This window comes from Phallusia mammillata, chromosome 3, assembly GCF_965637545.1.
Source record: "Phallusia mammillata chromosome 3, kaPhaMamm4.hap1.1, whole genome shotgun sequence".
Classification (NCBI taxonomy): domain Eukaryota; kingdom Metazoa; phylum Chordata; class Ascidiacea; order Phlebobranchia; family Ascidiidae; genus Phallusia; species Phallusia mammillata.
The window spans coordinates 11,973,698-12,114,935 of NC_137254.1; the positions used below are offsets into that span (position 1 = coordinate 11,973,698).

The following is a 141,238-nucleotide window of genomic DNA, read 5'->3' on the forward strand; positions in this document are numbered from 1 at the left end:
AATGACCGACTTGGCGAAATCTTTTTTTACAAATATAACATTGGTGAGGTTTCTCGTCAGTGTGAATCCTCATGTGCATTTTTACTCCTACTCTTTGGCCAAATCTTATGTTGCAAACATTGCATCGACGACGTTTTTCACCAGTATGAGTCAACATGTGTTTTTTCAAATCTCCAATTTCAACAAACTGTTTTTCACAAACCTCACATCGATGTGGTTTCTCTCCGCAGTGAGTTAGAATGTGTCTTTTTAAATGTCCAAGTTGACGAAACCCTTTTTCACACACATCACATCGATGTGGTTTCTCTCCAGTGTGAATCAACATATGTGTATTTAAATTTCCAACAGCACGAAACCTTTTTTCACAAACATTACATAGAAGCGGTTTCTCTCCAGTGTGAGTCAGTGTGTGTCTTTTCAAATCTCCACCTTGACTAAAACTCTTTTCACAAACAGTGCATTGATGTGTTTTTTTACCAGTGTAATTCATCATGTGACATTTGAGGTTAAATTAGCTCTGAAGCATTTCTCATGTAAGCCACATTTAAAAGGTTATTTCTCTGACTCATCGCAATAAATTTGTAAGTTTGCAGGTGAACAAAAATCTTCTTTATCTTACCACTTATCAAACAAATTTCTCAGTTGATTTGGAAAGTCTGCTTCTAAGGAAAAACATTGGATAACAATTGATCAAAGCAAAATCACAAAAAATATTTTGCTACTTGGAAAATAATTCTAACCTTTACTTTTTTGCAAATTAAATTCCTCTATGAAACAATGTTTGGAAATTTTAATTGAACTAGCGTCAAGCACGTTTTTAAAGCTTCAAGCACGTTTTTAAGAGCTTCAAGCACGTTTTAATCTAGGAAACTGATTCTGAGCGAAAGCTATATCTGACTTTTCGACTTTCTTATAGAGTTTGCACTTGAGTAAGATGGTTGCTCTCCAGTTTTAAAAGAAGCTGCATCTGTCTTATAAAAGGCGTCACCTGGTAATGTATTTCATAAACACAATTGGTCTCGCCTTGTCGGTTGATATTATGCATGTGTACGAACGTTCAGCTGTGTATACATTTATAGCCTGTGCGAAATTTGTAAACCAAATCATCTAATAGAACCAGGAGCGCGACATGTCGTTGATTCGTTTGCTTAACGCGCTGTATTTAACTGCTTCCTAAACCTCACGCTCGTAATGCCACAACCAAACACAAGTACAATATCGCCGACTTAACAACTTTTGATGCTTGCAGTTGAAGTACCGGAGGCCATCAAGCACTCCTTACTAACTTTTCCTCTGATCATGGCTTTATGTTTTCAGACATTTTGTAAACATCACAAAGCTAGTGTTGGTTGCAACATCAGTGGGTGTGTGAGTCATGGCAAAAAAGTCTTTATGCCTCTGTAGCTTAGCCAGCAAACTTCAGCCATTCTACTTTTAGATAATACTTTGTATTGCCCTTGTGGTGCGTCTAACACTATGTGCAACTATCAATCACACCACTGTATCTCCGAACTCAATAACTCTTTTTCATCATATATTTGTTGAAACTCTGCAATTAGCATCTACCTTTGCTTTACCATGAACAAATATTATTAATTATAAGTCTCCCAGTGACAAAAGGCTTTATGTGTTAATTGCTTTTGCTATCGCCCTCCATCTCTGGCGCAACTAACACTGGAGGTTCATATGTGACTGCAAATCGCAATAGGCTCAGGTTTGCTGTAAACACACATACAACTTTACTTGCGTTGTCAAACACTGTTATGTGTGTTTAACAAAAATCAATGCCGCGTGGATTAGTTCTTCAGACACACTGTGTGTCAAGCGGCTTTTGTAAAATTTTGTGAAGTATCCCGAAGCTTGTTCGCACTACACAAATTAATACACCATACGCAAACAATGTTCTATGAAGTTCAAAATACGTCATTATACCGAAGTAATTAGTACATTTGTTCCAGAATGTCATGGAACGCGCCTTGCCTTCAATAATTGGCAGCAGGTCAATGCACACGTGTTTACTTCGTATTACCGCAGGACTATTTAGACAGCCTGTTTGTCAAAACATGAACTAATCACACAAATGGCGCGACTTACTTTTTTCCCTACCCCCAAGACGAATGCTGTCGTTTCATACCAGGCTGCATAAAATGACGTTTGGCACACTAATCAATGGCCATAAATGAAGAAGTGCCATGCCTATGTGCCTGATTTGGTTTGGTGAACACTTCCTAGTTTACTTACACATCAAAAGTCTGACACTCGACTAGCTGTAGGACTGCCTTTTTCTTTCGGTTACAGATCAGCGCACTCCTTTACTGTTGCAGTGTGGACGAGTTTGACAGTCACTCACAAGGTTGTCAGTGTTCCGCATTATAGACGTAGTGGTAGATCCTAACATTACCATGCCACGTAGATTAGTTTGAGTCTACATCAGTGCTTGTCAACCTTTTTTTGATTCGTACACCCTTCTGGCGTATATTTTAAAATCGTACACCCCTATCCTTGCAGTACAGTGAATCCGGAATAAGGAAAAGCACAATATAAAGGAAATATGTGTATTATACCCAAGGTTGTATGACGGAAATGAAATGACATAATAAACAACTTGTACTAACGCAACGTTGCATCATCAATTTAATGCGAACGTTGCTGTTGAACTTCGTCCGCCAGTTGTACAAAGCGAGGCAGTAACCTCGTTTCCAGTGCCCCTCTCATAAGCGTGTCAACATCCTTTATTGAATTTCTTTTCTTTGATTTAATTTCAACAAGAGCAGAAAATCCCTGCTCGCATAGGTATGTCGTGGGCATGTGGACAAGGATGGAAATCGCTTTTTGACTGAGATTTCGATATTCAGGAATGTTGAGCAGCGATACCCAAAAATCAGTATAGCTTTCACTTTGTTTAAACCCCGCCTTTTGCACCAAATCTAAACGCAGTGCAATAAGTTCACTGGTTAGTTCACAGTAGCCCAAGTCGAACTCTTCGTTTAGAAACGGCTGGACGATCCATAAAAGAGAATTAAGATTTAAATATTCCTCATCTGGAAAGTAAACTTCAAAATTTTGCTGTAACACATCGAGATGCTTATGTACCGTCGATTTTATATTGGATTCAATATTAGGGTTTTCGATTTCCCAGTTACTAGTCTTGATAAAATCGTGCAAGGATTCAAAATCTGAAAAATCGCATTTTACAACATTACTCTGCCACAACTTCAATTTAAATTTAAAAGCTTGCACCTTGCTGGCAACTTCAAAAATAGCACTCCCTTTTCCTTGCATCGACAAATTCAGCTGATTTGTGCTTTCAAATATGGCAGTTAAATAACACAATTTTGCAAGCCAGAAAGTATCTTCAAACTTAGTGGCCATTACGTGTCCTTCTTGAGCAAGAAAGACATACAATTCTTTTCGCAATTGAAACACTCGCTTCAAAACCTTTCCTCTGGATAACCAGCGCACCTCTGCATGATATAACAATCTCAATCCTTCTGCTTTCATGTCTTTGCATAGTTCTGAAAACATTCTGTGTTTCTTTGAATGAGATCGGACAAAATTTACAACTTTTATGACATCACTAAGAACAATATCCAGATCACCCCTTTGATTTTTTTCTTGGTTTAATTTCTTTACTACAAGCGCCTCTCGATGTATCCTGCAATGATTAGAAACACAATCAGGAGACACTTTCTTTATTTTCTGAACAACTCCATTCGTAGAACCTTGCATGGCTGCTGCTCCATCGGTAGTAACTGACTTACACTTTGTCCAATCCAAATCATGTTCCTTAATAAATTGATTTAACTTATCAAAGATTGCTTGAGCTGTTGCTGAAACTCCAACTTTACAACAGCACAAATAGTGCTCTACAATGGTTTTGGCTTCCGAATCTGCAAATCTACAATACACAATCAACTGCGCTTCATCTGTAATATCTGTCGTTTCGTCGAGTTGTATCCCATAAGCAGGAGTCTTTCTTAGCTTGATAACAAGTTGTTTTAGCAAATCTTCAGAAATATCATCGCATCTACGTTTAGCTGTATTGTCTGATAAAGGAATTTCCCTCACTTTGGCAATAGCCTTTTTTCCTCCATGCAAAATGTCTGCAGCAATTTCAAGACAGGGAAGAACTACAGATTCCAACTCGGTGTATGGACGCTTTCTTTTCATTACAACATGAGCCATTTTTAGGGAAGCAAGCACTAAATCTTTATTTCCTTCTCTAACCTCGCTTTCAAAAGACGAAACTTGCAGCTGTTGACTACGCAGAGAGGCCTCAAAGAATGCCTTTGATTTATTTTGATGATTAGGATGCTGTGTTTTTAAATGCGTTCTAAGATGCACTGGGGCTAAGTTACTATTACCAAATATGGCAGGACAAAACATGCAGCATGCCGAAGGATAGGGGTTTAACAATTCTTCTGTTGTGCGAAAAAACCCATACATGGTGTAATCATCATTCCATTTACGTTTCTTAGCGCGCAAAGTCGTTCTCTTTTGTATAATTTTCTTTGCAACAGAACACTGCTGGTCCTTACTGCAGTTGGTACTTACAGAAATGGCTTCTACGTTTCCTTCGGCATCTGTTTCTCCAACATTCTCAGGGTTGCATGACTCAATACAACTTTCACTTTCTACGGAGGACTTACTGAAGAAATTTCGTATATCCATCATTCCTTAATTTACACAGCAAACAACTAAGGTGAAAACAATAACTTGCAATTCAGATTCTACTGGAAAACAACCATTACCAACGATTATTAGGACAATTTAATTATGACGTAACAAGTTGAACATTGTAACAAGTTACTGAAGAACTGCGTTGTATGCCGTGCATTGAAAAATCCAGTTAACCTGGTCTGAAAAAAAAAATGTAAATTTATTGCGACACTTGATCATAGGTATGTTGTATTATTGTATCTTGTACACCCCAGTACACCCCATCGAAGTGGTACACCCTTTAAAAATTCTGGTACACCCTGGGGTGTACGATACACCCGGTTGAAAAGCACTGGTCTACATAACATGACCCATCTTGTTTTTGTCAAATTGTTAGCGTACTAACCAAGCAACGGGCGTGTTTTATTTTTCCCATAACACAAGACAAATATTATCGTGTTATGTTTTCAAACAAGACTTCTTAAAAATAGCTTAACTATGATTAATATTAACTCTGCCGAGAACATAAAAGTTACATCCATGCTGTAGGCCGTGTAAAATCGTTTTTATTAAACATAGCAATTTAAAACTCTACTGTCGGCATTATGCAATGGAAACCTGACCTTTTTTTCTTTCGGTTTCAGGTCGATGCACTCGTGTTTACTGCTGCGTAGTTATGTGGCTTACACCAGTTTTCCCATGTTGTTACTTGACCGCATTATTGGCAACGAACTTTAAAGGGCTCTATAGACATGCTGCGTTTTGCGTCAAGTGGCGCGTTTTTGCGTCAAACGACACGCGGTACACTTAACACACACGCCGACGGCGACGACGTCGGGGCGAAAATCTCCGTCCAGCGCGTCAAGCGGCAGAGTTAAAAATGTTTTAACTTTTCCGCGTGACGCGTTGATGTTTTGTGTCAACGAAATTGAACGAAGTGAACTTTGTGATAACTTGGACTAACGATACTGCCTTTATTTGTCACATTGTATTAATAAGTATGTCTTAAGGTTTTAGCAAAACAATTAGGATGAGTTTTAATGAATTCAAATGATCCGGGATGCACCATACTTATACAATTCCAAAGACAAATATTACAAGGACCAAATTAACAAAGACAACATGTGGACCAAGATTAGTCAGAGAACCGGACAACCAGGTAATGTGTAGCTGTTGTCAGTTGCCCCCATTGTTTTGAGGCAAATATTGCATATATTGTTAATGCTAATACTACACTATGGATATGCCTAAAATTATATTTTGCAGTTGAGTCAAGCACAAAGCGCTGGAAAAGCCTGCGTGATCGGTTTTCGAAAGAAAGGAAAAAAATTGAAAATGTGAAAAGAAGTGGTGCTTCTGGGACAACCATATCTGTTTGGGAACATTATGATTCCCTTACTTTTTTGCTTGATCATCTCCGTCACAAAATGTGAGTACATTTGGGTGGAATTTAGAAAACTTTAACCAACATATACAACATTTATCTTATTTAGAACTGCTAGAAACTTTACACCCACTACATCAGATACTTCTCTTGATTCACTACAAGAGGAAACACTACTGGATTTGACCAATACTAGTAGAAGGTCCTATGAACATCTTCTTTGTTATATTCCATTTCTAAATTTGTTTTCGTATTAATATATTTGATAACTTTGGAACCTGTTAAATCCGACACAGAAGTTAGTGAGGTTCCTTCTTGCCAGCAAACCAGTTCAGCACAGCCAAGCAAAAAAACGAAAACTGGCTAACCGATCAGAGCTTCAAGTAAGTTGAAACATTTTGGTTAAAAATTGTAAGGCAATAACTGTATGTTTCTTCAGGAAAACATATACAACATGTATAAAGAAAATAAACAAACAATTGAAGCTATTCAGTCAAAAGCCACAGGTCCAAATGATGAGTACGATAGTTTTGGAAAAATAGTTTCATGCAAACTAAGAAAGATGGGTACTGTCCTTGCTGATCAGGCCGTGAGCGCTATACTGCAGTACTTATGTGAGCAAAGTTCTGGTGATGGTAACCAAAAATAAACTTGCTCCATAATGTGTACATAAATTATATTCTTTCTCTTCTTCAACTTCTTAGTTCTTTCCAATTGTTAAGAATTTATTTTCAATGAAACCGATATGTGGTGTGACAAAAAGGAAAGAAGTGAAACAGAAACTTATAACATCAATAACCAACTTTTAAACTAGATGCGGTTTACCACTGCATTTTGCCAAGGCAATTTCCCAAAATCAGATAAAAAGTAATCTTTAAAACTTTCACGAATAATGTAAGCATCTTTAGCATACATGTTAGATCCAGTCCGCCCCATACTCGGTGTTTTGTGAAAGTTGTTTCTCCATTCTCCCATTGTAACATTGCCCATTCTGTCCACACGATCAACATAGGTTGGTGAACAATATAGCCTTTCCTGTGGTAACCTTTGTTTGTTTTTAGTTTGTAGGTAATTATGCAAGCAGCAAGCTGCCTTTGTAATTACAACAGCCTTATGGGGTTCAGCAATTATTGGCCTTCTGAAAATGCGCCAACGGGTAGCCAAAATACCAAATGTATTCTCTATCACCCTTCTTGCTCGAGACAGTCTGTAGTTAAAAATACCCTTTTCCTCTGGAAGTCTTCTGCCAGGGTAGGGCCTCATTAAATTTGTTTTTCGGGGAATGCTGCATCTCCAACAATGCAATATGGTACCATAACATTGGTTCTTGGAAGATATTCGTCTGGTGGTAAATTCAGGCCATTTTCAAGAAATCTTTTTCCCAATTCTGAATTTGAAAACACGCCTCCATCGCTGTGACGCCCAGAATCCCCAATGTCAACCATTGTGAAGCAATACTGTGCATCACAAACTGCCATAAGAACAATGCTGTGGGATCCCTTGTAGTTAAAAAAAACTCTGAACCAGAGTTTCCTGGTGCTTGGATAACAATATGCTTTCCATCAATTGCCCCAACCACTGATCTCTATAAACACTGGATTGCGCTACTGGCCGTCACGGTTGAAGCAAATTGAAGCGTAATGGCGGCTGAAAAGGAAGCCCCAAAAATGCATTGCGGGCAATGGGGAGAGAGTGGAAAAATGACGATAATTTTTGTTTTAGGCGTTTGTATAGCGATTTTTGCAGATATGATTTGTAGATTAATAGGACGCATGTATTCGGGTGTGTAATAACCTATAAATATGCGTAGATTGACTGTAATGTGCATTAGTGTAGGTGTACTGGATATACGTTATTAAGTTAGTGTTGAAATAAATCATTACTAAGTGGAAATAAATGTTTTATTATGCAATATAAGTGGTTTGCGTGCTTTTTTAAGTTTTTTAGACATGAATCTAACAAGATGGTTATTTCCTTCACACAAGATGATGTAATTCTTTGTGTGACATCACCTTGTGCTAACCCAAACTGCTGTTTTTGACTGTTATCAAACTTTAGGAAATTCTGACCAACATGTGGAATAACGTTTTAATTAAAATCACAAAAACTAAAATAATATTTCAACTATTTTAACACTATTTTTTGGGTCTTTATTGTCTTGCCATGGTAAAATTATGAAATTTTGCAATTCCATTTTACGGTTATGATAATTTTGTTTCCAAACATTTCAGACATAATATGGTTTATATTTCTCCAATAAGCAACCTTTATTGTCTCTGGTAAAATTCAACTGGAATGTTTCAGTCTCCTCCCAACCCCTTAAGCTTTATGACACTGCAAGATTACAGTACAGCCTTTTTCGACAACAAATACACTACAGAGGGATTGAAATGAGATTAAATATTTTGTGTGTGTATACTGTTCTACTTCCACTGTGTATGTTTTGTAATCATTTCTGACACTGCCTGTAACATGATATGCTGTACATTTTAAACTTAAACAAATTTGAGGTTGTTGTTTTTTTATTTTGTGAATGCACCATCTGTTATAATGATGATCATCTGACAAAAAAAATACAGGATATCTGTCTGAACTTGGCTGGTGTATTTGTTGCCTTCAGTCCTGTAGTGTTGGTGATAACTGGTGTGCAGGTGTGTTTTTGCAGAAAATTGCTTATTAAGTACAATAAAAACAATATTTCATGATTCTGACTGAAATAGTACATAAATAGGCAACTCATTTGGGTAGTTAAAGTTGTCCACCCTAACTGCTATGATGTCTTAAATGCATTTATATCCATGTATCTCTTTGAGATATTAGAATTTTGTTGAGAGTTTGTAGTTTGAGAATTCACAACATTAGCAAAAATTGTTCAACACATGTTGGTTACCAACTGAAAAGGCTAGATTAAATGAGCTAATTAGATTTATGGTTTGTAACATAGAAGCAAAATAATGTTGAACCTACTACAAAAAAACTTTTAAACAGCCATATTTTAGCTCCAAGACTTTGCTGACAATCAAAAACACCAGTTTGGATCAGGACAAGGTGATGCTAAATAAAGTATCACATCGTCTTGTGTGAAGAAAATAGCCATTCTTGTTGGATTTGTGTTTTAAATATTAATAAATGCATGTAAACTACTTCTTATATTGCACAATAAAACATTTATTACAACTTAATAATGATTTATTTCAACATTAACTGAATAATGTATTACCAGTACACATACACTAATACACAATAGAGTGAATCTACGCACCCGATTCGTCAACAAGTGCTCGATTAGAAGCGCTTGTGTTATGAAAAAATCCCCGTTTCTTATCGCGCGGTGTTACAATTTTAGAACATGTGTTATAACACAGCCCGATTGAGGACGGTTTTATCGACAATGGTCATGAAGCGTTAAATTTGTTTTTTATTGGTGAATATTTATTTTTCTGTACAAATAATCGCAGGCAAAAATGATTTTACGTGAAAATGGCAGGTAAATGTGAAATGTCAAGACAAAAGCAAACGCAGTTTGAGCAGTAAAATAGCAATACTAACTGCAGTTTAAGCAGTAAAATAGCAATACTAACTGCAGTTTAAGCAGTAAAATAACAATACTAACTGCAGTTTAAGCACTATAATTAAGAGGTAAGAGCGTTACTTGTCTAGCAATAACATTGCTTTTTTGCAAAGAATTGGAAATTCAATTCAATTCTTTTATTTGTCACGCATTAGACGAAAGTACACAATAATAATAGGAAAATTTGCAATTGCGTAACGGGATCATTGAAAGGCCAAACATTGGCCATCGAGTCAGTGATCCGTTATTATCAAACTAGGAACAAAGGAAAAGTTGCAGTATGAAATGTCGATGTTGAAGGAGCAGAACAACAAAACGCGAAAATTACAGTAGCAACAATGAACGTAGATAACACCGGAAACGAGAGAAATAAATTACTGAAAAACAAGAACAATGATTTGCCTGAATCGTTGTCAATAGTGATTGCAAGGCTCGAGGGCAAATTGAAAAGAACACGCATAATTGCTAGATTGGGGCAACACACGAGATTAATCAGTTGAAAACAACGCGAGGCATTTTTAAGTAAGCACGTGGGTAAGGGACGTAGGTCAACACAAATTTTACATTTCGTATCTGGCAGCAAGAAAGTTTCTGACGTTCTTTTTGAAGGCGTGCAAACCCACATGTTTAATACTATCCGGCAGAGTGTCCCACATTCTGGGTCCTGCATGAAATATGGTATCTTGTGCTCTTGTGGTGGAGACACGGTGGCGGAAATACTGGTCTCTTGATGCCAATCTGGTTTTGTGTTTATGAATGTCTTGTATGGGTGTTAGAAATTGGTGGAAAGTTTCAGGTAATGCCTTATTTTTGTAAAGAAATACAAGTTTAACTAGCTCTGTAAAATGAATGTTGGTTTATTTGTACAGGGGTGTGGGTGAAGTTCGATATGGGCTGTGAGTAATAATCTTAAGAACTCTGTTGTGGAGTGATTTTAGTGGTTGCAAATTGGTTTTATTAGCGAAACCCCAAGCTAGTATTCCATGCAGAAGGTATGGGTGCACCAGTGAGTAGTATATGGCTCGAAGGGTTGGAAATTGCATAGTATGTCTTAACTTTGCGAGTATGCCGGCACTACAACTTATTTTTTTCCGAAGTAACTGAATGTGAGCTTTAAAGTTTAGTTTATTATCAAATATCACACCTAGGTATTTTACTGTTTTTACCTCTTGTATGGAGTGTTGTGCACATGTTATTTGGAAGGTGGAATGAAGGTTCAGTCTGTTGTTTTTAAATATCATAAACTTCGTTTTTTTGTAGTTAAGAGACAGCTTGTTAGCCCACATCCATTGATCAATTTTGCCAAATTCAACATTAACATTTTTTTGCAGCACAGAAGAGTCCTTACGTGACATCCAGAGAAAGGTATCATCTGCGAAGAGTCTCGTATTAAATTTGGATGCTTTCGAAATTATTCTTTCGAATATTTTTGATATCGTTGGTAGTAGGGATATTGGTCTGTTATTTGATGTTTCTTGGGAACTCCCCCCTTTCAAAAGAGGAATTTCTTTTGCCAGTTTTAGGCAGTTTGGACAGACACTGGAGTTAACACATTGATTGAATATGTCACATAAGAGGGGTGATACATATGGCGCTGCAAGTTTCAACAATTTTGCCGGCATATCGTATGGACCTGGTGCCTTTTTTTCGTTTAGTGCTGAGATGATATTGTAAACCTCAGTGATGCCGTACAAATGAAAATGAATTGGGTGTAGGATGAGGAAGAAATGATGTTGGGGATTGCGGGGTGGAAGGAATTTTATTTGCCATATTACTACCAACTGTGGAGAAGTAAGTGTTAAAAGTTTCAGCTATTAATTTAATATGTTGTGAGTTTTGCACAATTTTTGTAATGTTGTGTTGTTCAGTTGTTTTGTGTGATGTGATGTTTCGTATTTCCTTCCAGATTTTCTTGGGATTATTTTTATTTGCTGTGAAAATGATTGTGTAATAGATTTGTTTTGATTTTCTTATAACATTTTTAAGTATTTTTGCATAAATTTTATAAGTTGTATTATTGCCAGTTGTGTTTGTGTGAAGGTTTTTTTTTGTACATCTTGTTTTTGGTGTTGATCGAATTTAGGATGGCTCTTGTGATCCATGGTTTGTGTTTGTGGTGCTTCTTTCTTGGTAGTGTCGTGTATGGTGCATGTTTGTTTATAATTGCCTGTAAATGTGATATCAGTTGTTTTAATTTTTCTTCAACAGGTGAAAATGTTGTAATATTCTCTTGAATTTGTAGTAAATCATCACAGGAGGTTTGAAAATTAAAGTTTTGGTAGGTTCTAAATTTTCTGAATGTGGTGACTGTTTTTTGGGAGGCGTGTTTGATGATTTACAAATATTGGAAGGTGATCGGATATGTCAAATTGTATTAGCCCAGGTATGTGTACCCCAGTGTCATTATTTGTGTGTATGTGGTCAATTGTAGATTTTGCAAGTGAAGGAACTATGTGTGAATGTGTATTAATTAGTGATTTTATATTAAGGCTTTCTAACATTTCTTTGTAAATGCTGCATTGTGCATTGTCAGCATTCAGGTTAATATTGAAATCGCCAAGTATGTAGAACAATGTTTTCTTTTTGGTTAAGGTGAACAGAGATTTTTCTAGGTTTTTTTGAAACTCTAAGATGTTGTAGCTTGGATGTCTATAAACTACCCCTATTATTGCACATTTTTTGTCGTGTAGCTGCAGTTTAACCCATAAGTTTTCACATTTTGGCATTGTAATAAGGTAAGTGTGAGTGATTGTGAATATGAGTGAATCTTTTATATATAGGCCAACCCCACCCGCATGCGTTTCAGAATCATGCTGTACAAACCTGTAACCAGATATGTTTATGTTTGAAACGGTTCGGTCATTAAGTTTGGTTTCAGATATGGCAATAACATCAGGCTTTGAATCGAAAGTGTCAATAAATTCTACTAAAACATCATAATTTTTTGACAAACTTCTTACGTTAAAGTGAATTAACACAATATCATCACCGGTGACATTAGATAATAGGGAATTGTAATCAGTCATATCAAAATATGTTGCCATGTGGTCAGTCATATCCATATTTACGGTTGAATTAGCATGTATCGCCATTTAATGATAAAAAAATGATGTATTGTTTTAAATACATACATTAGGTATTGGCAATCCTGGAGGCTCCTGTATCATTGAACGGGATGTTGTGAAGAGTCAAGTCGTTTGTACTCCGAATGGCTATGGGTTGGCTTTCATCATCTTTTTTTAGAAGTGTGGTGCCATTTTTGGTCCATATGTATTTGAAATTTGAGGATTTTTTGTATTGGAGACACCAGTTGAATAGTTGCCGGTTAATTTTAGTCAAGCTTTCATTGATAAACACTTTTGAATTGTTTTGTTGCCTTGATTGTCGAAGTTTTCCCCTGTTGCTGTAAATATGATCTCGAATTTTCCTGTTTGTAAATTTTGCAATGATGGTAGGCGGATCTTTTCGAGTTGCATTTTTAAATATTCCAACCCTGTGCGATATACTTATGTCAGCTTTAGTTACAGTGACACCAACTTGTTTTGACACTGCTATGATGATATCGTCGGTATTTTCTGTGTTGTTGTAGTTGATGCCTTTAAATTCCAAACATTCCCTTCTTCCGTACTGTTCCAATGCATTAATTTTATTTTTGCTGTCAATTAGTTGTTTTTTCATTTCTACAATGTCATTTCTTTGTGATGCATGTTCTATTTTTACCTTCTTTAGTTCTTCATCATTTTTTGTTACCTTTTGCAGAATGCAATCATATTTCTCTGACAGAAATTGTTGACTTTTTTTTATCACTTGAATTTCTTGCATCATAACATCCATCTTTTCGTTATTTTCTTTCGTTTGTTGTAATACAGCATCAATTTTGTTTATCCAAGTGGACTGTGTTTGTTGTACAGCCTTCTTTGGAGTTGTTCGAGACATTGCAAATTTTGTGTTAATTGAAGGTTAATTTACCACAGTTTTCCTAGAATCCAGTTTTCCTTATTCAAATAGAATTGTTTAACAAATTGCCACTGAATGTATATGCCATTGACCAAAAAGCAATGTTTGTTTTGAAACAATGCATCTGTGTTTAGGTTTATTTTATGCTTAAAAATGGAGGCTACTTTGTTAAAACTACTTCCAGAGTTGGAGGAAAATCCTGCCAAGTTCGAAGAATGTGTTTCACACTTGCACACCCTTGGTGTTCAGGATGCAAGTGATTTGCAACATCTAGAATTGGAGGATCTTCTAATAAAGTTTAATCTAGTACAAGCAAGAAAACTACTCAAAGCAGCCAATCTGCAACCAGGTAATTTGTTGTTCATTTGTACCGATACCAGTATTAAGAATTATATGGTCACAGCACATGTTATTTTGTTACTTTTTTAGTTTCATCAAATTCTGGATTTTCAACGGAACCACTTGAGTCCGAACTTAACACCAGCTTTAGTAGTAGTGAAGGATCGATGCAGTGGATTTACACCTTTAAAATTCCTTGGGCTCGATGCTCTCCTGTACTTATACAATGTCTGGAAAATGGCCATGTGCCAAAGATAATGGAAAGAAAAGAATTGATTCACAAAACAATTGAAGAAGTATTAAAAGTATGTACATTGATTTCTTTGCTCTTTTAGGTAATATCTGCGGCACATGTGTTTTGTTTGTTTTTAGCTGACACAAAAGCCTGGAAGAAAAAATTTAGACCAAAATTGCCTACCGTATTGTGTCAAGATACCCAAAATCCTTTCTTGACATGGTGGATGGAGTTCCTATTGGAAATGGCCATACTTCCATTTCCAATCATTTATTTTATCGCTGGGAAAATGTGGTGAGAAAAAAACGAAAACTTGATCAACTAAATGAAACAACTTCCCAACATTCCACTGCAATTATTGATGATGATAATTCAACCACTACAACATTTCAAAATTGGTTAATAACTGAATTTACAAAACAAGACCAAAATATGAACAGAGTATTAGAGCTAATGAAAAGAACCTTTTCCCAACAAAGAGATGATATTAACACTAATGTTCCAGTAAGCGAGATTTTAAAGAAATGGCCATTTTTGACCAACTCACGATGTCTATTTCAACATTATGAGCAACTTCTGGCTTTAAACTATGATGCCAAGGAAATTCCAATGAGAATGTCAAATCGAAGCTTTCGAACATACAAGTGATGATTATTTTTAAACTTAAAATACTTGTATGTTATAGGTAACCTTACACATTTGTTACAGAGCTTTGAAGGCAATGGCAAAGCCATCAGTTGCTGCCACCATTCACAAAATTAAGTTGGAATGCAAAGTTCTCGAAAACAAAATGCCAACATGTGTTTCAATTTTGGAACTTATGGGCAGTTACTTTAATGAAAATCAATCACAAATTTTAAAGTGCATTCAAGTATGTAATAATTTGTACATTTTGTATCTTTATATATCTACTTGTTTTACAGGATGACTCACTGCTGCAGGATACAATTGAAAATGGTGACCCAAATCCTTTTATAATTGCTACAGGTATGATATGTTATAAATGGTAATGTGCGCTCAATAGTTTAGTCTGATGATGTGTTGCTCTTTACAATTCCAGGCAGTTCACCGGCATCAGCCAACAAGTTCTTACTAATTGTTGAAAGAAACCAGATTTATGAATGCTGTGACTATTTTACAGCTTTTGCTGGCCTCTTTTGCTCATTCTATGTGTTTAACATACAGTATCCCCGAAGTTCACAGGCATCTCTGGAATTTATCCAAAGGTTAGCAAGTTCTTGTTAATAAATATATATATGTGTGTGTAAAAAAATAATATATTTTGTGCAGGTACTTTGCTGAAATCAATGAATCCGGGACTAAGGGGAAACGAAGGTGTGTAGGTGGAACGCACCCAAAAGTACTGGCCCTTGGCAGGCTAATCCAATCTGCACAGAATAGTGCTGCTTGATTTTTACTGCATATCAGTCGGTCTTCGTTAAAATAAACATGTACTTGACAGTCATTGTGGTGCAGTATTTTACAGGTATTTTTACAGTGAAATTTACCAGGATATTTGGGGTAAAAACTGCTGCCAGTGGTTTAGCAACAGTGTACTAAAGACGTGATAATGGTCTCCCAAGCATTCCCATATGGCAAGGAACAGACCACAAAAATCTTGCCTGCGGTCGTTTCGATCCCACGATAGAAGTCTTTCCGGGACTCGCGCTCTATCCCGAAAAGACGACGTTGTGGTACTTTCAAGCAGATGGTCGCACTCACTGAAAATCTATTTCGATTAAATTTGAAAAGCGATTTCATTCAACACTCCTGCAAGTTTGTAACAGAAGCGTTTGCTGCGTTTCAACAATGTGCTATAACCAATTATATCGCGGATAGTATTAACCACGTGCTATTAGTAGTAACAGAACACCAACTATTTGTCCACTGACCTGATGATAATGATATTAAAGCAATTTCAGGACATTTACCGCTACGACTTTTTGCGCGCAGTTACCGACTTCGAAAAATACCAGTTAAAACCAGAGTTTTCTTTCTTGAGGGAACCACGCACTGAAGAACACTTAAAGAAACTTACAACTTTATAAAATATCACACATCAGAACCGCCAACACAAGAACAAAAAAAGTGGGAAACCGACATAGGGATTAGTACAGAAAAGCCCAACTGGAGGGAGGTGTACAGGAACACGTATAGTTGTACCTTAGAAACAAAATTAAGAGCATTTCAAATCAAATTAAACTTAAGAGCGGTAATAACAAATAAAAAACTATACAATTATGGCATAGTAACTTCGGAAAAGTGCGTTTTCTGCCAAAGTTTCCCTGAAACCATTTCTCATTTGTTTTACACTTGCAAAGTTGTCGCCCAGTATTGGGAAAATGTTACTTCTTGGATCTCTCGCAAACTATTACTGAATATTAAACCAAATATAGCGTTATGTTGATTTGGAACCTATTCGTACAGTTCTGTTACATCACTGTTAAATTGTATTTTTCTATGTGCCCGGTTTGTGATATACCAATGTAAATATGCACAAAACAAACCTACTGTGAACAGATTGATTAACGCATTAAAAATAACGAAACAAACCGAACTAATTATTGCAACTAAGAGAAAAAAACGTGCAGAGTGCTTAGTCAAGTGGTCTGGCCTCTGAGTGCCGTAAATACTTAGCGTTTGTTCTGTTGTACTTTAATGTATCTGTCTTTCTTCGTCTCTTAGTTATCGCAAATAAAAAAAAAAAAAAAACGTCCAAAACCCAACCCTCAAAGTGTTCTTGTACGGCTTTTTACCATGTTCTGGCGGTGCAAGAGTCAAGCCCGAATTAAGACCAGGGATGTTCAAAGTAGAGTATTTGGATTCTTGTCAGTTGTTGTCACATTAGTAAAAAATGTTTTATTAAAAAACATATGATTAAGAGGCAACCACTGTTAGAAACAACTGTGTCAAAGTAGCTACTTAGGTTACTACTGGCCTCGGAAAATTCAGAAACAGAAATAGCCTCGACAAGCCAGGGTAGCAAATCTCCTAAGACTTTTGAAATACTTTCGGATGCTAATTCGCCATTAGCTTTGGACATGCCATTACACCAGTTAATGATGACAGGAAACGATTGGAACTACTTGACAATGTTTGCTCTTCGTCTGACAGTTTTATATGGCTATTTTCCGAACGCAAAGAAGGTGAAAAAAAAAGAAAAAAATATTTTGAAAAGCAGCACATCAGCGGGTTTTACGAATGCTTTGCATTTTCTGCAAGTATTGTGTTATATTTGCTCCTTAGCAGATGCACGGAATCAAATTAAATCGATTAGTCAAAACTCATTTGCAAAAATATACACATTTAACTGGAAAAGATGGTTGTTTGACGTCTCATCTTGCGCAGTGAATGCATACGACATATCGGAAGACTGGGGTTGGCGTTCCGTGGCCACAGACACAGCGGCAAAATGGCACTTGACTCAGAAAACCTTTACTCTCAAGAAAACTTTCGAGCTCTCCTTTCAGCTTATGGTCCAATCTGGCGACACGGTTCTCGAACGCCATATAACCGAAGCTTGCGCAGTATATTTCCAACATTGCTCAAAATGAGCTGATTGAAGCCATCGATATCACAATGCGTAAAGTTGTAGTGAGGGCGGTATGTGAGTCCAACTTTTTTGCAATTTCCAGCGAAAAACCACTGTAAGCACCAAGAAGTCAAACCAACAAATATAATTGATGTTTTGAAAGCAGTAAGTGAACTGCAGACATTTCCCTGCATTTCGAAATTGCTGCAAATATTTGCGACTTTTCGCACCAAGTGAGCGTTCATTCAGTACATCGAAAATTACCTGCGTTGTGCTATGGGTGAACCTCGATTGAATGGCCTTGCTTCTTTATTTATTCCCCGCGATATTAAATTAAATACGACGACGTAATTGTGGAATTTTCGAAAAAAAATAGACGTATAGACTTTTCTATTATTCCATTTTTCATTCGTTTCCGTTAAAAAAACATAATAAGTGTTACATGTATACGATCGAATCGTGATAATAACGTTCGCTACTTAAAAGGGCTTCACAGGGGCTTAGGCTAGGGGTTCTAACCTGTGGTACGCGAGTAGCTTCCGTTTTTTCGTAAATTTTGCAGGAAAAACATACGTATTCTTTTACGGACACGAAACGTAAGTTTTTTTATGTCCACGTGACCGTATATCAAGCATGTTCTGATATGGATGAATGCGTTGTCCAATCAGAATCGTTTAAAATGCAAACTGCTTTTATCCGGAGGTCATGGAGGGAGTGTAGGTTGCGGCTGGCAGATGCAGATAGTGTTACTTTTTTGGGATTAATGTTAGACTTTATTTCGTACGGTGTTTACAGTTGCTGTATGCAGAGAATGCTGCAGATTTCTTTTTGACAAAACTGTAGATCTCTTTTGATTAAAGCTAATTTTTCAATAATGGACTTAAATTCAGTGTGTAGTGAAGAAATATGTGGGAAAGGTTTTGACTGCATAAAAGAAGTTATAAAACTTACTAAGCATCGTATTCGACAAGGTTTTAAAATTCAATGTCCTGTTGATAAATGTTTAAAAATGTACAATATCCTTCAAGGTGCATATTTATTTCTTCAGTAAAAATCAGGTCAATTGAGTACAAAGTGGGAATGTACATTGTTTTGTGTGAAGTGTGAGGAGATTTGCATTTTGGAAAACTACTCCTTAGGTTATAGTAATTGGTGAGTTTGCAATATACATTTTTATATGTATGTGTATGTTTTAAGTACAAACATTTTTATTCTAGGGACATGTCAGAAGCCATTGCCAAATATTTTAAGGTCATTGTTGAAAAAAACATGGTAATTTCTTGCAGTGACCTTTCTTGCATTGTCATGCTGTCTTGCCTATTCATATTCAATATTAAGTATCCAAAAAGTGCATTGGCAACTTTGGAGTTCATGCAAAGGTAAGTGTACACTATGTTTATGCTGTTTTGTTTGGTTACCAGCAATAATGTTCTGGATTTTTGCACCAACAAAACACAGTTCTTGAAGCGTGTTGTATTGCAATGCAGTAGAATTGACAAACTGGTCAGTAAAAAATCTGCCAGGTTTTAAAATCTACAAAATGTGCCGTAAAAAAAGCTGCCGGAAGTTTTCACAGTACATTTTTTAACAGTGCAATTGCTTTGATGAGCCGTATAACGGTGTGGGACAAAGGGCATTAATTATGTCAAATGATTGCTCTTCGTAGATATTATCCGTTGAATAATGCTAGCGTTGTAAGCTAAAAATAAATGTTTAATAACGGTTACGTATGAAGAGGTGGTTTATGCTTCATAGTAATTGGGGTTTCTCAAATTTGCCACTTTGGCTTATCCCGAGATAAAAACAACCTCAATCCCAGGATCGCGGGATTTTATTCGATTTTTGTTAAATTTATAATTTTGTTTTTAGTGGGCCGGCAAAGCATCAATGTATGTTCACGAGGCCGCCGTCGAGCTTTAGTTTGATTTTTTTGAAAATCTTTTTTAAAACTAAAATAGGATAATTTTTTTTTCTGAAATTGTCCGGGATCCCGGGAATGAAACTCTAGTAGTAATGCATAGGAATGTGAGCAGGTATTTTCCGTCACGATGATCATCATCAAGTCAAAAATTTGAAACCGACTAGGTGTGCCCGGAAATGACTTTCGATGCGCTGCAAGTTTACGCCTGCCGCGTAATTTGTAAAGCAGCAATTTTTCATGATAAAGAAGGTCATTGTTTACTTCTTACGACCTACTATTTGAATAAGGTTGAATTCAGAAATAGTTGGATTGTTTGTCATCGTGTCAAAGCCATACAAAAAATATCCTTTTTTCCCAATTGAAATGCGGTTCGACCAATAGGAGGATAGTAAACAAAGATCTCATGAAATTTCGTTGTGGTGCTTTAGTGGTAGTTAGTAGGCCAATATTATTCTTCTGAATAAAATATGATTCGATCAAATTAGTTGTTCTGCAAAAAGTGGTACGCGTGGCAGTACAGAGCGTCTTCTGTTATTTAGCGTTATCTCTTGCTGTCTGCAACCTTAACAAGCGCAGCATAGAAAGCCTGATCGAACTTACACTCCTGTGCTTGGAAAATGCCATTCTTAAGCATGGAGATAATTTTTACGCTCAGACAGCGTGCTTTATCAAAAAGACGGAACTGTTCATGAGGTTTATCGACGACATAATTTGTCTCTGTTTTGGCAATGACAATTTCAGAAAAAAACTATTAGTGGCATCAAGAGCGCTACCCATGGTCATGAAATAACCCCACAACAATATAACAACCGCCTAAACCAAGGGCCATGTTCAATTTCGTAACGTAAACCACGTCATCAGCTGACAACATAAATTTTCAAAACAAAAACAAGACTATGTCAAAAATATCGCAACTGGCCGACGATTTTTAAACTGATGGTCCCACCACCCTCCTTCCGTTTTTAAATCGACAATACACAGGGAAGCAAAACGACTACGAACCTTAACTTCCTCTTTTTCTGGCCTTCTAATGCACGTCTTTGGCTAAGAGCAGTTGAAACTATTTTTGATTACAACCTAGTGAACATGTTCGCTTTGCACATACCATTTCAGCACTTGGACTTGGTACAAATCAAAAAGGTAAGCCACATATCATGAAACCGCGATGTTGACTTTCTTAAAACAGAAATTTCTACGCGACCTCTTCTTGGGTATGATGTAAAGAAATACTTGTAGTTGATATATATACCATCTAATGGCGCTTAAAAAGCCCAAATTAATTTCTAACCTAATACACAGATTGACAGTCTTAGTTTTTATGACGTCATAATCTATATTGTGACGCTTGTGGTATCTGCTTTTTCGCATTGTTTGCACACAATAGGCATAAAAAAGTCTGGCGCATATGGCTACTAGGTTGGTAACACTCTTTTAAGGTCTACAAAATGTGTTTATATAGCAGTTTAAATACACGGGAATGATGTTTGAACAATAAATGTACGCACGTATACCCTTTATTGTGACTGACATAATAACCCATAATGTTTCGCGACGCCAAGATTATATTACGCGACGCACAGTTTGAGAAGCCCTGCCCTACAGGCTCTCGAAAGAAATATTTAGAAAACCACTACTATACGTCAAGCAAAAAAATTCAAGTTTTTGCTTTTCGAATCAGCGATGTGTTGCGTTGTATTGTAGGGGCTTTATTGGTCCTAATGACGTCGTACTTATTACTACAGAAGTATCTTTCGCTGTAGATGTTTATACTCTAAGTCCTTGCCTATCTGAGCTACTGCTTGTCTGAGCTTAGTCCGATTATGAAGACGGCGTTTAACGTTAAAGTTAGTTCATTGAGATGAGAGAATAAAGGATATTAAGTGTGAGAGTTACAACACATGTGAATATATAGTGGCAAAGGTGACGATGACGCAACTGTACAGTTGTGCTTAAGGTGTTAAACAGCGACAACTGGCATTTAAGGTCGAGTACTGAAAAGGTGACGATGACGAAATAAAACGTTCATGCAATCACAGTCACTCGTACGATATTATACGCGCTTATGTATTACTTCAATACACGATACTCCACACAGGCCACCCCGCCGAAAAGTGTTTTTCCGATTTATGTCGAATTTGACATATTTGCTTCTTTGAAATCTGCTTCTTGGTTCGTTCCAGTCGCGAGTGTCTTTTCGTTTTGATTGTTTGTTGTTCAATCTTGATGACCAGTTGTTGAACGTTGTTGATTTTGATTCGATCGTGATTCGGTGTTGTGGAGATGACATCAAATCTTTGATTTGTCCAAATGTCGTTCGATTGAGATAGGTCGACGTTCTTTTGATAAAGATGACGATAAACAGTAATGTGACGTGACGTAGAATTACGTTGAGCTGCGTGGCGAGTTTGACGATGTGGTAGCCGATGACATTGTTGTTGTTAGATATCCTGCATAGTCAATCTCCGATCGACTTTGCATGACATCTGTCAACATCGTCGTAGTTTTGATGGTGATCGTCACAGTGTTACACGGCCTCGATCGTAAACAACCTGGTAAGAATGTTTTGATCCAACGTGATGAAGAACAAAGATGTTGGCGATGGAGTCTCGTTAGTTTGTTGAACTTCTTTTAGCAGATGGTTCGTTTGTGTGATCATGGGGAAGACTGAGTTGGAGTGTCGAGTATTGATTCAAAGCAATTCATCATGCATCAACTTTCAACGTACATTTCACATGCGGCAAAATAACTTAATTTTATTTTAATCGTGTGTTAATAATAAAACATTGTTTTACAAACATGCAACAAGTTAGTATATGTCAACACTGCAAACATCACAAGTAAATAGTAGAAACTCGGTGACGAATTTGGTTACTCGTCGTTCCGTTGGAGATCACGGAGCTCGAAATTGTCTCCAACGTTTTCACCGACGTCCCCTATTACATTGTCATGTTTGTGTAACAGTTTGGTCTGAACTAAACCTAACACCCAAAATCCATAATGTTTCAGAGCTATGCCAGTTAACACTATTCCCCAAAAACATGCTAAGAACAGTGCTATTGTCACCAGAAAGTTTATAAATGGCGATGTTATAGAGCTAATAACATGCAAAAACACGTTCTTTGTTGCTGCGTCAATCTTGTCCGTGATGTATCCTACATCCGCTTCTTCTGATGGGTCAAGGTTAGATTGCATGTATTGTGACAGCTGTTCGTTGTGTAATCGAACTTCTGTCAGTGTCATTAGCATGCTGTTCATATCCTCGATTCCGCTGCTCGATTTCGGGAATTCATCCATGAAGGATTGATAGTCCGTTGTCCGATGGCTGAAGTGGATTGGCGATAGAGTTGGGACGATTTCGTGGACGTTCGAGTCCACGTGCGTCAATGTGTAGTTGTCGAATACAACGAATTCTTCATCAATTCGGAATGACAGTACTCGTCCCGGTTGATAAGTTTCAAGAAATTTGACGTTTTGATAAACAAAACCATCGCGGTATAGTTGACCGACTATTCTTGTTCCGGTTGAGTCGATGTATTCGATTAGTGGCCTTGTAGCGAAAAGGTCACCATGGCGAAGGCTATGAAGAATTGTTCCATTGATTTCTTCGCAGGTGATTTCGGTCATTAGGTCGGATGTTGTGATTGCTGCTCGATGTCCTCCAAGTACTTGGCTAATTATTTCGCCAGGATATTGACGGGACAGCAGTGAGTAGACCGTTGATAGTAGAGACTGAATTTGGCACTCTACATAGTGTATGTCGTCATGTTTGTGATGCTGCTCAAAGCATCGGTAGCTTCGTTCAGGATTAGACCTTGAACTTCGTCTTTCTGCGAACGTTGCATAATGTCCAGCCGATTCCTCTTTGTGTAAAAAATTTCCCCTTTGGACGGGTTGAACACGTCTACAGTACATTTGTCTTCTAAAGGGTGTTTGTAGTTCTTCTTACAGGGCATGGGTTTAGGAATGAAATATTCCCCTTTGGAAAGTTTGTGGTGGCATAGCTTGAACTTGTGTGTTGAGCTGTGCGTAGTTGTGATGGAAAGAAATAGGATTAAACTGAAATAAATCATGATGTTTAATCTCTAAATCTGAGTGGTCGTCTGACAACTCGACCGGTTCGGGTTTTGATGATTGGTGAAGGAGGTGTAGGTGCAGTGGTTGATGATTCTGGTGTTCGATCAACCTCGATATCGGGCGTCGCGGCTGTTTCGCTTCCTTCAGATCTGCCTTCAATAATATCTGGACAAATTAAAGGATCATTAGAATTAGTAGTTACATTTATTTCTGAGGGTAAATAACAGACTTTTTGTCTGTCAATAGAAACAGAATTCGTACGTCCCCACATGGCTAAAACGTAATACTTATCGTGCCGTTCAATAACTTTGAACGGCCCATCATAATGGCTATACAAAGGACCTTTGTTGGCAGCCACTTTGACGAATACGTGGGAACACTTCTTCAGTTCCGGATCTAAATGAGATCTGATAGGAGGGTTAATTCTAGGTGGTATAAATTTCATATTAAAAATGAATTTCGATAGCCGTTGTGCATACTCAACCTTTGATATTCCCGGAATAGGTTCTTCAAAGAACTCTCCTGGTAAACGCAAAGTATTTCCTAAAACCAGTTCAGCAGGACTGCAACTGATGTCAGATTTTACTGTTGCTCTTAAACTCAGTAGGATCAATCCTAAATTTGAATACCAGTCATTCGGATATTCTTGAGCTCGCAGGGCTGCCTTCAAAGTGCGATGTTGGCGTTCGATGTACCCATTGCTTGCGGGATGGTAAGCTGTAGTTTGTTGAAGTTTTGCTCCTAGCATGTTGCAAAGATCTGACCATAACGAAGAGGTGAACTGGGCGCCTCTGTCGGTGGAAATCCTGAGGGGACAACCAAATATAGATATCCAATTCAGAATAAATGCGTCGGCACAAGTACTGGCGGTGATATCCTTCAGAGGGATTGCTGTGAACCATCTAGTCCATCGACAAACAACAGTTAGAAGATAGGAATAACCGTTACATGCGGGCAATGGTCCAACAATATCTATTGACAAATCAGTGAATCTACCTTCAGGTTCTAAATACCTTCCAAGAGGAGCTCGATTGTGAATTGTCACCTTACTTTTCTGACAAGGAATACATGATTTGCACCAGTCCTGGACGTCATTCTTCATCCCATGCCAAACAAATCGTTCGCTGATCAGTTGTTTGGTTCCTTTGAATCCGGGATGAGCCAGGCTATGAAGGGCCAAGAAAACCTTTTCCTGTAGCACCGTACAAATTTACAGATTTTTTGTTACAAAACCCTTTTGCAAACCATGCGGGTATGATGCTTACGTCACTACCGCTGTCCACTAAAAAGTGCAAGTTGCTTTGTTCGTCTTTTACGGTAAAGGTTTTTCTTTTTCTTGTTGAACGGAAGTCCTGGTACTTTACCGATTGGGACCAGGACCGTTGGCGTTTTTTGACCACAAAATACAGTCCGGTCTGCACCTCCTGGCTTCCATTCCATAGAGAGCATGAAAGTAGCACAACTGATGCGGCGCAGGCTGGTCTCTCGGTGGAGGAAATCTGCTTTTAGATACTGGAACATATTTAGTTTTTCCAGCATAGTTACGATTCGGACGAGATTCAAATGATCTATATTCCGACCGTAAGGGTGTAGAAGTAGCCTGCGGACTTACTTGAGGTTGGTTTGCATTGTTCAGTAATGACATGGTTTGCATCGTCTTTATGGCATCCATGTCATTGGATAGCTTTGCGAAGCGCTTTTCAAAATCATCATTAACAATCGTCTGATTATTAATCTGGTGATGGGATGATTGCGGTTGCTCCGAAGTTCCTCGAGATGTGGAAACAGGAGTTTGCGACTGCACAAACAAATGTGGAGAATTTAGCATCATTACAGAATCGGCAGTTTCTGCAAGGCTGTCTAAATCCTGATGAATACTTGCCGATAGAACAAGTCTGACCTCCTTTGGCAGTCTATCTAAAAACAGTTTTTTTAATAAGGCCACAGCCGATGGACCTAAATCGCCATAACCAGCCAACAACAACTTCATTTCGTTAAGTAGTTCGCTGGGTCTTTTATTGCAAGGTTCGCCAGCACTTAACAATTGGTTTAGGCGCATCATTTCCCTCGTCTCATAAAACTTAAGCAAATCCTGCTTTAAGTGTGAATAGAGATGATCGGAAGTTCGGTTCAGAATAAGATGACCAATCTTCGCAATCTGATCCTCTCCCAATCTTGGTATGATTGCAGCGAATTTTTCCTGCTCGCTGTAAATCTGGTTAGCTTCGAATATGGTTTCAACGGTTGCAAACCATACAGCACACCGTTCGGCCCAGAACTTAGGGATGTTCAATTTTGCAAGCAGCATACCTCTGTTAGGTGGTGGCACGGCAGTTTCGCACCCGGTTTGTTGATTTGTAGATAAATCCGGGTAAACCACCTTGATATCGGACGGTTGACTGATGGGTGAACTAGACCCACTGTCACAATCGTCTTGACGATTGTTTGTTTGAAACGGCCCAGGATGACGAGAATCCTTGGGTAATTGTCCAGTACCACTGTAAGAGGGCAGCTCAGTGCTTCTTATGATGGGAGTAGAAGTCAGTTTAGTCTTTTTGGATTTACCAAAAGGCAGAAGATTATGCATGTAGGACATACTTAAGTATAAATAATTGAAAATAGTAAACAACAAAATAATACCTCACCGTAATTGAGTATGGTCCGTCAAAATCACGTCGGGTTCGCCAATTTATGTAGGGGCTTTATTGGTCCTAATGACGTCGTACTTATTACTACAGAAGTATCTTTCGCTGTAGATGTTTCTGAGCTACTGCTTGTCTGAGCTTAGTCCGATTATGAAGACGGCGTTTAACGTTAAAGTTAGTTCATTGAGATGAGAGAATAAAGGATATTAAGTGTGAGAGTTACAACACATGTGAATATATAGTGGCAAAGGTGACGATGACGCAACTGTACAGTTGTGCTTAAGGTGTTAAACAGCGACAACTGGCATTTAAGGTCGAGTACTGAAAAGGTGACGATGACGAAATAAAACGTTCATGCAATCACAGTCACTCGTACGATATTATACGCGCTTATGTATTACTTCAATACACGATACTCCACAGTATTGTTGACTGGGTTTAAACAATTAACTTAAAATATGTAAGTTGGTTTAACAATGACAATGTTCAACATTTGCTTTTCTGAAAATTTTAACTATAAGATAAATTCAAAACGCACTAAATCTGCAGAAGAAATAATTTCCAAAAATCTGAAACGTTTTTACAAACAGCTCACAAGCGTGTTTTTAAATGTCTATTCGTGCTAAAAAAATATTAAACAAGACCCAAGCCAATACAAGTGTGTGTCAACAGGTGTAAGTTTCCACCTTGGGGCTCTTGCGGGAAAGAGACGACCATATGGTTGTGTGAACTGGTCACCTATTTTCAGTGCCTTGCCTTCACACAATATGCTTAAACAATGGGTGTCGGAAGAAAGTACAAAGCAACATCCAGATCTAGAACTTGCAGTCAAGCACATGAAAAAAATATTATCTGCAACGAGATCTTATTGACAAAAATGTTGCAGTAAAAACTGTCATAAATGAATGGCCGTTTTATTGAAAGGCAGAATTTATTTTCCAACACTACTCTTTGCTGATGAACAAAGGTGATGCTCAAAAGCAAATGCTCGACAATGTGAAAAATTTGCTGCAGTTTAATGGGTGGTGTTTTTTGCAGAGCATTAAACATATGCACTAAACCTTCAGTGAAGCAAGTATACAAACAAATATATCTAGAAAAAACAAACAATGGAAAGCAGTCTTCCGAAATTTATCAACATAATCAACTTTTTGGCCGCATATTTCATGGAGGATGTTCAAGTCCTCTCCAAATGCTTTCTTGTAAGTTATATTTCCTTGCTCTGTAAGTGTCTGGGTTACAACAGCCAGTAGCATTAAAAATAGGTGAATGCCTAAATGTTTATGTAACAAAACTCTGTATACAAAACAATATTGCAACATGTGACATAAATGTTTCCAAACTATATCATTTGTAATTAAATAATATTTTTGGATCTTAAAAATCATTTTTTTGCACAGTGATCTCGTATGGATTGGGAACAGAATTTATAGTTCTGTATGAAGGATTGAAGTTGATTTCGACAGACAACTTTTTTGAGGCCCTTGTCTACTGCTTTTGCTGTTATTATGTATACAACATATAGTACCCTGTCCAGGTTGTGGCCACCCTGGAATTAATCAAAGGTATGTGGGTTAGATACAAAACTTCAAAATATCTGTAAACATTCTTGTAGCTTAAGTTAAGGTATTACACAAACTAAACTGTTTTGCATTTTCTTTCGGGTACTTGACAGGAATAAATTAACCTAGCAGCAAAAACTTGAAGAGTAAAAAGAATAGTACTCATCCAAAAGTTTTCCATCTTGTGCAGCTAATTAAGCATCTGCAATGATTGTGCCAAATACAATTTTCCAGAAATGACATGTTGATGTGCCAGTGTTTCATACCGGTACGGAACGAAATCAAATAACGTTATTCGTTCTGAGCAAATTATTTATTTAGTTATTTCGTTCGGAACCGATAAATTTATTTCGTTCCGGTCTGACTGAAATAGATTTAGAACGGTATTTAGGTCTTAACAAAAGAACATTTTTGTGTTCTTTACAGCTATTAGGCGAAAAGATAAAGAAAGTTGCAACACCCAACAATTATTTTCGGTAGTTGTTCCGTCACATAACAATTGTCAATGATGGTCAAACGGATGTAAATTGTGGAGCTTCAATTTTTATCATAGTTCAACGGCGCGAAATTTTCAGCAATTGTTTCATGATAAACGTCCAAAACGAAACACCGGAATAAAAAATAACGGTATTTCGTTGCGTTCCGGTATCTTGAATATTTTTTATTTCGTTCCGGTATAACGTTCCGTTGCGTTCCAGTATGAAACACTGGTCTTAACTATGTAGCTGGATCAAAAAAGACAGGGCGAAACGAACCATAGGAACTGCTGCCAGACCGATTTCAGTTAATTCGTTTTACCGACTGCGTTTGTAAAAAAATATACTGGAATTTTGTACGTAATTTCATTTTACGATACCCAAAGTAGATTGTTTACTGACCCGTTTGCCGTAAAAATCATTTACGGAACAAAACATTGGAACTGCTGCCGGACTTTTTGCAATACATTTTTTTTTAAAGTGTAAGTTTACAAATATTTCTTAAAAATAACTTCTACATTATTGGTAATTTATTTCCAATATCCCTTAATTCCACATTGACGTCAGACTTTAATAAAAAATGCCACACTTTCAACCACTTGCTATATTCGTGACGTAATAGTCACTCGATTGTCTGTTCTTGCAGTAGTAACAAATCATTTGTCATGTGAGTTTTAAAACTGATTTTAGAGCTAGTCGCCTGTGATCCTTGCATTGTAATTTAAAATATGTACTTGGAAAACAAGACAGATCGGTAATGGAGGGGTATCCGGAAAGAATGGATAAACTATTTTTTAGTCGAAAAAAGTGACAAATCTGCATGCTTTGTTTGTTGCAAACATGTAGCATCAAAAAAATCAAACCTGGAGAGATGATATATAAAACCACTTGTGCTTTGGGTAATTTTACGCGGAATTTGAAAATATAAAAATATTTGTTCCGTCCGAAAATGTTGTGCAATTCATGCGGCCTGCAGTAGTAAGTAGGTTCCTCCCTGCCTTAGTGTAAGCTTTTACTGTTTTGACATTTAGTAAATAAAAATTGCCATTTTTTGGAGACTATAGAACCCTAAAGTTTAACGAATACGAGTATTCGTGTTGTACTCCAATAGACCTTCGTCGAACCCCTGAGTCAGCGTTAAGAACCACTGCTGTAGTGTAAGTTATTTTGAAGCGAGAGAAATCTTCAGAACAAACTCTGTCAAATAAACGAAAGTTTTATTTTACTTGCAGGTATTTTTAAATGTTTACGCAAACCTTCAATAGTTCATTTTCAATTGCTATTGTAAATTGTGCTTCCTTACGGTTGAATCTCGTTAAATAATGTCTTAAAGAAGCATACAAAGTTAGTGGCTAAGTATGGTAAAACATACGGACGAGGCGCTAGTAAAAAAATGTTAAACATTTTTGGGTTGACATAACTCACGCATAAACAGTTGACACGGGTAAATCATAATTGCGACGATTGTAAGAGTTTTTTTTTTCATCAGAAGCAAAACAAAAATTAATTTGCCCCTGGATTTTTTTTGTTCTTTTTAATGTGGTTGCCCGAATAGTGTACTGCAGTGGTTCTCAAACTTTTTTTTTGTTGCGACGCATCTGGAAAGTTTTCTGGACTTGCGACGCACCAGCAAATAAAAGTTAATGAGAATAATTATTATTAAAGTTAAAGCGGTTGAAGCTTTATTGAGCAGCTGCGCCATGTCCGAGTCATGTTAGAACGTGAAAGAGGTAGAGCAACGCAAAATCGGCGTTTATAAAGAGGCAATGACGATCAAAAGAAAAAGACAAATAGCACGCTTCGATGCGCATAAGCGAATACGGTAGTGAGGTCGCTACAAAGTTGTGTTTACTAGTACAATAATAAAAAAAACGAAACGAAACTATTCTGCGACCCCCCTTGAAAAATTGAAACGACGCAGCAGGGCGTCGCGACGCACAGTTTGAGAACTATTGGTATATACAGATACAAACATGTTTAGAAATCTATGGCATGTGATTTTTTACGTATTTGTCTGCCTTGTCCCCAGCTGGCGATGCACCTGTCCACTCCTGGAAGTTGATTCTCCAGTAAGAGTTCTACAAGTATTAGCACTGACACGTCCGGTTTGTTGCCTTGATAGTGTAGTAACAACTGAAGTCAACTGATTTACTACTTCTTGCAAATCTAATTGCACGTATTCATTGTTGGATTCCATCAACAATCCAAATTATTGTGTACTTATAGCCGAATACATACGCACTCAAGTGCAATGAAACGATATGAACGACATGAGCAAAAGTATTAAACATCATATTTCGCGGGTATTACAACCACCTTACCGGATCCAGCTTCGGTCTCCCACAATGCACCGGGTAACTTGCAACGCTTACTTGTCGCAAGTTAGCTAATTTGCGGCAACTTAGCGTTGCAAGTTAGGTAAGTTACGTTGCAAGTTAACTAAGTTGCCGCAAGATCATTGAATGCTGGATTTTGTACAACACATTTCAGAAAAGAAACGGTAGAGCAGGACATTACTTATACCGGCAAATCTGCTGATGACTTGAAACGAGTTAGTCATATTTACAACAAAAAATACAACTGCCATCGATGTTGAGCTCTTCTGAGCATTTAAAGTACCCTTGCATTTAGGTTAGGCGTGTTTTTCCGTTCTTCAACCTGATTCGCAATAGCAATGTAAACCACGTTTGTACAAAAGTGAATGGATAAATGAAGCGATATGTTGACCCAGGGTATGGCGTTTTATGTAAATTGATTGCCCGCACATCACAATAATTTTTAACTGGACATTTGACGTGTACAGAGTACGGCTTGCTGGCCATTGCAGTAATAATTTATTTAAACTGACAACACACATTATTTACCTGGCTGGCTGGTACATACGTACGATGTTAAATAATTACGTACATATAGGCATACATTATGTTCACTACTTTACCACTCAAACCTGAAATCATTTGTGACAAAATAAATTCCCACGTACATGCGCGTCCATAACGTTAGTATTGCGGTGCAGATTTTGGTCTGTTCGAAATACAATAAAACAGCAGGTTATGGTAGGGCAGTCATCTCTAAACTCGCGTGAATAGACATTTAACTGACTTTCTTCACTTTACTTCGATTAATGTGGTAAAATTTATTCCAAGGGCACCCATAGACAGAGTATTAAAAAAATACACAACTGCTCCCAACTTTGTATGTACATCATGTACCATGGGACCGTTTTTACACAATTATACATCCAACTACATTACCTGTTTCATATGAGTCAACATATGTCTTTTTAGGCTTCCAAGCTGTCTAAATCTCTTTGCACAAACATTACATCTATGCAATTTCTCTTCCATGTGCGTTAGCATATGTATTTTCAAATTTCCTTTAAATCTAAATGTCTTTTCACAGACACGACATCGATGAGTTTTCTGTTGTGTGTGAGTCAACATGTGTCCTTTCAAAGTTCCAGCCAATCCAAACCTTTTCTTGCAAATATCGCATTGATAAATCTTCTCTTTGGAATGAGTTAACATGTGTAGCTTTACATGCCCACGGAGTGCGAATGCTTTGTTACAAACTTCACATCGATGCGGTTTTTCTTTTGTGTGAGTCAACATGTGTGTTTTCAAACTTCCAGCTTGACTAAATCTTTTCTCACAAACATCACATCGATGTGGCTTCTCTTTTGTGTGAGTCAACATGTGGGTTTTCAAAGTTCCCCCCTGACGAAACCGTTTTTCACAAACATGGCATCCGTGAGGTTTTTCTTCAGTGTGAGTCAAAATGTGTGATTTCAAAGTTGACCCATATCTAAATCTTTTATCACAAATATTACATCGATGTGGTTTTTCGTTTGTGTGAATCAACATGTGTGCTTTCAAATTACCATCAAGCATAAACATTTTCTTACAAACATCACACCGATGGTTTTTTTCTTTACTATGAGTCAACATGTGTCTTTTCAAAACTCCACTTTGCCGAAATTCTTTTTCGCATACGTCACACCGATGGATTTTTTTCTTAGTGTGAGACATGTGTGTGTTCAAAACTTCCTTTTGACTAGATCCTGTTTCACGAACATCACACCGTTGAGGTTGTTTCCAATTTCCAGTTTGGTGTAATTGCTCATTCATGTCCCAGCTAACACACATTCAAAGTAGTTGGTTCTCATAGGTAGGTGCCAGCGCACTACCCGGTGGTTGCTTTTGCAATATTCTAGATTACGCTGTAATAAATCAGGGCTGTTGAATTAACTTGCTTTGCCAAATAGTTTGCTGTTATAAGGTAATAAATCACAATCAAAAACGCATCACAACAGATTAGAAAGTTTGAATAAACAAATTACTCGACTACACCTAAATGTTATCACAAACTAATTTCACACAACCGGTTCAGAAACAACGAAAAAACTAATTAAATCTTGCCTAGCGAGCAATTCACCAACGATTTTTTTGTTTTCCTGCATCTGTCCACAGCTCTTTTTGTATTTTTGATTCCCACAAATAAATCGCTGTATGAACTAAAAAAACGTGAACTTTTAATAAACTGACAACAGAAATAAATTCTGCTTGAGAAAAAAAAGTCACCCGAACAGCAGAGCTAGGTAAGAACAGAACAATAGTCTGACAACGTTTTACTTACATACACATTATTGTGTTGCACCGCATGCTGCTGTTGCTGTTGACCAACTACCACTACATGCATTCAAATAAATAAAAACCGCTAGTAGCCGGTAGATGTAACATTACTAGCTAATTTCTGCGCGAAACATCCCGAAACGCGTCGTGAATGTTAAACTGGGCCATGCGTGGCAGCGAAAATTAAGTGTGCAGTGAACCGTAGCTGAAAGAAAAAGGCAGTCGTGCATTGCGAGTGCGCAGACAATCAGACATGGATTGCGCTAATCCGTTGAACGGTTGGGTGATTTTTGAAGCAAATTGAAGCGTAATGGCGGGTGAAAAGGAAGCCCCAAAAATGCATTGCGGGCAATAGGGAGAGAGTGGAAAAATGACGATAATTTTTATTTTAGGCATTTGTGTAGCGATTTTTGCAGATATGATTTGTAGATTAATAGGACGCATGTATTTCAGTGTGTAATAACCAATAAATATGTGTAGATTGGCTGTGATGTGTATTATTGTATGGGTACTGGTAATACATTATTCAGTTAATGTTGAAATAAATCATTATTAAGTGGTAATAAATGTTTTATTGTGCAATATAAGTAGTTTACATGCATTTATTAATATTTAAGACAGTGCTTCCCAACCGGTGGTCCGCGACGAACTTTCTGGTGGTCCGCGACGAACTTTCTGGTGGTCCGCGAAGCTTTTCAAACTATTAGCATACCACTATAGAAGTTAAAAAAGTTGCACAGTATGTGCGAACGTACTTTCAATTTTAACATTTTTCTCAATAATATAATATTACTCACTATGAAAGCCGGGTACGATTTCAACTTAAACAAACCTTTATTACACAAACAAACTGCAATGGGGCAGTTAAGGGGTCGAAAATTCCACATGGTGTCGCCACGCAACAGTTATAGTTGTCATAACGGCACAAACGCGCGCAAATTGAAAGGCCTAAATTTCGCATTACTCCGTCAACACAACTCTACTCCGTCATATTTTTACCACTAAACATTGTTATTTGCCAACTTAAATCAACTAAAAATGGATTATTCTAAATGGAAATCTGAGTTAAATAAAAGATGTCCCAAAACAACTGGCAAGAAGGAGGATTTAATTTTAAGATGCGTTGTATTTCTGTGTTTTTTTGCAATAGCTTCTTGTTTTTTCTCTGCATAACTACTTGTACACAGACTTCAGGCTCATGATAGGAATGACAACTTCACTTGTGCTGTGAGCTTGATGGAGAATGTAGGTAGCAGCTCTGAGTTACAGTGGCACAAAGTAGAGTTTACTCAAATAATCAGCTAGGATCAAACACCACACACAACTGAGGAACAAGTGAAAGTTTATTTTCATTTCAAGTCCACATGTGACAAAATTTCCAACAGTGATGTGAAGGCTATTGTGAAAGGACGCCTAGTCTGAAATGTTTATCTGAGTTTTATTTAAGTGGCATTGTACATGCTTCACTGAAAAAAATGTTTCATATAATGTCAAAATAAAACTTGAAAACAGTGGAGAAATTGTAAATTCAGAATGTGAGTGTGCAGCAGGAAGAGGACCTGTTGCTACATGCAAACATCTAGCAGCCACAGCTCTTATGGTTTCCAAATTTCACATCACAGAAGAGCTATCTGTTAAGAAAAGTTATACAGATCAGTTTTAAACGTTTCACCACCCTGCAACACAATTGAAAAGTAATCACTCACTTTATTTATTACATGTACTGTATAGTGGTGACTTGTAAACCTTGTTTTCTACAAATTAAAAAATTGAATGAAACACAACTGAACAAAGTAAGTGCAAGGAATGTTAACCAATGAAAGTTTCGCATAACAGCACCAAAATTTAGGGATATTATTTTGGCAACTGAAAGAACAAATATGCAAAACTATGTGACTCTAAGTTTGTACTGTCCACAGGAGCAATATGTCATGGCAAAATGTATGAAAAAAGGGCACTTACTTTGTTCAGCAAAACAAAAAATATCCACATGAGTGCAGCAGGTCTGTTTATTGACAACCAACAGCCATACTTTGCTGCAACACCAGATGTAAAGCAAGAGAAAACTGGTTTGGTTAAGATTAAATGTCCATCTAGGGAAACATTGCAATTATTACCGAAGGTGCTAACTTCCCATATCTGAATTTGTGAGTGACAGCCTTCAATTAAAAAAATCATAAATACTACTTTCAGATTCAGGGACAAATGGGCATTGCTAATAAGCAGTGCTGCTACTTTGTGGTGTATAAATTCGAAGATTTTTAAGTTTTCAGATTCAAGGACATTTGGGCATTGCTAATAAGCAGTACTGCTACTTTATGGTGTATACATTTAAAGATGTATTTGTGCAGAAAAATTGCGAATCGGTCATTGGTTTAAGTAATTATATACTAAATGTTTAGTTGATAACATAAGAATACATTATCATGTACTTTTTGGAAAACAACACACATTGTCCCGGACAGAACTGCCATACCCTAACTGACATAAACAAAAAAATGTATCACTTATCTCTAACAATACATTGCCTAACATTTGTCCCCATAAAACAAACAAAAATAAGTTTATTTGACAGATGCAGCATAATGAGGCATGTATTATTTTATATTAAGAGTCCTATGACTCTCTTAACATTGATCCTTTCTGATGCAGTATGCCTATCCTTTAGTTACTACTGAAATATTTTCAAGCTGGCTTTTTCCTTTTAGCAATGTTAGGGATGTTAACAAATATATCAAAGGATGTAAACAAATATTGCACTCTGATTCCTCTATCTGCCATAATGCTGTCTACGGGTTAAGAAAACTCTGAGACATTTTAGTATAGTACAGAATCTTCTATTACTAGCATATTACTTGTACATCCTCCATGAAAATTACTTAGAAAAGTCACTAGCCCTTTTGGTAAAATTCCCGACCAGAATCCTTATGGTATTTTTACATGTTGAAAATGTGGAATTTTGAGCTTTAACATTGCTTGTTTTTTTTAATTTTTGTGGCATCTAAAATAACTCTGGTAGCAGGAAACTGCTGTTTAAATTTGGCGATCATTGATTGATCAACAACTTCTCGTGCTGGCCATGTATTTCTTTCATCTGATAGAATAAATAAATTATCGGTTTCCACAACTTTTCAGTTTAAGGGTCACAACGCTTGATAGTCACCTTCCTTTTCCACCTTCCCAAGTGGAAATGTATGGCCACCTTTACTTTCCAGGCAAATTGGCACACAATAGTATTGTGACGTTGTATCAGCAATATGATTAATTTCTTAAATTTTTCTTTCAAACGTTCGATTTTATCAGACAACAGTAGCCCCGCAATACAAATCCGCCGCTAAATATAACTGTTGCGTGGCGACATCGTGTGGCCATTTAATATTTTAATTAACTGCCCCATTGTCGCGTCACAACAGTACTTGTATTAGTTGTAAAATCTTGATGCTAGAACTGTCTTTGTTAGCTTTATTTGGTCTTTGACTAGCTACAAAATTGATGAAGCAAGGAAAGTAAAGAAAGAAAAGAAAAAAATCTCAGAAAGTAGTAGTGATCTCATCATATGAAATCAACAAGCTCAAGCTCCACATTAACAGAACTATTGCTTGTGTGGTTATTATTTTTCTGTCTCAATTTTAGTTATTTTTCCAGTGTGGTTTTGTCGCAATGTTAAACGGTGGTCCGCCCCCAAAAATTTTTTTTGAAGTGGGCCGCGAGCTGGAAAAGGTTGGGAAGCACTGATTTAAGACAAAAATCCAACAAGAATGGCTATTTTCTTCACACAAGACGATGTGATACTTTATTTAGCATCACCTTGTGCTGATCCAAACTGCTGTTTTTGATTGTCAGCAAAGTCTTGGAGCTAAAATATGGCTGTTTAAAAGTTTTTTTTGTAGTAAGTTCAACATTATTTTGCTTCTATGTTACAAACCATCAATCTAATTAGCTCATTTAATCTACCCTTTTCAGTTTGCAACCAACATGCGTTGAACAATTTTTGCTAATGTTGTGAATTCTCAAACTACAAACTCTCAACAAAATTCTAATATGTCAGAGAGATACATGCATAAAAATGCTTTTAAGACATCATAGCAGTTAGGGTGGAGAGGTTTAACTACCCAAATGAGTTGCCTATTTATGTACTATTTCAGTCAGAATCATTAAATATTGTTTTTATTGTACTTAATAAGCAATTTTCTGCAAAAACACACCTGCACACCAGTTATCACCAACACTACAGGCAGGGTTGCCATACCGTCCTTATTTCTAAGATTTGTCCTTATTTTGAAGGGCTATGTCTTTGAAAAGTTCATTGTCCTTATTTCTAAGAAATGTCCTTATTTTTGACTGTGGTCCTTATTTTGTCTTATTTTCAACAATTACTTTAGTCAAATTCCCAGCTACAAGTGGAATTGAACCTAGATTCGGCCTGTTGTGAGATGCACTTAGTATTTTCTACGAACAACCAGTTGCTGGAACAGATTGTTTCTTCTCAAAATATTGCAAATATTATGTCATGGCTCGTATAAATGCAAAGATTTCTTCAAAAACGTTTGTTTCGTTTCACATAAAAAATGTTTTCTCGGTTGTCCTTATTTTTTTTTGGTTTTAAAACCCTGACTACAGGACTGAAGGCAACAAATACACCAGCCAAGTTCACACAGATATCCTGTATTTTTGTCAGATGATCATCATTATAACAGATGGTGCATTCACAAAATAAAAAAACAACAACCTCAAATTTGTTTAAGTTTAAAATGTGCAGCATATCATGTTACAGGCAGTGTCAGAAATGATTACAAAACATGCACAGTAGAAGTAGAACAGTATACACACACAAAATATTTAATCTAATTTCAGTCCCTCTGTAGTGTATTTGTTGTCGAAAAAGGCTGTATTGTAATCTTGCAGTGTCATAAAGCTTGAGGGGTTGGGAGGAGACTGAAACATTCCAGTTGAATTTTACCAGAGACAATAAAGGTTGTTATTGGATGAATATAAACCCTATTATGTCTGAAATGTTTGGAAACAAAATTATCATAAATGTAAAATGGAATTGCAAAATTTCATAATTTCACCATGACAAGACAATAAAGACCCAAACCAAATGCACTTTAATCAAGAAAAAAAATTCAAATAGTGATAAAATAGTTGAAATATTATTTTAGTTTTTGTGATTTTAATTAAAACGTTATTCCACATGTTGGTCAGAATTTCCTGAAGTTTGATATCTGTCAAAAACAGCAGTTTGGATTAGCACAAGGTAATGTCACACAAAGAATTACATCATCTTGTGTGAAGGAAGTAGCCATGTAATCTGCGCATATTTATAGGTTATTACACACCCAAATACATGTGTCCTATTAATCTACAAATCATATCTGCACAAATCGCTATACAAATGCCTAAAACAAAAATTATCGTCATTTTTCCACTCTCTCTCCCCATTGCCCGCAATGCATTTTTGGGGCTTCTTTTTCAGCCGCCATTACGCCTTAACCGTGACGCCAGTAGCGCAATCCAGTATTTATAGAGATCAAAGACGCGTTCGTTGCGCATCCGATTTCGCCACGGATATTGTTTTTCATACTTGACGGTCAGATAAAAATCTTACATGAAGTGTTCACTGTATCATCGCCATGTAACAGATTAAAATTTAAGTGTATGTCGCGTTTTTTGTTAAAACGTAGGTTTCTGGTGTGTTTGGTCGCAGTTTCAACAGCAGACTAATTTGTTAACTAGTCTGGGAAAGTAGCATAAAAATGGTGTACTTCTTTCACTAATCGCGTCTAAACTAGGGTTGCCATACGTCAGGATTTTCCCTGACATGTCAGGGAATTTGGTGTTTAAATCTGCGTCAGGGAGAAAAATAAAAATGTACTAAAAAAATATATAGATATACTATGAAATTAATGCACAAATGGAGAAATTTCTAGTAGTTAGCTACAACCGCGTCTATACCCTGAAACGTAAAGAGGTAAACTGGCGGCAGGCAGGTTAATGCTAACGCACAAGGTTACTGGTTCGTTTTGCAGTGTGTTTGCGCGCGTAACAATATCTGTTTGTTACTAGTTGTCTAACAATACCAGTTAAATACAGAGAAAAATCCGCGTCTCACGAAAACACAGCGTTTGATGCTACGTGGGAAGTTCCATTTGCCGTAACTATGTACCTAATATGCAAGGAACTAACTAACAACAAAAAGTCGAATGTCGTGAGATATAAAAACGTGTTTACAGTGACGTTTAATTTATAAAGGTCTGTATAAGGGCGGCTCCCAGTGTTTGTTTTTTTTCTGTGACAATTTTAAACTGGTCCAAATAGTTTTTAGAGTGGCAAAGGTTGGCGACCTATGGTTTATGTGCTTATTGTTTCAAGGATAGTGAGAGTAGTAATTCTTCGCACCAGGTTAATTTAAACAAAAACAAGCAAGTAGTTGGCGGCCGTTGGTGAAAAGGACCTGCTATGCGGCCGTCACAGAGAAAAAGTTGTGCACCCCTGGTTTAGAGAAAATGACGAAAAAGTTTGAGAACTACTGGGTTAACGCAACTGAGATACATTTTGTCAGGGATTGTGTATTATAAAATATGGCAACCCTAGTCTAAACGCCTTTAAAGAGAAGACAATTTGTTAAAATACATAATAACGTGACTGTACCCTGTGTTTTAGACTTATACTTGTTGAGCGCTTAGGTTTCACAGTGCATCAAATTTTTAAACAATCTCTCCTGCAGAGTTGTGTAAGATTGCGGAACAAGCGAAGCGTGCTTTGACTTGCAATAGCTAAATAACAAACAGTTGTTAAATAACATTTGTTGTAATTCCTACATGTGCTGTGCTAGCGGCTTGTTTCATTCACGTAAATCGTTTGGTACGGTTGTGTGCAGTTTCATACCGGAATGAAGTAAACAAATTTTGGTCAAATATTGTTCTTGTTTTGTTATTTTGTTCTGAAAAAATCCGGAGAGTTGCTTTGAGCAAACTTATGTACTTAGAAACATAAAACCAGTTTATACTCGTAGTCTCCGACTATTTTACTACTAAATGATACGCATTTTCGATCAACAGGCCTTGACCACTGCACACACTCTTATTTCGGAGTTTTCTGCCCTCCTTCGGAACGCCTTGGGCTACCTTTATTCGGGTCGGGACAGAGATTTCGAGTCGAAGCGGTTTCAGGAAATATGTACATGTTAGCCGTTCTATCGCCCCCATTTTTCTTACTTGGGGTTTAACCAAACTCGTTCACAAAGGCAGTTTTAGTTTCTAAACTGCAACATCTTTAATGGTTTATCGTTCTCATTTTGGTTTGTGTTTTCAATTCGATTGTCACTTTAAATTATTTATTTTTTTGTGGTGGCACTCATAAGCCACCATCTTATGTAATCCAAAAACAGTTGTCGAGCATCTCCTTCGTTTTAACTAGATCGATGATGGAAGTCAGAAATGGTGATCGCTATTTAAATTGGCTTAGCTGAACGGGTAATTTCTGTGGCATATTTTTGTTTCTTTGTGCGTGACTAGGTAATCAGGGAAATTAGGTTAGTATCTATTATATTTGCTAATATGTTTTGAAGTCTAGGTAGTTACTGCGTCCCGCCTTCATTGCGAAAAAAACAGCGAATTAAACGCTTTTAACCTTGATTGACTAAGTAAGCAACTTTGACCTCAACAAACATGGGACAAAAATAACACAAGGTAACTGGCATTTAAATTAAATCAAAATCCAAAACCGCATTGTTTAGCAACTTGATATATGTTCCGTTGTTTTTCCTAATCATTGCAAACTTAGTATACCCCGCTTGGATTAATGTATCATTGTAATTTTGTCATGCAGGTTGTTGTTGTTTTTCTATTTGTTGCAGATGATGCTTGTATTTAATCTCGTTAATAAAGTTTATGGCTTTGAATTGCAGTGTTGCTGGTCTGAAACGATGCTGAGTATAGTTTTTTTGCCTAATAAGGTTGGTATAGTAGTTGTAAAAACGCAACCAGTCTTTTCATTTATTCAGGCAGTGATCGGCAACCACCGGCCCGAGAGGGGTTTGCTACCGAGACGCAGAAAACTTTCTCAAAGTTCACATTGAATCCAAGTTGTAATAATCGTAACTATTTGCGGTTTTAAAGGCAGGTCCGTGACAAAACTAAAAACAAAAAATATTTAGTTTCAAACCGGTCCACAGTGCAAAAAATGTTGCCGACCCCTGCATCAAGGAATGTTAAAAAAAAGTTCAAATGGTAAAACAGTAAAACTTATACTACTGGATCATTCAATGCCATTTAGGCGGTATTTATCGTCTATCGATACTGTTTTAAAGTGGAAAAAAGCTAACAGTGTTTGGCAGTTTAGCCCTGCCGTTGATGGTTGTAATCCATTATTGGAACTGTTGTTGTTTATTAAGTAGAAGGTTTTATGCATAAGTCAATTACCACATTTATTGTCAAATGCTATGTCACGTCTTGCAAGTGCTGTTTTATTCTTGACTATATACGTTTTGTTTATAGTAGAAACAAACAAAGGCTGCAGAAAAACAATTCCATTACAACTGTTTAAACTTTCGCAAAAGGTCAAATTTATGTAAATTTGTGGACTGCAATGGTATAGGTACAGGTATAATTTTTGAGTGATAAACTAAGTACAGACGAATCCGGTTAATCGCATCATCAATTTGCCAAGGGGTTTTGATGCGATTAACCGGATTATGCGATAATCCGGTTGCTATGTAAACAGTACGGGCCGTTAACATAAGTGCTCATTTTCACTTCCCCAGCTAAAACTGAGTTGCAGTGACGCTCAACTATGGCAACGGAGCAGTATTTTTATTTCTTTTGTAGAGAATAGAACCACTACTCTCTCAGAACAACATAACCACTTACAGCGTTTAACATGACGTCATGCCTCGTGACTGTCGCGGGAATGGTGCAATCGCTCACGTGTGTTAAAGAAACACTGACAACGCACGCCGCCAGGTCGCTTGATTTGCGCCTTCCCCTGCAGTCAGGTTTGTTTTAGAAGATGTGGTACGTCACGTCGTAAGCCTTTAATCAGAAAAGAAGCGGCAAGGTAGACTGAAGTCAACAGGAAGGGAAAAAAGAGAGAAGGCAGAGGAAAGTCTTGTATTTAGTTTTTCTGCTTTGTAAACCTGCCTTTAAATATGTCCGGTTTGTGCAACGAACTACAAATTTATTGTGAAGAAAATAATAAACGAACATTAAAGAAAATTTCACAGTTTACTTCAAATATTTCGTTATGTAGTTTGACGTATATTTTTTTCCATTGAATTCAACAAAACCGTTTCTAAAGGAAAAAAAACGTTTGCATGTTAATTCCTTGACACTGTAGCCGTCTTCTTATTGTATCAAGGGCCTGTAGCACTTCCAAATTCTTCGGTGGAATAACTTCTGGTGCGTCTGACGAGCTACTTGGCATACTACTTTCATCATCTTCTTCAGGACTGCTTTTTAGAATTTCATTGCATATTTCTGTATCGCTTTGTACACCTGCAATGTCCAGTCCATCATCGATGCTAATAAACTCCTCATATGTTTCTGCGGTGAAAGCAGGTGGAATATGATTCGGTGAAAAACCAACAAACGGCTCATCATGCACATCCGGTGTTAGACCACGAAAAAAACAACTTCTAATGATATCTGCGGAAACGTCGTTCCAAGAAGCGCTCATAAAATTGATGGCATCAAGGATAGAAAAGGATCGAGCCACTTCTGTTGCTGTTTTAGTTTCGTCAGCTCCGAATAATAGTAAAAGTTTTCGTAGCATGCGTCGCCGGTAATAATGTTTGAATTTTTTTATGATGCCTTGATCCAGTGGTTGCACAGACGAAGTGGTGTTTGGGGGCAGGTATACGAACCATTCTAACCATTCTTGGAAAAGTGTTGAAGTCATCCAGGCGTTGCTATTGGATCGATAGCATACTGAAAGCTTTTTTATTCCCCTAAAACATCTTGTTTTTTTTGACTTTCCAATAACCAGCAATTCTAATTTGTCAGAACCATCCATGTTTGTGGTGAGTAAAATTGTCAGGCGCTCTTTTGACTTTTTGTGACCCGACAACTTTTCGTTTTTCATGCACATAGTTCCATCACGAAGTTGGCGGAAATAAAGTCCTGTTTCGTCACAAATTATAAATGTCTGAAGCGGAATACCGCTTGGATATTCGGCCACACTGATTGAATCCACTGTTCAGCTGCTTCTGAATCATGACTTTGTTTTTCCCCGTGTTGTCGCTTGAAAACAATTGAATTTCTCTCACGCAAGCGAGATACCCAGCTTTGTGACGGATCAAAATCATCACCCATCAGTTCTCCCAAGTTTTTTGCTTTTTCACGCAGCATAGGGCCACTGATTAGCATTCCTCCTTTTGGCTTGATTGAACCACTGCAAAAGAGCATCTTCTACATTTTCGTGCGTACTTTTTCTAGCTCTTTTTTGAGATGGATTTACATACTTGCGATTTGCTGACATTAGCTTTTCTTTTGTTTTCAAAATTCGAGTCACTTGTGACTGCGATATTCCGAATTCTTTTGCAACTTTGCATTGGGGCGTTTGTTTGTTTAGTTCCTCAATAACTTTAATCTTATCCTTCAGCGGCAAATCGTTACGCTTGCTTTGTCCTGACATTTCTTAACCTGTTCAGTGCAGCCGACTTACACTTCACTGTTAAAAAAGTTGGGTAATGACCGTGGGCAAAGAATGATTTTGACCATTGAAAAATATGTAACAATACAATTTACCCAACTTTATTGGGCATATTCCGTTATTACCCAAGTAAAATGTTGGGTAATGGAATTGGTAACCCTAATATTTACCAAAAAACAAATTTTGGGTAGAATTAGACTTACCCAATTACTTGGGTATTTTTATAATGTACCCAAATATATGTCTTACCCAAAGTAATAACTTAATTGGGTAAAATATGTCAAGCCCAAAACAAATTGGGTAACAAAGTCTAAGACTGTGAAAAAGCACAAATAGTGGAAAAACAATATATTTATTCTTTACTCATAGCATAAAATATTCAGTTTGCACAACCAATATGAAAAAAATTTATGCGTTATTTGTGACTTCCAGCAAAAACTTAGGTCTGTTTTCAATGTTGCATGTAAAATTAACATGCCTGTGGGAAGCGTGAATTATGTTTACATGTCTCTTTACTGACAACAGATTTTTTAAAACCGCCGTACAAAACTTACACTCATAGCTAGATTGCACTTTCGGCATATTATCGTCTCCAAAGTCAATGCAACTTGCCCAAGTTTACTTTTTCCCAACTATCTATTCGTAAGAATAAAACAAAACAATTATTGTATTGCATGATACCGTCGGTATACGACGCGATGACGTATTGCGAAGTTGAAGTCTGCGCGCCCGCTCATTGGTTGAATGTTCAAACTTCGGTGACGTAATTTATAACTCGCGGCGAAAAATAAAGTGGCGCGAAAAAAGCCTAGTCTTTTCAGCGTGCGACAAAGTGAGGTCACTGCTGCTTGTGGTAACATTTAGCACGTTTTTACTGTTGCTTAAATAGTGTTAAGGTGGCTGTACACAGACTGCGTATTCCGTCAACGTGCGTAAACGCATGCGAAAAACGGACCGAATTTACGTTCCGAAAGTGGCTGCGTTTTGTGGTATACACAGGATCCGAACTATGCGACGTTTCGCTTGAATGCGTGCATCGACTGGAAGCCAGCTTTGTGACTGCGCGCTTGTGAAGACTGAGTGATGTAAACAAAGAAAGAAATCAACTCCTTTTTCAAGAGAAGTTATTTCTCTGCTTTGAAACTGTGACGTTTCTTGTCTTGCAGAAACATATTATTTTACGTTGAGATGGATAACGATCAGTTCTTTACGGCTTTGTGCATTCAAACAGTTGTGTTGTGTGGTTTAATCTACCATGAGCAGCAAAAAAAGAGGAGGTAAGTAAGACATAATATATTTACAGTAAAGTGCAGCTAAACAAGTTCCATGTTTTAGATTGTGGGTACGTGAGATTTTTGCAAACCGCCATAGGGGACAATGGCATACTTTGGTTCCTGAATTGGAAAGGGATCCTGAATTTTACTTCAAGTATTTTCGAATGGACAAGGATTTTGAACAACTTCTACATATGGTTCAATCATTGATTGTGAAAAAGCATACCAATTGGCGCACTCCTGTGTCAGCAGGCCACAGATTGGCAATAACTTTGAGGTGTCCTTACTGTAAATATATATTGCTGGATGTATTAAGACAAATTTAGTTGATGTTGTTTCTGCAGGTATTTAGCAAGTGGAAATTCATTTTCTGACCTCGCTTTTCAGTTTCGCGTCAGTGAATCTTTGATAGGCCGTATCATTCCTGAAACTTGTGCTGCTATCTGGAATATATTGCAGCCACAAGTACTGGTGCCACCTTCGACCCACAATCATTGGAGGGATATTGCAAAAGAATTTGAACGCAAATGGCAATTTCCAATGTGCATTGGCAGCATTGATGGAAAGCATGTGGCTATTCAGAAGCCAGCTAAACAAGGAAGTGAATTTTATAACTACAAGCATTATCACAGCATTGTGCTTATGGGTGTTTGTGATGCCAATTACATTTTTACAATGGTAGACATTGGTGACTCTGGTCATCACAGTGATGGTGGGATTTTCGCAAATTCTTCCATATCTAAATTTTTGCAAGAAGATTATAATATTCCACCAGTATGTACTCTTCCATTAACTAGTGTTGAAGTCCCATACTGTATTGTTGGAGACAATGCATTTCCATTAAAGACATGGTTGTTAAAGGGCCCCGGCAGCGGCGATGTGACTTTTTCTACATTTTAGATATTTAGAATTGCCAAAAATCAGGGATTTCGAATCACTAATTTTTTTTGTCCTGTGATTTGTCGTTTTCGAGATATTCAATCAAACAACGAGCTCTCGAGCGACACCTTGGTTTGATATGTAGCAGCGATTGTTACGTCACCTCGTACCAACTTCTAACAATGGCGTTGGTCAGCTGTTGTTTTTATTGCTTGTTTTAGCTTTGATGCGTACATTTTTCTATTGTTTACAACTGATAAAATTAACGTAGATACTTAGTTGACAGTTAAGCAATAAATAACAACTGTTTGCTTAAAAAGGTAGGTGTTTTGTTGTTGACAAAAGGTATTTTCCACGTAACAGAATTATTGTAGGTGTTTATGTACCAACTATGTGATAATGGAGGAGAGAAAATCATGGGTTTGCTGCCATGAAATTAGTAAGTGCAACAGCAGTTAGCCAAGCTCAACGAATATTCTGAGTCGAATCTGCTTTGTATAAAAACATATCCTGGATTTGAATCTATATGTCTCAACGTGTATTAGAAGCAGCATGTTATCGATTTAAACGTCAATTAGGCAATCATGATGAGGGTAATTAACACCGGTCACGAGTAAGTTTTACTGTACTAACTACTAACATGCAACTAGCAACCTCTATGCGTTACAGGTATACTGCTTACTAAAATTTGTTGAATGGTGCTGGGGAAGACTTCAGAGTTACGTTGCCGGACTGACAGCCACTTGTCAACTATAAGTTGTGAATTCCCTTGTGATGTTGCTGCACAACAATACATGTGGTTGCATATGCTTTTCACCCAAGGTCCCAACTCCTTGCAATAGGCTTTGTTAGAAAGTGCTGTCAGTTTCTTTTGGATTTCTGAATTGAAAACCATAAACACAAACATACTGGTGTATGCTCATCTTTTATTTCTATCATACTTGTAGCTACATGCCAAACATAATGTTTTGTTTCTGACGATTCTTCACTAATGTATTTAATGATTTGTGGATGCCTGTCAGTCACAAAGGCTTTAATAAACAATCCTTTGCTTGTGATGTTTTCAATGCATCCCAAGAATCCTTCTTTTTCCATATCATTGCTGTTTACCACTTCATTGCTCTAGAAAATATTATGAAATTACCATCTGAATACATTAACAAGGTTAATAGCAACAATTTTATTGTTGCAAAGATCCATCATTCATCATTGTGTATGTACCAAATTTAGCTGAGTGTCCAGGGAAATCTGCAGTTAATTTACTTCTGGTACACCATTTAAGAGGTAAAGAAGTTTTCCTTTACACACAATGTATTTTGGCTCATAGCATAGATTGGGTGGTTCCCAAATGAAAATATATTGATATTATCACACTTTTTTTCACAACCACACTTTTTTGTTATTACCAAGTAAATGGCATGACAATAAACTAAATTAGTATGACATAATGGTAATATTAAAGACTATCATGTTAAATGAGATTATGTCAGAAAACAATTAATTAAAGCATACCATATGCTACTTTTCTTACAACTGCTCTCAATGCCATTTCTTGCTGAAGAAGACTGTTCTAATGAATACATGGAACGGCATTTGGCTTTAACACCAGAATTTTTGCCACACTCCTGTCTGCTGCATTTTATTTGTGAAACATTCATCTGTGAAATGTAGGCTACAAAGAACACTGTATTTCGTTGGTCCCTTTTTTTCACGTTAACAAATTTAATCCAAGCTGACCGCAATCGCTTTATATTTGGAAAGCGAAAAAGTGTCAAATTGCTGGCCTTTTGATTTCCTCTTGAATTGCAACCATACAAAGAACACACTGCAGGCATTTTTGCACACTTGAGTATAAAAATGAAAACATTTAAACACCAAAATACCTAAACTGACTAACGTAATTGGCGTCGCAGAACCTTAACAACCACCGACTGCAAACAAGCTCCAAACCAAGTTGGTACGAGGTGACGTCACATGGCGTTTGAGCTCAGTGACAAAATATCCGCAAGGTGTCAGTGTTTTTAGATTTAAAACGTAAATATTTGACTAGTAACTTCGATTTTTGTGGTTTTAAATCTGAAATCGTGTTTATAAAAATACGACAAACAACATATTAAAAAATAATTTTCCGGTGCCGGGGCTCTTTAAGGCCCTATCCAGATAGAGGATTGTCTGATTACAAACGCATTTTTAACTACAGATTGAGCAGAGCCCGTCGCTGTATAGGTTAGTATTATAACACATAAATGCATTACATTTTATTAATTTTTAACTTTTGTTTAGAAAATGCGTTTGGCATTCTTGCTCAGCGATGGCGTGTTTTAAGAACATCCATGGTGCCTAATGTGGATACAGCCAAACAGGTGGTTAAAGCAACGGTGGTTTTGCACAACTGGTTGCAGACCAAGAATATCACCAAACCAGCTGACAAACAAAAATACATCACACATCATGATGTAGATCATGAGGTTGATGGAGTTATTATAGAGGGAAACTGGAGAATTGATGAATCTGATTGGGAAAGTTTGGAAGTACCAGTCTCAAGTCGACCATCAACATTTGCTGGCCATATCAGAGACATATTTAAAGACTATTTTGTATCTAACCAAGGTGAACTGCCTTGGCAGTACACTACCATTTCCAGAGGAAGAGAAATGCCATAAAATGCCTGCATTTTTTATTGAAACTGCATATTGCATTTTAATCAGTATGTGCAAAATCACACAGTGTACACAAATAACGACTATAATGTTCAGGTTCAAAAGTTAAACCCTGAAAGAAAACAGAAAAAGTAAAACAGATTATACATTAAACGTTTTTTTGTTAGATTAAACAGATTCTTCCAGTTCGTATTTGTCGAGAATTTCGTTCATTTCATTAAAAGCTTTGTGCATATTTTTTGGTATTGCCTCAAGCCTCTCCTCAAGTATTTTAGAATAATGGAAGGCTCTACCAGTTTTTGCAGTTGGCTTCTGTTGGCTAGCCAAAGTGTTGGCTGTTGCCTCCAAAACTTCGGTGAGTTTTTCCTGAAAAACAACAACATAAGTATGCAAAAATGATGTAAAAAGGGTGGAATGTACTAAATACCACATTTTTTACCACATGATGTGCGGAATGTAAGAATACAAGCCCCAACAAGAATAAACGAGACCATATTGTAATGTTATTTGACTTACAAACCCAACTAGTTTAACCATTATCTGTTTTGAAAGTCAGCAGATTTTCATTTTTTAACAACCATATTCAGATCTATTAAAACTGCCTTGCGATAACATACATTAGGTGGTATTAAGTACCCCTGATTTCAAAGCTTCAATATTTCTTTACAACATATTTTACTCAAGCTACAACAACAATTACGAGCAAAAAATAGCAAATTTAACTCACTGAAAAGTCATTGTTGGCTGCTTTTCTTCTACGTTTTCTGTTCACTGTGTTAGGTGATCTACCAGTAAAAACTTGTGGCCTTTTTTTTGGAGTCTGTGCTTCATCTGTTGTTAAATCCAAAAGAGAGTTTCATCTTGCTTTTTCAGGTTTGTTCACTGAAAAATACAAAACATTACTTTAGTATTTACCAACAGAATGTAAAAACTCAAACAAGTACAAACCATTACTTAAACAACCAACATAACAATGTAAAAAAAAACTGTACATACCTTGTATGTCAGCAGATGAACAAAATGCTGAATACACTTCATGCTGTTCAGGCGTCATAATCTCTTCAGTCAAATCATTCGACAACAAAATGTTTGTGTCTGTCCTTTAAAAAACAAACAGGATGTATACAATTGGTTTGTTATGTTAATGATGCATACATATGTAGTTGACATACCTGCGGTGTTGTGTATAATCATCCAAAAATGACATGCTTAAAAAATAGGGCCATGTTGGTGGTGGCACAAATCCTGAACCACTTGGTTTTTCCGCCTCCTTTTTTCTTCTTACATATGTGTCTCTCATGTTTCGCCACTTTTCTTTTACACTTTTACCTGATGCAAAAGTAAAACAAATCACATACTTTACATGTGCATTACATATAACCTGAAGTACAACAAAATAGTAGTTAAAGCAATTTCATGGTAAACATTTTTGTTTTAATCACCAGTCATAAAACTTTACTACTTTGTTAAAAAAATAGTTAAATTACCTGTTGGACCAAACTGCGCTCCAATTGAATCCCATGCATTGATGAGGTATGTTTTGTCAGAATGCATTGGATCTTTAACATCATACAAAGCAGGTTTCTCTCTGACGAGATCAATCAATTTTTCCTTACTAAACTCCATTTCTTTCAGTTGGGATGGAAAACAAAAGTTTCTAAAAAAGAAGTAAGTTTTAGGTGTACCATTCACAGTTAGTTGCAGAAATATCAACTAGCACTTAAGTATATGAAAAAACCAACTATGAACATGAGATTTCAAAAGCAATACCACAAATAATACAACATAGCCCAGATATACCATACCCCGTTCTTTATTTTTTCCTTTTCTGAACATGTTTGACAGCATTAACTATGAGAAACAGTTATGAACTGACTCTTTCGTGACCCCTTTGTTTCCCGGAAAGCTATTGTTACTTACATTATTAGCTTTTTGTATCCCGCTGTTGTTCTGCGTTCCATGCGAGATCGAAGCATTTCTTTTGACCCGTTTAGAAATGAAACCTTGCATAATACTTTACTTCCTTCCATTTGGAAACAAGATGGCTTGTGTTTTGATCAAAATAACTGATATTGTTAAAGCCATTTCGAGATATCTCTCAGTTTTGCTCTACCACTCGATCGAAAATCGCATGCGTACCGTCCGAAAAAATAGAACATGTTCTATTTGTTCGGATGGCCTTGCGTTAACGTCCGTTTCGTCCGTTTTCGCACAAAACGCATGGTTCGCATTCTGTGTATACACGTCGACGGAAGGCGACGGACCGAAATTTACGCGCGTATACGCATGACGGACGAAAACGGACCGAAACGGATCCTGTGTACAGCCACCTTTAGGAGGTGCATGTAGCAATTAAAGAATAAAAAAATGAACTTGTCTTTGGAGGAAACTATAATTGAAACCCGGGGATTTCTACATAGAATATCAGTACCTGGTGAGCAAGCCGATGGCATTTGCGACTTACTAAAAGGTTAGTGCTTATCCGTGTTAAGTACATTTTTAACAACATGGTTTGTTTGTAGATAACTGTGTGGATTCAAACACTATAATAGAAACAGAATTTGACACTTTGAAAAAAGCTTTTCCATGCAACCATTGGGTTATTAAGCAAAAAGCACCCCCATCAATAGAAGTTGAAAGTGATTCTGACACCATTCCATTATCTGAATCTGACATTAGTATTACCTCTTCAAGTTCCATATCTAATGACAGTTTAGAAATTTTGGATGATTTATCTGTGGTGCCCAATTTATCCAGAACAGTGCCAAAAGAGTTTCCAGAGTATCTTTTTAAATTTAACTATCATGGCCGGGGGAAACTATACGCACTGGTGTGATAACTGAAACCGGAAAAAGGAACATCACTACTGCATTAATAAATGCCCTAAAACATTATGAAAGGTATAAAATGGCTGAATTTTAGTAATGCAATTAATTCAAAGCAAATATGTTTGATATGTTTGACTTTTGCAGATATCCCACACCAGCACTGAGAAAAATGGCAGTGTCGACATTTATTAAAATTGGAAAAGCATCACTGGGATTAAGTCAGGATGAAGCAATGGTTAGTAGTGGCAATCAGAAATGTAAATACTGTTTTGCTTTCTAGTGTAACCAATTACCATATATTTCCAACAGAAATTTGGGTTGCGTAAAGTCACGCAGAAGCTAAATACACAAGCAAAACAACAAAGAAAAATGTGTGAGCAGCCAACATCATCAGAACGATCGTACAATAATGCATCGGGTGTTGCTAACACCAATGTTCTCAAACGGAAAAAAATGACTGCTTTTTGTGGGGATTCTGAGGAGGACATGAATATATTAAAAGAGGTCAGGTGTGTATTTCAGTTGTTGTTAACTTAAATTTATTTCTTGTTTGTTTTTAGATGATGAAAGAGGAGTTTGTTAAGCCCATGGTGCAAAGAAACAAAAAAATGATTTCGGCGTAAATTCATTGTGGACAACAATCCCCTTGCTAAAGATGTATTTGCAGATTGGCCCGCTCTAAAAGTTTATGAGGTAAATGTGGTAATTATCATTGTTTCGGAATTTGAAAGACTGCAACCACATATTTGTACAAGCAACCACCACCATCCATAAACTTGGGGTGGAAATTATGAAATCAGTGCTTGAGCACACATAAACAACAACAAAAGAGTCTTTCGGTACAAAAAGTTTTGGAAACTTTACCATTGGATGATAGTTATTTGGAAGAAAATGAAGGTGAACTTCCATTTTATGATTGATTCTTAGTTAAGTGGAATTGTACCTTGTTTGTTTTAATCCCACTATGATTTGCTGATGAGCTTCAGTTAAAGAGCCTTTGTATAATGTATGGTGAGATGGCACTGCATTATAACTGACATAAGAATATCAAGTCAAAAAGCTGCATCTGGGAATGAGTTAAACACAATTTCAAGAACAAATTTGTGCCCTATATATATATATTTATACATGCAGGTTATTTTTACAGATTTAATTTTCGTTACTGGACTGCAGCTCCTTTGCTGTGCTCTAAAAGGAAGCACAAAACGGAAGTACGATCAACATTGTTATGTGGTTGACTTTTTTGCGGTAGGTCAAAGAGCATAAAATTACTGTTTGTATGTAAAAGAGCTAATAAAATGTTTTGTATTGCAGATCAATACAACAGTTTCAGAAATTGCAAGTGAATGGCACCGTAGCACAACATCATAAAATAACACTGTTCATAGATCAATCACCCATTTTGGATGTTGAAAATATTTTCAAAGGAGTAGTTGCAGTAATGGCTTTTAAATTACGAATATTGCCCGCATGTTAAAAAAGTAATGCAGTTTCTTCAAGTTTATGTGTTTAAATTACCTATACAAAAACCTGATTTTTTTTTGTAACAGTGTACTAGAATTAGCCCTGATGCTGAAGTGCAATTAATTTCTTACTTGTAAATATTGCTGTAACGGACATTTGCCTATTTTTATTTACCCAAAAGTCCAATGTTTCTGATGTTTTTACTGTGACATTATTGGTACTCTCAAACAGATACTGTTCTTACTGTTACCCGTATCATGCATCAGTTGTTTCGTTCCGTTACTGTCTTGTCACATACATTTCATCTTTTATTCATGTGGCTGTTCCTTCTTTTCCAAATACAATTGTAGTTTTTTTATTCATCTAGTCTAGTGCTTTACTTAATTGGGCATATATGATTATACCCAATTTGAGGTACCAAAAAGTAGTGGTTTGCTTGTTTGGGTAAACATGTTTTTGCCCAACATGAGTGCCCAAAAAAACAGGGGTTTCTGCACCATGGTACCCTACGATAATTGGGTAAACTAGTATTATACCCAAATCAGGCAAAACAACTTACTACACAACAAAATTGGGCACCCACAACCCAACGCAATTTTAGGGGTTGAATAGCTGGATTTTGACAGATTTCTGTTCATCATGTCATAAATCGAATGATGCAATCAGGTGAAAGCGCTTGTGACGCAAATTGTTTACGTTTATTGTTATTGTTTGTTCTGGCTATTTTTAACTGTTTGCAATAAAGGGCAATGTGTATATAACTATGATTGCGGTCCAAAGCTATTTGTTGAAAACCGTGTTATGGAATCAGAAGCTATGGGTTAGTACTGTATATTTACAGTGGTGTTACGTAACATTTGTCATGTAACTTAATTTGCACATTTTTGTATGTTTAATACAAGAGAAACTAGACTAAGTACAGTGACATTAGTTTGTATTTCAACCACGGGTATATCAAAGGAAATATCTTGTCTGCGCTCTTTGCACTTTAAATCGCCTGACAATTCTCCAGGTGGAAGGAAAATCATGAGAAAGTGTGGATTTGCGTTTGTAAAATTACGCATTGACCAGTCTCACCAAAGAATAACGCAATGCAAGGCTCGTTCTGAAATACGTGAAGCTCTGACGCAAGACCAGTTGGAGCGGCTTTTAGACCACGTCAACGTAGGAGTTAATACACGTTACAATCGTGCGATGAGTGATTGTAAAAGGCGTTTAACATCGCTGAGTTCCATGTGCGACAGACGAAGACCTGCAGTGGATAGACAGAAGATGCATAACTGGGTCATGAACTTGTCTGATTACCAACCGACGGTTGATGAAACCCAAGTTTTGCAACTTGGTCTTAATTTTGCCACTGCGCCCCGGGTGGTACCGAAAGAACAAATTATTGCTGCAATGGGGAAAGGAGTTTGGCAGCAACCAGCGCACATCAAAACAATCATTCAAGGCAAATTTGCAAACTGCCTCCGCACACACAGAATGGGTCAAAGCAATCTCAGCAACACCGAGCACCAAGCGATCCGAAGTTTGAGGTCAAATAGAAATATCTCGATCTTACCCGCAGACAAAGGTAACTGTACTGTCATCATGAACTGCCCAGACTACAAGAAAATGTCAGACTTATTACTGGATACTTTGACTTACAAGCGTTTAAAGCGTGATCCAACACGTAAGTCGGAACGCATCCTCAATAAGTTTGTGGGGAAATTACACACAGAGACAGGATGCATTTCTGAAGCCACATTCCATCAACTGCATAGCACGGACGGCTCCGCTCCGCGCATCTACTATGGCTTACCAAAAATCCACAAGGAAGGCATCCCTCTCCGACCAATTGTTTCGTTTGTTGGTACTCCAACCTACAACCTTGCGAAGTACCTAGGGAAAGTTATTTCTCCGCTCGTGGGCAATACAGAATGGACTGTTTCGAACTCGTCCAAGTTTGTTCAAAAGAGGGCAGGAACTTGGCCGAATGGCCTGGCGCGCCTGACCCATATACAGACATAAAAAACCTGATCGGGATTCGTCCTCGGGAGGTTCCTGGGTTCGAACCCCGTGAAGAAAAAAAAAAAAAAAGTTTGTTCAAAAGATAGCACAGTTGCAGCCCCAGTCCAACGAAGAGGTAATGGTGTCGTATGACGTCGTGTCACTTTTTACAAGTGTGCCAGTGGACCTGGCGATGGACATTGCGTCATCCAAGATTTTAAACGACTATAGCCTTAAAGACAGAACAACATGGTCCCGTTGGATATTGTGGACGGTTTGCGGATTTGCTTGGAGCAATCCTATTTAACATTCAGGGGAAGCTTTTACCAAAAGGTTCAAGGCACAGCGATGGGTTCCCCAGTCTCTGTGGTTGTCGCAAACATGACAATGGAAGCGCTTGAGGAAAAAGCCTTATCAAGATTCTGGCGGCGATGTGTTGACGACATTTTTTTGTGTCATTGCTAAGAACCAGGTTGAGGCATTTTTACGGCATCTCAACGAGGCGCAACCAGGCATTCGGTTTACCATGGAACTAAACTGTCTTACATTTTAGATGTTCAAGTCGATAGTTTTCTCTCAAATTAGTTGCCTGGATAACTTAATATTAGTCCTAAGTGTACTAATAGCATGAATATGTACTTTGTGTGTGTGCTCTTTCTTCCGGCGCATGAAACTATCCGGCAGGGTTTCTTTCGGTGGTTTCTTTTCCTGTCGAACCCCACCCTCTTTCCCTAACACGGGTGGTTAGTTTATAGGGCCCCCTCGACTGGTTCCACCAACGTCCCACCCCCAGTCGAGTTTACCCACAATGCGCCAACCTCACTTTCTTGTAAGCATTTTTTCACTTTGTATTTTCAATCAGTTTTTTTTTAAGGTATGGGTGACCGCTAAGTAGGTTTAAGAGACTGCCAAGTGTTTCCTTTAAATACACACAAAAAATAGCCATATTTGCTTAAACGAATTATTTATTAGGCTACTGGCAGTGCACAATCACAGAACAAATTTTTCAGATTCTATCTGATGCAACAAAACAGATTCGCAATCCCGTTCCCATCCGCCAGCTTCCATTTCTTCGTAGTTCGCAGATTCCAACGCCTTCAATGCTCGCACTGTCCCTGTTCGTCGGTCGTTTGTTTTTTGGCCACTTTTTTAATTTCTGTGAGAGGGAAGTTCGGCGGCTTATTGCAATCGCGACATGTTTACCCACATCAAGACTGTAGTCAGCAGCGACCTCTTTCCAGAGTCGGAATAGGTTGTAGCAGTTGCCCCGCGAGCGTCTATCTGACGGATATCCAAAAATGCAGTTGCCTGGCGTCTCTTTTTATTGACGTACTGAACAAATGTAATATATTGCAGCAAAGTAGCAATATCGGTTGTCTCGTCGACCATGGTAGAGCCCAGCATAGGCTTTGCTTGACATCAGCAACGATGCGATCAGTCAGATGGTCGGAGATGAGCTAAATAAACTCCGTCACTGCTGTTGAACTGGTCACGAAGCCGGTCATTGTGACCAATGCGGTCAACCAGTGTTAATATACGCGTAACGATCTCAGCAATTTGCACGGAACAATTTGTTCCAGCGACAGCATTTCTCCAATTATATGTTCAGTAATTCTAAACCCCTTAGATCAGGTGTGGCCAACACGTCGATCGCCTGCTTTTGACTGGTCGATCGCCACTAAATTCTCCACAACTAATCAAACGCTTATTAATTGAAAAACAAATTAAATATTATAAAACAGCACTTCTGTCATTTTGAAACAACGCACACATGTGTAATAAGACAATACCTAAGTAATTGTCACTTTCTTTGTTGCGTAACAATTGTTATTTTGGCACCAAATTATGTCGTAACAACTACAATGTTTGTCGTCACAACTTGAGTGTTTGCTTTAACGAAGCTGTTGCTATTGATTGGGGAGATTTAAAAGTTCCCACTGACTACTTTGATAAAAATTGTGTGCATATGGGACGTTTTATTGTTGTAATAACTAGGTGATGCTTGCCAACAAAACTCATGACCATAAATATGTGGCAATTGTCAAGCAAATCGCATGAAAAAATTTGCGTTATTGCTTTGTGTTAGTGTCAGCCTAAATTACGACTGATCAGTCGATCGCGTACAATTAAGAAAATTTTCGTCGATCTTAACGACTGGCAAGTTGGCCACCCCTGCCTTAGTTAAATAGTGGATTATTTTTTCAATACTAAATTCCAAATGTGAAGTTAAAATATTTTTATTGGTTTGTTACAGATTACCCCATTTTCATGCTTTGTTTTGGGTAAAAGATGCGTAATAAAAATACCAACAAAGATTTTTGGGACCTACAAAATTACTAACCAAAACGACGACCCATAGCTGCATGAAATTATGACCAAATTGCAGACAGGCCGAAATACACATTTCAAATCATGTAAAAGGTGGAAAAAAATGTTGATTTATGACATTGAAAAATGATATTTTTAGGATACAATTGCCCTTCTTCATAACTATGGTAACAAATCCAACCCTTCGTCTTTGTTTTGCCATGATTACCTAAAGCAATCGACCAAATATGATACTTACATCCCCGCGTGACCACCTATTATTGCTGGTCGCCCCTTTCCTCATCTCGGTATGGCCAATGCTTGATACTGTTTTATGTGCTACTTCTCTTTTAAAAGCGTGACAAATAAACGATTGATTGCAGAGTGTTGAGTTAATTGGATGCTAGGCTGTATTAGACAAGTAATTCGAAACAATAAGGAGTACTTGAAAGATGCATTTCATGAAATATGACTAGATGGAAACAAAAATGCACCGTAAAATAAGCTTCATAGAACGGTTGTGTGTGTGTTCCAACTGGGGCAAACAGTGTCAGGTAAAGTTTGACCTATTAAAAGCACTCCTCACCAACAACGTAAATCATTGGATGATGACGACCAAGTTTGATCAATGTTACATTGCATGTTATCACCTTAAACGTTTTGATAGATAGTTCGGTAGCGTCTAATTGCAACAGCAGTTACACAAAAACTCATCAATATACGATACTGAAATTTTGTGTATTTTCTGCCTATGAATGAATGAGACTTCAAACCATCCGATTCGAAACTTGTTTTCACGTGTCACTGAAAGTGTAGGTTTGGTGCTTGTCAGTGAACATTTCGAATTGATTAAAAAGACCTAGACAGAAAAGGAATTTTACGTTTCGAACAGCGGGTACATAAAACACCGTGGCTTGTCCCTTGAGTGGTTCTCGTCGCGCTGAATAGAAAAATCCATATTCTGAAAGCTATGAGAAACTGGCTGAGAATGTTTTTGAGTCAGGCAACAGAGATTTAGCCCTAAATGAGACTGTTTCAAAGAAAGCAGCACACCAATAACCGAGGAGGCGTTGCAAAAAAAGTTTGATGGACAAAAAAAGGCACAAAAGCCCCCAGGTTTGTTATAAAATGATCGGACGAGCCGCGTTCTGTTATACTTTGGTCAGACGTTGCGAACTTTTCCCAGTTTCTTGGAACAGGAAGTTACAGGCGTTGTCAGTAAAAAGCGTTGATACGCATACAATCTTCGTACGCCATTCGCACAAGGGTAGAGCACCGATTGCTGTAGGAACGTACATCGCCAATTCTCACAACAAAACATTAATTCAACAAACAAAAAAGAGGCAAACAAAATTTGCGAAAAAACGCGCCCAGACTTTTAATTTGCGACGGTAGTGTTCCCCTGATTCAATCTGTTTTGAATGTTTTGAGGAAAGTCTGGAAACCTATTTGACTCATGTTGTAACAGGTAAGGCAACCGCAGAAATGCTTCCACAGCCGTTTCTGCATTTGTGTTGCAGGCACACAATCAAGAACATGAAATACTTGTTTAGTCAAAACACGTCGACAGGAAGTCATGTATATAATGGGCCTACTTACTTGTGCAGACTCCATGGAGGAAAAAGAAAAAATTGTGTTACATATGACAACTTTGTTTTCAACGCGAGACCCGCTTCACGCAGAGTAGCTGGAAGATTTTGCAGCAGAAAGTTAGCCGCAATAGTCGTCGACGATGTCCTGATTGGCAAAACTTTAGCTGTTACGTCCGACGCATCATTTGATAACTTACAAAAAATAGTCACAGACAACATACAGCCAGACGGTACCAACGATTTTTTGTCCAGAACTTTGGGAAAAATTTATTAAATACAATCTTCCGAAAATTTGGTTACGGTCAGGTTCTCGGGGATCTCGAGCACACGGGGACACACTTGCTTACAAAAATTATTCCCACATGTTTGTGAAGGTGCAAAACTTACGAAAGACAATATAGAACGCAAGGTATAAAGGAAAAGATTCAGCAAGAGTTCAGGTGCCAGGGAAGAAGGTTCAAGAGCCTGCATCAGTTTGCACAGCTTTATGCAGATACGCATCTTGGACTTGTTCGGAAGTATAGTTGTACGAGTAAAAGAAAACAGATTTCACACAAAAAGCATGATAGTTGTGTACCCGTCGCATGTCGAAAGATTGTTTGGCGAGACGCTGCTGTGCTGACACGTCTATACCAGAATTTTTAATGAATTCTCAAGATTATTCGGATTTGCTGCAAGCAGATGGATGGTTAGGTGATTCGCACATCGAATCGGCAACGCACAAGTTGGCAGAGCAGTTTCCAAATGTTATGGGTTTACAGAGTTGTTTGGCTTTCTTCAAGTATGCGGATAATAACAACCCGGTTACAAGCCCACAAAAAAAATTCCAAATCGTTAATGTACACGGAAATCACTGGGTAACTGTATCTAATATTTTTTCACCAAACAAACGATTGTTGTTTATGGCAGCGCCCCTAAAGCACACAGCTCCAACACGATCAGTTCATTTGATCCAAACTTGTTTCATGTGAACATAAACAGCTAAATTGTATTTTTCCTTGTGTTACCAAACAATCAAATAATTATGGAAATTGTGGTCCTTTTTCAATGTTTGCAGTCGCTGTGTGTTTGGGTTTTCCTCCAGAAAACGTGCAAGTCGGCGAAAAAAGTTTGCGAAAAGTGGTGTGTCATGGTGGGTTCAAAAGACAACAGTACATCAGAAAGACTAAATTAAAAGAAAAAGTATGTCAAAGTGCCACAGTGAGAGTTTTCAGATTACTGTATACTGTATTTGTCGTTCAGCTTGCAACGACGAAGACTGGTATCATCCAGGTTGTGTCGAGGGACGGATTCCTAAAAATCTGGCTAAGAAAACCGATTTTTGGTTGTGTGATTATTGCAAAGAAACGCATTAAAATGCTTTAATAAATTTGCTGTTCATTTTACATTATAATTTTCAATTGAACCTGCAAACACAAAATAGTATTTTCGAACCACATTCGGATAATTAACATATTGACTCACAATAGTCTGCCCTTCCCGTTTTGAATCAGTCATTTTCCAGAAACCTGGAGGTAATCATTGATCCCGACAAGAGTCGATGGAGGAAAACTGACAGACTAAGATTGTTTGATCTTGTGTTTTCTGCTATACGCAAATCGCTTAAAGCTCAGTGATGGCCCATTTTAAAGACATGGTATACTGTTATTAATATTTCGACATGACTGCGATCGGAAAGGATTATTATAAAACCCAAAAAGAAAGACCCAAAGTTTACCCATCGTTTTTTGCCAATCCAATAAAACCTGTTACGTCAGCACCGTGACAAATTACTTAAGTATAGGATGAAATACCACAAGACCGACAAGTTTCACTTTTGCTCTTATTTTTTCTCAGATGTACCTTTTAGTATCATACCAGTTAGCTAAATAAGTTGGTCAGATACAAAAGATGAAAAACGTGCCGTAGGATTCGGTCTTTTCAGATCAGCCAGGTCCAAAGGCAGTGTCATCACGTTTTCCGCAGCGAACCACCATCTATATCGACCTGACGAAAGCAGATGTTACGCTTCCATCGTCGTAAATGATTTTCCTCGGGAACCCCAGCTCTGTCTACCGGATTCCAACAGGAAACGTTCCGAACAACCCCACTGCTGTTTACGTTAGGCGAGTTTCATTTACCGCGGGTTTAACGAGCGTCTTCCATCGGGACGTATTCTACGGCAAAATATACTCAAAATTCACGAAGGGAAACATGTTTATTTTGATTGTTGAATAATAATTTTAAGTTTGCCAGTGGTATTGATCTCGAACTCACTAAGTGACTACTACACATTGCCGTACAAATGGTCGAGTTTGACGTTAAATTAATTTGGAAACTAGAATAGTTGAAAAACTTAACCCAACTTCAAAAATTTTGTTCGTATTCTTTCTGCATCCTTATTGTCATACAATTACAAAAAAACAGTAAATAAGAACAGGAAAAATACTCCCAATTTAATCTCCTGCTTGTACCTTGATGTTGTCGTTCAACGTCAGTTTTTAAACACAATTTTCCAAAACTTAAAATGTGCTTGATAATTTGATAAACCGACATAGCATAGCTGCGCAAAAACAGCTGATTTTAATCACCAACACCACTGCCTCGCGAAACGTCCGTCCGGTCGTCAAGCTGAGCACTCCCACTGAATTCACACGACTTAATCGTAACAAGTGAATTACTCCCTTGAGAGTTGAGACTTCTATCTGACTGACAGTGTACACATATTATAGGCTGTAAAAGTAACTATTTGGCCGATTAAGGCAAATTTTTAAATACTAAACGAATGACCTACTGCATACAATTGTTTAACATTTCAGCACATTAGGGCTTGTATTTCTGGCCTAAAACTTATTATTTTTTTGGGGTTTAAGGGGTGAAAATGGGTGCATCCAATAAAAAGGGGGGGGGGGGTAAAGTTGTGTGTAAATTCAAAATGCACATTCACCATTTCTGCGTAAATTTGAAAAAGTTTGAACCATTCTTTCTTGACCAAAACGTGGGAACAAATCCACGTTAGACGAAAAAAATACAGACAAAAAGGGGACTCATAAAAACGAGTCTCGACCACGGACTCATCATTAGCATGACGACGGGACGAATAGGGGAAAGGTGAAATTAAAAAGAATAAATATTGAAACGAAGTTTTGTCCAAAAATTTACCTGGATTTGACATCATTGGAAAAGAAATAACATTGACAAATGAAACTGTTGCCATTGTTTCAGATAACAGTTTCACCGCAGTAGCAAGTATTTTTCCTACTCAAACTGCTCTCCACGAGTTTACTAAAAACATTAACTCGTTGCATTCGAACTTCCGTCCACTTCCTTGACGTCACAGTGGGAAAATCAACAGAAAGTCAACCAACACTTGCCTTAACACCAAATAGGAGACGATTTTACACTCTGCGTTTTGCCACAGGGACAATTGTTTCGATAGCCAAAATATCGTTCACTGCAGTTTAGTTTTAGCTAAGCATCATGATCAAACGGCAATTGTTGCACAGTTAAAGAAAAGAAAGCGGAATGCATAAGCAAAACATAATTTGCAAATTTTACTCTTACATTAACATTTCAGATGATTACTTCCGGTCAACGTGAAGGGCATATTTTATTCTTAGATGTTGAATCTGTCTTGTACGTATGTCTCGTCGAAAATCGACATACGCTACAGTTGCAAGTTTTATTGTTGGGGTGTTATTATCAAGCGTAATCGCGTTGAAATAAATAGAAACTATGCGTGCAAGTTTATCATCATCTTGATGTGGCAACCCAAGAGCCTGCTCACCGGGTATAAAACCGACCGACCCTGTGGAAGCTGAAAATTACGTGCATTGCATTGCAAGCTGTTTTCCCTAAATTTAATCATCGATGTTGCAAGTGATCGGCTCTGTTCTGGAAACCTATTTTTAACAGCTTAATTTTAATCTTGCATTGTAAATCTAGTAAAGACTAAGGCAGCACGACAGTGTGTCTCAAAACCCAACAGGCCGACAGATTGAATTTAATCGTCGACTGTTATTGCAAGCCGACTGCGAAACTGGACGCGTCAACTTACCAATTGCTCTGGAAAGTGGGGTGATGCTGGTGGCTTTTCATTGTTTGAAGACGGTACTGGTGCAAGGTGGTTTAGATGATATTTTGGGTAATTCGCCCATAGAAAACCAAGTGCAAAAGTTTTTCTTTTCTTTACAGTACAAGCAAGCAGTCCGGTGGATACGGAGATGGCACGATTGGTAGGTGTAGAATATCACAGATCGAAATTGCATCATATCAAAGGTAGTTGTCCTGTTCTGATTGCATTTGGTGTTTTATATGCAATTGTTCTTTTTAAGCGACACCGAAATAACACCAAACAAGGTAGCCAGCCATCTTATGAGAGCTGTATCCCAGGGGAGGGTGACAAGGAACACGGTGATGCTGACCTCGAACTGCAAACTAACAACTGAAAATCAACAGAACAAAGACGAACAACACGAGTAGAATATTCGTGTGTCGGAAAGTGCAGAACCAAACTTGTGTCTGATTTCTTGACGACTTTGATGCTATTAATCGACTGGTATTTGCGATGCTGCTACCCTCAACGTCGATCAACCATCAGCCGGTTCTAGACGGTAAGTTCATTTCCCCACATTGACCGTTTTTTACTGATTTTGTTTTGTTCTTTACCATAGTAAATCGGTTTTTGCATAGGTGTTGTTCGGCGTAGCGGTTGGCGTCCAACCTGCCAATACTCTCCGCAAGCTACTGAGTCACCCGAAAGATCCTATCAATATCTACCCTTGAACAACGAGGTGTTGTACATTCCATTCCCTGCGCCGAGTGTCCGTTAATATATATCGAGGAGACTGGAAGGTACCGTTTTGGGTCGCCACTATCAGGAGAAGACCGGTCGCTTGTTTCATCACTTAATTGGTATCTAAAACGAGCATTTAGAATCATCACAAAGGGTCTACGAATACCCCAGCGTACACGTGCATGTGCGCACACAAGATCGCCTCGACCAAAATCTGAAATTGTGGGAAATTTGTGGCAGGAAAATGGTTCCGTTCCTTGTCCATATAAATTTGAATCCATTTTGCCTTTTGAATTAAGTGTAAATCGACCATACAAGTTATTTCAAACCTGTCCTGTCTTGTGCGCAAATGATTGGCTCGCAATTTTCGTGTTATCATGCTTAATGAGATTTCTGCTGTTTCAGCTCCGAGGCTAGTCTTGAAATACGGGAAAGTGTTTTCGAAATTGCCAGGCGCATATCATTTTCCATGTCTAGCTTGTTGCGAGCCTTTGACTTTATGTGGACAAGGGTAGAAAACACAAGTTCGCAACGGTAGGTTGAAGCAAATGTAACAAGTAGTCGTAACGCTGATGTTGATACCTTGGGAAAGGATTAAAGCATGCTGCACCAAAACTGAGTTAAAGATTTTTCCATGTAAATTGTCCGGCAAGCGGAGTCGTTTCTTAAATCCAAAAGCTCGTCTTGAATATCTTCTGGCACAGTTGACACGTCAACCATCGCAGAAAATGGATTGCGCGGAAAAGCTTCATCCCTTTTCAAGCGATTGCAAATGTTTAATGATGTCTGATTTTAATTGTGCGCTGACACCAGCAGATTCAAATTCTGAAACTTTTTCAAACATTGCGAAGTTGTCGAGATTGACTTTTCGGTTCCAGTTCCATATCTTTTCCATGAGCCCACATAACACATCTTTACATTGCAGAATATTTGTATTCGTTTCTTGAAGTTTAAGGTTAAATTTGTTTAATTGTTCAAAAATGTCCACTAAATAAGCAAGTCCCTGTAGCCATATTTCATCACATAAGTAGTTGACAAAGTCATCTTTTTTTTCAATTTTTAAACAAGCGGGTAACCAAATTTCCTGTCGAAAGCCACCATACTGCAGTATAGAATAAAACAGTTTCGTGGTCAGATTTCAAATCTTTGCACAGTTGTTTAAATAAACGAGAAGTGACACGTTTCTTTACGAAATTTACCATTTTGATCACCGAATTTAGCACATCTTTCAAGTAAGCTGGAAGCGTTTTGTAAGCTAGTGCGTGTCAATGTGTCATGCAATGTACTCCTTTCACTTTGGGAGCTTTTTCTCTTACTTTCATTTGAAACCCCGATTTACATCCGAGCATAGCTGGAGCTCCGCCTGTACATACACCACACAACTTTTCCCACTGAAGCCCTTCCTTCACAAAAAAGCCGTTTATGCAGTTCATCACAGCTTTTGTGGTAGTTTTTAAAACTGCACAATACAAAAATTCCTCTTTTCGTCTTTCTCACGCACATGTCGAACAAAAACCAAAAGCTGGGAGCATGATGCAACATCCGTTGAATCATCAAGTTTTAATTTCCTTCACAACCTGCCGTTTGACGACTGATGACGTAAGTAAAATGCGTCGACTAATTGTACGGTACAATTGGTACAACTTGTACCATTCGACAAAGAAACTTGTTAAATTTTTCTTGCGCTTGTTTAGCCTAAAACTAACTTAACCAACTTCACAGCACAAGGTTTAACTTGTGTTTTCCCGATAGTGTGAGTTTTTTTGCTTGGCAATTTGTAATGCAACTTCAAAGGATGTCTCCAAGCTTGCAGTGTCTTGTTGGTTAAAATAACCACCAATTTTTGGCGTTTGAAACGTGCTCTTGTCGTTGAAAGAACGACAAGTCCTTAGCTGCATGTTCAGGATGTTTCTGCTGCAAGTGGCGTTTTAGTTTGGACGGCTTCATTGACTCATTACTAGTACAGTATGACACTAAACGCACTGCGGTTTATTATTGTCAACGCCTGACGCCGAGGTAAACGCAAGTTTTAGGTAACTGTCTATATACTTCCTCGATTTAGACATAGTTCATAGATAAAACGCTGCTTACGGCCATTAACAGACAATAAAGAACAAATGCCGGTCATCATGCGTTAAGGGCTTGTATAAATATCTTTGTAACATTAACAATGGCGATACAAGTCACAATGGACTGTTGGTTGTCTTGTATAACAAGGCTGATTAACCTGCTTGTTGTAAAAAACGAAGATAATTGTCGGCAATCGAATTTTGTCGGATTCATAACGTGCAAATTCAGAAGTTGCCGCGGACCCCCGGTTGAGAACCACTTGTGACCGCACACGACAACGCAATAGCAAACACGAATGCACTGACCTGGAACCGAAAGAAAAAAGGCAGCAGACATACAGTTCGTCGAGTACCACCGGTTGCCAGATTAAACACGCCCTTTGCTTGGTTAGAACGAAAACGAGATGATTTGTGGACACACAGTGTGCCTGTAAAACTAATCAGTCCACTGGGCAGGTTGATGTTTGTTTTTGGTCTGGTGAAAGATTTTTGTAAATCTTAGGGATCTATTACTCAGACCATAATGCGAAAGTGTAAAAAACACTGGCAACCTTTCGACTGTCAGACTCTGCCACACCACAACAGTAAAGGAGTGCAGTGACCTGTGACCCAAAGAAAAAAGGCAGTCCTACAGCTAGTCGAGTGTCGGATTTTTACTGTGTAAATTGACAAGTGTTAATCAAAAAAGTGTATAAATTAGCTGAACGTTTGTACACATGCATAAGCATAACATCATTTGTGTTTATGAAATCCACTACATGGTGAAGCATTTTATAAGACAGTTGTAGCTTCTTTTATAACTGAAGAGCAACAATCTTACTCAACTTAACTCTATAAGAAAGTCGAAAAGTCAGATCAAGCATTTGCTCATAATCAGGTTCCTTGCACTGTCGTGAAACTATAATTCACGAGATTAAAATTGTGCTTGACGCTCTTTATGCTAGTTTAATTTAAATTTTGGAATATTGCGAACGTTGTTTCATGACGAATTAAATTTGCAAATATGTAGATCTAACCGTCATTTTCCATTTAGTTGTGTTTTAAAATGTACGCTTGTTTGTTCCGTTGTCAGCATGTGATTTAGCATTCATCAAATGTTATTCAATTGTTTTCGTTAGAAGCCGACATCCTGATTCAACTGACAAATTGGTTTGATAAGTAGGATAAGAACGACGGCAATTTGGACTCGAAGCAACCGTGTCCGAGTGCTGCGAGGAAATTTTATTTATCGGTAAACTTACAACATCCTTGCAAAGAGACAAAAAACAACTTTATGAATGTGGGTTATATGAGATATGCTTCAGACGTAAATTTACCCTTAAAATTTTCATGATGAATCACAAAAGGAAGAAATCACATCGATGCCTTGTTTGTGCAAAAGGGTTTTGTCATGTTGGAAATTTAAATAGACACATGCTGACTCACACTGGAGAGAAACCGCACCTATGTAATGTGTGTGGAAAAAGTTTTAGTACTGTTGGAAATTTCAATGCACACATGTTGACTCACACTGGAGAAAAACCATATCGATGTAATGTGTGTGAAAAAATGTTTCGTCAAGTTGGACATTTGAAAAGACACGCGTTGTCTCACACTGGAGAGAAACCGCACCTATGTAATGTTTGTGGAAAAAGTTTTAGTACTGTTGGAAATTTCAATGCACACATGTTGACTCACACTGGAAAAAAACCATTTCGATGTGATGTGTGTGAAAAAATGTTTCGTCAAGTTGGACATTTGAAAAGACACCTGTTGACTCACACTGGAGAGAAACCACATCGATGTGTGGTTTGTGAGAAACAGTTTAGTGAAGTTGGAGATTTGAAAAAACACATGTTGACTCACACTGGTGAAAAACCACATCGATGCAATGTTTGCAACAAAAGCTTTGGCCAAAAAGTAGGAGTAAAAATGCACATGAGGATTCACACTGATGAGAAACCTCACCATTGTTATGTTTGTGAAAAAAGATTTCGCCAAGTCGGACATTTGAAATCACACATGATAACTCACACTGTTGATAAACTTTATCCGTGTAATGTTTGCGAACAAGAATTTAGTCGAATGGGAACAATAAAAATACACATGTTGACTCACAGTAAAGAAAATCCGCGTCAATATTAGTTTTGGACCGAATGTTTTAGTGCCAAACATGTTAGGATTCATACCCAGAACCTTATCAAAATTCCCTGGGTAAAATATTTTAGCCAGAAATACTGTCAGTTGCGTATTTTTTTCAACATTCTTATTAAAACATATGTTGCAATGTCGTAAGGTAGTGTTCAAGTACCTAATGATTTGCTTTTTTATTCTTCCCGAGTTATTGTAACACGTTGTAACTTGACTATACATTCGCGTTTGCTGACTTATCTGAGACGCATACACTGAGACAGACGCTAAGGCAGGGTTTTTTAACCAGGGGGTACGTCAGTCATTGTAAAATTATTTGCTATTTAAGGATATTTGTGAAGAACGCGTAACAAGTTACTTTGCTATATGTATTTGATTTCAATTGAGTGATTGTTAGTGTGCTATAAATATTGTTGAACTTACAAGACTATTTTAATGCATGCATTCAACACGTAAGTTATAAATACACTGAGTTTAATTCCTATTATTGTTTACTTCCGTCGACCATTGGAGACAGGGGGTACAAGAAAATGTCATGAAAGCTTAAGGGGTACGAGCGCTAAAAAGGTTAAGAAACATTGCAGTAAGGGTTTCACCCATACCAAGACTAGAGAAGTTTATACCTACGTCATATCGTGTTTGTCTTGTATACTTTAAGATGTGTTTAGTCGCCGAGTCATATTACGTATTCTCTTCAACGTCAACGACGCACAACCTATAAAGCAGTGCTTCCCAACCTTTTCCAGCTCACGGCCCACTTAAAAAAAAAATTTTGGCGGACCACCGTTTAATATTGCGATAAAATCACAATGAAAAAGTAACTAAAATTAAGAAAGAAAAATAATAACCGCAGAAGCAATACTTACTTGCTGGTTTGACATGACGAGATCAAGTCGGAATTTATTGGGAGACAAGCTCACAGTGTTAAGACTGTTTCGTGTGTTCAATTTCGTTATAGTTACTAATACAAGTGGTGTTGTGATGCGACAATTGCAGTTTAGGTACTGCTATGACGTAACAATTGCAGTTTATTTGTGTGATAAAGCTTTGCTTAACGTGAAATCTTAAGCGGCTTCCATAGGGACTAATATTTTATTTTAGAGAAATATAGTTAACTTGAAAGTACGTTCACACAAACTGTGTAACTTTTTTGAACTGTGTAATTTTTAGGATGGTAATAGTTTGAAAAGCTACGCGGCCCACCAAAAAGAACGTCGCGGCCCACCGGTTGGGAAGCGCTGCTATAAAGGATATAGCTTTGGGTGGCTGGAACATAATTTTCTTTACGGTTAAGACACCAGCAGACTACAGGCCACATAAATTTGCTATTTCCTGATTTTCTTTTTGAGTGGTGTGTCTTTTTGAGTGGTGATTTCTTTTTGAGTAGCAATGTACAATCATGTAGCGGCCTCTCTCCCTATGATTATTTTGTTCTTGCATACCTCCAGCGAACGGGACAGATAGCCTTCTTTTTTTACTCTTGTCCTACGCGTCGTATTCCTACATTGTGGTATTCTATTTTTGTGAACCTCGAATATCTCGCTACAAGTTAATTTAAATATCAGTCAGAAAAAGGGACAGAATTGAAGGTGTGAAGTGTGAGCTATGGTTATTAGATCATGACAAAGTAAAATGTACTTGGACATCTATGAATCAAAACATGCATGTAACTTTTCTCTGGCATATTTGTACCCTATAGGCCTAATTAGTATGCGCACGATTAGACGAAAACAGCTGCCGAACTCCACGCAGGAGAACAATGTAAACACGTGTGCATTGACAAATGAAAAAAGGCACCTTTTATGTTCGTAAGTTGTTAGCGAACTTTTTAACATTGTGTCGAAAATGTGTTGACATGGGCAGGTTGGCGTATTTTAAACTTCACCTAGGCTTAACGAAGTAGTTTAAATTACAAAAATGTGATAAGCTAAGTCTGTGTTTTTCAACCTTTTTTTCTTGTAGCGCCCCTTTTACGTGTTCGTAATTTATAAACGCCCCCTCAAAGCTGACAAAATCAAAACGATCTTGTTTCGCGATCAACTTCAATGCGATAATTGAGAGCAGAATGTTGAACAAGCTATATTTTAGCACTTAATCATAAAAATTCTAATGGTTAATTCAACATGACACCACTAACTGCAGACAGTGCCCATTGCTTTTAGCTTGGTACCCGTGAAGGGCTAAAACTGCAATTGTTTTGTTTGCTGTAAAAAAAAAACAATGTAGCAAGCGCAAACGTGTGCGGTGATCTAGCCTAAGCAACAGGTGTATATGCAAGGTGCAGAAACAATTTTTAGTGGGGTCACAAGTACTTAAAATGCGAAAAAGACATAAAAAATGCACATGACACAACTATTCGCTGCATTGATGTCAGTATACTTTATACACAGGGTTCCTATCGAGGTGGACCTCAAAGTACTGACAACCGATTTCATACGTAACGAAACAAACGTTTTTAAACAAAAAAATGCTTTTATACTAGCCAGTGGCGGCTCGTGCCTACAATTTCTGGGGATGCTGCTCCAAATTTTAGCCTTTATTAGACATGTATAAGTTGGCCACATTTCTAGCTTTCTAGGCATGTTTTGTGTAGAAAAACAAGTAATACAAATCTTAATTAGCAACTCCATTTTGACGGAATTTGCAGAGCACAGCTCCACTATAACTTATTGACGCCATAATTTCTTTTAAAACAATTTAAAAAATGCCGATCAAGGCGGAAGTTATGCTTATTATATATTGCTAAAGAATAAAAAAGAAAAGTTTCGATAAAAAACGCTCACTGATGATGACAATTTTTTTTTGTCGAAACGTCTGTTTAAAAAAATGAGTACGTTTTATTCTACATCCTTGGCAATTTGGTTTTTAATAAATGTTTCCAATTAATTAATTACTTCTTTACATAATCAACGGATAGATGCACAACCTACGTGAGAGTGTTTTGTTGTCCCATATAGTTTTAGTCGAGTATAGAGATGTAAATAATCCACGGCGAGCAAACCGTTCATGTAAGGTTGCGTGGCGTAATGTGATGCATTAAAATTGTTTTTAACACCATGAGCGCAAGACGACCGATTTCAGGCATCGGCTATCAGACGGATAATGTGGAATCGGGTTTGGATGTAGCTTGACAAAACAAAACTATGACATTTATTACCAAAACAATAAAATAATGGTTGCAACCACTGATCTCTATAAACACTGGATTGCGCTACTCCGTTGAACGGTTGGGTGATTTTTAAAGCAAATTAAACGGGCAATGGAGAGAGAGTGGAAAAATTACGATAATTTTTTTTTTAGTGGTTTGTGTAGCGATTTTTTCAGATATGATTTGTAGATTAATAGGACGCATGTATTCCAGTGTGTAATAACCAATAAATATGCGTATACTGTGATGTGTATTAGTGTATGTGTACTGGGAAAACATTATTCAGTTGATATTGAAATAAATCATTATTAAGTGGTAATAAATGTTTTATTGTGCAATATAAGTAGTTTACATGCATTTATTAATATTTAAGACGCAAATCCAACAAGAATGGCTATTTTCTTCACACAAGACGATGTAATACTTTATTCAGCATCACCTTGTGCTGATCCAAACTGCTGTTTTTGATTGTCAGCAAAGTCTTGGAGCTAAAATATGGCTGTTTAAGAGTTTTATTTTTGTAGTAGGTTCAACATTATTTTGCTTCTATGTTACAAACCATAAATCTAGTAAGCTCACAATTAGCTCATTTTATCTACACTTTTCAGTTTGCAAGCAACATGTGTTGAATAAATTTTTTCTGATGTTGTGAGTTCTCAAACTACAAACTGTTAACAAAATTCCAATATCTCAAAGAGATACATGTGCATATAAATGCATTTAAGACATCATAGCAGTTAAGAGTGGACAAGTATAACTACCTAAATGAGTTGCCTATTTATGTACTATTTTAGTCAGAATCATGAAATATTGTTTTTATTCTTTTTAATAAGCAGGTTTCTGCAAAAACACGTCTACACACCAGTTATCACAAACACTTAAATTCTTGCTAAACAAGTCAACAAATACACCTACCAAGGTCATACAGATATCCTGTAGTTATTGCCAGATGTATCACCATTATTGGTGAGCGCATTATAACAGATGGTGCATTCACAAAATAAAAAAACAGCAACCTCAAAGTTGTTTAATTTTAAAATGTGCAGCATATCATGTTATAGGCCAGGGGTGGGGAACCTGCGGCCTAAAGGCCGCATGCGGCCTATTGGGCCAGCAAGTGCGGCCTACGCGCATTCTTGTTGTTTTGTGCAAAATGTCTGTGGTTAGTCAAACCTAAAGCAACGTAATTGTTTTATCTTATTGCAAACAAAAAATCATTGCGTAAGCATCAACATTGTGCACCAATGCTTCAGTATTATATTTCCAGTGAAGTTGAGCATGTTAGCCTGTAACTCCAGTATGGCAAAGAAACTGAAACGAAGTTTAAAGGAAGAAAAAAGGATTTTCAATGAAGAATGGGAATTACAATATTTTCTTGTAAGTACTGGATGCAAAATGACTTGTCTGCTTTGCGATTCCACAATTTTAACAGTTAAAAAATTCAATGCCCATCAGCATTATACCCTTCACAAAGACAATAAGTATGCCATGTTAGAAGGCGAGTCCCGAAAGATAGCGTTGCTGAAACTCAAAGATGGTAGAACAAAGCAAAAGCAGTTTTTTCAAACTGTGTTTCAACAAGAGAATAAAGCTACAGAAGCCAGCTATAAAGTTGCTTATTTGCTGGGAAGGAAAGGTAAACCATTCATCGATTCAGAACTCATAAAGGAATGTATTTTAGAAGTTGTAAAATGTATAGATCCAGAAAATCTTAACAAATACAAGGAGGACAAACGCAGATCGCCAGCATGAATTAGCATCTGATGTCACAGATCAGCTGAAAACTATAGTCCAAAAAGAAAATGTATTTTACTCTTTAGCTTTAGATGAGTCGACAGACTCTACCGATTCAGCGCAAGTGTTGTACTTTATTCGTGCTATAACTGGAGATTTTGAACTGTATGAAGAATTGCTAGCTTTGGGCACTCTCAAGGGAAGGACGCGGGGTATAGATGTTTTCAACAACTTCAAAGAGCAATGTCAAAAAGTGGGACTGAATATTAATAATTTGGAAAGTGTTTGCACAGATGGTGCTCCAGCTATGATTGCTAAAAAAGAAGGATTTGTTGCATATCTTAAAAGAGAAACAAAAGTTCCAGGTTCACTGATTTCTTTTCATTGCATTTTACATCAGCAAAATCTCTGTGCAAATCTGCCATTTTGAATGACACTTTGCAAAAAATTGTAGGCATTGTGAACTACATTAGAGCAAATGCTCAGAAGCACCGTCACTTTAGAAACATTCTTGCAATGGATGATGAAGTGAATAGTGTAGATTTGCCTTATCACTCAAAAGTACGCTGGCTGTCACAAGGAAAAGTAATTAAAATAATATCCCTACGAAAGCAAATAATTGAGTTTTTCGAAGTTAACAGCAAGAGTTGCGAATGATCAGATCCAAACTTCTACCGAGACGTTGCATTTTTATGTGATGTGATGTCAAAACAAAATTAGTTGAACATATCCTTGCAAGGGAGTAATAAGTCTATTTATGAAATGTGGCAAAAGGTTCAGGCTTTTAGAAAAAAGTTGTTGTTTTTTAAGTCTCTTCTGGTTAAATCGAAACTTTCAGAGGAGCATTTCCCCCAGCTTACGAAAGTAATGAGCGAAAATGATAACCTCTCCGGGTCGTTTGAAGAATACGCGTCAGTGTTGGACTCATTAGTGTAAGAATATAACAGAAGATTTAGTGATTTTGAAAACCATAATATCATTCTGCAAATTGCTTTTCAGCCCCATTTAGTAGATGTGTCAATGGCTCCAGAAGAATTACAAATGGAACTTATTGAAATGTCTGAAGATAATATCATAAAATCCCAGTTTGAAAACCGGAACGATCCCATGGATATTTGGAAAAGTGCAATAGAGTATCCTCGTCTTCGTGAATATGCACGTCGGCTCATTTCTTGCTTTTCTACAACATACTGTTGTGAACCGACATTCTCGTACTTGACGCAAATCAAGAATTCACTGAGAACTCAGTTAACCGACGAGCACTGGGAGACTCAATTGATACTAAGAACCACTAAGTTGGAACCTCATATCAAAATGCTTTCTCAAAAGAAGCAAAATCAAAAAAGTCACTAACTTAAAGCAGAGTTGTACTCGAATCAGGCCCTAATTAATAATGTTGTACATTTAAGTCGTAATTTAACCTGGACAGATTTACCTTTTGGCAGTGGTTGAATTCGAAATTTTTGTCAGCCGGTTTTATCACAAAATTTATATTTTTCAGCCGGTTCTGATACAAAAAGTCCTTTGACAGTAACCAGTAATGCTGACTGGTTCGTTGATCTCATAAAATTTCGTAAGACGGTTCTATTGAACCGGCGCGAACTGGCTGAATCGCACCACTGCCTTCTTGGCTTGTACTTTTTTTGGATCTCCATCATAAAACTCCGTTCAAGCTTACAAAAAATATTTGGAACTGCTCTGATTTCATTTGTTGTCATACTTTTGTGACGTTACTGATAAATTACGAATCCTGTACAAAAAATAGAAAAAAAGTATTCATTGAAACCTGTAAATTACATTGTGTTGTTCTATTTACAAGCTCTTCCACAGTTCTGTTTTTGATTAAAACTGTTGCTGAAGTCCGTGTCTAGCGTTTTTTGTCAATGCGGCCTTTGCATGGGACGATGGATAGCTATGCGGCCTTCATGGCCAAAAAGGTTCCCCACCCCTGTTATAGGCGGTGTCATAAATGATTACAAAACATACACATTGGAAGTAGAACAGTATTCACACACAAAATATTTAATCTGATTCAAATCCCTTCGTAGTGTGTTTGTTGTCGAAAATAGCTGTATTGTAATCCTGCAGTGTCATAAAGCTTGAGGGTTTGGGAGGAGGCTGAAACATTTCCAGTGGAATTTTTCCAGAGACAATTAAGGTTGCTTATTGGAGAAACATAAACCCTGTTATGTCTGAAATGTTTGGAAACAAATTTATCATAAATGTAAAATGGAATTGCAAAATTTCATAATGTCACCATGGCAAGATAATAAAGACCCAAACCAAATGCACTCAATCGAGAGAAAAAGTGAGGTCATAATTTCCTGAAGTTTGATAACAGTCAAAAACAGCAGTTTGGATTAGCACAAGGTAATGTCACACAAAGAATTACATCATCTTGTGTGAAGGAAGTAGCCATCTTGTTGAATTCATGTCTAAAATACTTAAAAAGCACGAAAACCACTTACATTGCACAATAAAACATTTATTTCCACTTAGTAATGATTTATTTCAACACTAACTTAATAACGTATATCCAGTACACCTACACTAATACACATCACAGTCAATCTACGCACATTTATAGGTTATTACAAACTAGAATGCATGCGTCCTATTAACCAAAAATTATACCTGCAAAAATCGCTATACAGATGCCTAAAATAAAAATTATCGTCATTTTTCCACTCTCTCCCCATTGCCCGCAATGCTTTTTTGGGGCTTCTTTTTCAGCCGCCTTTGCGCTTCAATTTGCTTCAACCGTGACGGCCAGTAGCGCAATCCAGGGTTTATAGCAGGGGTGGGGAACCTACTTTATGATGAATTGCACCACAGTTTGGGCGGGCCAAATATTTTTTTATTTTCAATTCCGAATAAAATATCCAAAGCATTGTTTCATATTTTACGAGCGAAAAAAAAACTCTTAGTGAGATGGCTGATAGTTCTTCTCCTTGGTGAGCCGTGCGATGTTTGCTGCAGTCGAAGATGTTGCTACTCGCAATTCCATTTCAACGTTTCATCAGTTAATCTCGAGCGGAATCGACTCTTCGTGAGATTCAGTTTAGAAAAAAATTGTTCGCAGCAGTACGTGCTTCCAAAGAGGGACAAAAATTTGAGACCATGTTTCCGCAGGATGGGAAAATCATCAGCATTTATATAGCGTTGATAAAAGTCGGCCAGCGGTGTGTTAAGATACATAGCTTTCAATGTATCATCAGACTGGAGCTGAATTATTTCAAGTTGAAACTTACTAGGAACAGCAGCTGCAGTAACGTTGAAAGGAGTGGCAAAAATATCCAACTCTAGTTGCTTGATTTTCATGTCCTGGAATTTTTCAGTAAAAACCTCAGAAATCTTTTCACATTCACGAGCATATTTAGAAGGTTTTTGCTCTTGTAAGATGGGAAAATGTGTGGTGTCATTATTTTGAAGTTGCACTTTCCACAGCTGTAACTTTGTTTCAAATGATTTCACTCTTGCAAACATGACGTGTAAAAGCTGGTTAGGCCCCTGTAGCTGCATATTGAGTTCGTTGTGATGCTTGCTGATGTCAACCATAAATGCGAGATCACACAACCATTGGCTGTTACTAAGTTCGTCGACAGGGTTTGCCTGCATATCCATGAACTGACAGACTTCGCTTCGTAGCGAATAAAAGCGTGTTAACATGTCACTGCGACTCAACCAGCGGACCTCGCAATAGTAAATGAGATTGCAGTGATCCGCATCTAATACTTCCAAAAAATTTTTAAACAGGCGGCTGTTGAGGCTCCTGCTTTTGATAAAGTTGATACACTTCACTACTGTTGACATGACATTACGAAGTTGAATTGACTTTGCACACAAGTTTTGTTGATGTATGATGCAAAGGCATAAAACTAAGGCATCTGCAGCAAGACCGCGAAGAGTCATTTCTTTTTTAACCAGTGCTGTTAATCATTTTTGTGAACCAATCATGGCTGGAGCACCATCTGTTGTAAGGCCACTTAACTTTTCAAACGAAAGATTAAATTTGCGCATTGCCAAGATAAGTTTTTCAAACAAATCCTCACCACGCGTAGTTCCATGCATAGGTTCCAGTGACAACAAACCTTTATCTATTTTGAAATCGGAAGTTACTGCTCGAATAAAGATTGCTAGCTGAGCTGTGTTTGTAATGTCAGTAGTCTCATCAAGGGCTAGCGCAAAAAATTCGAAACATTGAACTTTATGTTTCAGTGTCTTTTCAATATCATCTCCCATTTCCCAAATCCGATCTGACACGGTTCTTCTTGATAAACTAACTTTTTGAAACAATGTGACTTTGTCCGGAGCTAACAACTTAGCAGCTGTAACAAGACATTCTTTCACAAATTCTTCCATGTGTGGCTTCAGCTTCTTTGCAATTAGGTTGCTTATTTCATAACTTGTTTGAATAACATCGTTATCGGTTTTGCAGTACCTTTGCAAAGTAGTTTGCTGCGCTTTTAAGCCTCCTTTGAGAACATTAATCTTATCCTGCCTAGCCTGCCCTGTTAAATTCTTCAAATTACCATGGCAGGAGTCATAATGACGCTGCAGATTTGATTTTTTCTTTGCTGCGACATGTTTTCCACAAACAAGGCATACAGGTTTGTCACTTATTTCAACGAAAACATAAGAGTTTGTCCATTCCTTTTGGAACACCCTAGCTTCATCACTGATCTTTCTTTTTTTGCAAGTAGCCATTTTCCAAGATTAAACTTTTGAACAACAATAAAAGGATCCAAAGTTTGTATAGCAAACTAATAGCTCTGAAATCAAATTAAAACTAGCACCACATGACGCATGATGTGTTACTGTAAGGAGAGACAGTCGAGTGGTTGTTACGTCACAGTGGTTGAATGTGTGGCAATTTGTACAGAAGTTTAACGTCATAAAGTTGAATGGAAAGATATTAAATACAAATTACCAATAATTTTGATGTCATTTTAAGGGAATATTTGTTCATTAACATTTTATTTATGTTTGTACTGAACAAAATTGAGACGCGGGCCACATTAAAAAGGCACGCGGGCCGCAGGTTCCCCACCCCTGGTTTATAGAGATCAGTGGTTGCAACCCAGTTTGATAAGTCAGTGTTTCTCAACTTTTTCCCTGTACCGCCCCTTTTAGGTCTGCATAATTTATAAACGCAAGCACGTCACAACGCAACGAAAACACCCCGCGATAACGAATGATTGGGTCTCTAATCTTTAAGCAGGCGCCTTTAGCACGCTGAAAGCATCACATCAGATGCCATAGATGCCTGTGAACTTCGAGGATACTGTATGTTAAACACTTAGAATGAACAAAAGAGGCCAGCGAAAACTGTAAAATAGTCACAGCATTCATAAATTGGTTTCTTTCAGTTAAGATTTCTTTCAATGCTTGGTGGCCGGCTGATTCGGTATAGCGCCTTCAATGGGCCTGGCGTACTGTGATTTACTTATGAGTGTGCCGTGATCGCTGGTCTGCATAGACGCTTCAGGGCTGATCCCAGTTATGAATTTATGTTCTTCTTAACTGATACTGGTCAATCTGGCGATCCCCTACTACGAAGCTGACATGTGCAGCATACGAGGCAGGCAACGGTGCTTGTGATTCGACTTTTGGCGGATTCTCCAATGAGCCTGTGTAGCTCAGTTGGTAGAGCGCGAGTCCCGGAAAGACTCCTGTCGTGGGTTCGAATCCCACCGCAGGCTAGATTTTTCTAGCCTACGCCTTGCCATATGGTGGTGAATGCTTGGTGGCCGGCTGATTCGGTATAGCGCCTTCAATGGGCCTGGCGTACTGTGATTTGGTTTCTTTCAACAATTAGCAAGAACCTGTTGGCTGATGCTGAAAAATGGCCTGGAATTGTAATGCAACACATCATCAGATCAAATAATGGAGCACGCATTACCATTTATAATATATCATACCTGTAGCAATTATAAATGGATTTTGGTCACCATTTTTAATTGTGTCTTGCAGCAGTCAGCCGTCCTGTAAAAAAGTAGATATATGAAGGTACAAAATATAAATATATACTGCGCAGGAGGAAACCCCGGCTAGATGACGACACAGAAGAGGTAGTCTGTTGTACTAACTTTTGCAGTAGTAGGATTTTAAAAAACTGTTTAAAGGTCAAACGGAGATGGAACGAATGAAAAGCAAAAAAGATGGTGCGTTTTGTTCGGTTAATGGATTTGATGCGTAATTGCTTCGACGATCATTAAAAAACAGTTATTGCAATTATTAGAAAAACATTGAAGACCTTTGTAAAGCTTTTTTGTTAGTTTCTTTATTTTCAACTGTTAGTTTATTTCAATAAACACATACGTTATTGCAACCTAAATATTTTACGCGCAAACTTAAATAAATAAACAAAAATTTAAAAAAGTTGGATAAATAGGGAAATCGAAATTGTGTACAAAAAGTAAAATTAAGTATATAGGAAAACAAGCATTTTTGACTGTGCAAAAAAAGCAAACAGTCCAAACAACTAGAAATGTATTAAAATCATTAACTAAACGTAGGCTAATATACAAATTATTTTTCAAAACTGGAACGACGTAAAGGCAAGTTGTTTGAACAATAATGTAAGGTGCTTGACGATAAAGTGCACCTTCGCTAGATGGTGCAGCGTTGTTAGCAAACAATTAATCAGATGCGAGTATGTTTTCCTCTAGAACAGGACTTGGCTTACTTCCTATGAATGGTTTGCAGCGCCAAGGCAAGAGTGGATAGGCTGGGTCACCAAAAAGCATCAATGGTACTTCAACACCTTCTGTTTAGGGTGGTGCCTAAGTAACATACTATATTTGACTTCTGCTATAAAGCAATCTGTTTTATAATAACTAACTTGGGAAACCTGTAGTGAATAATTTTTTTAATACAACTGCATCATGGCAACCTCCTGACATCTGTTTTTTTTTGTTTGTTTTTTCAGTTGTTTTTACTGTTATGAGTGAAGTTTCTACATCGAAAATGTTATACAATGTTAAGAGAGCAGTTGGGTTGAAAACGAAGTTATGTTTTTCAAGTAAAGTTAATTTTAACTTATCCAAAATAGATGTTGATATTTCGCAGTTTGTTAAAAGATGATCAATGTTATCTTCGTTTAAACGACAGAGTTTACAAAATGTTAAACGAGTGCGTCCGTTGTTTAAGGTGTACATTTGTTTTTGTTGATAAAAATCACCCCATTTATAGGCTTTTTGTATCGTAAGATATGTGTGTTGTCTAACCTGATTATTAAAAAACTTTTTAATGCTTTTTTGACGGAAAAGTGCTTTCCTCCAATTGAATTCAGGGAAAGCGGTTGGTTTTGTTGGTATTTCAATTTGTTTTAAAAGTTCGAAGTAAAAGTGGCGTAGTTTAGCTTTTTTCCAATTGAAATCATCGTTTGTATCTGTTAGGGTGTTGTATAATTGGTAGATATTTTGCCATTCTTGGTTTGTTTTCCAAACGGTTGGTTTAGAGCAGTGGTTCTCAAAGTGGGTCGCGCTATGGTGGTTCAATTCTGCCCAAACGAACTATTACTGCATTAAGTAAACACAAACGAATTTACTTAATGCATTAATAAAGTCATCTCACTCGACCTCGTTGTACAGTAAAATGAACCAATCATTGCTACATTATCCTTCAAATTTTACTGCGACGCATATGGCGATTGTAACATAGCAGGGTAACAGTGGGATCAGTTAGTCGTGCGAAACTGAACGTGGAGATGTAACAGTTAGCGTTTAAGGACGAGTAAGCATTCGTGCAAGGATTTTTTTTAGATTAGGGATTCACTTCTATCAATGATCATGGTGCTGCAAAGCCGCAATGTATTTTGTGTTGTCGAAAGAATTGAGCTCGTTAAGCCTGCAGAAATTTTGACATGGTCAGATTCTTGTTCGGCAGCGACGTGGCCTCGAAATTGCAGCCCTTCTCGTTATCGAACGGCACAGTGAAAAGTCGAATCACAGACTTTTCACTGAAGAGACAATATTAAGTGGTCCTCCGAATGAAAAATAGAGCCGGGCATTGAAGATATTATGAAGGAAAAAAAAGTTTTAATAATCTCATCAAGTTAATCAATTTGTTTGTAATAAATCATTGTTTCATAGTACTGTGTACTACAACTGGTTGCCTGTGTCTTTTTTCATGTATATAAAAAACACATTTTTTGATGTTTGAGGCTTGGGTCGTGACATGTTCATAAAACAGTTTTGGGTCGCGGTCAAAAAAGTTTGAGAACCACTGGTTTAGAGTTATCTATGAGACTTGGTTTAATTTTTTGTAATTTAAAGCCAAGGTTATAGGTTGCCCAATTTAACCATAGTTCATTTAGCTGTTCAGTGTTTATTAGATCTCTTAATTTTTCCAATTGTGTGGCGTCTATTTTTGTTTGTATATCAGCATTTTTAAACTTCCGTTTTCGAATTGTGCGATTAGTTTTTTTCGATTAAGTTGTTCTATTTTATTTGGTGCTCAGAAAAATTGAAATAGAATGTAATCGAGATCTTTAATGTGTTTCTTTAATGGTGGGAAAGCACGTGCTAAAAATAGTATTTTTGGAATTATAAGTGTGTTTATTATAGTGATTTTACCAGGTAATGTTAAGTTTCTGTTTGTAAAACGCTGTGTGATGTTTTTGGCGTGACTTATAAACAGTTGCCAATTTTTATGTATAACCCAGCTTTGTGTAGTGCATGTAATCCCGAGTATTTTTACTTCGCTTTTCAGAAAATTTGGATAAATTTGCATCTTTTGTTTATTGTAACGCCAATAAACGAAGCGATACGAAAAAACTTAATGCGATAATAAAACAAACACAAAAAACGAAATCATCAGACTGATGAATTTCGGGCACGTCACGCCTGGCAACGCAGTGCCGTTACCCCTCGGGGTTGGTCAACAAGAGAAGAAGAAAGTCAGAGGGCCTTTACTCCCCGCCTTGGCGGATATGCTTGGGCCCTGCGAGAAGCGGCGCGAAGTGAAAAGGGTAAAGACGTCACAAGTACCCGACATAAAAATCGTAGTACAAAAAACAAAACACGCACGCACGAAAATAGAAAACAAAAATAACGTCACAAGTACACGACATAAAAATCGTAGTACAAGAGACACGCACGAGAAGATAGAAAGCAAACGCAAAAGGGTCACGTGAAAGGCAAAAAGACAGGGTCTTCGCTCCCCGCCGACGGATATGCATAGACCCTGGGAGAAGGGCGAAGAGGGAAGGTAGAAAGGCGCATTGCATACACTACCGGTCTCAACCATTAATTTTAGGGGGAAGATCAGGATTAGAACCCGTGATCTGTTTATTACGGGACTTACGCCGTTACCACTAGACTATTCAATGGTAGTGGGCAGCGGTTCAAAATGGCTTTACTCGTGGGAATTATCTGGAGGGGGAGACAAAACACACACAAAAAAAAACTATACGGTTAAGAAAATGGAAAATACAAAGTCAGGGTCGTCGCTCCCCACACTCGGTGGATATGCTTGACCCTGGGAGGATGCGAAAAGAGAGAAGTGGAAAGCAAATACATGCAAAAGTATCGTATTTTTATAAAACTGAGAAAACCATGTCGGAGTTTCTCAACGCGAGATCGTTTCGACGCGGTCCGGACACCCCTTCCTAATTTGAATAGTACGCATGGCGGACAAGTCGCCATGGTTTCGCCACTATTCGTTTGTGGCGTGCATATATGCACATTGTTCAGGTACTCGGTGGAAGCGCTGCGGGCCTGCAGCAAATAAAAGGAAAACACAATTTTTGAAACAGGGTCAATGAAAAAAGAGTAACTGGGGATGTTTGATGTTAATCTATGACGCTCTCGGTTGTCTTTAAAAGTTGCGGATTAAATAAAAAAAAGGCGATACAGTAACGGAAAAAAAAGAAAGAATTAATGCGAAAAATTGGCTGTGCATGCGAAACAAACAAAAAGACGAAACAAAATTAAGCAGATCGTCAAAATTGGATTTATGCAAATTAGTTCCTACGGTTGGTTGAGATCGGATTTTTATGTGACAACCGGAGACGTCCCTAGAAGCGTTAGTCTACTACACCATCAAATCCCTGAGGTCTTGAATAATATCCTTGTATGTTGTGTCAACCCTATTGTTTTCGACCCGCGCCAGGGATATTCGTTTGGGAACAGGTTATTAACTGATGAAGGGTACGGATGGATCCACGGTCGAGTTGGTCAAAGGTTAAATTATATTTTTCAATAAGAGATATGGCGTTCCAGAGTCATAGAACAAAAAACTAAACTTGATCGAATGAATCAATACTTGAAACATCAAACACAATTTGTTAATAAAATAACCGCGCAAATTTACGACAATCTAATCGGACAAATTAAACACACTTTCAAGCTTTATACTGCGAAGAAACCATACAAAATTACTTTAATCTTAACATACACAATACTTAGTTATAGCAACTTTTCGTTATACTTCTGAATGTTTAATATGAACTGTACCTTGCATAACAAACTATATGTATAAAATTGTCCTAAATGTATCAATGCGTTAACCTTTAAGCAAGCAAAACGAGCATGCACCTCTGTTTTTGCGTTTATTATCGACTTTGTTTGATTGTACTTTCTGTTCGTGCAACGGAAAATTTCTGTTATCGATCATTTTTCGTACCTTTCCGATATTGCGTTTTAGGAGACGACAAATAACTACCGCCGATGTACGGTCGGTCGTCACTTGTTGAGGCCGGGCGGGGCCTTTACATGGAAAAAAAAATTTTCTGCGCTTTGCATGTAACTTTGTTTGGTTGTGTTATTTTGGTTTAACCATTATCCGCTAGCAGGACGGTAGTTTTGCCAGCTTATTCTTTTTTGTACAGTTTAGCCAGTTGGTGCGCAGGCACACTGCAGGGTTGTTGTGTATATTCTGCTCGCTCTGTCTATCCGACAAACTTAAATTAGGCCGCTAAAACCCCTCATGGTAAACTCTCTACTCTAATTAACCTGATAACCTGGTTCAACTTTTATAGTAGATAACTTGCCTTCTAAAGGCTCTCTGGCCCTCTCGTGGTAACTATTCGTCTCACTTGAGTAGTGTGTAGTATATAGTGTTTTGTCTAACTGCCTCTAAGGCCCTTGGCGCACTTAGCTCGCTCTATAACATCTACCGCCCTCTTTCGTTACCTCCTACCCGTTTCCTGTTGAAACGGTTCGGAGGAATTTAACGAAGGAGTGCTCTTCACCTTTCCTGAGGAAAAGCTCTCTGGCTCCCTCGTCGGCGTAGTGCCAGCGAGAGGTCCTTTGGGGCTTTCCCTCTTTTGACGTCACTAATTGGTTAACCTACGCCTCGGGCGTAAAGTGAGCAATTAGTACTTTGCCTAAGTCGTAGACCACAACTACGTCACATACTTGCTACACTCCACGTCTCTGGACGTGAAACCAACAAACATAAAATTTTTGCCCAAAACGCCAAATTATTAAAATTTTGAATCAACTTGACATTGCTTATTGTAAATATGGATATTCGTAAAAATCTCGATATTAATAGGAACTTGGCCGAACGGCCTGGCGCGCCTGACCCACATACAGACATAAAAAACCTGATCGGGATTCGTCCCCGGGAAGTTCCTGGGTTCGAACCCCGTGAAAAAAAAAATTAAAAAAAAAAAAAAAAATCTCGATATTAATAAGTTTTATGATCAATATAGATCCCTTCATATACAAATATCGGCCGAAAACAATTTTCAAGTCGGGGATTTTGTTGGACTGTTCGCTAGAAGCGCCATTTTTCAAGACTACAAGCCGGCTCTACAGGGCTTTAGAATTATCAACAGGAGGAAACAAATCTTTAAAATCACGTTTTTGGAAGAGCATAGAAATCTCATTGGGCAGCTTTATGACCGCTTCAAATCAAGCCAATCTTGTAGCTATAAGGACAGCGTAATCACAATCAAAGCAGAAAAAACTCCTCGACCTTTAACTAAAGTAACACTTTATCCTGTCCCGCTTGAGCTTACAGAAGATCACTGGAACGATGCGTGCAAACAGTTACAATGGGGAAAATTTTATAAACACGAATATTTAACCTACAAAGACTATCCAACTATACAAAATGGCTACATGCACTTGTTTCTCGAAGATGCGATTCTAGATAACATGTGGCACACCCATCAAATCTTTGGTCATACAATGCAACTCATCAAACCAGGGGAGTCTTTTGGCCCCAGATGTGCTTATTGCCTTGGCGCTCGGCATTGGGCAAACCGGTGCCAAACAACTATGCAAAATATGTAAAGTGGCCCATGAATTTTCTGAATGTCCCTGCAAATCTCCTATTGTCCCAGCAGAATCAGAAACAAACAAACCAAAAAAACAGCAACCAGACAAATCCACACCAAAATGGAAAACAATTCAACCCATAGTTGCGGAAGATTTAACAGCAGTGCTTGCAGAAATGGATCAAAACTCAAAAAGGTTGAACACAAAAATTAACCCAAATAACCAGATGTAGAAGAAAGCTATCCAAGCTATCTTTGAAGAGCAGGCACATTCTTCAACTAATCCACCCAACCCAACCTATGAAAGAAGAACACTCTAGATCTCAAACAAAACCCAACGAAAAATCTCAATCTGCAAGATCTAAAGATGATATCCATACCATCTCTTCTACACCCCCTCGGTCTGCTGAAGGTTCTTCGTCTCCAATCTCTCCCAAGCTCTCAACGCAAAATAGGAACTTGCTCAACAACGCAAGAAAACGCATCGACTATCCCGAAAGCGAATCCTCTCACTACGATACTCCCCAAATTCAACCCGAAACGCCAGTTCACCCCCCTCTAACATCGCATAATGCCAAAACTAAAGCTGCTCCGATTATTTCACAACCACCTGAAACAAGCTTTCAACTAGATACCCTTTTCCAAACCCAACAATCTGAATCAACTCAAGACAAAGAAGAAGACACAAGATCCAGGAATAAAAGAAACACCTCAGCTCCAGTGGCGAACAGAAACACACTAAGAAAAAAACAAAACCTAAATAGTTCAAAAAACTCGTAACTCAGTCTGTTAAATGGCGGCAAATATGTTTAGTTTATCCTCACTTAACGTAAACGGTTTAGACCATAACTTATCTAATATTGCTAACTTTAATAAACAAGTTGATTCAAATGTTTTTCTGATTCAAGAAGTGCACAAAGTAGATGAAACTGTCTTTAAAAATTGGGCAAACAGACAAAATTTGATATATATATTTCTTTAATGTACATTGGAGAAATATGTCGGACCGAAAAGCTAAACATGATGGCACTTTAATTTTGATCAAAAAACGTTTTGGGCAAAACATAGAATTCACTCACCATATCATTACCGATTTTAGACTACAACAATTAGACTTTGAGTACAACGACACACTATTTACTATTTACAACATATACATGCCATCTGGACAAAAGGCCGGTTCTTTAAAGAAACGCCTAGACCTATTTCAAATCATTGAAAGAAGTCTAACTCAACACCTACACCGACATATCATCATAGGCGGGGACTTCAATTTGATCATAGATCAGATTGACACACTCAGAGCCATGCGCTACGGGAGCGACCGACTCTTTCGGCGCGACACCACTAGAAAACACAACAAATTCATCCACTTCTCTGATCACAACCACGCACCAACAATAACTTTGAATCTTAACTTAAACAAACGCTGGGGCAAAAGCCTTTGGAAACTAAACTTATCACTCTTGGACCACTCTGATTATGTAGCCGACATTAAAAGTATAATTCAAACCCACCAGGAAAATAGGGATCAGTTCGAGAATCCTATTTCTTGGTGGGAAACACAGTATAAAAAAAACATTCCATCTCTTTTGCGTTAAGAAAGCGAAAAGCGGAGAAACAAGAAAACTACAATACACAAACAGAACTACAAACACTAATGACACACATGAACCCAAACAACTTGGAAGCAAATCTTAAATTTGTGGAACTTAAAAAACCACTAGTATTCAAAACTTAACTATCGAAGGTCAAATTGAAACAGATCAAACTAAAATTATTAACGAAATTCACCAATTCTATTCACAACTCTGGCAAACAAAAAGTAAAACCACAAGTAATGCACAAGAACACTTCCTGTCCAACATCACTGTCAACCAAGAACATAATGATCACGACTTTACTCCAATTTCTTTAGAGGAGTTGGACATAACAATACAGAAAATAACCTCAAACTCATCACCTGGACAGGATGGCATCCCAATAGAGTTTTACGTTAAATTCTGGACACTCATCAAACACGACATATTGGAAGTCATCCATAACATTTACACACGCGAAGAACTTCCTGACTCACACAGAAACGCCATCGTAAAGCTCATTCCAAAAAAACAAAACATTGATCAAAAACTGGCGGCCAATCTCACTATTAAACACAGACAACAAAATCATCAGCACCACGATCGCAAACAGACTACAAAAGGAACTCAACAACAAAATATCCACTGAACAAAAATGCGGCCTTTTAAAACGACATTTACACCACATACACTACAACATCAAATCCATCGTTGAATACTCTATACAAAAAACCGCACCTCTTGCACTAGTCCTCATAGACATGGCGAAAGCCTTTGACACGCTGGACCACGGTTTCTTGTTCAAAACCCTCGACAAACTACAAATTAACGATTACACAAAAACTTGGATCAAAATTCTATACAAAAACATTACAAGCCAGATCAACGGTAATGGGAAATTAACAAATAAAATACAAGTAAACCGTGGTGTTCGGCAGGGATGCGGGCTTTCAATGCTTCTGTATGTTGCAATCACGGAAGCTCTCATAACAACCACGAACAACAACCCCAAAATAAACGGTGTAAAATTCGGATCAGTCCAACCCAAATTACAGCAATATGCAGACGACACAACATTTATCATAACAGACCAACCCATCTTTGGACGCAATCTTCAAACAAATGCACCTATACGAACAAGCCAGCGGACAAAAGATAAACAAAGATAAAACAGAAATCATAGCATTTTCAAAAAATTTACGAACTCAAATTAATTACGGATACCCAAATTATTTAAAACACGACATTAAAATTTTGGGAGTTATTTGCACCACACAAAATTGGGTACTACACAAAAATTGGAGTACATACATCAGTTACATTAAATCCACCATCTCGAAATACGAACACAGGAAACTAACACAAGGAAAAGTGGTTATTATCAAAACGATAATAATGCCCAAAATCCTTTTCCTGGCACGAGCTTTCCCACCAACACATGAACATACAAAACAAATAAACCACCTACTACATCAATTCTTTTGGGCACCAAACAAAATCGAACAAATCAACCGGAAAAAATTAATAGCTGACTTCAAAAATGGGGGTCTAAGAATGCCAGACGTTGAAATTAAAATTAATGTTACACAATTAGAACAGATCAGGGACCTAATAAACACCGACACAATTACAGAGTTCTGGCAACAGTGGGCAATCTATAACTTGGGATATAAATTAAAAACAATAAAACCATCACTCTTCATACACAACAAACCAAACGCTTGGATCATGACAAGAGACTGGCAAAACATCTACACACTCTACTACACAACTCTAATTGAAATCGACGCCGATTTCAATTGAAGTAAAGCCAAACAAACACTTTTACTATGAATTGATACGTCAAAAAGAAATTATCACCATACCAGCACACATCACAGACTTTACATGGAAAAGGGCTTTGTTCTACCAAAAGGGGATTCGTAAATACTTCAACAACTTTGAAAGGCAACACACATACCTTTCAATACACCATGGATACAAATGGGGAGACTTTTTCAGAGAAAAGCAAATGCTAATTTTAAATAACGGGAGGATTAGACGTACTTTTTGCAAATTTTGTCGATGTGATCATGACAACATCGAGCACCTTTTAACAAACTGTGACATAACAAAGCAGATCATTAACACACTCAAACAAATCATTTTTGAAAAAGACAACATAGCTTTCAACGCTACGAATCAACTGCAGTGACCACGAAACACCTCTGCTTCTTGTAAAGGCCGTAGCAATTTGGCGGTATACAGTCATAAAACAAAAAATCAAGCTCGATTGCAAAAACGAGTACCTATACTCGCATACTCCTTTCGTTGAACGACAAGCAGCGATTATCTACAAAACATTGCTGCACCAACTTAACATCTTTGTTGAGCTGTACGGCGAAACTACTGTCGAAACACAGTTCAATATCGACACACGAACACTACTCACAAACACTTTTATACGCAAGTCAGATAAATAGAAATAATAATTACGTACTATATATAGTTATATTATATTATTCATTATTTATCAAAAATATCTTTAATGTGCTAAGCTTTTCATTGACTCTCGTCCGTTGATTCTTCCTTTTTCTCGTTTCAAATCATGTAACCGTTGTTTTTTTCGCTCCGTTATATTAAATAATTGCTTTTTTTGTGTTGTGTACGATTTATCGTTGTTTCGTTTTACGTTTAAAAAAATGCAGTTGACAGTCAGGGGGTGTTAACAGCCGTCAGATGCATCAACGGTTGTTGCTCAAAAGCCCCTACAGTGGCCAAATGTTTACACATTTGCCGATTTGGACAAAAATTTACAGGACTGTGGATTGGGGTAATGTGATTTGATATTTTTTTAGTTTTGGAGTAGAGACCAATTATTTACCCCACTAGCCCCCCAAAAAGGGTGAATGGTTTAAGTAGTGTTCGAATAGGATGAAATTTGGACAGTTTGTTTATTGTGCCATTTCGTTGATTGTTGTTTTCCAACCTGTAGCCCCAACATTTACCCGTTAGCCCCCTAAAAAAGTTTTTTTTTTAAACAGATCTGAATTGGATAAACTATGGAAAGCTTGTAGAGGATGCCATTTATAGGTGTTGATTCTTGTGTTCTGCCCTGTAGCGCAAACCATTACACCTGCCCCCCCCCCCCCCCCAAAAAAAAATAGGACAATATGTCTGGTATTCAAATCCACTTGATTCTTGAAGTGAATATATGCCGCTGGTAGCGTATGGTGAAGCTGACTTGATGATTTGGCAGCTTCGGGGTTTTCCTTAAAGACCGGGTGACCAGTAATTACTCGTAAACAAATGAACAAAAGAACTTACCTTGTGCATTTGTTCCACTTTCATTCCCACAGTACGTTTTTTCTGTGACGAGTTTGCATTTTTGGCAGAGGGAAACTTGCACCAATGTGAAAAATATCACGACTAACTTTGCAGCTTTCATGTTTTGACAGTAACATTAATACGGTCTGACTGCTGTGCGAATGAGAAATAGTTTAAAACCTATGTTGGCTCACTTTTTTCATCCAAACCGATAAACAACAAATCGTAGCCCACGTTTGCAAAGTGAACTAGCAAAGCTTTCAGCTTTTTATGGCTTTATAAACGTGTACAACTGATGCTGCGACGGCCCAAAGTTTGACACCGACATCACGGTTGACATTTGTTTCGGGAAATATTTAACGATGCGGGAAAACCTTAACACGAATAAGGAATGCGACTTTTTGCAGCAGACATTTTTGTGAAATTAAAATTGCGTTTTCGTGACAACCAAGTTATTTTAATTGACTTTGCTTGAAAAAGAAACTGTGTGCGTGCGATGTTTGCCAAAACAATAGAATTGATGTTGGAAATTTTTTTCAATTAGTGTGCACAGTGCATAAGAACGCAATTGGCTGGTTTGCATTTCGGTTACTATTTGCATGTTACCAAAGCGGTCTTTTGAAGTCTTACCAAACGGCTAATTTGTTACGTGATTGCAGACGCCTTAGGGTTCCCGTTATACCGGAAGCAATTTTGTTACTCGTTCGCAATAAGAGCCTTTGTTGTTTTCTTGTTGGTCTAGTAACGAAATTAAAAGCCTTTGCTATAATCATTACATTATCGCAGTCGCTAAAAACAACGTCTTTTGATTGTGGCAAAGTTGGTTATTGCGTTTTTTTTGTATACACTATCATAAACATATATTTATTAAGGAAAAAATGGCCCAAATAGACTTGCGAAATGCTTAAGTAATCAAACACGACGCTTGTTTGTCACTTTTTTATCGAATTTTATGCGACTTTAGGTGTCAAACACAGGTATAACTGATCTCACTGACGGTGACATTAGCATTTGCCAAAACGTTTTATTAGTATTAAAGCGTGTTGCTTTTTAAGTCTATTTCGGTATTTTTTCCTTATTAAACGTATGAACAGATCCGTGAAAAGTGTTCCAAACGAATGTTTAAACATTGGTTTTAACATTGCTTGACCTGATATACTTGTGTCTCTTTCGACTGTCGAAACGTTTCCAATACAAGCTTTATCAGAGATGTTGATGTTGTATTTATCACAAAAAAAGCACATTACGTGCGAACACCGGCACTTAAAACAAGGACTGCCCTAGTTAACAGGTCAGTCACTATGCCAAGAATACCTATGCGTGCTTTACAAAACGATTGCAATCATTGCTTTTTACTCAATAAATCTCGCACTCTTAACTTTTGGTCATTTCGACTCATTTTTGTAAACTCATGTACAACCCAACCTTACATTTTGTCGATAGTAGCATATAACTCAGTGCAAATAGAATCATGTTTCGTTTTTGCAGAATTTGCAGCAGCCGAGTGGGTATAGGTTGCCTGATATTTCTGCAGTTTGGAAGTTTATGTTTATATTTTGCTGTAACAGCCCTTACCATATATTAAAAGCACAGTACCAACTAAAAGCGGTTAACGACAGGCGCATTTCCTTTGTTTATGGCAGCAGCAGGAACTTGTAGCGACATTGAATAACGTTATTCAATTTTTGGCTTTCCTGTTTCAACTATGTTTTAAACTTTTGATCTTGTTATTATACCGGATTCTTGGTACGTGTGGTATGGCACAACAACTTGTTTGCTCAGAGCAGCAAATGTGCATTTGCTTTCGATTTGCTGTGTAGACAATACGAATTTTAAACTGTGGCAGAATTAGTGACTTTGTTTACAAACCGTCTACTGTTCGAGGGAACTAAAGTAAAAAAACTCAAAGTACTTACCGTGCGTATGTTGGAATATTATATGTTGTAGTCTACTGAAAAAAAATAGCTCTCAGATTTACAGTTTAGTTACAAGATGACGTCTCTTTCTGTGCTAGAATTCCTGTTGCTTTTCGCCCAAACTATAAGTAAGTGCTGCATTATGTATCAGACCGAAAAAGTCAGACAAAACATGGTCAGTTGTGGTAAACTAAAAGGCTACCACTCGTTTTGAAGAAATTGTGGTTTATGCTTCTACACCTAGTCACTACTGTAGGGATGGTCAACCTATGGCGCATGCGCTAAGACTTTTTTGCCTTATTTACAGGTTGAGAAATACGACTAAGTGCAAATTGTGTGAAAATTTAAATACGTCTTCGGAGTACAACAATGCTGAAAGAAAGCAATTGTTCGCGGCTGCGCACAAACTCGATTTTTTTTCTTGTGATTGTGGTGTAACAAACTTCCCTCCTGAACACAATCCTGAACGCGGAAAAACTGAGGCTCGGTCCAGTCAAAGAATAAAACAAATTGTCAAATCTATTGCAACGTAATAAAGTCTGTATTGGCCTTATAAACACCATTGTGTCCAAAATAAAGCAAAAATATTCATAAAATATCTAAACGAAAATTTGATTGGGTGAAGAGTAGAAACATTGTTTCCGATTCGACCATTCAAACTCGGTAAAACTCAGCAGTTTGTAAAAGTCACAAAAAGAGATTTATAGCGCATTTGAAACCCTATGTTGAAAGGTTGAAGCACATGTGGAAAAAAGCGGTGGAAAAAACATGGTTTGAACACGCAACTGAAGACTTACAGATCATGGAACGGAGCTAGCATCTATTTTGAATGTGCAGGACACTACCAAAAAAGACTGGTCCACTTGTGTGAGGCTGTAAACTGCCCAGGTAACAAACCAAACGTTCTACAAATATTTTGTGTCAATAGTGTTTTTTTTTGTTCGATGATGTATACGTAATTCGATTTTTCTCAATAATGTTTATGTTTGATTCTTTTTCTTATTAAATATCCTGTCGTAATTTATGGTCTGGGCTAGACAGGAGTTTTGCAAAAATACATGGACTTAAGTCGTAGTTAACTAATCCCAATATTTTTCACAATTTTAATGTGGGCTTTTAAGGTAGCTATCGTGGGCAAGATTACAAAATATGGAAATCACACACCACTCAATTCATTGTGTATAAACGGCAATTCACAACTGCAATAGACAACGAATTTTACGATTGATATTTGAGAATACGATTGGAGACTTCAAGCTGTGCGTTAGTCGCCCTGGGAGTTTGACCATGGGTCACTGAGCTGGAGACAGATTTATTGAGATTTTTAGATTGTTCGACTTGGGCGCAGCAGTACATTTAAGCAGACTTGGACAACTAGATTTTTTTTCGTTTTTTTTTAAATAGATTAGAATTTTCTTAAAATCTAGAAATTAAACTAGAATTAGATTTAAGCCAACCAACTTTAGTTTGTTTCAAATTTAAACTTATAGATTTGCACATTTAAAACAATACGATTCGGTGCATCTAAAACGTGTTTAAACGGAGCTGAGTGCCAAATTTTACTGATAAACGTGTTTCAGTGATGTAGTTTGGTCTTGTTAACTGTATGGTTTTGTGCGCATTGGTTAAAAAATGCATGCTCAGATCACATGCCAAAAAGTGCCGTTGGAGCGATTTTCGGAAAACTGTGAATTAGAGTAGAATTAGAGCTTACTCGATAATTCTAAATTAGATTAGAACTAGTGTTACCGCCATTTTGCTCTAATTTGCCCAACTAGAATTCTAGTTTTCCAAGTCTGCATTTAAGCAACCCTGATTCCAGTGTCTAAAAGTATACATATCAAAGTATTTTGTTATAAATTTTACAGTATCCTAAAACATTGGTTAGACATCGTGACCTTTTGCGTAAAACAAGAACAGCAAATTCGCAGCGGGCTGTGCTAATATTTTCTGTTTGTTTAACTTGAAGCTCTTTAAGTTAGCATAGTCTTACCGCTTTATGGTCGTTGTTTAGCTACGGTTTGCCAACACAGCATACAGTCATTTTATTATTAAAACCCGGCGTATTGCCTTACATTGCCAAACCTAAAACAATTGAAAAGTTAATTAGGAACACTATGCACGGACTTGAAAAGTAGTTTAATCATAAACATTACTGCCAAGGTAGTGGTGTATATAGAATACATCGTGTAGACGTTTCGACAATCTCTGTTGTCATCATCAGTACATGTTTTGAAACATTCTATATACACCACTACCTTGGCAGTAATGTTTATGATTGAAAAGTTAATGTTTGGTAAAACTTTCATTCAGATTACTATATTTTGAACGACTGAAGAACACTGAGAGAGCAAATTGTATCATTAACAAACATCGACCCGGAAACAGCATAACATTGAAATCATCTAATTCATTTCGTTCATACCATAACAATCATTCAATTTCGACGTTCATTCCGTTGCTACATGCTCATTCATTTTACTCCTACTGTTCATTCCGTCCCGTCGACCCATTCTTTCTATTATGATTGTTCATTTGGTTAATGCAGCTTCCATTCGTTCCATTCCGACAGTTTATTATGTTTATACTGCTTAGTTCGTTTCATTCCGAAGGTTCATTCTATTTATACAGCCTCATTGATTTCATTCCGACAATTCCTTCCATTCCTACAGCCCCATTGATTTCATTCCGATAGTTCATTTTGTTCCTGCAGCCCTATTCATTTCATTCCGATAGTTAATTCTGTTCATACAGCCCCATTGATTTCATTCCGACAGTTCTTTCTGTTCATACTGCTTTGTTTTTTTCATTCCGACAGTTCATTCTGTCTATACAGCCCCATTGATTTCATTCCGACAGTTCATTCTGTTCATACAGCCCCATTGATTTCATTCCGACAGTTCATTCTGTTCATACTGCTTTGTTTGTTGCATGCCGACAGTTTATTCTGTTCATATAGCCCCATTGATTTCATTTCGACAGTGCGTTCCGTTCCTACAACCTCATTATTGATTTCATTCCCACAACACCGTCATTCATGTCATTCCGACAGCTCATTCTGTTCCTACAGCTTCATTCCGACATTCATTCTGTGCATACACCGTCATTCATTTCATTCCGACATTTGATTCTATTCCGACAGTGTTCATTCCATTCCGTATACTAGTGAGCGTTCCGACCATTCATCATTCCGTAAATTAGTGTTACCCTAGCAATTAAAACTGGGTCTTTAGTGCATTGTGATATTCCATCTAGTTTTAGTTCTGCAGGAGCTTTGTGTAAAGTTTGTTTTTGTGACAACAAACTATTAATAATTTTCCACATTCCACCAATATCATTTCTGTGATCTGTTAGTTCATTTTCAATGTATTTATGTTTAGCTTCTCTCAGAATGCGGTTTAGCTTGTTACGATACTGTTTATATTGGTCATGTTTACTTGTACTTGAAATCCCTGACCTACATAAAGCATGATACATTTTATTTTTTACTGTGATTGATTACAAATTCCTTATCCAAGGTTTCTTGGCCAGTTTTCTTCCTCTTCTACTCACTGTGGTCAGTGGTGCATGGTTAAATGAAAAAAATTGATGTAATATAACAGTGGTATTTTCATAACAGAATCTTCTATATCTGAAATAACTTCTTCACTGATAAATTGGGTCTCATTTTTAAGGAATTTTTCTGTTCTATCACAGCAAGTTGAATGCAATAAAACAAAAGTTGGCAGGTAGACATTGTTTGTGTAAAAGTGGTCAATAAGAGTTTGGCTGTGGTTCTTCAAACGAGTTGGTTGACATATTAATAATGAAAAATCATAAATTTGCAAAGAATCTAAAAAGTTTTGAATACTTTTTACTTCCTTGTATTGCATGAGATCTATGTTAAAGTAACCACATATATACATGTTACAAGTTGTCAATAAGAGTTTGGCTGTGGTTCTTCAAACGAGTTGGTTGACATATTAATGATGAAAGATCATAAATTTGTAAAGAATCTAAAAAGTTTTGAATACTTTTTACTTCCTTGTATTGCATGGGATCTATGTTAAAGTCACCACATATATACATGTTACGGCGAAAAATTGCTCCCCTTTTTTAATAATGTTAATCGTGTGAGACCATAGAAATCGTTTGTAGTGCAGGGACGAAGTGGGTGCGCGCGTGCTGTGTTGTTTCTTCTGCTTCTCGTGGTTCGTATCGGTCGTCTGCAGTAGGGAGTAAGTTCATTATTACGATTCTTAACGCTTGTTGCATAGAGCCGACATGATCCACAAAAAGATCAATTTCGTTCTTGTCTTTTATTCTGGTTACAGAACACAAATCAAGCTCATTTATCTCAAGGAAAGGATACGATGGAAAAGAGAAAGATCAACGACAAACATTGGCTTTTTAAACTGAAACTCATTTTTCGTGCGATCATTCCAGAACAGTACCTTCTTTTACTCACATCGGTTATTAGTTTGTTTTAAGTTAAACGCTTGCAAAGATATGCAGCACTGCGATGGATTGCACAACTATTTCGAAACACCCAGTTTGCGCAACAGCCTGTCTTATCGTCAAGCTGTTGGAACATACGAAGAAGACGGGAACATGTAACAACGACACTCAATATTTCCTTCCAAAAGTTACTGAATCATGAGAACCGATGGAACAGTAAAGTTACACCGCTCGATACCATATGTCGCAAAAGCAGCATATAAATTCCATGGAACGAAAAGTCATGGTTGCAAAGTTACCATTTTCCATTACTTAATGCTTAGCCAAACCAAAGTGCCAAAATGATGGTTTGAAAGCACTTGACCGCTATAGCAGCGTAACACGAGATTCTTAAATGAGCGACTTGATCTCTCGCAAATAACTAAATTGTATAAATATCTGCTTTAGTAATAATGTATGTGTTTTATTTAGGAATCAATATTAATTTAATTCAAACAATTATGTAAATGCGGTGAAGTTTCTATAAAGCCATAAGTATTCGGTGAGTGTGTCAATGCTTCACTTCGCTGTTTCAGTTTGTGACCTATTTGTGTTGCTAAAAAAAAACGCGTGTACGCATGTCTCCGTGATCTCAATTTCGGATGAATATACCATCTTGTTGACCGTACATGTCGTTTGAGATTCTTATACAGCTGACTACTTTTTGCCGCCAAGACAGTCAATTATACTGTTAATAGCCACAGCGTGACTGTTAGCCGAAAAACGGCAGTCACAACCATATTAATGGCTGTGTGTTAGTTAGTGGTCATTGTTGTGAGCATTTTTTTCTTTATTGTTGTCCAACCAAAACACTTAGACTTTTTTCGACTCCTTTATTACAATTTATTTTTCGATTGTTGTGATTTTGCCGTGTTTGCAACCGTTTTTTTCGAGCCTGTGTATTTTTCCCGAGTATTTCAGTGCCACATTATCACTTCGTGATCCGTGCAAGTAAACAAAGTACACATAAGATACCATCTGTTGTTTACACTCATGTGCATCAATGTGTGACGAACATAACGTCACAATGGAGTTGCCAATTTAAGATTTGTATTACTTGTTTTTACACAAAATAGAAGGTGTTTCTATATATTGCCAATTTATATTTTCTATAAAGGCTTGAGAATCTTGGAGCAGCACCCCCAAAAATTTTCGGAACAAGCCGCCACCGTGCAAACCTAAAAACTAATGCAGCTCACAAAAGCGTGGCGTTCAAAGCACACGCTCTCTCGCGGATGAATATATCAATGCGTCCTCGTCACTAACAAAGGAGAAATGAAATAACCAAGCGAAACAATTCGCTGTGAGAGTCAGGCATATTAAGTTTAGAAAACTCGAGCATGAGGTTGGGGAAATATCAATAAAGGATCGACTATTTTTTGGGCAATGAATTGCTCTGACGATTTCATTTTATATTTTCCACTGTCGAGCAGATACGGCCAAGCGTTTGGCTAATAGCTCGTTGGTCTGAAGCAGGGGTGTCGAATTCGTACACGCCATTTTTGTGTGTAATAACTTAAAAAATTCTACCTACTCATTTTAAACTTACCGTTGCTCTTCTGGGGATTGGATATTGGCAAATACAAACTCTATCGGCCAAAAAGCTATCGGATTATTTTATGCCTAAAACTATAAATGTTTCTTTCGAATCTAACTGCTTAAAAAAGATCCCAAGCAATGTGCGAAAAGTTTAAACATGTGCTATTGGGCCCTCGAGGAACATTTTTGAAATTATCCTGCCTATCGTGAAAAAAGTTTAGTTACCTTTGGTTAATACTCCCTCTTCAGATACTAAGATGCAAGCCGGATTTGGAGGTCGTTTGATGCAACTGTGGTGATTTCTAGACCAATGATTGTCTGCGTAGCAAACCTTAGTTTAGGCTTGCGATTTTTTGTCTGGGGACTGTCATATTCAAGCGTGCCACATGTTGGACATCCCTGGTCTAGGGTCCTTTAGTATTTATGAAGTTTGACCAACCCCGAGGGGTAACGGCACCGCGTTGTTAGGCGTGACGTGCCCGAAATTCATCGGTCTGATGATTTCGTTTTTTGTGTTTGTTTTATTATCGCATTGAGTTTTTTTCGTATCGCTTCCTTTATTGGCGTTACAATAAACAAAAGATGCCTTTCGTATTTATGAAGCGTGATCATCCTTTTCGTCGCCCCTTATGTTGTTGTACAGTTACTGAAAGTGTGTGGAGTCACAAGCATTTCAATATGACTTGTTCATGCTTTTGAAAGTGATTTTTAAATCTTCTAAAATTTTAGTGGAATTAAGTGCCTTTCAAATTATACATTCTATTCTATTGCTGTTAGTAGATTGCTAAGAATAAAACAATCATCTGCTACATCATTCATTCAGGTAAGCCGAGAACAGCAGGCGAGTCTTCGCACAGCTTCTGTGACATAATAAACTAATTTCCACCTAAACAGTGTTATTGGAAGCCATATTGTGAGATTGAATTGGTTCATTCGCTCCATAACGTGGTATTATAAGGTGTTTAATTACTGCTTATAAATATATATTAGTAACTTACACAGATGGAAAAATGCCACCCAATTAAAGTTTGCAAAGCATATCGCATCTTACAGTCACGAGCCTAGTCAACGCCCGATTGTTTAGACAAGAGCCGAATAACCGGTTGACTTGTCTTAAAAGTGGCGAGCCTTCACCGCTCACGTCTTTTCTTTAGCTGTTATGCACCAGTGGTCGGTGAATATTTCCCATTGTTGTTCGTTTTCAATATTTTGTGAAATGCTGTGTGCATTCATATCGCTGTAGTAAGTCTGCCACAGTCTGGCCCTACAAGCTATTTGGTGTGGCCCGCACCAACACTAATTAAGAAAAAACATTATTGTGCACGTGTAAAAAAAGTTATATGGTCCTCGCTTGAGGTCCGAAATTGGTTATACGGCCCAACTACGAAAAATGTTGCACGCCCCTTATCTGTTTGCAAAATGTTATTTCAAAATAAAGTTCACGTTATACGTGCGAGCCTGTCACACAAGCAAGGCAAGACTTTTGACAGGACTAGCTTGACCCTCAAACAATGCACCTGGAAATCGACTGAAATCCCAAATAAGGATTACTTAGAATATTGCAATTCACTCAAATAAAAGAAATAGCAGCGACTTAAGGAAACGTATAAACCACATCGTAACTACTGCAGCGGTGTATAAATATTTGTGTCGACTACACCACATACAAAATGTTCCCCTACACAGCATAAGATTGCTTCCGAAGTCCAATTACCTTCAAAATGATGTTTTTGAATAAAGGCCCTGCAAGGCCCGAAACTTCCTCTACGGATCAACACATTTTAATTTTTTGGATGTCAGTGACTTCCTATTAATAAACAAGGTCTTATGACGTAAATCGGTTGTCATTTTGGGATTAATGCCTTGTTGCGATATATAAAATATCTTAAAAACCAGATGTAAGACTTGACTAACACGCGAAATATTTGACCAAGCCTTTCAGCGCTGTATGTGAGCATACGTTGTTCACGCTACTTAACCGTGACGACAACTACGCACTGACGTCACTTTAAGAACGGTCAATTATACGGGTCGGTGCGCACAGTAGGAGTTCCAAACATTTGTAGTTGTGTAGTTCTATTACGAGTGCTGAGTTTTAGTAGAAACGTATTGACTCATTTCTTTCGGCGGGAAAGGAAGTTTTGTGCAGTACTGCCACCAAGGCTTTTTTAGAGAATAATCAGGGAAAGTAAGACGTTTGTTGTACCGACTGACTAGACTGGTTAAAAAGTATTTTTGTTTGGAGCAGAAAAACTATGCAGCATTTGACTTGTCCCTGCTTGCTTACTTTAATTTTGAAAGATATATATCAAAACGTACAAAAATCGGAGGTATTCTAGTACACAGCTAAAATATTCTATGCGCAGCAACTGGTCATATTAGCACAACAGCGATGTAAAGTTGGTGCGTATATTAATCATTTTTGTTGTGGCGCTTTGTTTGCATTCTTTGTTAAGAAAACACAACCTAAATATTCTACCAGTGGTCTGTTATGTTGGGCTCGTGGTCTGTCATTAGATAGACTTAACTGTTAAGCAAGCAACGTACTTGTACTACGACCGGAAAATTATTAGTTTTTTTACACAAACGAGGCTTATAAGTTTATTTTAGGTCGTTCCTGCACTGCTTCGCTTTTCAATAAAAGCTTAAGTTTGCTTAAAATTTTGTTTTAGCACTAATTATTTTGTCTAATCAAGTATTTTGATCTATGGTTTGATGTTATAGTTTAATTTCAGTTTTAACATCGCATGTGTGAAAGGGCTTATTTATGCAATTTTATTGAAAAACAAGTAGCTTAACTTTTAAGCCTAACAAAAACAAGATCCTTGTTAACTAGGGGTCCGTGAGGCAATTTTGGGGGGACCGCGAAGCGGTTAAAGTAATTCTATAATCTTTTTTGGCGTCAGTTTGTGCCACTAAAAAAGTTTAAATCAAAGTAGAATTGAGAATCGACTGTCTTCATTGCTAAACAATTGCCTTTATTAAACGACAACTATTAAAAAATGCAATTGTTCGCGCACAATCGTAATGTTTTTGTCCAGTTTGTGATGTCACATGCTGTCTTTGAATGATTGTTATGCGCAATTTTGCATAACTAGCTGAAATCCTGCAATTAACTTTCGTTTGTGTGAAATACACATCTAGGCTTAAGGACCGCGAGCCCTCGAAATAATGGCGAAGGGGCCGTTTTGCAAATAATATGAAAAAGATTGGGAACCGCTGGATTAGACGAAGATCTGGTTTATCCGCTGTCGTTTTTGTGGGATAAACGTTCATAACAAATACCCCCACATTATAAAACGTTCAATGTCCTTTTTATGCAGATACGCTATGCGGCATTTAGCATGTCCCTTTTGTGCTCTGATGGACTGGTAAATTGCTTCCTGCGATAAAAGAGCGTACAAAAGGCGCAGCCGTACAAAGATTTGAACGTGCAAGCAAAAAGTTTTGCTTTAATCTTTATACATTTTTGCGTTCACATTAGTTTTAACTCACTGTACATCTGTTGTAATTTTATGGTTAACCCAAAAGTGCATAATTTTGCGATGATATGTCATTAACAGATTTTGCATTCATTTAACTAGCAAACAGCCTTAAAACGCCATCCAAGACCAATTGTCTATTGTGTTTGATGCCTTGGCCTTTCTTGATCTACACCTCTCAATCACACTTTAGGGCTTTTCGAAAACGATTTGGGTTCGGGCTAATATTTTTGCAAGATAAAGATCACTTAAACTAATTGCGACGATTATCTTAAGTTTCACCGACGTAGAAAATTACAGGTTTGTTAGGTTGACATTCTCTTGTTCATCCTTACATACTTAAGTTAAAAATTCTATTGTAAGTGGGTTTAAGTGGTATGAAAGCAACGGTTAGCAAAATATAGTCTTTGAATTTATTAACAACTACTGTGTCTCGGAACATTTTTTTTCTACTTGACGTTTTGTTTTTGCTTTTTAATAGAGTCAAGGTAAAATGTTTAGTATATAATGTGCAACGTAACGCCGTTCCAGTAACATTGAAAGTAATCTTGATCACCCAACGTGAAGAGAAATGAATTCCTGGGATTCAGACTCCAATCAGTCATCCTCGCGAGGTGAAAAGACCTTTTGTTCGTCTACAACAGGGGTGTGCAACCTTTTTCGTCGGTGGGCCATATAAACAATTTCGGACATCAAGCGCGGGCCACTCTTTTTTCCTATACCGTATTTACACGTTTTTTACCCCACTATTGGTGCGGCTTGCATTGTAATATTATGTCGATATTATTTCCCCACGCCTGCGCTTTGTTTTATTTTGCGTTTTAATTTTCTTTCATGTTGGCTTTTACACGTCAACAAACACTCCATCGCGTAGAGCTATTTGTGTGACTATAACAGCTGTTGACAAATAGGTGCACTCTGTAGCAAAAAAACGAAGTTTTATTATACAACAGTATCTAACATTGTTGTATAGGGCTTGCAATCGTGTAAGTACGATACACAATAAATTTGAATATTCTTATGACACACAATTTTAGTGGGACACTTGAAGTTGAGAGTCCTTACACAGCTTGTCAATGCGGGCTTTGACAGAAGTGGTAGCTACCCTTAACTGACTAACTAAATTTTCATCAGTCAGCTGACTTCTACATCTTGTTTTGGTGAGCTTCATTTTAGAGAAAAATTGCTCACAGCAATAGGTGCTACCAAAAAGGGAAGTCATTCGTCTTGCATGTCGGGACAAATTGGGAAACTTTTCACACATGTATAGTTTGTAAAAGTCTACCAAACTTTTTTCAGAATATTTTCTCTTTGTGTCCATGTCAGCCTGCAGTTCAACGAGTTCCATTTGGTAATCGTCAGGACTGTCTTCCACTAGGAAATCAAAAGGTTGAGCAAACAATTTCAGTTTCATTTCATTTTGTCTAAAATCTGGAAATCTGTTTCCAAACTCATCATGCAGCTTCTGTACACTTGCTACATAGTTAGCGCAATCCAGATCAGGAAATTCTCGTTTCCTGGTTGCAAGACACGTGAAATGGATCAACGTAGCTCTACTCAACTGAAATTGGAAAAGTTTTAATTTATTCTCAAAAGCACTGATATGCTCAAACAGCTTATTCACAAGCTGACTTTTTCCTTGTAATTTCAAGTTCAGGTCAGAGAGATGCTGTGTTATATCTGTGAGGAAGGCTAAATCATTCAACCAGTTGTCATCACTCAAAAACGCCACATTCTGATGTTTGCTTTCCATGAAAAACTTAATCTCCTCTCGTAGATTCCAGAACCTCTTTAGAGTGGCAGCTCTACTAAGCCAACGTATTGCAGAGAAGTACACAACATCAGCATACTCACTGTCCATGTCATGCAGAAAAGCTTTAAATTGCCGATGGTTTAAACCTCGTGCTCGAACGTAATTTACACACAGGACAACACTTTTCATGACGTCTACAAAATCAAGAACTTTGGTACACAAGTTCTCTTGGTGAATAATGCAGTGGCTCACAACTACGTCCTGTGCTTCAACTGCATTGAGAAATTTTGTGGTGAATCCATTTGTTTTACCTTTCATGGAAGGAGCACCATCTGTTGTAATACCACACAAGTTAGCAGGATCCAGTTCGAACTTTTTCACTACCTTAAGCACCTGTTCACAGATATCCTGTCCTGTGGTTGTCGAATATAGACTTCCCATATCTAAAAATTCTTCGACAATATCAAAGTCAGCAGTAACAGCTCTGATGAAAATGACGAGTTGGGCTGTGTCACTAATGTCAGTGCTCTCATCTAAAGCCAGACTGAAAGCTTCACATGATTTTAGTCTCTCTTTTAAAGTCTCTTTAATATCATTTGAAAGACAATTTGTTCTGCGCGAGACAGTAAAGCGCGAAAGGCTAGTTTGTTTTACCAACTGGGTTTTCTCTGGACATGCATATTCTGCGAATATTGTCAAACAATGTTTAATAAATTCTCCGTCACTGAAAGGCTTTCCTTTTTCGGCCATACTTTCACAAATCTTAAAACTGAGTTTTGTCACCAGTTCTGTGTCTTTCTTGTAAGTGGTGAAAACATGTTGTTGTTTTTTCAAAGAATTTTTCAAATGTTCTATTTTGTCCACTCGTACCTGACCAACCATCCCATCATACTGGGAGGAGTGCTTACTCAAATAATGTCGTTTAATATTATACTCTTTCATGACAGCAATTGTATTTTGGCAGACGAGACAGACAACACCTTCGTTAAGTGGCTCAACAAGATATTTTGTGCACCATTCGCTGTTGAATAACCTTCCTTCGCCATCAATTTTTCGTTTCCTAGCTGTTAACATTTCGCAAGCCCTGACACTCCTAAAATACCCTTTCAGTCTGCTGTCGCAGATATATAACTTAAGAAAACATTCCGCAATAAGCTTGCCAAGTCAACTTTAAAATGTGAGGTGCAAGTAAGTTTCGTCCCAACACTGCCTTTCACAACAAAGTAATTGTTTACTACACAAAGAGGAATATTACGTCACATTCGGTTTAGATACGCAACAAGCACCTAATGCGAATAGAAGACTAAAGGTCTGGGTGAATTAAGTTCAATGCGCTGGTTTAGCTTATTCTTGTTACGTATAGCAACTTAGGAGATTTACCGAAAACTAGCCAGGATTTTTTGCTAAAATGTGCATTTTTACTTGCTCTGAATTTAGAATGTTGTTGCGGGCCACACTAAATGGCTTGGCGGGCCGGATTGTGGCCCGCGGGCCGCGGGTTGCACACCCCTGGTCTACAAACTAGCAGAAATGAACTTCTTTCAATAACACGCAAGTCAACCCATAATAATAAGAAAGTTTCTGAAAGTGAAACTGCAGAAAGGCACGTGTTGACGCACACCAATGAAAAAGCCCATGAATGTCATGTTTGTGAAAAACGATTTTCTAGACGTGGAACTTTGAAAAGGCACATGTTGACACACCTAAGTGAAAAAGCCCACGAATGTCTTGTTTGTAAGAAAAGATTCACCCTAAGTGATTATTTGAAAACACACCTTGTTACACACACCAATGAGAAACCACATCGATGTGACGTTTGTGAAAAACGATTTTCTCGAGGGGGAACTTTGAAGACTCACATGCTGACACACACCAAAGAGAAACCTTACAGATGCGATGTTTGTGACAATTTGTTTAGTCTAAGAGGAGGATTGAAAAGACACATGTTTATTCACACCAAAGAAAAACCCCTTCAATGTCATATTTGTGGGAAAACATTTGCTCTAATTGGAACTATGAAAATACATATGCTGACACACACCAATGAAAAAAAACATATATGTTATGTTTGTGAGAAAAAATTTGCCCGTAGTGGAACTTTGAAAACACACATGCTGACACACATCAATGAAAGAGCCCACAAATGTCATCTTTGTGAAAAAAGATTCACCCGAGGCGATTATTTGAAAACACACCTGGTTACACACTCCGGTGAGAAACATCATCGATGTGATGTTTGTGACAAAAGATTTGCCCTCCGTGGTTCTTTGAAAAGACACATGTTAATACATACCGATGAGAAACCTCATCGATGTGATGTGTGTGACAAAAGATTTAATATAAGAGAAGATTTGAAAAGACACATGTTGAGACACCAAAGAAAAGTCTCATTGATGTTTTGTTTGTGAAAAACGATTAGCCCGAGGTTATTACATGAAAATACACATGTTTACACACACTAAAAAAAATTAAAAACGCACAACTTCCCCCCTTTAAACCGAACAAACAGATTTGTTTTGGCAAAAGTATCCCTTATGTCGTCACACAAACTTGGATTAAAACACAAACACGCATCTGACTTATCAAAACAATCCGCTATACTGTCACAGACTTGCTTGGGTGATATTATCAACTTTTTATCCAGCCACTAAAAATGTCTAAACTGTCTGTAGACAAAACGAAGATCAGATTTATCAGAACATTGAGCCACTAAATCGTAAATGCTGGTTTAAGGAAAAACGCAAACAGCTTGTCTCGATGATCCAGGGATCCAGGGCAAACCAAAATCTCGACGTGATTTCGTCGCTACAACTACAAACTTTGTCACAAAAGTTGCTTCCACATATTATTTCTTAGTTTTTGAAAAAGAAAATTTCCTTAACAAATGTTTTGGTTTGTAGATCTTTAGTTAATAATCACATTCTTGCTTTCACAACTATGAAACAGATGTAGATTCATGTCGTTTGCACCAAGATGAGGTTGGTTTCAATGAATCAAACGACTTTGCAATATTATAAGCGTGAAATTTCGCAAATAACATTTCAACGTGATGTGTGTAGCGACTACGTCATAATTTGTGCAAACCTTGCAATAGTGCAAATATTCCCTGTTACAGTTAAATCAGGAGGTTGATCGACCTTGCTATCTGGTATTTACCCGCTTTAATCGTATGTTTTGTATTGTGCGGTAAATTTGGCGCTGTTTTGTGTGTGAGAAAATGTGCAAGCGCCAACGGCAAAGGCATAGTTGTACAGTTAATGTCACGTGCTATGAATTTATAAAACGTACCGCTGATATAATGGCTCATAGCAGTTTTAGTCCTACCGCAGTTAACTCTTTGGCTTACTGTTTAATTACTTGCATTGAAATAATGTGTTGGTTGCTAGTTAAACTTTAATTTATATGTAAACGTTATTACTATTAATTTCTAACGACTTGTTTTGTTTCCCAAACATTCTATTTGAATAAGCATTCTATTTGAATAAGACATTCTATGTGAATAAGAATAAACAAATTTGAGGTACAAAACCCTTGTTTGTCGAGACTCATGACATTGATTGACGAGGTACAGTCTGAAAGTGAGGACGAAAGTACAGGTAGTCTTTACCTACCACACTTAATACCGCTTGGCGTGCCACCGCGCCGTCCGCTGGTTTTCTACAGAAACGTATACAGAGACTGGTGGGCTAGATTCTTTGATTCAGTAGACTATTTCGAACTCCCTCCTAGAGAAGAGTTCGTCGAAGGTGTTTTGCCTAGAGACATTGCCGTGCAAATAAGTTCATTCAATACCAACAGAAGTTACATCACTACAACGTATAGCTTCAATCAACTAATCATCAGAGATCCAGACGAGGCTGATCTTTATCACGATCTATACGCTATACGCAAGTTTACCAACATAAACACGGTGTTGCTAAGCAGGTTACGAAGGCCATTTACTACACCTTTCTACCCACAAACTTTGGTGCTGCCCAAAGTTTGGACACAAGATCTCACCATTCGCTCTGAAACTGTTGATTTACTTCTCGTCTATCACGCAAGTGAAATCCCAGCTGAGAGAGGAGGAGGTGTACACATTTTTACCATCCAGACAATAATCTTTGAACCCGACGACACTGTGGAACCTGAGGAGATTGCAGCAACCGAAGAAACTGCAGAAACTGAGGAGACTACTAGGATTGAAGAAATCTATAGATCTGTCTATAGTTCATGATTTCAGCTGCCCCACGAAAGGTGAGCAGAATTTGAACTTATATTCTTGGCTGTTATTTTATTACGGCTTGCATGTATTTTGTTGAATGTGTATGATCATTTACGGCCAAACTGTCTAAAACAATTCGCCAAGCAACTTGTGGGAATCCTCCCAGTTTACACGAAGTAATTAAATCGGCTGTTAGTCAAAGTACGCGCAGTAAAACGAAACCTAAAGATAAAGAAAAGCCCAAACAACGTACTGTCGCGTTACAGACCCCGCCTGAGACAACCATGACTACCCCAAATAACGGCGAATCCTCTAAACAAACGTCGCAAAGCGATAATGCCGTTGCAAATCGAAGTGAAAATGACAAATTACGCATCTCATTAATGAAAATTCCGCCCATTTGGCCTAACCAACATGACATAAAGGAATATTTCGCGTTTTTGGACAAATTTTATGAATCTAATCAAATCGGAGATGAAGCAACTAAATTTCAATTGTTTGTTTCTAACTTAACCCCAACGCAATCAGCCAATTACAGAAATGCTTTAACTGAAGCAACCGCTTCATTAACAGAACCCTACAGTACGCTTAAACAAGAGTAGTATTGGTTCGTCCCGGGGCTCCCTCCACCTATTTTGGTCCCGCCACCCCCGAGTGGCACCCGCTACCTATTTTGGTCCCGCCACCTATTTTATCATTGTTCTGTGAGATCGCGACCGGTCGAGAGAGAGAGAGAGAGATGAGGGCTAGAGCCGGCGGCGGTTTTTGTCTGGCTTATTTCAGGTATTTGTTCGGGGTCTGTTCGGCGCTGTCTACCTTGCATTTTCGGCTATGCTGAGAAGGTTATTTTGTTAAGAAGGTAACTGTCATTTTGCGAAATAAAATAAGCAACTATTAATGAAATTTTGTTTCCAACAACGGCTGCGTGGAAATGCTATTCACAACTTAAAAGTCGAGTGAAGAGAGGGCTAGAGCCGGCGGCGGTTTTTGTCTGACTTATTTCAGGTATTCGTTCGGGGTCTGTTCGGCGCTGTCTGGCTTGCATTTTCGGACGACTTCGGACGGCTTCGGACGGCTTCGGACGGCGGACGACTTCGGACGGCTTCGGACGGCTCGCACGTTTTCGGACGTTGGTGGTTGGAAGCTATAGGAATTTCTCACAGCTGAAAGCCTTTGAATATCTACGTTGAGAAGGTTATTTTGTTTCTTTGTCTATTTGTTACCATGCTGATGTATTGATGCTTTTATTTATTGATATGTTGTTTTTCCGACTGTCATTTTGTGAAATAAAATAAACAACTTATGAAATTTTGTTTCCAACAACGGCTGCGCGGAATTGCTATTCACAACTTAAAAAAGAAAAAAAATCATTAAACTTTGTTATTCTACAAAGAAAGGGGGGGTCACTGATAATACTAGGAAAACTTTTCAAACAACTGCTGCGCTAAAATGCTATTTACCAAGAAACAAATAAACTTTGTTATTCTCCAAAGAAAGGCGCTTTTTTATATTAGTAGGAAAACATTTTCAAACTTCCGTGCTAAAATGCTATTCACAAGTGAAAAAGAAACAAAAAAATCAAATAAACTTTGTTATTTTGCTAAGAAAGGAAGTATTTAAAAACAGCGGTAAAACAAGAACTTTTCTGCGCTGTACTGCTTTTACCCTGAAACCGGCGCTGAGCACACTATTAACAACTGTTTTGGTGAAACGTCATTTCTAAGTTTAAAATAAAAAATAGATAAACTTCGTCGTTATCAAAGGGTGTTATAATTGAGATTTCGCACTGAAACTCACGCGAAAAAATCGAAACTGGTGAATACTACAAAATGCAGCAAAGACATATTGTTAAACCTGTTTTGACTGCGTCTGTAAGTTGTTTGAAGTCTATGCAGCAATTTTCTCGATCGTCCAACCCTGATTTGACATCGTAAAAATGTAATTACGTCTCAGTCGGTGTGTCTCGTCGATAATAATCGGCGTGCGCGACAGTTGCAAGTTTTATTGTTGGGGCGTTACGCGATCTGTTGTTTGTTAGCGTAATCCCTTTAAAGGCGGCGAAATTAAAAAACTAGGCGTGTTAGTGTGTGTAAATAAAAGAAAACTGCGTTGTAGATGCGGCAACCCCCGGGGGCGAACTGACCGGGTATAAAACTCGCCCTGTAGAATCTGAAAAATTACTTACTTACATTGCAAGCTGTGTTATCTATACATCGTATAGTTGACTATTAGTTTGTCTTGTGTTTTCAACTCTGAAAAAAAAACTATGAATCCCATGCGTAGTTATCAATGCGGCAAATGTCCGGCTCTCTTCTGGACAGAAGCTAATATGCGTGCTCATGAAGCTTCTTGTTCGTCGATTATCAAGTGTTCCTATTGCGATAAGCGGTGAGTGGTATTTTTTTAAGAGTTCTTGCATTGTATTTTTAAAACTAATACGTCTTTTTCATCTGTTGCAGACTCTCGACAAAGGCGACCCTGCGTCGTCATGTAAAAACAGCGTGTCGCAAAAACCCCAACAAGTCAGCAGACGCTCGATGTCCCCGTTGTGGAATTGTGTAAGTTTTCCTTCGCCTTTAGTTTGAAGTTTACCCTTGAATTTGAAATTATCGCCTGTTATTCCAGGACCAAGGTGCGAAGCTACACACGGCACCTTGCCAAATGCTCTGGGGAGTGGGGTGAGGCTCGTGGCGTTCCGTTGTTTGAGGACGGTGCTTCCGCAAGGTAGTTAGGTAATCGCCAAAAAGCGACGGAAATTCAAACATTGCTTTTTATATGCAGTACAAGCAGGCAGTCGGAAAAAATGGAGACGGCACGATCGGCGGGTGTAGAATCGGAGATCGACACTACATCGGACCAAAGGTAGTTGCCCTGTTCTAATCGCCTTTGGTGATTTTATTTTTGCAATTGTAGTTGTTTTTCAGCGACATCGAAATTCCGCCAAACATGGTCGCGGCGTCATACGACAGCTGTAGCCCTGGTGAGGGTGACAAGGTACCCGATGACGACCTCGAACTTGCTCATTGGTAAGTCAACAACGGGTAACCGTTTTCTGAGCAATTGTGCTTATTCGGTTCCTATATTGCAGTGCGAGCGACTATGCCGACAATGAAATAGCGGAAGGTTGGTTCGAAGAAGAAGAGCCTCCTCTCATCAACACTCGGCCAACCTCGCCCAGTCCCAGTGAGCAGAGTTTCCTGATTCAAGAAGCTGTTAATAACACTTCTGGCACGTGGGACGATATTTAAGTTTTTGACACCCATAATAACTGCTTAAAGTAAAATAAAAATTACCGACGTTTTTATGTTACAGAGCGCCAGCGGAAGACGGTGAAAATCCATCGAGCCAAGGGTATGCTTTCAGAATTTTTAGCAGTCGACATAGAGTCGAGGCACACCTTACTGAAAATATTTCTTTTCTTTTTTCTAGGCAGGAAACCTTTTCCCAGCTCGTTCAAAGTGATGTAGCTAGCGAATCGGATATTCTTAGGTGGGAAAGAAACAAGGCAGTCTTGTGCGCCGCCTGCGGTTTTTGGTAAGTAACATAACAGCCGACGTGTCGGATTACTTTGTGACTTTGATAATATTGTCCGACTGTTACAGGCGTTTACCGTTGTCGGCTCACGTGTGCAATGTCATCCCATCAGACATGAATATTCAGCCTACTGCAAATTCCAGACCGTAAGTGTCTTTTTGCAGTAACCGTTTTGTGTTTTTTAAATATAAATTGTTACTCGTTTTTTTTCGTCACACCGCGGTTACCATTGCCTTTTCGGGCATTATAAAAAAACACTGGACGCTTCTTTTCCTAGGTTAGAACGCGTGTCCGAAAATGGACATGAAGAACACCTAAACGAGTCTGATGTTCGTGCATTGGAAAACGCAGAACCGATCCTGTGCGATATCTGCGGTTGTTGGTCATATTTCCTGGCGACTTTGATGCTATTAACCGACTTGTTTAGGAGTTTACCATCGGAGGGTCACGTCTGCGATGCAACCCCCCAACGACAATTCCGATATTCGCACTGTGGAAAACGCAAAACCAGGCTTGTGTTGTATCTGCGGCCGTTGGTAAGTACCCTGAAAGCAAAAAGTGTCCTATTTCTTGACGACTTTGATGCTATTAAACCAATGTTTTAGGAGTTCGGAGGGGCACGTCTGCGACGCTACTCCAAGCCTCGATCCTCAACCTTCTGCCGATTCTAGACGGTAAGTTTGCATTGACCTTTTTGTGTGATTTTCTTTTTTTTTTATAGTAAAACGGTTTTTACACCTCAGATCTCGACCAATTCAGCAGGGCGGCGCCGTAGACCGGTCTGAAAAGATGCGGGAACCGCGTCCACTGCCTGGCAGTCGCCAACACGTTATAGTCACGGAAACAGCTCTGCGCCCCGCTAGTGGCATCATCGCGGAGCGTTGGGACGCGATACGATCGCACCGGGATCTAGGTCCAATTAGTGGTGCGTTCAACTATCGATTGCCGTTGGACTGGCGCACCAGCACTGTCGCGCAGGACATCATGGCTGTGCGCTAACGGGCCTTCTGCATCAACGCAGGTTTCGGGTTTGGTCACGGGCGAAACGCGATACTTCCACACGTCAGACAACAATTTCCATTTGTTCGACGACACGGTGTTAATTCGCTCCCTCGACGAGCTCCAGGCCTTTTCTCGAGCAGGTTGCTGAGCGAGATTGCTTGGAGTGGCTTAGGCTTCAGCGCGAGGATTCGTCGTGGGTCGTGGAAGCGATCACGAATGTTACCTTTTTTTGTTATTATGTGGACGGGCCGTTTATCGGGCAAGCTGAGCAGCTTCCGATCCACTTGTTGCGGAATCGTGGCTTGGCGCTTCATAGGAACTGTCCGAGGGCGGCTGATTAAAGACAACCTGTGCTTTTTCCGCTGCCTGGCCTTGTTTCGTGACTCTAGTCCAGAAACGGTGGAGGCGAATGCGGCAGGCTTCTGTCAGCAATATTGCTTGGCGGTCGATGGCGGTTTTAACCCCGACACTTTTCCCGGTGTGAAACTGGTGGATCTGCCAGTCATTGAGGAGCTGTTCAAGCTCAACATCAATGTTTTTCATTTGGCGGCCGACGCTCCTCGGAACGGTTGCGTTTTAAAGTCGCGGAGTGTGCGTCGCCGCGCATTCAAGGAACCTCGCATCCTCAATTTACACCTTTTCAAGGAGCATTTCAGTTATATAGAAAATTTGGACATACTTGCATCAGGATGTGTGTGCAAGGTCTGCAGGAAACACTTTGGAAAGTTGTCCAAGTGCAGTGAGCACGAAAACACCTGCAAAGGTCTGGTGAAAAACGTCTATGTTGGCGGGGTGTATTCCACGTCTAAGTCAGTGTTGGATGCGCTTGACGAGGCCGGTATAGAAGTGCCCACATCCCTTCGTTTTTTCCCTTTCCGGGCTGCATTCGACCTCGAGGCGTACTTCAAAACGGAGAATCTCCCTGCAAATGCGTCAAAGACCACCTGGCACGCCGAGCATCTTCCCTTGAGCGTTTCCATTTGTTCTAACGTTCCTGGCTTCCAGGAGGCCAATTGCTTCGTCACGGATGGGGACGCTGCGAAACTCGTCGATCGCATGCTTTCCTATCTCGTGCGAGTTCAGGAGGCTTCACGCGAAGCAATGATGGAACGCTTTCAGGGCGTTTTTGACGATTTGGACAGGCTACTGGCTGAATCGTGTAAACGCGAGCCGTGCCAGGAAGTTGACAACCACCCTCTGGCAAAACTCCGCTCGCGTCTTGTCACGCACCTTACGATTTTGCCAGTCATCAGCTTCAACGGTGGGAAATATGATATCAATTTGATGAAGCGATGGTTCCTGCTCCAGCTCACCCGAACCGTCACCATCACCTTTGTGGTGAAACGGAACAATAACTTTATGTGCATCCAGACACATAGGTTTAAATTCCTGGATATGAGGAACTATCTTGCCCCAAACCATTCATATGCGTCTTTTCTTCGCGCTTTCGGATGTGACGCCGAGAAGGGATGGCTTCCATACAAATACATGACGGATCTGTCCCGACTCCACGAAACAGCTTTACCGCCTATTGACGCGTTTTACACTTCGTTGACAAAGAAGGCTTTGGCGCTTGAAGAATACCAACGCTGCGTGGAGGTATGGAGCCAGGAGGGAATGTCGTCATTGCGCGACTTTCTCCGATGGTACAACAACCTAGACGTTGTCCCATTTCTTCAAGCGATCCAAAAACACTTTGAATTCTTCGAGAGCCGCGGTGTGGATGCTTTATGGATGGTCTGTCCCTACCGGGTCTCACTTTAAATTTTTTGATGAAAACTGTCAGTCACGATGTCAATCTTACCCTGTTCGGCCCGAGACATCAACACCTTCACCGGTTGATGCGTGAGGCCGTTGTTGGTGGTCCCTCCATAGTTTTTTCAAGATACCAGCACGCTGGAAAAACCTGCATTCGTCCGATGAAATATGGCAACAGTGCCAAGGTCTGCGGTTCTGTGGTCGGCTTTGACTGCAACTCGATGTACCTGGACTGTTTAGGATCGCTGCAATGCACATCATATTTTACAGTTCTGGTTAGCAAACCCGATTCTGTCGACCGTGAAGTCGTGTGAAGTACGGTTGACTGGCGGGCGAATGGCTGGACTAACTAACAATGCAAAACACCGGAAGATCAAGTATCTCGACGAGCAACAGGCCCAAGCTGCAGTGGCATTACCGGAGTTTGAGAGACAGACCGAAGTTGGCGACGGCATTTTCGAGGTACAACTCCGGAAAAGTCGCTTAGTCCATGACTTGCCCATTCAGTGTGGGCTTCTCGTCTACCAAATGGCTAAGTTGAGGCTTCTGGAGTTTTACTACGATTGCCTCGATCGTTATGTCGACCGAAGGGACTTTCAATTGGCTCAATGTGACACTGACAGTTTGTACTATGGGATATATCAGGCAAACAGATGAGTGACGTCGGCCAAACCTTCGTCGCGAGTTTTTTTAGGCATACCACACGTGGTTTCCAGCGGAGGCTTGCGACGCCCATCGCAGCGACTTTGTCGAGCGGTCGATCGCTGGAAAGACATTCCATGCAGCGGCATGCTGTAAAGCCAACAAAAAGCACCACCTTAGGACTCCGGGATTGTTTAAACTGGAATGGGCCGGTCAGGCAATTGTAGCCTTAACGTCAAAGACCTATTACTGCCACGGGTCGACGGATAAACAGGCGGGCAAGGGCCTGAACAACGCGCAGAACCCCTTTGACCTACAGCGCTATCTGGATGTTTTGAATTCGGCGACCAGCTCCAGTGGAACAAACGTTGGATTCAGATGCCTGAACCAAAGCGTTTTTACGTACGAGCAGACCCGTCAGGGTTTGACGTACTTTTAACCAAAACGCAAAGTTCTGGCGGACGGCTTTTCGACTGCTCCACTGGACATCTAAAACCCGGACGACATCCACACACACCCATACACCCAGATCAAAGGTAATTTACGGTTGGGCGTGTGCGAAACACGCTTTGTTTGTTGCTGTTGTTGATAAATTACAACCTGTTTTTTTTTTACAATCCACCCCTATCGAACTTAGTTTATTACAGCAGCGAGGGTCATAAAGCGAAATTCACTGTACCAATAAAAGCGCCATGCCTGCGATAGTTGAGTACTCACACCCAAACTTTACAACCTTACCCGCGGTCGTCGAGGGACATTAAGTACCCCGCCTCGTACGCCGCCACGGCCCCGGGTCAATTTTGCCGGATAAAAGCGCAACGACGTCGAGTAAATATTCACACTGATTCATTTCCAGACAACTGAACATCAGCAGAAGCAACAGCAAGCAAACAAGCAAGCAGCATGGAAACACCAACCAAACGACCCATTCTCGCAGATATTACCAACGCCCCGAAGAGAGCTCGTTCGATTTTCGCCGGGATTCGAGGAAAGCGCGCCCGTGGAAGTAAGTACAAAAATACCTTGCACTAATACCGGCAGCGGAAATAAATTGTATGATAACGCTTGCTCTATTTTCCACAGTCGCTCCAACACCGCATTTGCGCTGCGCTACCTTGACCCTCAAAGTTGGCAAAGGCGATTTTTTCGAGACCCAACAGCTCCGCGCTCTCTGCGCCCACCTGTTCGAAGAGACTCTCCACATCCTGGTGTTTCCCACACCGGCGGAAGACGGCTACAACCGGGTGCAGGTCGTGTACTGGGCGACTTGCGATAGCGACAAACAATGTCTGATCGCCACGCGGGTCAGAAGAGGTGAAAAACGATGGCGCGTGGATCAACTTTAAAACCTGAACGGTTTTTGCCGCCGAGAAGTACTTCAAGCCGATCATCAAGAACGTGGTTTGCTATGAAGTCAACAACAGCTTTCGAAACCTGGTCGATTCAGGCGAGCGCCAGCAACTCGAAATGCTGGAACGCCTGTTTCACGACGAGGAAGCAACCACGCTGGCCCCACTCAACCTGGCTTTCGACAGCGACTGTTGATTTACTTAAAAAATTTTTTGGCAAAAAAATGATTCTGTAAACCGAGTACTCTTTCTTTTTGTGTGTTTTTTCTGTGATGTTTTTCTTTTAAAAAAATTTTCGGGGGTATTCGTAACGTAATAAAACAAAGCTATAACTGTCGCACTTGTGTCAAAAAACAGTTTGTCAGTGTTGAGGTACCACGTTTTATTTGCAAGCAAGTACATACACCCACACACACGCACAAACACGCACACGAAATCACAAGTCGGCAACAAAATCTTGCACAATGCGGTCGTTGCGCATCAGGTCAGAGTCAAAGCAACGCACGATTTGTTTCAATGCAAATCCACGCACTCGATGTAGCAGATAAAACACACAATGCTGCCCGCACGCAGTTGAAAATGGCAGGAGATAAACGCATTTTTGGATCAGTTGCCACCATCTCAGCTGACAACCTTGGTGCACACCAACTTGGTGGCCTGCGTATGTGCTTTAGCAGTGGACGTATATGCAGATTTTGTATGTGCATGCATAGTGATATTAAAAACAAGTGTAAAGAAGCAGATTTTGTGTTGCGGATTCCTGCTGTTCATAGTATGCATGTTAAAGAAGTGGCTCAAGATGGATCGCTTACAGCTTCCTATGGGGTTGCAAGAGACTGTGTGTTTAATGTATTACCAGGCATTTCAACTGTGACTGCTTTTCCACCTGACCTTATGCATGATTGCTTAGAAGGAGTTGTTCCGAAGTTCCTCCAGTCCATATTTAGATATTTGCACATTGAGGGAATCTGTTCTATTGCCTTGATAAACGAAAGGTTAAAAAAGTTCCAAGTTTGGAAAAACTAAACAGAGAAATAAGCCCCGACCTCTTCCAGGAAATGTTGTTTTGTCCTCTGGTAAAGTTTCACTTTCAGCAAGTGAAACCCTGTGTTTATTCAGAGTTTTACCTTTTGTTATTGGAGATATTGTCCCTACATATGATGAGGCCTGGAGATTGTATGTTCTGATGTCAAATATTATGGAGATCATTTTGGCGCCATCACTCCATGCTGATGTTCTTGACAAATTAAAGATTTTAATTGAGGAATTTTATTCCAAGTTTATCAAGTTCGCTCCTGATTTGATAAAACCAAAGCTTCATTTTCTTTTGCATTATCCTCGACTTATACAGATGTATGGGCCATTAAGGCACCTGTGGTGCATGCGTTTCCAATCATTTCAAAGGAAAATAAAGTCCATAGCACGGAATTGCCAAAATTTTTAAAATATTTGTTTGACTGTCACAAAACGTATTCAGGCTTTAAAGTGTTATGAACAGTGCAATGAAATTTGTTTAACTGATGATTTAGGAGAACTCCGATGTAACAACGCCTTATCCATGTATCTTGGCAACTGAACATGCCTACCCTGCTGTATACGTGCAAAAACGTTGGATATGCAATTGCCCAACGTTTGGCGAAGCTTTAATTGTGTTAATCACGTCATATTGGATATTCGATGTGAGGTTTCCGAAGGCCCTTACGTGCACGCTGCAGCTTCTATCGTTCGTTCTCAAAATATCGGAAACTATTCAAAACCCAACAGTGCAAAAATTATTAATTCGCTTTAAGATTGAGCCAAATAACTTGTTCGTTAATATTTCATGTTTCTTTTCTGCATGATCTTCAAGCGTTAATAAATGTAAAGGGACATTAATATGTCGTGTGTATTATGTAACCATGGTACACACCATGGTTCGTCAGGCATGGATGGGCATTCCCACCAATAAACTTGAAAAACGTTTAGGATGGAAAATACCATCATAAATTTTTCCATCCTCAGGGTTGTGAAACTCCATGGTAGGATGGAAAATTCCATCCAATTGTGGACCACCCTAGGGGCAAGCAAATTCCACCCTCCGGGTGGGATCCCGATTTACAGTGTAACAACTAAAAGTCGAATGCGCGAGACACAAAAACATTTTTAAAGTGGCATCTTTCTTCAAATTTAAAAAGGTCCTTGTGACTCCCATTTACTAAACAGAAGCCTACGCAGAAAGTAATTGACAAGGATCAGATGATCCTAAGTCACGTTTTCTCGTGTCGCCGTCCGTGTGACTTGAATAGAAGTGTTTGGATCGCAAAAATGGTTAACGCATCAGTTCTCAAACTTGGGTCCGCGGTCCTTTAGGACATTTTGCGGGGATCTCGAAAAGGTGAAAGAAATTCTATATTCCTATGTGCTGTCAGTTTGTGCAACTGGATAAGTTGTAATCAAAGTGAAAGTGAGAGTCAATCGTCTCCATTGCTAAACAAAAGGCTTTATTGAATGACAACTAACAAAATTGCAATTGTTCGCCCACAATTGCATTGTTTTGTCTTGTCTGTGATGTCATATTTAAATCATTGTTATGTGCAATTTTGCATAACAAGCCAAAATTCTGCAATCAACTTTCGTTTTTTTGAAGTACACATTCAGACTTGCGTTAACACATTTAGACTTGAAGTTTGAGAAAAAAACGGGTTTAGGCAACCGAGATAAATTTTGTCAGAGATTGTGTTTCATAAAATATGGCAACCCTAAACTATGAAATCTGGATGTTTTTGTACTTGACGTAATAAATGTATTTTGATCGCTTCTTAATTCTGCACATATTAGATTAACTTTAGACTCATTGACAACGGATCGCAGAAGACCATACATCCGAAAAAACGCTGGTGTGAAACCAGGTCGATAAGAGTGGTTGTTATTGTTATGATTTACAGTTTGGTGCACGAAACACTACATGGTCTTGTGGACAGATACCGACATTGAAGTATCCATTCGTCGTCTCCGGGATGTAGGTTAAGTGGCTGGTACCTGAACCAAAAACAAGAGCTGCGTAATGTTCGTTTCAGACAACAACGCACCGGACCTAGTTTGTCCTTCCGTGGTAAAATTTTTTGTTTTTCGTTTTGCAGCTGTTATCATCCCCGGTGGTACCATTGAACATGGAATCACGGAGTTGCAAAATCGTCTCCCAATTCGAAAAGTCGACGTTGTGGATTTGGCCTTGGATACGCGAAGCGTTTGCAGTTAGAACCCAGTGGCGTTGGTTGGTCAGAAGGATTTCCGGGTATATTCTTCGGCTGATCAACTGCACCAAATCGTTGTACCCCCATGCAAAGGTCAGTGTGAAATGAACATATTATTTTTGTACCTTGGTCGTTTTTTCTTGTATAACCTGCTTCTTTAACCAAATCGCTAATCAACATCATCTCCAGTAAACGCCTTCTAAACCTCCATGGACACAAAATCTCTGTTATAGATCAGGGGTGGCCAAACTGCGGCTCTCGAGCGACATGCGTCTCTTTGAGCCTTTGATTGCGGCTCTTTAATGCTGCACATTCAATAACTGCAAAGTTTAGCCAAAAAAACGTTAAGAAATAACTGCAAAAAAAGAAAGATAAACAGGAAAATATAACTTTGTAAACAGAATGGGAGGAGGAGTTTGCATTCATTAATAATGGAGGTAAACCTGTGTGACTTATTTGTCCAGTTTCGCTCAATCATTACAAAACTAGTAACTTGAAACGTCATTACGAAGCTTAACACAAAAACTTTCCCATCATATCAGCCTAATTTCAAACACCTTGCAGCCCAGGTGGAGACACACAGCTTCACCACACAACAATCATTATTTGATAGCGTAGACTTCATTGTGAGTGAATAAATTCGTTTTTGATTTTTTGTCTTGCGGCTCTTTTCAAACTAAGTTTTGTGATATGCGGCTCGAGCATGAAGCAGGTCTGGCCACCCCTAGTATAGATCTTCATCGCAGCACAATTGGTCAAGGTTCGGTAACGTGTTTCAGTTTTTGTCATGCCATTGGGACACTGGAATGGAGTTTTTGTTTTCGCTTTTTATTAAATCTTGTAAATATTAGTATACTGTTGTGGAATTCTGCCAAAGCACTGGCACAGCGAGCGTGGCTTTATTCCCCATGTAAACCTGGCAATTCGTGAGGCTGCAAGTAGAAGCAAAGTCACGTATTTGGACCTCGCTGTACCAAACAACCGAGCTGTGGTACGACAGTTCACCTCTCCGATGATGGACTGACCGTTTATTTGCGGCAGCTTGAGGAATAGATTACACCACCAAAACTTCCGAAGTTAGTTAGGAAATAAATTCAAGTATCATTTTCCGACGGTTTCCTGCGTTGTCTGATTTGCCGGTATCAGATACCCAGAAATAAGGCAACGGAGGTCCGCCAAACCTATGCCCAGCTAGTAAGATCGTTTGTAAAACCCCGGGTAAGTATTTATAATAAGTTGCTTTAAAAAAAAAGAATAAAAACTAAAACTCCACAGATTACAAAACCCCCGACACCAACGTCATCACCGGGCAGTAGCAGCTCATCAAACCATTCACCACCATCGACACCGTCGCAACCACCACTAAGGAGCAGCTCAACAGGCTGTTCACCACCATCGACACCGTCGCAACCACCACCACCACCAAGCAGCTCAACAAGCCGGTCACCACCATCGACACCTACTACACCGTCGCAACCACCACCAAGAAGCAGCTCAACAAGCCGTTCAACGCCATCGAAACCGACCACACCGTCGCAACCACCACCAAGGCCAAGACCACCATCGCCACAAACAACACCATTAAGGAGTACAGCTTCAAATAAGATTTGTGCTGTTCAAAATGTTCGATTAATTGGTTTGGCTAATCGACAAGAAATAACCAAATATGAAATAGAAGTTGTGGCAGCTAGTTTGAGTATTACAGATGTTAACCCTTATTCAAACTTGGAAAGTCTTGTCGAATTTATCTACAACAAAAAAAATGTCAAAGAAAGAAATACAAACGAAAGCAAAATATTTAAAACGTGTTTGGCAACACAATCGTGTGAACGAATCGCAGTGTGATAGTAACAGTCCAGAGTTTGTTGACACTAATACTCAGTCTAAGTGTATTAGCGGAGCAAAACTTTATTCGTTTTGCCGCCAGACGATTGGTATTATATTCCCAATAAAAATAGGACAGATATTTTTAGAAACATGCTAAAAAAGTCAAACAGTTTTTGTTCTTTTGTTTTCAAATCCCACTGCTGGAACAAACATAAAACCGACCAATGCGTTTTTTATTGTTTTGGCAATTGCAAGTTTGAATTTTGCACCCGCAAATTCGAGATTGATTTGTTTGAAAACATAACAAAAGCGTTTTGCTTGAAGTATAGTGGAGAGGTGAAGTTTGTTTTGTTCGGACATCCTGGTTTAAGCAAAGCCAATAATTTTTTGATTTTTGATGCTGTTTAAGTTTACCTGTCTGCTTGTAAACGATTTTGATTTGTGTACTGCATTTTTTTACTATACTGCTTCTGTTTGCTTCTTTCCACTACTTTGTTTTATTACTGATGACCATGTTTTCCATTAATGCGTTTCGTCTTATTGCATAACGACACGACAAAGGACAATTTTCAGTTCTCGGACTGTCGCCTGATTGTCGAAAAATACAAAAAAAAATAAAAAAAAAAATAAAAAAAAAAATGAAAACACAAATGAAAATGAAAACATAAATCAAAATGAAAACGCAAATCAAAATAAAACCGAGATTGAAAACAACGTACGTTTTTTCGCCGTGGCCGAGGCGTGCCAAGTGCCAGTTGCGAAAAAATGCGAGTGAATATGAAAGTGCGTTTTTCCGCCATGGCCCATGAGTGCCAGTGCCAAATGTGACGTTATATTTTGGTCACGGCTAAGTAATGTATTCGCAGGTGAACAGTTAGGTTTGAGTGAAGTAAATGTTTGTGACTTGTGTATAAGAACCTGCAGCATTTGGGAACTGTACGCCTACGTAATTATAAAACAAGTGTTTTTTAAAGATATATTCAATAAAAACTAAGATCAATTACACGTTTTGAGCTTTTGACGTTGGCAGTTTGCACTCAGCATTTTGTCTCCACAAACATATACGGCTGATTGGAAAGACGACGAACAACTGTTCCAGAAACTGAACTTGTATGTGGAACAGTCAATGAAAAGGACTGAAATTTTAGATTTTGTTAAAAAAGAATTTTCTGAATATTCCTGGAGCTTAAGAACCTTGTGTTGGCGCTTAAAGTATTTCAACATATCCTACACTGACAAGAGTGTTGTTGCATTATCAGATGTTAAATCTGCAGTAGGAAAAGAACTTGAGGGCCCAGGTAAATGTTGGGGGTATCGTGCCATGCATCAGAAAATAGGACAACAACATCATTTAAAAGTTCCCAGGGAATTGGTATATGCTGTGCTTACTGACTTAGATCCGGAAGGTCTTGAATTACACCAGGTTGGAAAGCGCAAACTTGTCACGGACACTTTACCAGCAAAGAACCAAATTGGGTTCATTCTCTTAGATGGACATTGCAAACTAATGGGATACCAAAGAAACACTTTTCCACTCGCTGTTTATGGGTATAGACACTGCCAGCAGAAAATTATTGTGGTTATAGCTATGGACAGACAACTAAACTTGCTGGTCAGTGGTATCTTGAAAATCTCTATCAGTGCCGTACAATTGCTGCAAAAATAAGATTGGATAGGGGATCTGAGACCGGTGTAATGACAACTATGCACACATTTCTTAACAGTTTTCACCAGGATTTTGAACAACCAGTAGACTCAGTAATTTATGGAAAATCTACAGCAAATTAGGTAGATTATTTGAACATCATTTTTAAACCAATTTTGAACTAACCTATATGTTTAAAACACTTCGATTGAAAGGTGATGGAAGGAGTTGCATGAAAGACTCGAGAAATTTTATAAACATACGTTAATGTTTTTAAAAGATGAAGGTCATTATAACCCAAGCAACAAAACACACAGGTAAACTTTAATTAGTGTTTTTTTCTTAATTAGTTATGTGTTTGTAGGGATATTCTTGCATTCATATTTTCTCCATTGTTGGAGAAAGAAATGAAAATATTTGCTGATTATTGGAACTCACATAGAATCAGGCATCAAAAAGGAACAAGGCTTCCTGATGGTGTACCAAACCATATTTATGACTTCCCTGAAAAATATGGGCTACAAGAATGTGGTACTTATTTCAGCACATCATTTTTGAGCATAGTTGATTATGTATTTTTTTTTACTTGACGCATCCATATTAGGATTGGATTGCCTATAACAACAGACTGTTATGGTAAAAAAACAGTTTACAATACCATTTGCAGGAACATGTTGGAACTATTTTGTATGGCTGTTATGAAAATTGAATTATGGTATTTAGGACATACAGTGACAGAAACACAATTGGAGCAAGTTAGTTAGTTAGTTTAGTTTATTTGCACTTAAATCGACGAAAATAGATTGTACACAAAGGTTATGCGTGCGGGGCAGCGAAAGACCACGTGGTCATACTTTCAGCCACCCCTTACACAAGAAGGTGACAGTGGCAAAAAGATGGCGGGCGACAAATGTCCAAAAACGAAGTAATTAATGTAAACGTGGAAAAAAAATGGACGGAAACTAAAAAGCAAATAAACAATCTGAAAAAGCAAAGTAAACAGAAATTAAAAAGGCGTTAAATTTTGGAGAAATAAACAACTAAGCTTACAATTTACACGAACAAAAAAAATTAAAAGGAGAATGGAGATAATAAACAATCTAAAAAATCACTGGAAATCAGAAACAACAAAAGTAAAGCACATGATATAACCACTGATCTCTATAAACACTGGATTGCGCTACTCCGTTGAACGGTTGGGTGATTTTTGAAGCAAATTGAAGCGTAACGGCGGCTGAAAAGGAAGCCCCAAAAATGCATTGCGGGCAATGGGGAGAGAGTGGAAAAATGACGATAATTTTTGTTTCAGGCATTTGTGTAGCGATTTTTGCGGATATGATTTGTAGATTAATAGGACGCATGTATTCCAGTGTGTAATAACCAATAAATATGCGTAGATTGACTGTGATATGTATTAGTGTATGTGTACTGGTAATACATTATTCAGTTAATGTTGAAATAAATCATTATTAAGTGTAATAAATGTTTTATTGTGCAATATAAGTAGTTTACATGCATTTATTAATATTGAAGACACGAATCCAACAAGAATGGCTATTTTCTTCACACAAGACGATGTGATACTTTATGTACCATCACCTTGTGCTCATCCAAACTGCTGTTCTTGATTGTCAGCAAAGTCTTGGAGCTAAAATATGGCTGTTTAAAAGTTTTTTTGTAGTAGGTTCAACATTATTTTGCTTCTATGTTACAAACCATAAATCTAGTAAGCTTACAAATAGCTCATTTAATATACCCTTTTCAGTTTGCAACCAACATGTGTTGAATAAATGTTTTCTGATGTTGTCAATTACCGTAATTTTCCATGTATAATGCGCAAAATTTACTTAATTTATTGTCCTAAAATCTAGGGTGCGCATTATGCATGGGTACAACAAATTTTGAAGAAAATCTGCCTCGAAATAAAACTTTAAATCACACCTTTCTTCTTGTTTGTTGTCAATCGCGCATCACATTTAGCCATCCTGCCCAACACACTTAGTCAGTAAAATTCATAATTGACGACACATCGTTTGATGCGATGGTGCAATCCTTGATGGTGTGTTATTGTCAAATACTGCACACTGCCCATTTAGCGACAACGTAAATGGGGTGATATCATTGCCGATATGCAACGGATCGAACGAAAATTTTGTATATAAGTTTGAATTTAATTATTCTGATTTTTAGGTATTTTAATCTGATACATATTAAACTTCATTTGTGTTTTAAAAATAAAAATGTTCTCTGCAAGTATTAAGATCGGTTCCGCTTGAACGCGACCAGTAAGATCTCGTTTGCTGTCACGATGTACCCTACACAATTCCTAAACATTTTTCGCTGTCGAGTTTGCGAGCACATGCGCAGTGATACTGACCGGCAGAATAACATCCGGTTGTTTCAAAAGATGATCTTTTTTCTGAAATAATTTTTTGTTTACGGATTTAAGAGTAAAAATTTGGGTGCGTATTATACATGGGTACAGGCTTTTTTCCAGCATCGACATGCCATTTTTAGGGTGCGTATTATACACGGGGGCGCACTATACTTGGAAAATTACGGTATCAAACTACAAACTCTTAACAAAATTCCAATATCTCAAAGAGATACATGTGCATATAAATGCATTTAAGACATCATAGCAGTTAGGGTGGACAAGTTTAACTACCCAAATGAGTTGCCTATTTATGTACTATTTCAGTCAGAATCATGAAATGTTGTTTTTATTCTACCTAATAAGCAATTTTCTGCAAAAACACACCTGCACACCAGTTATCACCAACATTTAAATTCTTGCTAAACAGGACTGAAGGCAACAAATACACCAGCCAAGTTCATACAGATATTCTGTATTTTTGGGTCAGATGATCACCATTATAACAGATGGTGCATTCACAAAATAAAAAACAACAACCTCAAAGTTGTTTAAGTTTAAAATGTGCAGCATATCATGTTACAGGCAGTGTCAGAAATAATTACAAAACATACACAGTGGAAGTAGAACAGTATGCACACAAAAAATATTTAATCTGATTCCAATCCCCCTGTAGTGTATTTGTTGTCAAAAAAGGCTGAATTGTAATCTTGCAGTGTCATAAAGCTTGAGGGTTTGGGAGGAGACTGAAACATTCTAGTGGAATTTTACCAGAGACAATAAAGGTTGCTTATTGGAGAAACATAAACCCTATTATGTCTGAAATGTTTGGAAACAAATTTATGATAAATGAAAAATAGAATTGCAAAATTTCATAATATCACCATGGCAAGATAATAAAGACCCAAACCAAATGCACTCAATTGAGAGAAAAAAGGCAAATAATTGAAATATTATTTTAGTTTTTGTGATTTTAATTAAAACGTTATTCCACATGTTCGTCAGACTTTCCTGAAGTTTGATAACAGTCAAAAACAGCAGTTTGGATTAGCACAAGGTAATGTCACAGAAAGAATTACATCATCTTGTGTGAAGGAAGTAGCCATCTTGTTGGATTCATGTCTAAAATACTTAAAAAGGCACGCAAACTACTTATATTGCATAATAAAACATTTATTTCCACTTTAACTTAACAACGTATATCTAGTACACCTACACTAATACACATCACAGTCAATCTACGCATATTTATAGGTTATTACACACACGAATACGTGCGTCCTATTAATCTACAAATCATATCTGCAAAAATCGCTATACAAAATGCATTTTTGGGGCTTCCTTTTCAGCCGCCATTACGCTTCAACCGTGACGGCCAGTAGCGCAATCCAGGGTTTATAGAGATCAGTGGATATAACAAAGCAACGGACCTGGTCCTGCGTGGCAGGATTGTTTTTTTACGAGCACGTGGCCGAGTTGTCCGGTGTACTGGAGGCTCCAGGGGACTACTTAAATGAAAACATAAGGACTTTGATGCAATCCAAGATTGGAGATCCGAAACTGCACTGATGCATTTTTGTTTTTAAAGCAAAGCATTGGTGAAGATGAAGACTTGTAGTTCATGACCAGCCTGTATTGTTTTGTATGTTTTATTGCTAAGAATTGAAAGTAAACATGTTTTCAAAGTAACACAATGCCATGGTGTGATATGTGAAGACACGAGGTATTCGGAAGCACATGTGGTTTAGCATTAGTACCATGGAGTATAAAAGGAATGGTTGTAATACTATAACACTTTTCAGCATAGGTAACAAAAATCTGCAAATAAACAGGCAAATGAATTCTGGACAAAAGAACAATATTACTACAATGATAACTTAAACCAATGCAGGCACAGTTATCTTAAAATTAAAAATGGAACTTGAATGAAATATGCAATTGTAAGTGTAACAATAAAAACCCCTTACAAACTTTCTAACCCTGTCAACTGACAATATATATTAAACTGATGGCTTTCAATAAATGGGTCAATTGCCTTGGTGGCTAAATTTCCAGTGCAAAGCAAAACTGTCCCCTTTTTAGTTGTAAGAGATTGTGAAACGATTTCTGGGTCAGTAAAAACTTGTTGTCCTCCCTGAATATCCGTAAGCAGAAGTTGTCGGTTGCTGATAAGGAACTGAAATGTGCCAAACAAAGGGCTTTTTTTGGCAAACCTCAGTCTCCTCAGACCCACAAACTGTGCCATCATTTGAAAGATATTTGTGAAATGTTGAGTTTATATCTGTCTATTTATTATTCCAAGATAAATTTTGTTGTAAGCTGGTATGTAACCATATTCATCAGCACATTTTTCAGTACCAACTTTTCCCAACTGGGCAGCAAAATTGGCGGCCAGGGTGTGCATTTGCACAATTTTTCTTGTATGTTCTTCAGGGCCTTGTTTTGTTTTGGAAATCAGCTCAAAAGTTTCAGGGAGATATCGCTTAACCACCCAAACACCGGGAAAATCTTTAGATGAAGATCTTGCCTTGAATGCTCTGCAGAAACCACCCTCTCCAAACTTCTCTTCCTCTATTTTGAAGTCAACGCTGGTTTTACAGCCCCACATCATCTCATCAATTTTGAATTGGGAGATCATTATATTAGTAGAGAAAGACTGCAAACCGGAGTTTCATTTGTGTTTGATAGAGCACCTTCTCTATTCTTTGACATGAAACGAATATGAATAACTTTTAAATTTGGTATTAGTTCACACAACTGGCAGGAAGGCCCCAGCTCACCAGCGAGTACATCACCATATGTTTAAGGGAAAAGTGTAAGCTACATGCTTGTTTAATGTTTTCCAAAGAAACACTTTCAAAGTTATAGGGTACAAATTCACGAGCACCGACTTTGGAATATTTTTGAGATTTGCCGGAAACTTCCGAACTACATCTTTGCACTGTCAAATACTTTTTGTCCAAGATATCTGAATTAATCTTGCCCCTTTGTCTGGTTTACTTGTTCTTTTATCTTTCATTTGCATTTGAAATTTTTCCAGGTTTCTGTCATTTTTTAATCTTCAGTACAAAGTTGCTGCATATATAAAATAAGCAATAGCGCTTACTGGGCTTTGCAATTTACCGTTATTGTTTTATTTTTAGATATTCAGTATGTTTTACAAAACAACAACAAACGTAGGCGTACAGTTCCCAAATGCTACAGGTTCTTAATTCTTATACACAAACATATACTTCACTCATACCTGACTGTTCCCCCGCGAATACGTTACTCAGCCGTGATCAAAATATGACGTCACATTTGGCACTGGCACTCATGGGCCACGGCGGAAAAACTCACTTTCATTTTTTCGCAACTGGCACTTGACACGCCTCGGCCACGGCGAAACAACGAACTTTGTTTTCAATCTCGTTTTTATTTTGATTTGCGTTTTCATTTTGATTTGCGTTTTCATTTCAGTTTTTGTTTTGACTTGCGTTTTGTATTTTTAAACCCCTTTTTAATTTTTTTTTGTGTTTTAAGGATAAGTGAAAAGAGAAAGCGGAAACAAACAGAATCAAGGGGAGCTAAAGAAATGAGGCATAAACGAAGTAGGCTCACAGCTCCAGACAAAAGCATGGAAAAGTATATGCAATCTCCCGCAGTGTTCCTGCGGGACTGCTTAGGCTCAACAGTTCAGCAAAATAACGATGCAATAAAGAGAAATTTGCGTCAATTAACAAAAGGTTTTTGCGAGCACGAACAATCCGGTTTAGCTCGGCGCTGTTGTGCAATAAAGTTTTCTTTAACGTCAGATGACTTGGTGGATGTAAAAAGGAGCAAAACTTGGCTTGGCGATAATCGTATAGACTCAGCAATGAACATTCTTTCTGAGCAGTTGCAAAGTTGTTTGGCGTATCTAGGTCCCACTGTTATGATTTACGATAGTGTGGTGGTAACACAACATACAAGATAGAAGAACAACTCCCCATTTCACAACTTATTACCTGTAACAACAAAAATATCAACTGTGTTTCCCCCAATGTATCTCGACAGAGAGCAGGATCCGAAACCTTCGGTCCGTTCGGGATAGCATTTGCTGCTGCGATTTGCACCGTTATGCAACCTGAAGACGCGGTGTTCGAGGATGCGAGTTTGCGCGAGATGATTGGAAAGTGGCTGGAAACAGTAAAGCTTCTCCGAACGAAATAATTTCTGATTCGGCAATTACAAATCGCATCAGGGATTCTTTTGAAATTCCAGTTTACTGCAAGTGTAGGTTACCTGACAACAAGCAGTTTTATACTAAATGCGACAGATGTAATGAATGGTGCCACCCTGGCTAAAAGATGTAGTTTGGTACTGTGACAAATGCAGTGTGCAAAACGTTTAAACAAAATTTACACGAGGGGGCTGCAGCATCCCCTAGATATTTTTACCTAATATTCCTACCACAATATTAGAGATAATTATATTCCTTAAGTATAATTTCCACCTTTATCGGCATTTTTTTCCTATTTTTAAAAAAATTATTGCACTAATATGTTATCTATGGTGGAGCTGCAGCTCCAGTTTCGTGACGTTCTCAGTTGTGCGCATGCGCACTTAGAAAAGCTACATGCCGGGCAAAACAGGCGAAAGGTGCTGTGGCTCGCGCAGCCCCTCCCGTAACGTAGCGCTAGTCAGTAAGCTCCAAAGCCAAACCTGTGTACTACATTGTTAAGTTCGGCAATGAGTAGTACAGTTAAAAATTATTTTGCCTTCTTTAATTTATTTGTTTGAAGGTTAGTCGTGACTTTATAGGACGACTGTAAGTGGGTTTCAGTTTTTGCAGTTATTATTGAATTCAATAAGTGTATGTAACACTGAAAAAGAAAAAAAGTCATCTAACACCTTGAAAAGTCACGATTAACCTTTATAATAAATAACTGAATTAAAAAGTTTTAAGAAAATATGGGATAAAACATCTGCTGCTACAATGCCATGCAGGAATAAGCACCAACAAGAAATACTCAGTTTTAGTTCTTTAATGCTACTAAAGAAAAGTTTGTGTATCTATTTGCAGAGTATGATTTGTGACAAACCTTTTATATGACTAAATTTTTAAGCTTTGATTTTTTAGATGGTTCGATGAAATTAATTGTTTTGTGAAATGCCCAATTCAACATGCAAGTGATGGATATAAATTTTGCAAAAGTTTGTTGACAAAGTACAGTTGTGGAAGGTAGTATAGCAGCAGTCCTTGTTTAAACTGATGACAACTCCAGTATTCCAATCAGCCACAAAAAAAACCTTTAAACAGTTTTAAAGTTTAAACCTTGGTAGAGGAGAAGCGTGCTGGAGAATATGAGTACTTACGTGCAGCACTGACACAAAGTGGACTGATTTTCACTTCAAACAATTACATTGAATTGCTTAGGCAGTTACTTAAAGAGATTACATTCAATATGGTTGTTTTCATACTATTACACAAGACAACTTTGAGGTATTCTTTAGAAATTTGGAATGCTACTCTGTTCATAATTCCTGAAAAATGTAACAGTGTTAGGCATAATTGATACATTAGATATATTTTTTCCTTTACATTACCTCTAAGACCCTTAGATTGTTTGTTTACATAAGCACATTTTTCTAAACAACTTTTTGGTAAATGCAAGCGATAACACATCAACAAAATGATTCACAATATGACATATTGTTGTGCAGAAATTTGAAGAATCTTCATCTGACATGTCAGCAAATGCCTTGTTAGCAACCGTAACAACAACGGCTTTAAATAAATATGCTGTACAAAGAATTTAAAAACATCTCAAGGAACAGCCATAAGATTTTTTCATTATCTTAATTACAGAGCCATGTAAATATGAATTACACATGCAATCAACCACTACTAGCATTTCTGGAAACTTTACTATAGCTTTTCTAATTAAATAGCTTCCAATATACTCTAAAATGTCAATTTCAAATGCCTTTATCTAGCCATGAGAAGGTACTCTTGGCAGTTCTTATTTAGAGATAGTGTGCTGTAAAAGAGTCAACAAGCACTTTGTATTGCCACTGGTTTAGAAACGCCTTCCAAAAATACTTTTGTGCATCATTGCACAGAAACGAAAATTTTGCAACAATTTTCTCTGACTGTAACTGTTACGTCGTTTTCGCCAACTGTTGTGAACATAACTTTGCCCAGCAAAACGTATAACAATTTGTCCTGTTTCATTGCGTGACAATTAATGTTCTAATGCGTGACGTCAATTGCCTGTGTACGGTGTATGTTGCAATCATTTTAACTTGCCTCGTGGTGTACGTTTGTGAACTGCTGACAGGCATAATTTGAATTGAAGCCATCAATCTAAACTTTGATACCTTTATTTAGCAGCTAGAAAGTATAAATAAATTGCTGAGTTTGATAAAGCTGCATTTGTGAATCATTTTGCTGGTAAGTTTGGCTTTGGACTGTAATGTGAAGTTTTGTTCTAAAACTGTAAATGTTTGGTTGTTTGTGCAGGATTTGTTCGGCCTTTAAAGCATCATTAAATACCAAAACCCCTGTGGCCAAACAGTCGGTATGTTTACTTGTTGTGTTTCGAGTGCGATTTGTGCTTTATACGTTTTCGTTTTCATTCGCAGAAAAACCGGAATTGACCATACCATTAAAACGAATTGTCGTTCCTTTATGGTGTCCGCGTTTTTTATTGAGCCACATTGTGTGACGTTTGCGTGAAAACAGGGGAACACGCGACAGAAAACGTTACAGTAACATCAGTTGCTCATCGACTTAAACTCAAAGTTAGGACGTTCGCGATTCCAGTTAGGTTTTCGTGGACAAAAGGCATCTAATAACCTCCTCTGGCAAATTTAATTGATTCTCCATGGTTTACAGTAGCTAATTTGCACTAAATTCAAAGAAATTCCTGATTTTTGGCGACGTTGCTGCACAGTTTAATGTAAGCCAAGAAGTTGTATCCCGTGCTATCCAAGCGTGACGACGCAAAACGTCATAAAAGAACAAACACTAGTTGACCTTCCTGGTTATAGAGTTCTTTGATGAAATCTGGTCAGTTGTTACTGTAGTTCAAATTGAAATTTCCTGAAATGGCTTAAAAAAGTCATTTTCTGTATTCTGTAGATCAGCGGTTCCCAACCTGTGGGTCGCGACCCCAACTGGGGTCGCCTAAGGCAGGGCTAAAACATGTGGCCCGCAAAGTAACTTTTATAAGTTATTGTTTTTTACTCATACGAAATAGCCTGTCAGACCAATGAGTTTAGATGATACAGTCGTTGTCTATTAGTGGTATATGCAACGTTTCAGTAGGATGATCGAAATAGCCCGCCTTCATAATCAACAATTGCGATTGTTGCGTCATTGCATACCATTGTTTTCGCACAAAGCAATAAAGTACAGTTGGTTCTTTTACAATGTGCCACAGTATATCTGTATACAGAATGACAGTAATGAACTTTTAAATCTTAGAACTTTTGTTGTTGTTATCATCTTACATTGTCACAATGTTTTAATAGTGCGGCCCTAGACCCACTTCAAGTTTGTTTTTGGCCCTCAAGGTTGTTTGAGTTTGACACATCTCCCAACTTGTTTTAGGCCAAGGACCGCTAACCCCACTCAAATAAATACAGTAAATTTTAATTTAGAGCCTACTAATTTCTGACCTTGGGGTCACCGCAACTTGGCAAATGTTATCATGGGGTGACGGCACCAGAAAGGTTGGGAACCGCTGCTGTAGATGAACTGGATGGCTGCATTAGACTATACAATCCACTTTGTAGGCCTATACATGCAAATATCCACACCACAGCTAGTGTAATCTGGCTGAAGGGCGTGTTTTAGTACTGTGTGCTGTGGCAGAAAAAAACATTTAAATCTGCAGTCATTGAATAACTTTCATTTGATCTAAATAAATTAGAATCTGATTGACAATATCTACAGTTTCCAAGGAATGAAATAAAAAATTTCGGTTGTCAAGGTGATTGGTTGAGTTGAGTTTATTTCGCTTGGTGAAAGACAACGTAGTGACGACACCATTGCACCAAAACAATCACCAAGCCGGAAATAGCTGCGCAACGTTAAAACGATATGAAGCGCAAAAAAGTGTCGGGCACAATTGGTGGATAGTGGTACAACGCGCTGCAGCTACATAGTATTATAAGGCTATGGTGGGTGATGCATACAGGTGTCGGTGTTGGAGTTGCATAGCATCCATAAAAAACATTGATATGCAACTACTTAACACCACAGCATTGATGTAACCGCTGCCCAGGTGTTGGTGAAGGAAACTGATTACCATAAGCGAAGTTTCCTAGAGTCTTGGAACATCCATTCATACGCCAACTCAATGAACGAACAGAAACTATCGACACCACCGAGCTTGTTTTATCACTGCGTTGGTTCAAGCTTGCAGCCGCGCGATCCTCTTATCGCTGTTTTTTTGTGTATGTTTTGCATTTTATCGCTTTATTGGAATTTTGTCCTGCACGATATGTCATTATCCTGGTGAAGGCGTTCTGTAGATTGTTACAATAAAACTGCTGGATGGGCAATGCCCGGAAGATTAGGAAACAAGTAAAGAATTTCCAGTTTCAAAAATTTGTACGTACTGGTTTCTAGTTTCTACCTTGTCAGCAGCACACTTGTTTAACGTTTGTTAAGTTTTTCTTCTATGACCCACACACGGCTCCGTATTGTAATACGATAGTCGTCGCGCATTATGATTTTCCTTGTTTTCGCTAAATACAAATTTGTTTCTTATCTGCAAACTATGAAAATTTCGCCGGAATTTTACAAACCTATGAATGTATTTCACGACAGCTCTTGTGGTAATTTTACCAAAACAAAAACAGTTGGCTGGTAACTGACGCCCTGCCGTAGTGTAGAATGATTGCAGTGTTTCTTAACCAGTGTGTCTTGAGAAATTAACAAGCTTGTCGCAAAATTATTGTCATGAAGAATGCACCTACTACTGAATATTTCAAGGCTTATTGACAAAAACAAGGACCTCATTTTATTTATTTAATTGTTACCAAAATTACCGTCATCTATCACACTACATTTAAAAATATTTGTAAACTTTTTAGCAAGTGAAGAGTAATCTAAAAAATGGCTTGTGGTAACAATTGTCCTGTTTGCTTGTTTTCAACCACTGTCTTCTTTTGTATGACTTACAAAAGCTCGCTGTTAATATACGCATGACAACAGTTCATATCAAAATGTCGCATGGTCACGGATAACATTTTGGTCAAAGAAGGGTAACAAGCTATTTGTCAAAACAATATCGATTGTCAGCTCAGAAAACGCAGATTAATGTACATTTGTTTCTGCTATAAAAACCAGAGCCACCGTATTGACGTGCCTGGTCACTTCTGCTCTAACCAATCAGACCCCTCTGCCGCGTCACAGTCGAGTTGTGTTATTTAACGTGATTACCCTTTTTAGGCTTTTAATTTTTTTTGCTAACGTTGGTTGAGATTAATGTGGTCCAGTACGTATTAATCAAGGGTGACACTAAAACGCTGAATGGGCGGGACGTCGCGGAAACCGCTCAATATCGGGTAAATTGCTGACGGTTAGTGCTATTAGGGTTAGGTTGAGGTTTTATAATAGTATATGAATCAAAATATGTTCCTGCCTAAAACTTATTCAACTATTTCCTGACATTAGGCAAAAATGCTATGGCGGGACGTTTCGGGCGCGGAATGTAGTGTTCGGCGAAATTTTTAATGATTTTCTATTATAAAACCTTATCCCAACCTTAATTGCTCTAACCGTCAGCAATTTAACCGATATTTAGCGGTTTTCACGACATTCCGCCCGTCCCGCCCATTCAGCGTTTTAGTGTCACCCTTAATCAAGACATGCGCTTACATTGACGGTAAGGTAAACCTTGACGTTAAGAAGGTACACATGCACCATAGTGTTTAAATATTTTGCGAGTCGTTATAAATAGTTTATGGGCGATATCAGTAGTTTTCTTGTGTTTCTAGGTATAACTTCCGAACTTGTTGTTCTTCACTTTCGCTGAAATGTAAGCTGGCTATAAAAAGAAACATGCCTCGTCTGCATTATTGAAATTTTGTAGCAGGGAGTTGAACCGCTTGTCGTATGGGTTCTGGTTCGGGTTGACTTCGTTTTGTTTTTGAGGTCCGGTTCGTTAGATTTTGAAAATGTGTATTTTCGGGTTGAGCTTTTGTTCGGGAAAATTATCCTGTCCAAATCGGTTTGCGGATTTTAAGCCGGTTTAGATATTAATTCGTTTAAATTAATTCTTCCCGTGATCTAACTGGCGTTATTAAACTTTCACGGTGTATTGGTATTTTTGATGCGCCCCATAACTGTCAGATGTAAGAGGAAATATGAGGGGAAGATTCTGATCTTTTCCAATAATTAGGGTAGAGTCTGTAATCTATTTGTTTGTTTATCTTCTACCACCTCAAAACGGTTTTCCACTTTTTCGATTTTAGGGGTGATACTGTGATTATCTGTAATTAAATCTCCGACTTTCAAACCCTCCACATCCTTGTCGCAAATCGATTTTACTTTATCTTACTGGGTCCTAGTTGTTCGCCACTGGTAACAAGCCGGTTTCAAATTTTACAACTCCCAGCAATTTTTTACAGGATGTGGATTATCTCTGCTCATTTGGAAAAATACGTTATAGTTGTCTCTGATTTCTGAGAACACCAAAGTAATCACACACCTGCTGTTTATGAGTAGGTAGTTTGTAAAACCGATTCCAGAGAACACTTCCTCCTAAGTAATCACACACCTGCTGTTCATGAGTAGGTAGTTTGGTTGTAGCCACACCTGTTTTATCTCTAATTTTAGATTTTAATGCCAGTGATAAAGGAAGCAGTTCAATTAGGAGATTTCTTTGTTGGCATGATTTGTTTTTAGAAAAACCGTTAAAGACAGTAAAAAAATTCATAAACTATTTTACTAGGCATTTCCATCTCACTAGCAAACTTTGTAAACCAAGCTACATTGGCTGTAGCTTTCTCGATTTGGGATCATGTCAAATGCGTGTTTAATACAGTGTGCTTTCCAACATATGTGGGCAGCATTCGTGCCTGTCTTGTAATCACCACGTGTGCTCGCTAAACGGCCTCTTTATAAGAGCGTCTTATGACCGAGAGGTCATTACAAGGACTGCACGAGATGTGCGTGATATGTGGTTGATGTTTACTTGAGGGTAAATACGAATAAAGAAAGAAAAAAGGCCCAGGCACGTCAGTATAGTGGCTCTGATTACACTAACGTTTCGGCGTTACGTATAATTGTTATAATTTATGAAAAATGTGATGACACGCGGCGCATTTTGGGCTATAGTGTGCACGTGCACAACATAAGTAAGGGGCATAAAGAACTGCTCCGACATTAAGTTGTAAGAGATATAAAGTTAAGATGCTTGTTGTTAACGCTCAAACCTCCTACAATAATGGCTCATTGTCCAGTTTGAAAACGGCATATCGTTTTGCACTTTTTCTGTGCGATATAAGAAAGTTACCATTGCGTTGTCACTGTGAAAAGAGGAATGCTTTGTGGATTATGTGCTGAGCTGTTTAACAACAATCAGTAAACGTACAAAAATCTATAAACATAGCATAAAAACACGAAACTGTGTAAAGATGCAACTTGAGCTATTTCGGTTGTAAACATGCGAGTAGTCGAAAAAGTATGTGTAGTTACAAATTTGTGTTTTTAAAAACCTGCGATTCAATGTTTTGCGCGAAACCAATATCTATGTATTATCGATTAGAAACAGAAATTATCAAAGATTCATCTTTACAGTCGGATGCTTGTGTCGTTACGTTTTCATTAGATCGAGTAGCTTTATCATACTTCCTTGCGACAAAAGCCTGATAAGTTTAGAATTATATGAGTTTCTTTGCGCCATTGTTTTTGAGATAACCTTGAAAAGATTAGAAGCGTGGTAAGTCTTTTTTTGTTGATCTAACGCTGAGCTGTACAAAGTAGTGGCTTTAAACAGGGCGACTACAGTTTCACGGACCACAATAAAATTTTCGCAGTAGAAAAAACATTAGTCGTAGTTGTCAGGACTTAATTCTTTCCGTTGTTATCATAGTTGTTTAAAATGTGTTAGTCGAATGCCCCCATTATATTATTAGCCAGAATCGTGGTAATTGTATTTTGTCATGTTTAAGCTGGATTTTCAATGATATCTTCTGGTTTCGATTCTTTGCACCTTTAGCGAAAAAGCGTAGTATGGATGTGGCCACGAAAAAAATTACCTAATACCTTACAAAATGTTTTTGTTTAGGGGGCGACCCGTGATTTACCTTACATTTATATCTGCACTAGTTCATCAGTAAGCCATGAAGAAAGACGGTTTGGTTTCAAGCCAACTTCATGCAAATGTTCCGAGAAAAATGTGTTCTGAAAACATAAGACATCCTTGGAAAAAGTCGCTGAAACGACCTTACAAATGTGAGTTATGCGAAAAATCCTTCAGGCGCAAATTTCACCTCTCACGTCACGTGATGACTCACACTGGAGAGAAACCCTATATTTGCACTGTGTGCGAAAAAGAGTTTACTCGAGTTGGTAATTTGAGAAGACACATCTTGATTCACACTGGAGAGAAACAGCATCAATGTGATGTTTGTGAAAAAGGGTTTAGTCGACTTGGAGGTTTGAAAAGACACATGATGATTCACACTGGAGAGAAACCACATCGATGTGATGTTTGTAACAAACAGTTTAGTCTAGCTGAACATTTGAAAAGGCACATGTTCACTCACACTGGAGAGAAACCACATCGATGTGATGTTTGTGAAAAAGTGTTTAGACAATTTGAACATTTGAAATCACACATGTTAACTCATAGTGTAAAATAATACCATCCATAATATGTTTGCAAACCTAATAATAGGTGTGTTAAAACAACGCATGTCAACTTGCCATTAAAGACAAACAAACCACCAATGCTAGTCTTGAATTTCGCTGAAGTAGAATGTAAAGACACAAAATAATACTCATTAATGTGATGTTTGTAACAAACGCTTAGCCTTCCTAAAGACATATGATCAGTACAAACCGACCTACTAAATATTGCCGGGTGAATTTTGGTAAAAACGTTATGAGTTGTGTTAGCTATTATACTTACCACTCAAATGCTCCGGCGTTTGATATATGTTTTGGAATGATTGCATGAGCAACGTGCGAGCAAAACTTACATCCTACCCCTCTTCAGCTCCTAAATAAAAAAATCTGCAAGCAGAACGAGCTGCGTTAGATACAGTAGTTGGCAGGACTACAAAGGCCTTTGTTGCGGATACTGAAACCAATAAAATTCAGTAAAGTTAGACTTACGGTTTTAGTTGATTTTTGCAGATGTAAGCACCCCGGTAATGAATGTTTCATTCTGGTGATGTACTTGAGGGAATATTCCGCCACATGTTAAAGCACTCATTTTCTTGCTTGAGCTGTAAACAGTATACAAATGCAGTCAGTTAAGAAAACATAATAAAATAATTAGTTCCGTCTAATTGCTGTTGTTAAAATAAAAGCACTAGGATCGTTTTAGCACAAACGAATGAGCAGTTAAGATTGGTAATGTGGTAAGCTGGTTGAAGGTCGTACTACTACAGAAACCGCTGTAGATGTGGTTGCATGCAGGTAGAGGCGTATAAAAATTAAATTAGTACGTTCAGCGAATATGGCGCTTTGAATAAACAGTGCCTTTTGCCTTTAATCAACGAGTCAGTATCACCCTCGGTATGTCGGCTGACAGACATATCCGGGCAAACCATCTTGATTGCGGACGGTCGACTGATGTGTGAATTAAACCTGCTGTCAAAATCGTCTCGACGACTATTGGTTTGAAATAGTCAATGAACTGTAGGTGGATAGCTTCGTATTTGAGTACAGGGTCCGTCAAGGTCACGCCGGGTTCGCCAATTTATGTAGGGGTTGGTCTAGTTGACGTCGTACTTACTACCACTACAGAAGTATCTTTCGCTGTAATAAGTCCCTGGCTGTATGAGCTACTGCTTATCTGAGCTTATTCCAATAAAGGAGACGGCGTTTTAACCTTAAACTCAACAACAAACAGTTCAGTTTAAACTAGTGATGCACCGAACCCGCCTAAAAAGGTTCGGGCCGAAACCGAATATTGGGCCATGAGGCCGAATAATTTCGGCCGAATCACGCCGAACCAAAAAACCCCTTTCTTATGGACGTTTTCAACTGAACCTTGTGTTGTTGATGCGAGTAAACTCAATTATGACAAACCAAAATCGTTTTCACAATGCGAAACCTTTACTAAACTTGTAATATTTTGCAAACAACGTGACTGGTTCTTTTTTAGATACCACACACAATTAATTTATGATGTTTCGTATGGGCGAAGATGAAACTTTAGGCACTAATTCCATGCAATCAAAAAGTTCGGTTTCGGCCGAATTTTCAAAAAAGTTCGGGCCGAAACCGAAACATTAGAAAACAGCGTATTCGGCCGAAATGTTTCGGCCAACCGAAACTTCGGTGCATCACTAGTTTAAAGTACTGTTTTTCAACCTTTTTTCTTGTATCGCCCTCTATTTAGGACAACAATCAAAACAATTTTCAGGTACAAAATCAATGCGATAATTGCAAGTCCAATCGTTAAGGTACGAAGGTCAATTGTACCATTTTCTTTCTCTAAAATACAGATATATGAATTTAGTTTTTTACACTTCAGCTGAACGGACTAATACTTCTTTTCAAAAATACTGGCCTGTCACGAAACATTGTTGAATATCATATGCATTTTCCAAAGTTATTTGTTTTGCAGGGTTTTGTAACAGATCATGAATTTGGGCTTGTAAATGACATATTCTACAGATATACATTTCTATCATACTAGTCTTTAGGTGCTTTCTCGATTACTGTAAACTTGCTACTGTTCTTTCACCCTTTTTTGAATCATCCCAGCAACGTTTTGGTCCTTCTCCACAAATAAAATGTAATCGGTATTTCTGAGGAATAAACAATGTTTTGTGAATAAACACACCTGAACTCAAGCAAATTAACTTGTAACTACTGAGGCTCTAACCTGGATGCATAATGTGTTATTATTGGTGGACTACTTTGAAATGCCTTGCATGGGCTGGTCTGTATTTGCTTGACTGCATGTCTTGTTTCGTTTTCCTGGTCAATACATTGTATCCCCTTACAGATATTCAAATTTTCCACAAACATCAAAAGCTGATGAACCGTGTTTTCTTTAACTTCAAGACTGACTTTTCCTGGCCATCCAAAAATGATGAACATCAATTTGCTTATTTTCATTAACTTAAACTGAATGCTCTTCCTGGTCATATTGACTTGATTTAGATATGTGTATTTCGGAATCCGACACATTTGTAACCTTCCAGGAGTTTGATGTGGCATCGTACTGCTTTGCTGCACTAACAAATGTTGCAAATGTTTTGTATAAACATTTTTCTGCAAAAACTCGGTGTTTTGGTGGTTTACGATCAACTGCAGTACAGGAATGTAATTTTTTCGGCATCTGAAAGATTGGGATTGCCCCTGCCCTTAACACCTTTCGCTTCTTGGCTGTAAAAGATGTTAGGTCGGTCACCTGATTGTCTAAAATTATGCAATACAGCTCTATAAACTCCTTGTACCTAGTTATAACAGACTTACCTTGCACAAAATCCTCTTTAGCAAAGTGTTTGTCACATATTTTGACACAGTCTCGTAAAAACAAATCATGAATATCACGATCAGCTCGCAGTGACAAAGAAAATTCCAACTTTTTAGCCCAGTCCTTTTTATCAGATGGACAAAACCTTTTCGCTGGTACGCTATACAAAGGGTTCGGGCGTTTTCCAGCACACCCCGGAATGCAACAATGCTTTGACATTATTAAAATACGAATAATCAAAGATCTCTAAAATGTTTACCCGAGCACAATTTGCAAAAAAACACGAAAATAGGCACACTTACCCGAGGTTGTCCTGGTATTGCACTACCTCCAGGCACGCCCCATTGAAAACACACATGTTGACTCACACTAAACAAAATTCGCCCCAATATTAGTTTGTGAGTTTGGATAATCAATCAAACTTTGAAAGCCATACAATGAATGTTCTGTGCCAAACGTGTTAGGATTGATACCCAAAACCTTGGGAAAACGTTTTGGTCAGAAATACTGTCAGTTGCGTGTTATTCGCCCCGAGTTATAGTAACACGTTGTCACTTGAGTACATTCGCGTTTGCTGACTGACTTAATGAGACAGGCACTGAGGGTAAGTTTCAACCACACTAAGACCAGAGAAGTTTATACCTACATCACGTCGCATTTGTGTGTATACATTAATATACCTTGTTTAAGATTTTAGTTGTCTTCAGTCAACCTGCGTTATTGTTGCACAACTGCTTTGGGTGGTTGGGATTCATTTTTTTGTTTGCGCACTACTTTCCTGATGTCTAGCAGAATACAGACCACGTTGAGCCGAATCCGCGTTTCAAACGGGCCTAGACTTTTTTGCACACACACACGGTTCTAGAGGGTTTATCGTTGGACAATCAACAAATTATTGCTTTCATACTCCCAACGAAATCACCATCTTAAATCTTCTCAACATCATTCGTGTCACAAACATGTTGCTTACAGATGTCGTATACAAAAACACACCACAAACTGAAAAATTAGTCATTAGGGTTAGATGGCCAGCTTAAGACATCAAACAATAATTTAAAACAGTCAAAAGCGAACAAGATGACCCACATCAATCGCAGACTCAAAATCTTGCACTAAATTAAAACTTTTCACGAGGCCTGCTTGAGAACCAGACTTTAAAAAGAGTCACAGTCCCCTTTTTCATTCTAACACGGTAGTTAGTGAGCTGGTTCAAAAGCCACAACGAGAAAAGATGAATGTTTCGTTTTCAAAAAAAGACAGCTTA

General features: G+C 38.2%; 17 protein-coding genes, 6 long non-coding RNA genes, 1 other non-coding gene and 4 pseudogenes across 29 annotated transcripts in view; 15 read left to right on the top strand and 13 right to left on the bottom strand.

The window, feature by feature from the left end:
* The window catches only part of LOC145220113 (uncharacterized), a 926-nt gene extending 246 nt beyond the window's left edge, over positions 1–680 (bottom strand). Inside the window, exon 1 of the mRNA XM_080087405.1 lies at positions 1–680. This exon is cut by the window's left edge and continues 246 nt beyond it. Coding sequence (XP_079943531.1) covers positions 1–493 — 493 coding nt within the window. The 5' untranslated portion in view covers positions 494–680.
* A 1,954-nt stretch (positions 681–2,634) lies between these two features.
* Positions 2,635–4,671, bottom strand: LOC145219516 (protein FAM200A-like). Its single transcript, XM_080086873.1, has one exon. It carries the CDS (start codon positions 4,669–4,671, stop codon positions 2,635–2,637), a length of 2,037 nt encoding a protein of 678 aa, XP_079942999.1.
* Positions 4,672–5,130: 459 nt separating this feature from the next.
* On the top strand, positions 5,131–6,560 carry LOC145220120 (transcription factor Adf-1-like). 2 transcript variants are annotated; one of them, XM_080087414.1, is made up of 4 exons: positions 5,131–5,818; positions 5,926–6,088; positions 6,153–6,245; positions 6,340–6,560. In XM_080087414.1, exons 1-4 carry the CDS (start codon positions 5,710–5,712, stop codon positions 6,344–6,346), a joined length of 372 nt encoding a protein of 123 aa, XP_079943540.1. In that variant the 5' UTR covers positions 5,131–5,709; the 3' UTR covers positions 6,347–6,560. The 2 variants fall into 2 exon arrangements, with proteins under 2 accessions (XP_079943540.1, XP_079943539.1); XM_080087413.1 differs by having other exon boundaries at positions 6,153–6,560.
* Positions 6,561–12,746: 6,186 nt separating this feature from the next.
* On the bottom strand, positions 12,747–13,595 carry LOC145220106 (uncharacterized). The gene has a single exon (XM_080087398.1). It carries the CDS (start codon positions 13,548–13,550, stop codon positions 12,747–12,749), a length of 804 nt encoding a protein of 267 aa, XP_079943524.1. The 5' UTR covers positions 13,551–13,595.
* Positions 13,596–13,724: 129 nt separating this feature from the next.
* On the top strand, positions 13,725–15,687 carry LOC145219517 (uncharacterized). The gene is made up of 7 exons (XM_080086874.1): positions 13,725–13,920; positions 14,001–14,215; positions 14,314–14,789; positions 14,854–15,016; positions 15,069–15,132; positions 15,206–15,371; positions 15,436–15,687. Exons 1-7 carry the CDS (start codon positions 13,725–13,727, stop codon positions 15,554–15,556), a joined length of 1,401 nt encoding a protein of 466 aa, XP_079943000.1. The 3' UTR covers positions 15,557–15,687.
* A 5,743-nt stretch (positions 15,688–21,430) lies between these two features.
* Positions 21,431–23,678, bottom strand: LOC145220102 (uncharacterized; annotated as a pseudogene).
* On the bottom strand, positions 23,674–26,738 carry LOC145220093 (uncharacterized). Its single transcript, XM_080087383.1, has 3 exons — positions 25,285–26,738; positions 24,938–25,171; positions 23,674–24,864 (listed from the first exon to the last, which is right to left on the bottom strand). The coding sequence occupies exons 1-3, from the start codon at positions 26,266–26,268 to the stop codon at positions 23,674–23,676; spliced, it is 2,409 nt and encodes an 802-aa protein (XP_079943509.1). The 5' UTR covers positions 26,269–26,738.
* Positions 26,739–34,311: 7,573 nt separating this feature from the next.
* On the bottom strand, positions 34,312–35,227 carry LOC145220127 (uncharacterized). The gene is made up of 3 exons (XR_013857997.1): positions 34,949–35,227; positions 34,693–34,740; positions 34,312–34,617 (listed from the first exon to the last, which is right to left on the bottom strand). It is a non-coding gene; the product is annotated as an uncharacterized LOC145220127 (long non-coding RNA).
* Positions 35,228–42,544: 7,317 nt separating this feature from the next.
* LOC145219518 (uncharacterized) lies at positions 42,545–43,100 on the top strand (annotated as a pseudogene).
* Positions 43,101–46,698: 3,598 nt separating this feature from the next.
* Positions 46,699–47,403, bottom strand: LOC145220130 (uncharacterized). Its single transcript, XR_013857999.1, has 2 exons — positions 47,302–47,403; positions 46,699–46,911 (listed from the first exon to the last, which is right to left on the bottom strand). It is a non-coding gene; the product is annotated as an uncharacterized LOC145220130 (long non-coding RNA).
* A 1,214-nt stretch (positions 47,404–48,617) lies between these two features.
* Positions 48,618–49,808, bottom strand: LOC145219519 (uncharacterized). The gene is made up of 4 exons (XM_080086875.1): positions 49,622–49,808; positions 49,446–49,549; positions 49,315–49,331; positions 48,618–48,815 (listed from the first exon to the last, which is right to left on the bottom strand). Exons 1-4 carry the CDS (start codon positions 49,747–49,749, stop codon positions 48,618–48,620), a joined length of 447 nt encoding a protein of 148 aa, XP_079943001.1. The 5' UTR covers positions 49,750–49,808.
* Positions 49,809–49,819: 11 nt separating this feature from the next.
* On the bottom strand, positions 49,820–50,514 carry LOC145219521 (uncharacterized). The gene is made up of 3 exons (XR_013857918.1): positions 50,370–50,514; positions 49,937–50,106; positions 49,820–49,830 (listed from the first exon to the last, which is right to left on the bottom strand). It is a non-coding gene; the product is annotated as an uncharacterized LOC145219521 (long non-coding RNA).
* Positions 50,515–50,529: 15 nt separating this feature from the next.
* On the top strand, positions 50,530–52,910 carry LOC145220124 (uncharacterized; annotated as a pseudogene). Its single transcript, XR_013857996.1, has 7 exons — positions 50,530–50,919; positions 50,972–51,349; positions 51,422–51,512; positions 51,587–51,781; positions 51,838–52,174; positions 52,425–52,525; positions 52,592–52,910. The product of XR_013857996.1 is annotated as an uncharacterized LOC145220124 (transcript).
* A 10,881-nt stretch (positions 52,911–63,791) lies between these two features.
* Positions 63,792–68,156, top strand: LOC145220109 (uncharacterized). The gene has a single exon (XM_080087402.1). The coding sequence runs from the start codon at positions 66,802–66,804 to the stop codon at positions 67,594–67,596; it is 795 nt and encodes a 264-aa protein (XP_079943528.1). The 5' UTR covers positions 63,792–66,801; the 3' UTR covers positions 67,597–68,156.
* Positions 68,157–75,475: 7,319 nt separating this feature from the next.
* Positions 75,476–76,396, bottom strand: LOC145219522 (general transcription factor II-I repeat domain-containing protein 2B-like). The gene has a single exon (XM_080086876.1). The coding sequence runs from the start codon at positions 76,394–76,396 to the stop codon at positions 75,476–75,478; it is 921 nt and encodes a 306-aa protein (XP_079943002.1).
* Positions 76,397–76,420: 24 nt separating this feature from the next.
* On the bottom strand, positions 76,421–77,191 carry LOC145219523 (general transcription factor II-I repeat domain-containing protein 2-like). Its single transcript, XM_080086877.1, has one exon. The coding sequence runs from the start codon at positions 77,189–77,191 to the stop codon at positions 76,421–76,423; it is 771 nt and encodes a 256-aa protein (XP_079943003.1).
* Positions 77,192–78,112: 921 nt separating this feature from the next.
* Trnas-gga (transfer RNA serine (anticodon GGA)) lies at positions 78,113–78,186 on the top strand. Its single transcript has one exon. It is a non-coding gene; the product is annotated as a tRNA-Ser (tRNA).
* A 275-nt stretch (positions 78,187–78,461) lies between these two features.
* Positions 78,462–80,061, top strand: LOC145220131 (uncharacterized). 3 transcript variants are annotated; one of them, XR_013858001.1, is made up of 4 exons: positions 78,462–78,555; positions 78,610–78,648; positions 79,156–79,238; positions 79,416–80,061. It is a non-coding gene; the product is annotated as an uncharacterized LOC145220131 (long non-coding RNA). The 3 variants fall into 3 exon arrangements; XR_013858002.1 differs by having other exon boundaries at positions 79,161–79,238; XR_013858000.1 differs by having other exon boundaries at positions 78,462–78,648.
* A 4,947-nt stretch (positions 80,062–85,008) lies between these two features.
* On the top strand, positions 85,009–85,640 carry LOC145220116 (uncharacterized). The gene has a single exon (XM_080087409.1). The coding sequence runs from the start codon at positions 85,017–85,019 to the stop codon at positions 85,494–85,496; it is 480 nt and encodes a 159-aa protein (XP_079943535.1). The 5' UTR covers positions 85,009–85,016; the 3' UTR covers positions 85,497–85,640.
* A 15,821-nt stretch (positions 85,641–101,461) lies between these two features.
* LOC145220104 (uncharacterized) lies at positions 101,462–106,280 on the top strand. Its single transcript, XM_080087396.1, has one exon. It carries the CDS (start codon positions 104,229–104,231, stop codon positions 105,174–105,176), a length of 948 nt encoding a protein of 315 aa, XP_079943522.1. The 5' UTR covers positions 101,462–104,228; the 3' UTR covers positions 105,177–106,280.
* On the bottom strand, positions 102,049–103,842 carry LOC145219524 (general transcription factor II-I repeat domain-containing protein 2A-like). Its single transcript, XM_080086879.1, has one exon. It carries the CDS (start codon positions 103,840–103,842, stop codon positions 102,049–102,051), a length of 1,794 nt encoding a protein of 597 aa, XP_079943005.1.
* Positions 106,281–108,597: 2,317 nt separating the features above from the next.
* Positions 108,598–110,997, top strand: LOC145220107 (uncharacterized). Of its 2 annotated transcripts, XM_080087401.1 has the most exons (10): positions 108,599–109,360; positions 109,432–109,530; positions 109,598–109,696; positions 109,754–109,834; positions 109,897–109,998; positions 110,061–110,200; positions 110,285–110,323; positions 110,402–110,506; positions 110,575–110,652; positions 110,934–110,997. In XM_080087401.1, exons 1-8 carry the CDS (start codon positions 109,239–109,241, stop codon positions 110,437–110,439), a joined length of 720 nt encoding a protein of 239 aa, XP_079943527.1. In that variant the 5' UTR covers positions 108,599–109,238; the 3' UTR covers positions 110,440–110,506; positions 110,575–110,652; positions 110,934–110,997. The 2 variants fall into 2 exon arrangements, with proteins under 2 accessions (XP_079943526.1, XP_079943527.1); XM_080087400.1 differs by having other exon boundaries at positions 108,598–109,360; positions 110,285–110,506.
* LOC145220121 (uncharacterized) lies at positions 110,963–111,505 on the top strand. Its single transcript, XM_080087415.1, has 3 exons — positions 110,963–111,042; positions 111,112–111,180; positions 111,250–111,505. The coding sequence occupies exons 1-3, from the start codon at positions 110,963–110,965 to the stop codon at positions 111,503–111,505; spliced, it is 405 nt and encodes a 134-aa protein (XP_079943541.1).
* Positions 111,506–111,724: 219 nt separating this feature from the next.
* LOC145220099 (uncharacterized) lies at positions 111,725–115,594 on the top strand. Its single transcript, XM_080087391.1, has 3 exons — positions 111,725–114,444; positions 114,765–114,914; positions 114,992–115,594. The coding sequence occupies exon 1, from the start codon at positions 111,725–111,727 to the stop codon at positions 113,270–113,272; it is 1,548 nt and encodes a 515-aa protein (XP_079943517.1). The 3' UTR covers positions 113,273–114,444; positions 114,765–114,914; positions 114,992–115,594.
* Positions 115,595–115,624: 30 nt separating this feature from the next.
* On the bottom strand, positions 115,625–117,706 carry LOC145220132 (uncharacterized). Its single transcript, XR_013858003.1, has 2 exons — positions 116,149–117,706; positions 115,625–116,075 (listed from the first exon to the last, which is right to left on the bottom strand). It is a non-coding gene; the product is annotated as an uncharacterized LOC145220132 (long non-coding RNA).
* Positions 117,707–118,921: 1,215 nt separating this feature from the next.
* LOC145219525 (uncharacterized) lies at positions 118,922–122,726 on the top strand (annotated as a pseudogene).
* A 7,473-nt stretch (positions 122,727–130,199) lies between these two features.
* Positions 130,200–130,987, top strand: LOC145220129 (uncharacterized). Its single transcript, XR_013857998.1, has 2 exons — positions 130,200–130,751; positions 130,821–130,987. It is a non-coding gene; the product is annotated as an uncharacterized LOC145220129 (long non-coding RNA).
* A 4,272-nt stretch (positions 130,988–135,259) lies between these two features.
* Positions 135,260–137,830, top strand: LOC145220126 (uncharacterized). The gene has a single exon (XM_080087420.1). The coding sequence runs from the start codon at positions 136,658–136,660 to the stop codon at positions 137,177–137,179; it is 522 nt and encodes a 173-aa protein (XP_079943546.1). The 5' UTR covers positions 135,260–136,657; the 3' UTR covers positions 137,180–137,830.
* The last annotated feature ends 3,408 nt before the right edge of the window (positions 137,831–141,238 follow it).

Excerpts from the sequence above, each read along its gene's own strand:
- LOC145219517 (XM_080086874.1), top strand. The coding sequence starts at position 13,725 with ATGGAGGCTACTTTGTTAAAACTACTTCCAGAGTTGGAGGAAAATCCT. Across the intron at positions 15,133-15,205 it reads TCCTTTTATAATTGCTACAG|GCAGTTCACCGGCATCAGCC; the intron begins GTATGATATGTT and ends TTACAATTCCAG. Across the intron at positions 15,372-15,435 it reads TCTCTGGAATTTATCCAAAG|GTACTTTGCTGAAATCAATG; the intron begins GTTAGCAAGTTC and ends TATTTTGTGCAG.
- LOC145220120 (XM_080087413.1), top strand. The coding sequence starts at position 5,710 with ATGATCCGGGATGCACCATACTTATACAATTCCAAAGACAAATATTAC. Across the intron at positions 5,819-5,925 it reads TCAGAGAACCGGACAACCAG|TTGAGTCAAGCACAAAGCGC; the intron begins GTAATGTGTAGC and ends TATATTTTGCAG. Across the intron at positions 6,089-6,152 it reads GATCATCTCCGTCACAAAAT|AACTGCTAGAAACTTTACAC; the intron begins GTGAGTACATTT and ends TATCTTATTTAG.
- LOC145219523 (XM_080086877.1), bottom strand. The coding sequence starts at position 77,191 with ATGGCTACTTGCAAAAAAAGAAAGATCAGTGATGAAGCTAGGGTGTTC.
- LOC145220093 (XM_080087383.1), bottom strand. The coding sequence starts at position 26,268 with ATGTCCTACATGCATAATCTTCTGCCTTTTGGTAAATCCAAAAAGACT. Across the intron at positions 25,172-25,284 it reads ACAATGCAAACCAACCTCAA|ATTTCCTCCACCGAGAGACC; the intron begins GTAAGTCCGCAG and ends ATCTAAAAGCAG. Across the intron at positions 24,865-24,937 it reads TAGTGGACAGCGGTAGTGAC|GAAAAGGTTTTCTTGGCCCT; the intron begins GTAAGCATCATA and ends ACGGTGCTACAG.
- LOC145219522 (XM_080086876.1), bottom strand. The coding sequence starts at position 76,396 with ATGACTCTTCGCGGTCTTGCTGCAGATGCCTTAGTTTTATGCCTTTGC.
- LOC145220106 (XM_080087398.1), bottom strand. The coding sequence starts at position 13,550 with ATGTCTCGAACAACTCCAAAGAAGGCTGTACAACAAACACAGTCCACT.
- LOC145220099 (XM_080087391.1), top strand. The coding sequence starts at position 111,725 with ATGTTACCTTTTTTTGTTATTATGTGGACGGGCCGTTTATCGGGCAAG.
- LOC145220109 (XM_080087402.1), top strand. The coding sequence starts at position 66,802 with ATGATGAATCACAAAAGGAAGAAATCACATCGATGCCTTGTTTGTGCA.
- LOC145219519 (XM_080086875.1), bottom strand. The coding sequence starts at position 49,749 with ATGAGAGACACATATGTAAGAAGAAAAAAGGAGGCGGAAAAACCAAGT. Across the intron at positions 49,550-49,621 it reads GATTATACACAACACCGCAG|GACAGACACAAACATTTTGT; the intron begins GTATGTCAACTA and ends TGTTTTTTAAAG.
- LOC145220121 (XM_080087415.1), top strand. The coding sequence starts at position 110,963 with ATGCAACCCCCCAACGACAATTCCGATATTCGCACTGTGGAAAACGCA. Across the intron at positions 111,043-111,111 it reads TGTTGTATCTGCGGCCGTTG|GAGTTCGGAGGGGCACGTCT; the intron begins GTAAGTACCCTG and ends CCAATGTTTTAG. Across the intron at positions 111,181-111,249 it reads CCTTCTGCCGATTCTAGACG|ATCTCGACCAATTCAGCAGG; the intron begins GTAAGTTTGCAT and ends TTTACACCTCAG.
- LOC145220116 (XM_080087409.1), top strand. The coding sequence starts at position 85,017 with ATGAAAGAAGAACACTCTAGATCTCAAACAAAACCCAACGAAAAATCT.
- LOC145220107 (XM_080087400.1), top strand. The coding sequence starts at position 109,239 with ATGAATCCCATGCGTAGTTATCAATGCGGCAAATGTCCGGCTCTCTTC. Across the intron at positions 109,531-109,597 it reads TGTCCCCGTTGTGGAATTGT|GACCAAGGTGCGAAGCTACA; the intron begins GTAAGTTTTCCT and ends CTGTTATTCCAG. Across the intron at positions 109,697-109,753 it reads GAGGACGGTGCTTCCGCAAG|TACAAGCAGGCAGTCGGAAA; the intron begins GTAGTTAGGTAA and ends TTTTATATGCAG.
- LOC145220126 (XM_080087420.1), top strand. The coding sequence starts at position 136,658 with ATGAAGAAAGACGGTTTGGTTTCAAGCCAACTTCATGCAAATGTTCCG.
- LOC145219516 (XM_080086873.1), bottom strand. The coding sequence starts at position 4,671 with ATGGATATACGAAATTTCTTCAGTAAGTCCTCCGTAGAAAGTGAAAGT.
- LOC145220104 (XM_080087396.1), top strand. The coding sequence starts at position 104,229 with ATGGCTTGGCGGGCCGGATTGTGGCCCGCGGGCCGCGGGTTGCACACC.
- LOC145219524 (XM_080086879.1), bottom strand. The coding sequence starts at position 103,842 with ATGTTAACAGCTAGGAAACGAAAAATTGATGGCGAAGGAAGGTTATTC.